General features: G+C 33.7%; 6 protein-coding genes across 10 annotated transcripts; 3 read left to right on the top strand and 3 right to left on the bottom strand.

Moving 5' to 3' along the window:
* Positions 1 to 6,528: 6,528 nt before the first annotated feature.
* On the bottom strand, positions 6,529 to 47,663 carry LOC126778885 (homeobox protein PKNOX2-like). Of its 2 annotated transcripts, none has more exons than XM_050502632.1 (12): positions 47,341 to 47,663; positions 15,403 to 15,504; positions 14,492 to 14,681; positions 13,565 to 13,694; positions 12,246 to 12,322; positions 11,322 to 11,400; positions 11,045 to 11,119; positions 10,113 to 10,252; positions 9,138 to 9,273; positions 8,396 to 8,476; positions 7,588 to 7,713; positions 6,529 to 6,875 (listed from the first exon to the last, which is right to left on the bottom strand). In XM_050502632.1, exons 2-11 carry the CDS (start codon positions 15,474 to 15,476, stop codon positions 7,589 to 7,591), a joined length of 1,107 nt encoding a protein of 368 aa, XP_050358589.1. In that variant the 5' UTR covers positions 15,477 to 15,504; positions 47,341 to 47,663; the 3' UTR covers positions 6,529 to 6,875; position 7,588. The 2 variants fall into 2 exon arrangements, with proteins under 2 accessions (XP_050358589.1, XP_050358587.1); XM_050502630.1 differs by lacking the exon at positions 47,341 to 47,663 and adding an exon at positions 22,175 to 22,343.
* Positions 47,664 to 47,786: 123 nt separating this feature from the next.
* On the top strand, positions 47,787 to 59,747 carry LOC126778858 (importin subunit alpha-1-like). Its single transcript, XM_050502585.1, has 12 exons — positions 47,787 to 47,942; positions 48,838 to 48,978; positions 49,329 to 49,476; positions 49,692 to 49,839; positions 51,643 to 51,724; positions 52,090 to 52,307; positions 54,446 to 54,537; positions 55,089 to 55,267; positions 56,715 to 56,908; positions 57,175 to 57,346; positions 57,612 to 57,713; positions 58,455 to 59,747. The coding sequence occupies exons 2-12, from the start codon at positions 48,916 to 48,918 to the stop codon at positions 58,584 to 58,586; spliced, it is 1,530 nt and encodes a 509-aa protein (XP_050358542.1). The 5' UTR covers positions 47,787 to 47,942; positions 48,838 to 48,915; the 3' UTR covers positions 58,587 to 59,747.
* Positions 59,748 to 65,131: 5,384 nt separating this feature from the next.
* On the bottom strand, positions 65,132 to 83,582 carry LOC126778872 (ankyrin-3-like). 2 transcript variants are annotated; one of them, XM_050502606.1, is made up of 10 exons: positions 83,361 to 83,582; positions 75,743 to 75,858; positions 75,406 to 75,560; positions 70,961 to 71,093; positions 70,658 to 70,840; positions 69,667 to 69,772; positions 68,789 to 68,929; positions 67,644 to 67,735; positions 66,490 to 66,639; positions 65,132 to 65,453 (listed from the first exon to the last, which is right to left on the bottom strand). In XM_050502606.1, the coding sequence occupies exons 2-10, from the start codon at positions 75,851 to 75,853 to the stop codon at positions 65,133 to 65,135; spliced, it is 1,392 nt and encodes a 463-aa protein (XP_050358563.1). In that variant the 5' UTR covers positions 75,854 to 75,858; positions 83,361 to 83,582; the 3' UTR covers position 65,132. The 2 variants fall into 2 exon arrangements, with proteins under 2 accessions (XP_050358563.1, XP_050358564.1); XM_050502607.1 differs by having other exon boundaries at positions 69,670 to 69,772.
* A 2,357-nt stretch (positions 83,583 to 85,939) lies between these two features.
* Positions 85,940 to 87,478, top strand: LOC126778883 (glucose-1-phosphatase-like). The gene has a single exon (XM_050502625.1). It carries the CDS (start codon positions 86,003 to 86,005, stop codon positions 87,188 to 87,190), a length of 1,188 nt encoding a protein of 395 aa, XP_050358582.1. The 5' UTR covers positions 85,940 to 86,002; the 3' UTR covers positions 87,191 to 87,478.
* A 607-nt stretch (positions 87,479 to 88,085) lies between these two features.
* Positions 88,086 to 89,582, top strand: LOC126778882 (glucose-1-phosphatase-like). The gene has a single exon (XM_050502624.1). It carries the CDS (start codon positions 88,291 to 88,293, stop codon positions 89,521 to 89,523), a length of 1,233 nt encoding a protein of 410 aa, XP_050358581.1. The 5' UTR covers positions 88,086 to 88,290; the 3' UTR covers positions 89,524 to 89,582.
* A 1,201-nt stretch (positions 89,583 to 90,783) lies between these two features.
* On the bottom strand, positions 90,784 to 100,445 carry LOC126778902 (vacuolar protein sorting-associated protein 37A-like). Of its 3 annotated transcripts, none has more exons than XM_050502656.1 (4): positions 100,335 to 100,445; positions 99,705 to 100,186; positions 94,367 to 94,673; positions 90,784 to 92,865 (listed from the first exon to the last, which is right to left on the bottom strand). In XM_050502656.1, exons 2-4 carry the CDS (start codon positions 100,176 to 100,178, stop codon positions 92,741 to 92,743), a joined length of 906 nt encoding a protein of 301 aa, XP_050358613.1. In that variant the 5' UTR covers positions 100,179 to 100,186; positions 100,335 to 100,445; the 3' UTR covers positions 90,784 to 92,740. The 3 variants fall into 3 exon arrangements, with proteins under 3 accessions (XP_050358613.1, XP_050358614.1, XP_050358612.1); XM_050502657.1 differs by having other exon boundaries at positions 100,252 to 100,423; XM_050502655.1 differs by lacking the exon at positions 100,335 to 100,445 and having other exon boundaries at positions 99,705 to 100,310.
* Between the last annotated feature and the right edge of the window lie 879 nt (positions 100,446 to 101,324).

The following is a 101,324-nucleotide window of genomic DNA, read 5'->3' as shown; positions in this document are numbered from 1 at the left end:
TGAAAAGTAGTCTTCGATCAAGCTGCCCAAAGCACTTCTATTGATAATGTTTAGTCCTTTTGCAGTCAAATTAAAACCTTCAAACATATTTTTAAAATATGGATCATCTATTGCTTGCAAAGGAATCATAGAATGATTGAAAAAGTTTAAGATATTTTCATTAAATTGCTCTTGTGATACCGTTTTCTCAACAGAGTCATAAGTACGGCTTGTCTCTGGGTATCGATAACGGGTTGATGTTCTTAAAGTTTGTTTGTTTTTTTTCACACTTTTCAAGTAACTTTGATACTTCTTGAATACGTCATGTCCATGTTTTCGTTTGAGATGAGTAACGAAATTTGAAGTAGAATTGTTAAAGCCGCTTATTTTAACTTCTTTTGGTAAACAAGATGTACAAATTGCCACTTTTTTAGTATTCGTTGAATCCTTTCCTGAATATATAAAAAACCTACCATCAAGGATACATGGTAAGGCGTCTAGTTCTCTTTCAATCTTCACGATTCCTAAATCACAACTATGTGAAAACGAATTTGACGCCATTTTATCAATGATACATAAAAACAAAAAAATAACACAAATAAACCCCTTATATTGCTTATTTTCGTAACGGCTAAAATTACGTTAGTTCCCTTACGCTAGACCGAATGAACTGACGCGCAGATACGAATTGGGTCTAAGCGGGGCGCGCGGGGAGTGTCGTGACTGTGCGTAAGCGGCGATTGGCTAGCTGGCATACCTCACCCCCCGCGTTTTACCGCGCGTCTGGCGTCTGATACACAATCGATCGACCATATTTGTACGTCATTCATTTATCGAATTCACGTAGGATTAAAGATTATTAATAATATAATTCTTTTATAACTATTCACAAATGATGTAAAACTCAATTATATATAATATCGCCTGTTGATTACTGCAATTAAAATTAACCATAACATGTAACCTTGATAAAATGTTCTCAATGATTAAACGTAATCATAATTGATGTAATCGTAAGTGTTTACTATCAGATTATTAATCTGATTACAAAAGTAGTTATTTCGCTGCGCGAGTATATTATTAACTTTATTAAAACACGAGCGGCTCACTCCGACTTCGTCCGTGTTGAACAATTATTATTATTTCGTAGATATTACGTACAGTTTCAATTAAGTAAGTATATAACAACTAATTAAAACACAGTTTATATTATTTTTTTGTAATGTTTAAAATACTAAATAAAAAAATATATGATTTGAATTAACGTAAAATGAGTTACGTTATATGTATTAGCTATAAATAATAAACAATTAGAATGACTTCCATATGCAGTCTTAACAATTTATTTGTAAATAGAACTTTAATTAATATGTTAGCTATCCATATTAACGCAAAATGAAACGTCGAGGTAGTAGGTACAGGTAGAATGCACACATTTATTAAATACACAAAGGCCGTTTAAAAATTACAAACAGACAAGCGTCCTATCTCCCCTACGCTCCGCAATTCCGCATTACTGGGCTCCCGCGTCATCTGCCAGCCATCACATCGCTCACCGTCGCCATTATTATTATTGTCACGCGAATGTCTTTGTTTAGCGATATCTCCTAAGATATTAATTTAAGCAATATTATGTAAATGACAAATATGTACTAAATTGAACACTTAATATAATAAACAGATTTATTTATTTATATTATATTATCACCATATATATCATACGGAATGTTGTCATGTGACATTAAAATTATATTTATTCTGCTGAAAATATTCCTTCGAACTATATATCTTAGTTCTAAGACACAATTACATTAAAAATTTGAAGAAATAGATGCATTGGCTGCGACTCGGTACATTTCTATACTAATATTATTAATAAGCGAAATTAGTTCTGTCTGTTGTGCTTTCATGAAACCACTGAACCGATTTTGATAAAATTTGGTATGTATCAAGCTTGAACCCCGAGAAAGGACATAAGGTACTTTTTTATACCTAGCACCTGCTAATAAATACGCTGGCGAAGACTAGGATTCCATAAAAACCTGTTATACAAACTATTTTCCGCTAAGGTGACAGAGAGAACAGGTCTTTTGCAATAGTATACGCTTATATCATAAAATAACGGAAAATAAAACGAACAATATACAAATTTTATTTTTATATTTAGTACAATTAATTAATAAATCATGTTACCCATTACAATAATACTAATTGGCTAAAAATGCTTGGTTTTTAGCGCAAGACACTAAATGTATCTTTATACCAACCACATTGAAATCTTTTTTATTATAAAATACTAACTAGGCGAGTTTCTTGGTGTTTCTTCTTATGCGGCTGCTTTCAAAAATGGACTGCCAATCCCGACTTCGAATCTATGGCCAACTGGTTAGAACGCACCACTGAATTTTCATGTGCTTAGTGCGAAGGAAAACATGAAATAATGAAACCTGTGGCTAATTTCACTGAAATTCTGCCACATATCCGCAAAACCACATTGCAGCAGCGAAACAGGTAAAATAAGCTAAACCTTCTTAAAAACAGAGGGGGCCTTAACACAGCAGTGGGACATTACCTTTTCCTTTTTTTGTTAAATAATCCTGAAACCCGATCGCAGCGCTACTTACCGGGTTCATTCAAAACCACCCACTAAACAGAAATAAAACGATGAAGATCAGTGATCAGAGACAGATACACAAGAAGAATAATTATATATGTATATATAAATATTTTTAGTAAATATATTAGGCTCTTAGTTTGTTTATTTTCTGATTGAAATTTCTAAGCATTAGCAGTTTTGGTTAAATGAAATATAGCTTAAGTAATAACCCTTTATTGTAAAATTACCTTAAAAACATTTGGTTAGATTAAATAAAACAAACATGTGGCATGCGAAAAAGATTATATTTTGCAGCGAACTGTACATGATAATTAAAAAAGGTTTGTCAACACTTTTGACGCATGTTTTGGCGCGAAAACACTACATTCTCAATTCAAAATTTCAAACTTAATGGCTTTTAAAACTGATTAAACATAAAACTGTTGTTGTTTTAATATTACTTAACATATAACCGACATCAATATCCTCAAAATCATATCTTTAGTATCTCACAAATATTATGGATATCATAAATCATGTAATTTGCAATATCACAGAATATATAATTCATACCTTCATTTAATATACGCTTTTTTTTCTTTCATATATTTATTATCTGTTGCTGAAAATTGGCGGCAAAATTTTGACAAACCTCAATTCTTCGTAATAATACAAAAAAAAAAAAAATATCATACAGCGAGACTTGACTTTTAGATTTTTTTATTGACTAGTAAAATATTATGCCTTATTATGATAGGTATAATTAATCAACTCGAATTTTACGTCTAAACAAGCGTTTTTTATTCTCTATGGTATACTACATTCTGGACATTTTTCACACATACATAGACTACACAGCCTTGTCTGTAGATTAAAAAAAGTGACAGTATTTGTACACTGGCTTGTTTTTTGATAACTGGTTTCTATCGCTGTAGATAAAAACAGGCTGTGCAATCTACGTTCTATGATCCATTAAAAATCCGTCTTGAAATTAAAACAAATCAACTGTCATTTAATTTCAAGACGAATGCCATTAAAACAGTTTAAAAATACATTTTAGCCTAAGATGTAGGTACAGATGAATTAAAAATTATTATAAAAAATCTTATATTTCACTTTTAAAAATTACGTATATCCGTTGCATCGTATAACAGACGAAATTACCGACATTTTTATTTTACATATATATACTAAACACGTTAACGAATTAATGATAAAACTTAGATTAAAATAATCAAGCATACAGATAAGGCAAAAATATTTTCATTTAAAACAGATCACAGATAAATTAAAAAGTCAACGTGATAGAATATATTATACCAGTTACTTATTTTTTATTGATACGAAATAAATAAAAAAACAGATGACGTATACATTGTGATGTCTGGAAACAAAAACGTCCTACAAAAACAAGGGATTTATTCATTGCTTGAAACATATGAAATAATGATAAAATTATTACAGAATTAATGAACGAACAAATGTCTGTAATTCATTCGTTCTTTTTAATCCACATAATTAATAAAAATGCCGGTACACTATACACTAAAATATTAGGCTTCCTTCACAAATAGGCCGAGAAAATTTAAGTAAAACTTTAACAAAAATATTACTTATCCTATATATTAATACGTTTTTCTCTCCTTAATACAAAATAATGGAAGATACGAAGCTTTTTTTAAACTCGGAACAGAGAGTACGTTGACAGCGACAGCCATTCATTATTTATTAATTTTACATTAAATTTGCTTTTGAAAATAACAACAAATGTATTTTATATTAAAAGTTAGCAGTCTATTGTGTTATTTAATTAATATAACAATTTTGTTCATCTGCTAATTACTATGTGTTACAAAGAAAAAGTTTATCAATTATAGCGCTGTAAATGAAGACATATATATACATATTAAATAAAATATTTATTATTTAATTATTAATTTAATAAAAAGGTTAAAAGACAAATAAAATATTAAGAAATTATTACACTATATTGGTAAAGTTTTTGGTGCCATTTTCAGCTTACTTTCTGCTCCCAGTTACTTAAAATTATTACTTATGGTGGGCATTCACGTATACTGGACATTGGCCGTACGAGATTGGGCCAATGTTTGAAAAGTATTAGTATTACAAAATTTGTTGAGCGTAAACTATTTTAGTCATTAGTGTTTTAACGACCAAAAATTATCTGTTGACATTTGAACCAATTTTTTTTGACAAATATCGATAGATCCAATGCCAAAAAATATTTTTTATAATATTGAATATTAGATCCAATACAGTTGGTTGGATCCAATGATGTTGGAGCAAACTCAGAGCGCTTCACACGTATGGAGTGAATTGTACAGAGATGTTTATTCTAGATATAATTTTAGCTTAAATACTAAAAAAAATTAATAGATTTTTGTTGAATAATTCTCGATTTGATAATACAATTTCTTATTGCTCACCACAATTAATATTAACATTAATTGATAGCACATTTATCGAATACATAACCTTACGATAATTTTAATACTTAATGAAAATCGATACGAAATCGATTCCCAATAGTCGAATACTGCGATCGCAATCGTTTCAACCTTGTCCGAATAATAAAACTTTACACCTATTTAAAATTTCACATTATAACCGCGTATACAGTTTTGAATCAAATAGTTTTTTTTTTGAGTATACTTTATTTACCTCGATCGTATAATTCAACTATCGCTAATAACAAACATATACGACATATAACACGATTTTCATTCACCAAACCCGAGTTCAATTCTATACATCCTTTTCTTACCCACAAATAAATTTTGCGATAGAGAGAGACAATATAATATGACACAACTTGTATATAAATAAAATTATTAATTACATTTGGGGTTTGTAGCAATTCTAAGTTATATTTGTTACTTTTATATATTAATGCTTATATAAGTCAACGCGTTTTAATTGGTTATAGGACCAAACCGCTTCCAGGACTTTTAAAATTAATATAATCATAATTTTGTAGTGCGTAATAAAGCAAATGTTAAACATACTCGGACAAAATGCAATCAGATTAATGACTAACGATTACAACATGTAATTATAAATCACGATTACAGATTAACTTTGATTAATTCTAAGGATAGCGCCCGGATGTATGACTATGAAATCGGAAATGAATAAAAATCTCTTCATAAAAATGTCTCCAGTACATTTTTTTTAAATCGCATTATATATCCTATGTTTGTACTAAAATTACATCTAAACTAATATGGCGGCTGTAGAAAAGAAAGGAAAATAAAAATAATCAAGTATATTAAACATATATACAAATAAATACAATTTCTGTCTATGGACGGTATTGTCTATAGTTTCATTTTTCGTGGTAAAAATATTCTTATTACTATTATTTTCATTCTGTTCAGTCGGTGAAAGTGAGAAAAAAAAACTACGTTACTCACAACCGGTTAAAAAATTGACGATACACAATAATTATTAAGCGTTAAAATAATATTACATTTATTATTTTAAAGCTTTTTAAAAATTTATTTAATGATATGGCAACATTAGTTTTCAAAATGGCGCATATTTGCGGCTTATATTTGCTTAAAATTCTATACGTTGTTCTTTTATTTTTTTTAAATTAAATATATTTGTTTCCTTACTTACTGTTTAAAATTTATTTTTAATGGTAATCAATAAAATAATCATTTTAACCACTTGACTATATCCTAAACTACATTAATATAATGATACAAAAAAAAAAAGAAGTATGTTCTATGGGTGACACTATTAGTGAAATGTTGCCAGTTCATAAAATAAATATATTTTAAAGAAAAGGCAATTCCGAAAAAGCAAATTCTTCTGCGATTTTTTTAGTTCAAAGTATTAATTATTGATAATTAAAAAAACCGCTCAAAAAAAAAAAAAAAAGAAAAAAAAGACAGCAGAATACAGATTAAAAGCGCAGAAGAGTGCTCATTAAATTCTATTCAATGTTTCAGTTTTAAAAAATAGACAATATATTACACCGGTATTCTAGATTTCGAATCGATGTTAAATCGATTTTTAACGAATAATCTATTTATATTTAATCGATATTTTTATTTCAATATAAAAGAACTTTAAGACCGTTTAATATATTATCTATGGTATATGACTGTTGCGAAATCATATAAAAGCAAATATTGATTATTAGTTTAAAATAGTGAGGTAATTATTACGTATACATGTTATTAAATCTACTTATATCCTATGGTATACACAGTTTTGTCTTTTTGTATGTCTGCGTGTCTTGTGACGTGTGTCCTGCTCTAACATAATGGTGCTGGAAAGAGACAAGGATATCTTTGAAATACCAGATTTAGGACACATTGTATTACACGCATGTTTTTTTTTATATAGAATAGGAAGGTGGACGAGCATATGGGCCACCTGATGGTAAGTGGTCACCAACGCCCGTAGACATTTGCATTGTAAGAAATGTTAACCATCGCTTACATCGCCAATGCACCACCAGCCTTGGGAACTAAGATGTAATGTCCCTTGTGTCTGTAATTACACTGGCTCACTCACCCTTCAAACCGGAACACAACAATACCAAGTACTGCTGTTTTGCGGTAGAATATCTGATGAGTGGGTGGTACCTACCCAGACGAGCTAGCATAAAGCTCTGACACTAGTATATAAATATATAAGTATGCGCAAACACAATTGCGCTCCCTTTTTGTTTTCTTATAATCCAATGGGACAATCCGTAACGACAGGAAAGACTTCAAGAGCAGGACTAACAGCTTAACGTGCTTTCGGAGGCACGAAAGAGGACACACTGCCCACTTTCTAACTCTTGAACTAGTGAGAATTTCTCGAAAAAAATATTTATAACTTTTATTAGCCCAATCCGGGGTTCGAACCCAGGACCTCGAGATAGGCATTCCTTCTGACGCATGACAGATCTATTTTAAACTAAGAACTCAAGTTACAAAGGACATTTGAAACCAAAATTTATTATTTTTTTATTGTAATAATTATTAATTTACCTCAATGCATAGATTGCTGTATGGGTGGGTAATTAGTGTTTTCACTCTGCTCTTCATTTTGCGATTCGTGTTCGTCACCGGACTGTTCACCTTCTTGATCTTCGTCCTCTGATGATGAGAGAAGACCTGCGAAGCAAGTGCATAACGTGAATCCGTTTAATATTTCATCATGACACAGGATCGATTCTATTATTATCAAGAGTACAGACAGCAGAACACTTATTTATATGTAGATAAGGGAAGATCAGGCACTGATAAATTATTTTATGTGTATTTTTATTATTTAAAATTGGACGGCAGCCTGGCAAACGGTAATTAATCTCTTCTACAAACTTCTCACAGACTTTGGTACTTTAAGAAATGTAAACCGTGCCTTGCATCACCAACAGTGGAAAGTAAGATGTTATGTCCCTTGTGAATTAAGTTACACATATAGTCGAGATGGCCTAGTGGTTAGAACGCGTGAATCTTAGCCGATGATCGTGGCTTCAAGCCCGGGCAAGCACCACTGAATTTTCATGTGTTTATAATTCATCTCGTACTTGACGGTGAAGGAAAACATCGTGAGGAAACCTGCATGTGTCTAATTTCATTGAAATCCTGCCACATGTGTATTCTACCAACGCGCATTGGAGCAGCATGATGGAATAAGCTCCAAACTTCTCCTCAAAAAGGGAGAGGAGGCCTTAGCATAGCAGTGGGACATTAACAGACTGTACTGTAAATATAGTTACACTGGCTCACTAACCCTTCAAATTGCACACAACAACACCATGTACTGTTTTAGTGTTTTTACATAATAACTCACCTGCTGTAAACTGGGGGTTGGTGAGCGCATCGGGCCAATATCTTTTGCTGATGGACGACCCGTTTTTACTCTTCTTACCGGCTGTAATAAAAATTATATCAATAGTAAAATATATAAGTAGTTACTCATTTAACGACGGTTTAATTTAATTTAATTTAAATTAAATACAATTATATTATTATTATTAGCGTGTAGGCTGTCTTGAGATACTGAGGCGTGTTTGATGCAGAGGGGGAATCAGGTATGAGGCTAGCCAATGCTCAAAGACCGAAGAAATTATATATTTTTATTTAATACACGACACAATTATTTGAATACCCCGTACTTACTGGTCAATACATTATAATAATCTAATAAAAAATTGTTATGATTTCGTCATCATGCCAAATATGGAGTACAACTAAAAAGGCGATGTGCTGACGGCACAATAGTCTGCATGAAAATCAATTTTAGGCTATTTATCAAGTAATACCCCTCATCAATATATTTTTTTAAGCTCATATTTCAAAATTGTTTCATACGGACATAACTATTTAACAAAAGATAATTAAGATAATTTTGAGGGTAATTGGTTAAACAATGTTGTATCTTTTTCTTTCGAATGTAAAATCAATGATGAAAGAAAGAGATAAAACGATGTTTATAAGTATTAGACAAGAATCGGTGTCACTTGTCTAACAAACGTCAACTGAATGATAATGAATGATAATGAATGACATTGAACGAATGAACGACACATTACCAGGCTTGTCCTGACAGTCCAGCATCGGCTGTAATATACGACGTCGCGCGTTGATGAACCAATTGTTGACTTGTAATAGAGTGAGCCGAGTCTGAGCCGCGAGTGATCTTTTCTCTTCCTCAGTTGGATATGGATGCTGTAAGACACAATAAATAATTACGAGTTAATCAAATTATAAACAAATTATATGAACATTATTTACTTAATTAAATAAATAACAAATCAATGTGTATCCTCGTGTACATAACATATATTTATTCTGTAAGAACAAACTCGAAACTCATCGCAGAAAACGGTCGCATATTATCGTCTTTCAAGATATTACGAGTAAAAAACGCCATTAGTTCGTACTGATAAAATTGAAAGCAATTATCGACTTCCATAGCTTGCTTTAACATCAATAAATAAACGTAACTAGGCAAAGACGTTCTCTTTAGAGGGAATGTCTTGAAACTTTGTTCTACCACGATACTATAATGCTAGTAAATTAGTGTCACACATGCGACACTAGACCATCTCGAGATGGCCCAGTGGTTAGAACGCGTGAATCTTAACCGATGATCGTGGGTTCAAACCCGGGCAAGCACCACTGAATTTTCATGTGCTTAATTTGTGTTTATAATTCATCTCGTGCTTGACGGTGAAGGAAAACATCGTGAGGAAACCTGTGTGTCTAATTTCATTGAAATTCTGCCACGTGTATTCTACCCACAATGGAGCAGCGTGGTGGAATAAGCTACAAACCTTCTCCTCAAAAGGGAGAGGAGGCCTTAGCCCAGCAGTGGGACATTCACAGGCTGTTACTGGTACTGTTATGCGACACAAATTCATTCGCCACATACAGTTATCATCTCAACGTTTTCCTTTAACACATGAAAATTAAATGATTCCTGTGAACATGTTCACGTTCGGCTAAATCGGCTCTCGAATATTGAGCGAGCCAGCAAAACCGTCTAAGAATAGTGAGGCACTGACCACGAGGTGCTGGAAGAGCCAGGCGCGCATGACCTGCGTGGCGTGTCGCGGCAGCACGCCGCGCTTGCCGCCCTCGTCCTCGTCGTCGGCGGCCGGCGGGGGGGAGCCCGACACCGACGAGCACGAGTTGGAGTTCGTGCCTGCGGGGCACACATGAGTCACACACACCGGCATACAACGTCACGCACACCGGCATAAAACGTCACGAACGCGTCACGCACACCGGCATAAAACGTCACGAACGCGTCACGCACACCGGCATAAAACGTCACGAACGCGTCACGCACACCGGCATAAAACGTCACGAACGCGTCACGCACACCGGCATAAAACGTCACGCACGCGTTACGCACACTGGCATAAAACGTCACGCACGTCACGCACACCGGCATACAACGATGACAGATTCGTATATCACGTGGTTCAAACTCTAAGATAGCTATTTAGTTCCTTCTGACTGCATTGGAGCGAGCCACGCCGATTTTTTTTTATAGAATAGGAAGGCGGACGAGCATATGGGCCTGATGGTAAGTGGACACGCGTAGTCATTGGCCTTATAAGAAATGTTAACCATCGCTTTCATCACCAATGCGCCACCAACCTTGGGAACTAAGATGTTATGTCCCTTGTGCCTGTAATTACACTGGCTCACTCACCCTTCAAACCGGAACACAACAATACCAAGTACTGCTGTTTTTCGGTAGAATATCTGATGAGTGAGTAGTACCTAGCCAGACCAGCTTGCACAAAGCCCTACCACCAGTAACAGATTAACAAGAACTAACTTGAAACCTCGTAATCAGGTGTATATAATTACCACTAAACCAACGAGACCAAAGATCGTATAGGAGATCCATTTATATATTATGCATATACAAATGCTTATATGTAATATATATATTTTTAATTTTAATAGTAACTTGAGAATTTACCTGTAAACGAATCTGTGGAGAGAAGTCCAGCGCCGATTTGTCCGATCGGTGTCGAACCTTGTACTACGAGAGCCGCTGCAAGCATTTCAATATTTATATACTTTATATAATATACAGCTAAGAAGTATTAAAGTGATAATTCCCGTTTTTTTTTTGCTTATACGATTTTCGATGGCCTTTTAAATAGGTACCTTATTCGATACTACAAAATTTTAATAAAGTTCCACAGAATCCAAAAAAAACTTCTCAAGTACTATTTCCAATCGTGTGTACTCACGCGGCTCCCGGTGCTGGAAGGGCAGGTCGGAGACGGCGGGGTAGGGGGGGAAGGCGGGCGCGGCCAGCGGCGCGGGGGACTGCCGACACACAACTATTGTTGGATTATACAGTTCACTCATTCATTCATTCACTCTGGAATATCGAGTATATAGTTTTATAATTTCATTACAAGAAACAAAACGATTCGTCTAATGATTCGGTGAATGATTGGTACGAATGATTCATTGAGCAAGTCGTTCAGTTCTTCTATCTATGAATGATAAATCAGTTCACGGTCAAAGTTATTTATTTCTACTACTATAATAATAATATCCTGGGACATTTTTCACACACGGCCATCTTAAGCTTGTACAGAGCTTGTACTATGGAAACCAGACAACTGATATACTACACACACATAGACTTTTCTTTTGTAAATACATACTTATATAGATAATTACGCCCCGACTCAGGACAAACAGACATGTTCATGCACACAAATATCTGTCCTGGTTGGGAATCGAATCCACAAGCATCAGCGTGAAAGGCAAGCATCCACCAACCACGCCAACCGGCTCGTCGATGCTATTAGAATAGAATACATATATACGTTCTACAACTTTTTTATAGAATAGGAAGGCGGACGAGCATATGGGCCACCTGATGGTAAGTGGTCACCAAACGCCCTTAGACATTGGCCTTGTAAGAAATGTTAACCATCGCTTACATCACCAATGCGCCACCAACCTTGGGAACTAAGATGTTATGTCCCTTGTGCCTGTAATTACACTGGCTCACTCACCCTTCAAACCGGAACACAACAATACCAAGTATTGCTGTTTTGCGGTAGAATATCTGATGAGTGGGTGGTACCTACCCAGACGAGCTTGCACAAAGCTCTATCACCAGTGCTACACTATTTATTACAACAAACATATATTACCTGATATTGTGGCGAGTTGGACGTACTGGAATGATCATCCATAGTCCCTGAGAGATTGTTGTTACTTTCAACACCACCTGGAATTTTGTATGAAATGAAAACATTTATAAGCTTTCCACTATGGTGCTAATAGGACAAGACGATAGTTTTATTTCTCCATTTATTCATTAATATATAACTTCATTAGATGTTACAGAAAAAAAATATGTCACAAAACTTTCATGTTTCTTTGGACAATTAAAAATACATTATGAGTTAAGCAAATGTTATTAGGATAAGTTTTAAAATTTTAACATAATCTGGATAATTGCTTAATAAGAGCGGGAATGTGATTTCTAGCGAGAACAAAGAAAACCATCTTCCAACTAAAAACTTAGTTACTATGTAGTTAAAAATTATTGCTATTTGTTACAAACTTATCACACTCATGACGAAATGACTTAAGAGACAAAGTATACATGGCATACTACACGCTATTCCAAACGAAGAAGGATTAAAATACACAAAACTCAGATTCACATATTCCATGCGATTTAGCTAATAGCTCTGTTGTATAATGAATAAACATCTCTCGATTGTTGCATCTTTATTTATAATACAACACTATTACACTTAAATATTTATATTAACTTTAATTTACTTCCAGTGTGTAGTTGATATTCAAAACGTCAATTTTTCGCATTGAAATGAATACCATAGATTATACAAAATGTCGACCAAAGTGTTTTTTTTTTTTACTTCCCCTTTAATCGTAATGGGCTTAGGTCAGATGTCAAGGTGGTACCATAAAGATGATTATTTAAAAGACTGTTTACAATAAAGTTGTCTCATTATTTATTTATAGTTGTTCTCGCGACTCCGTCGGTGTTTTTCCGCCAGCATTGCTAATCTCAAAAACAAGAGTCAACTGCGCAGGAAATATTATAGTGCACAAGTGTGTGCGCAAACACAGGTGCACTCTCTTTTCCCTAACTCTCATAATCCGTTGGGACGACAATCCGATACGACCGGAGAGCTCAAGCGTAGGACTAACGGCTTCGCTTGTCTTCCGTGGCAAGGGACATTTTAATGACCCGGCCTGGGGTTTGAACACAGAACCTCGCGATTGGCGAAGCCTGTATAATATGTCTTGACATAAGACCTGTCCCCTTACATCAAGACTAACACCAACAAGGCACTCCCAAACAAATCCTTATCCAGGTCCTAGACTACCTCTTTTATTAGGATTAGTCCAATAGTTTAGTCGTTATTAAGTAACAAACAGACAATTACGTGTACATTTATAATATTAATGTATATTTTTCATTGTAAACACTTACCCGCACTATAATCAGTCCGTAATAAGTTTTCGCTCTGCATTTTAGTTTTCAAACACGCTATATATCTGCCGCAGAAGTCTCTACACAGCTCTTGAACCTTTTCCAATTCAAGGAGATGAATTCTTAGGACCTGGAAATTTAAATGCAATTTTGTAGTATTTGATAATAATTGTTGTTTTTTTTTAGTATAGTGCAGAATAGATTGATTTATAGAACAGAAACACTGAAGATTATTTCGAGAATCAGTCATGTACTCATAAATGATAATAACAGTTATTTTAATTTTTTACTACAAAAGAAAAAGGTACGGCCATGTACAGATATATATATGATGACGACCTCTTGACCGCTTTCGTCCACAGCGGCCATTATCAAGAGAGACTAGCCAACTACGAAGGAACTTTGTGTGGGACCACAAACCTAATAATTTATTTTTGGCTCGACCTGCAGTTTGATCATAGAACCTCAGGGTATTTGACCTTATATCTAGCTACTAGACAAAATAGACAGTCAATACATATGTTACATAGCCAAGATGGCCTAGTGGTTAGAACGCGTGAATCTTAACCGACGATCGTGGGTTCAAACCCGGACAAGCACCACTGAATTATCATGTGCTTCATTCGTGTTTATAATTCATCTCGTGCTTGACGCTGAAGGAAAACATCGTGAGGAAACCTGCTTGTGTCTAATTTCATTGAAAGTATGTCACATATGTATTCTGCCAACCCGCATTGGAGCACCGCGGTGGAATAAGCTCTAAACCTTCTCCTCAAAATAGGAGAGGAGGCCTTAGCCCAGCAGTGGGACATTAACAGGCTGTTACTGTACTGTACATATGTTACATACATAACTAAACCTTTCCATATTTACATTGATACAGAACCGATCGACGTATCATTAAAGAAACATTGGAAAATCACAAACCTGAATGCTCTTAATCATCAACCCATCTATCTCAGGATCGTCGACGAGGAAAGGTCTCCTGTCCCTCCGCTGGTGTTGCACGAAGGCTTGGAGGTCTGCACCGAAGGCGTCCGCAGCTGGAGGCTCTGCCCCAGCTGTCGCTTGTTCGCATCTCTCCAGGAGTAGTGCGAGAAGAGGAAAGAGTGGATGTCTGAAATACATCGTATTGTAGGTGTTAGGTTACCACACACATATTTTATTACTATATAGTATATAATTAAAGTATTGCGAGCCAGTATCGAGTCGCGCGTGCCATTGTTAATACCGTGACTATCTTTTATTTATCTAACACACAGACCCCCTTTTGAAAAATTGACCAGCTTGTCTGTTATACGTGGATGCAATAACACTGTGTGGAACATGTAAACTATTTTGTATCTCTTTATCTGCGACATAATGATTATTTTCAAATGTTATATTTTTCGTTTTACTATATTTTCACTTTGCCAAAAAAGCCACGCGAATAAAACATGGGAAGGATTTCGGGACGCGCCTTGGTGATAGCATCGGCTTCCTTGAGGAGCAGACTGAGACTGCTACTCCCGTACCACAACTCCCCAAGGGTCTGAACAGAGAAGAATTTGGTGCTCTTGAAGAAGTGTGGCGTAGCTGCAGAAACTATCACTGCGAACCTGCAAGCTTTTTGAGGGTATTGCCACATCTCGTCTGAGTGACATCAGTCGCGCGTCGATCCTATCCTGGCTGGGAGTCAGTTCACGTGCTGAAGTGCATAAAGATCATGTGCTTCCATGGTCAACTTAACTTGTTCGAAACTGAATTGGCCGTGCAAAGTAAGGGTTCCATTATTTTCTTAAGAACGGTGAAGGTCTAAGCCACTATATTACAAAACATGATCCAGTTTTACCACTTACTTGTAAACAGCGCGCTTGTCCGCTTCGAACTGCGCCTGGTCGACGTCGGTGGCGGGCGCGCCGCCGCCCTGCATCCCTCCAATTTCACCACCGCCACCGCATCTGATCACAAAAAAATACTTATCATGAGTTCAGCGAATTGCGGTTTAAAATACTGTAAGATAAACGTAACGGACAAAACATTTCCAAATATAATACATATTTAAACTATCATATTATTTAATTTAAATTAATTTTTTAATATTTAAGACTTTATCAGACAAGTTCAATTTGGCCATTAGACGTTGTGCAATATTAGAGGTTGAATTAGGAATGTATTATATTTTTGTACTCGTGTAGGTATATACTTTGAGTTGGACTAAGGTTTATCTATTGCACAAGTAATGCAAATTCTAGTAGTACCATGTAGCAAGACTGTCTGCGCCGGCTCTGGCCCTTGATCAGGGTAGAGCAAGATTGCAACAGCGCCTTTTGATCGACGATTTTAACGCCCCTTGCTACCTAACTGTACTACCAAAAGACTAACTCAATTTACACAACTAATGGGAGTACATTTCAAAGTACGTGGCCGTCTCTTATTCCATACGCGTCTCGATAATTTGAGAGGGTTTGCTAAAAACCGTTTTATCATTAACCGCGGGACTTCCCCCACGTTAAACGTTAGCGCTCCGCCCCCCATGGGTCGTATGATATTTTTTTTAATTATTTTTATTAATTAGGAAACCAACGTTATATTAAGAAAAACATTATCTTTGCTTATATAAAAATATTGTAACAAAATATATATCAAAAACATAGGCTAACTTAACATTCAAATAAAAAAATCTCTAATTGAGGAAAAACAAAAAAAAACATCTTTAACTTAAATAAACAAAATAAATAACTGAATTGTAATATTAGCAAAACTAGTGAATAAATGATGTCTGTGTAACCTTTTTCAAAACGGAATATTAGAATATAAGTTTAGCGCTTTCAAACAAACTCATCTACTTCATAAGTGTAGGCATAGCTTAACGGTGTTACCTATTAAATGTTGCAAGGTAATAAGTTAAACAATACCGTATTCTTCTTTCGAATGTCAAGTTAAAAAAAATCATAAAGCTATTCATTATGCTATGTAATTATTTTTCCTCTGCATTCGTTACAAATTGCCGTCAATAAGATAATGCACATGCATAGTGCGTATTTGCACATACTCACACACAATGTGCGTTAGAATATCTTCTTTGAAATTAGCCACAAATAAATTAACAACAAAATTGTTAGTAGAACATTATTATAACATACCATACCATATATGTATAATATACATAGAATATGAATCTTTATTCGTGTTTGAACGGTGAGCCAATGTAACCACAGCTACAAGGGTCATAATACCTTAGTTCCAAAGGTAGGCAATATAAGTGTGACAATATAAGAGATGGTATGACCAATATGGTATTTCTTACTGTACCAATGTCTATTGGGAATGGTGATCACTTACGATCAGGTTGCCAACTCTGCGAGTCAAACAAACTTTGAAGTAGGAAATAAAAAACGATGTAACAATAAGCTAATGACGACATTCGTTCGAATGTAACATATACAGAGCTTAACTAGAAACGCAAATATAATAATAAAAAAACACAACATCATAAAAATTCAATAAACTCTATATTTGAAGTAAAACAAACAATGAAACAGCAACACTAGACGCTGTGGGCAATAAAAACGGATATTAAAAACCTAACGCGTCGCATTTATCACAAATGTTGCCACTGGATTGATATAAGATACTACGTTTTGCCTTTCCACCCTATTTAGGGTCGGCTTAATCTTTCTTAAACTATACATATATACAAATATATACATAAACAACTAATTTCGTCATTACAAATCCAAAAAAAAAAACAAATATCACCTAATTTTTGGTAATGTGTTTATAAACAAATGATAATAATGGTTGGCATGGTTGGTAGACACTTGCCATTCACGCTGAAGATTGTGGGTTCGATTTCCACCCAGGATAGACATTTGTGTGCTTGAACATGTCTGTTTGACCTGAGTCTGGGTGTAATTATCTATATAAGTATATATTTAAATATATAAAATTTAAAAGAAAAGTAGTATATGTAGTATATCAGTTGTCTGGTTTCCATAAGCTTTGTACAAGCTTAATTTGGGATCAGATGGCCGTGTGTGAATAATGTCCCAGAATATTCTTATAAAAAACAAAAATACGTGATAATTGTCAAAACGATGGATTTCATTTTGAAAACGACAATTGGTTTCAAGTGTCAATTCGAAAACGATTGTTATTTATAAGACGCACAAAGATACAAATTTTGCTGTAATCACAGTTTTATCAAAACATAAATTATGTTTCGTCCGCATGAATAGCGAGGCTTAGTTAACTAACAGGTTTCATATTTTTGACAGTATATATATACATATTGATCAGAATGATTAATTAAATATAAATAAATATACATAAGTATATAGAGATTGATTCATTTCACTTCATCGATGGAAATGAAAACGACTACAAGCACCACACTCTCATACACAGACACACACGCACACACACACACGCACACTCACACGCACGCACACACACACATACACACACATACACACACACACACACACACACACACACACACACACACACAAACACACACACACAAACACACACACACACACATACAATTATATACAATATACTTAGTTACTCATAGTATGTCGTAATATTTTTATATTCTAATATGTTTGGCCTCATTTTAACTCCCTCCCTAACAGCAAGCGAAGCCGAAGGCGGCAACTACTTAGTAAACAAAAGAAAAAAAGAATAACGTGGATTTTTTTTATGAATCGATTTTTGATTAAGTCTATTCGTACGATTCCAATTACAATTTTTTTTTTTACCCTTACCTGATCGTAAGAAAAAAATTTTACTTGGAAACCAAGGTTGACGGCGCTTTGGAGGAAGATGTAAGTCAGTCATAACTGAAGAGATAAGATGCCTTATTATTTTTATAGTATAGGAAGGCGGACGAGCATATGGGCCACCTGATGGTAATTGGTCACCAACGCCCATAGACATTGGCATTGTGAGAAATATTAACCATCGCTTACATAACCTATATACATATTGTGCTTGTAATTACACTGGCTCATTCACCCTTCAAACCGGAACACAACAATACAAAGTATTGTTGTTTGGCGATAGAATCCGTGGGTGGTGGTGGGTACGTACTCAGACGGTCTTGCACAAAACCCTACCGATAAAGCTTACGAATTAACATTAAAAATCGATAATTCTTGCTGTTGCCGTTATTATCATAACAGTCAAATAACTATTATTTCAACAAAAAAAAAAAAAAAAAACAAACCAAAAAATCATAAGTTTGTTACATACAACATTAATATATATATTTTTGATAAAATATTGTTTTTCACGGAGAAACAATGGAACGATACCATCAGAAGTTAGTCCGCGTAACAAGCTCACTTCCGGGGAAACAGGGGTTACATAATTATATTCCGTTTATGTCTCCCATGGAAAAAGGGGCAAGAATTTTGTATATCCTGCAATAAGGGCGTGGACGCACCGTGCTGGTTATTAAACAGTTAACAAAATCTTGTTATCTTCCTACTATTCAATTAATTACACAATAAATATATGCAGTAGTACAAACGAAGTATAGTTTATTTAAATAGACTTGTGTCGTAGTCTACAAAAATCAATTTTTATTTGTCCGAAATATCTAAATAATTATCAAACCCAAATAAAATAATAAACACTCACTAATAAAAACAGAAATTCTTAAAACAGAGACTCGAATCCTGAGGCCTTCATAACATTGATATTTGTCACAATTGCAAAATTGATAAAAAAAAACGAAGTACATACAACTCATTACACGTTACAGAACATTTTTTTTTGCATGAGAAATCTTACGTATGAAACATTGCATTCAAAATCAGCCTCAAAACATTCAACACTCGTTATGCTACCAAAAAGTTTTACTAAAAAAAAAACAGCATAAAAATATAGATAAAAAATAATAATACATATATTTATTACGCGTTTCATTATCGACCAGTATACCACAAACTGTAAGATCATAATTACGTAAGCAAAGAATAGGGCGAGGAAAACAAGAGATGGCGTAGAAAAATGTTTTCATTCGAGAAATATTGGCTGCAACAAATAGCTAGTAGGAAGTAATGCTACCAGTTATAAAAGGGTATTATTTACAGTTTATTTTTTATCTACATGATACTCTATCACGTGTATTACAATGTTATACACATGTCAGATTTGAGTACAGCCAATTTAAAAAAAAACGAAAACGCTTCGTTTATTCGATGTTGTTAGCTGCCAGTTTTTTTATTTATAATTTCATATTGATACGATATGATTTCCGACATTTATCCATATTTAACATTAACATATTAATTTGTTATAGTACAATTTAAAAAAATATACAATAACTTACGACAAACATTGTATTTTTTTAAATAACTTTCAACGAAATAATTTTAAACTTTAATCAAGTTACTAGAAATATATTAACAAATATTATTATTTATGTATTAACGAAATCTTGTATTCCAATCCCAAGTTGGGTAAGCAAAATGCTTTTCTTTCAAGGATAGTCTGCATGCCTTGAAAATCACGTAAACGATTGATTCTGTTCTCTCTCGGCGTCCTTGTTGGATTATGAGAGATAATAAATATAGGGCTCACCTTTATTTAAACACACAATTATGAACTTTAATATATCATAGTACGCCAGCTTTTAAACGTTGGGTAATGTCAAAATTGGGTCAAAATAAATATAATTATATCTACTAATATGTTATTATTTTGGCTGTTTATCACCTTCATTTTATATATATATATATATATATATATATATATATATATATATATATATATATATATATATATATATATATATACATATATATATCAATAGACACTAATTATGTGTAATAAATATTTTGTTACTATAATAAAACCCCACGGATACTTTTACTTTCGTTAAAAAATCTATATACCTCCACGCCATTTATTAACTAAGCTTATGATAGTCTTGTAACTTATAAAATATGCCATAGATTTTTTATTTTTTTTTTATATTGTGTAGACGGAGTGACAAATGTGGTCAATGCGCTACCAACCTTGGGAACTAAGATGTTATGTCCCTTGTGCCTTACACTCGCTCATTCACCCTTCGAACCGGAACACAAGTAGTACAATACCAATCAGTACTGTTAAACGGAAGAATTTTACGACTGGTATTTATTCAGATTTGCACAATGCCCTACCGAAAATAAACACCTTTAAAAAATAACTAAACTTTTTAAAATAATTTATTTAAAAAAAAAAAAAAAAACTATATAATAACTTGCCAAATGTATTCCTCAACGGATACACGGACATTTAACTTAATCATATTTTTTTACATTTATCTAGGCCAATTACCTTAAGCAATACATTAAAGCCATTAAAAAAAATTATATGCAATTAAATTTCTAATTTATCGCTTCACTCGACCATTCTATAATTACGCCTGGAGGAAAAACATTTGACCAACTTACTAAAATAAATTCACCTTATATACCCGTTTAATATATATGTCGCATCCGGCTTATGAGAACTGGCCACAAACAACGCACAAACGTCATAGTGACGTACGTGTAAAGAGCATAAATTTAAAAAAAAAATGAAATAAAATGGGACTGCATTCTGTATTTGCCGCACTTATCGTTTTGATCGCATTAAACGGAATACAAGCCTAGAAACTATACTGTGTATTGTATAAAAAGTGTGAATATTCACGAGCCGGTTGGCGTGGTTGGTAGATACTTGCCCTTCACGCCGAAGGTTGTGGGTTCGATTCCCACCCAGGACAGACATTTGTGTGCTTGAACATGTCTGTTTGTCCTGAGTCTGGGTGTAATTATCTATATAAGTATGTATTTACAAAATAAAAGTAGTATATGTAGTATATCAGTTGTCTGGTTTCCATAGCACAAGCTTTGTAAAAGCTTAATTTGGATCAGATGGCCGTGTGTGAAAAAATATTATATTATTATTATTCTTCTGCTTATTGAAGTAAAGACTGTACCTATGTTGAAAAGTTTATTTCTCACCCGGATTCCTGCTATTGCCCGCATCGAGTAACCGTGATAATAACGATATTCCTATATATACATATATTATATACATAATGTACTATATTTTAACACGCTTAATATTAGCTTTAGTTGTATGTATGTAGCAAAGCCCAGATGACTCAATGGCCAGAACCGTACCGTAACAGCCTGTGAATGTCCCACTGCTGGGCTAAAGGCCACCTCTCCTCTTTTTGAGGAAACGGTTTGGAGCTTATTCTATCACGCTGCTCCAATGCGGGTTGGTGGAAAACACATGTGGCAGAATTTCAGTGAAATTAGACACATGCAGGTTTCCTCATGATTTTTTCCTTCACCATAAAGCACGATATGAATTATAATCACAAATTAAGCACATGAAAATTCAGTGGTGCTTGCCAGGGTTTGAACCCACGATCATCGGTTAAGATTAACGCGTTCGAACCACTGGGTCATCTCATCACAAGCACAATCTGATCTACACACCCTTTTTTCTGGCTTCAACATAATCTTTAATATAACACCACACATGCCATTAACGATTAATGACGTCACACCACAAGAAAAATCCAATAAAATATATTTGGGATTGAGAATGTATGCCAATTTGACGTTTATAACTTACAAATAATGAATCAATGAATAAGTTTCTTCGTCCATTTCTGATGTTGTTCGTTGTATTCCTCGACCACTGCGCTATAAGATATATAACTCCCTAATCAAACAATATATTTTTAACTTAATCGAAGTGCGGGGTACTTCCACTAAAACCCATTTAACAGAACTTGAGATTATCCAAAATTAAATTGTTAAACTTATCGATACTCATATTTAACACCAACTACAAACATTTATAAAGACACTAAAATTATGAATATTAAGCAATTAGATATATTTATACAATATTTGCATATTAATGCACAAACTACTAAAATTTCACTCCATACTGCTTTGACACATATTTAGAAAAGAAGGAACGAAGCGAAGTTGTCGCCGAGCTATTTGGTTGGTACTCCCGATGACTCGAAAAAATTACGATAAAAAAATGATTACCTTCGAAGGTGCGCAGATTTATATTAAATTACCTTCAATAATATTTTTTTTTTAATTATTGGAGGCATTTCAATGCAAATGTTTAAATCCAAATTAGCACAACATGTTATAAAGACCTATTTTTAATTTTAATTATATACACACCTACTACCAACGTATTGTTTACCAGTTTAATTATTGTTTTCTTTTGTTTATACTCGTAACGATACTACTTTTTTATAATTAGATTAATATTATATAACATACTTAATATTATATTACTTTCACAAGATTATTAATATTAAAAGAACGACGAACTACCTGCATAATATTTTTTTTTAATTGTAAACATTTCTCATGTAAGTGTCTGTATTGTCTTTTTGAGGAATAAATGTCTGTGAACTGAAGATTGTGGGTTTAAAAGCCAGGGCTCAATTTGTGGATTCGTCTCGTGGACAGCGAAGGGAAATATCTTGAAGGAACCTGCATGTGACGAATGAAATTCCGCTACATGTGTAACCAACTTCTATAATTTAACTTCTAAACTTAAGTAAGTTACTAAACTTTTTCTTCAGACGGAAGGGGCTTCGTCCAGGAGTGAAACAGTTACAGGCGGTTCCTTTCGTTTTTTTACCCTGTATTTAGTATTCGGTACGTAATCAAATTTAGAAATAATAATCTACTTCTTAAAGTTGTTATTACGTACAGCACCTTAGGGAGACAATGCTTGAATCGCTGACGCAGCACGTAGCCGCGAAGTCGCCGCCGCGAGTCAGCTTTACTTACACGTATCGTCTAGTTAATCCAAGAGATCAGCATTTTTACACTATATATTAGGATAGAATAATTATTTTTAGTATTCAATATCTGATCCAGTAACGAGCAGTATTGTCCCCTGTACTTACACTTTAATAACTTAATCCTAAGAGACAATACTGTTCGTTACTGGATCAGATAATGAATACTAAAAATAATTACTCTATCCTAATATATAGTGTAAAAATGCTGATCTCTTGGATTAACTAGGTGGTACGCGTAGAGCTGACTCGCGGCGGCGACTTCGCGGCTACGTGCTGCGTCAGCGATCCTCCCTGAGGTGCTGTACGTAACACAAGTATATGTTACTTGGTACCATTGAACTTATCTGACAATGGAACTTTGAGGTAGATAGTGGAACCCTCCAAATCTATTGGTCTGGTACCGCGTGTTCTGTTTCAGATGATTTTAACTGCAATCTGGAGTGCTGTACACACTAGCGAGGATTTCTAAGAGGGCTCGAGAATAGCCGCGGTCACGTATTTTAAAACGATATAGCATCTGTAATCGGTGTCGAAAATAACTATCACAGGGGTTTTAGTATGTAAGACTCCCACAAAATCCGGTTCTCCCTGGGAAAAAAAAGTCCCATTTGGTTTGCTTAAATCAGTTCTATTTATTTAAGTGACAAATATGTGATTTTATTATTATTCAACTAAAACTTATAATCATTTATGGGTAATTGGTAAATAAATATTATTTTATAACTAATATACAGGTTAAACTTTTTTTGTTTTTTGGCAACATTGATAAGAAGTACAGATAAATACATAAAGGTGAGGAAACGGAAGGGATATTAAAAATGCATTGATTTATTTATACGTGCTTTCAAATTAAATAAGTATATAATTAAGTTTTACTGGTGGTAGGGCTTTGTGCAAGCTCGTCTGGGTAGGTACCACAGATATTCTACCGCAAAACAGCAGTACTTGGTATTGTTGTGTTCCGGTTTGAAGGGTGAGTGAGCCAGTGTAATTACAGGCACGATGGACATAACATCTTACTTCCCAAAGTTGGTGGCATATTGGCGTTGTCACCGATGGTTAACATTTCTTACAATGCAAATGTGTATGGAGGTTTACCACTCACCATCAGGTGGCCCATATGCACGTCCGCTTTCTTATACTATAAAAGAAAAAGTATGAATGTATGTTTAATAACTGTGTCTAATAACCTACAACTATTTAATAATCGTTTGTCGAAGCATATACATTTTAAAAAACTTGCCAAAATTATCCCGAGATTTGATATATAATCCCGATTCTAACGAAACGTGACGTGACATCATATTACAATACCCGCCAGATCCCTAACCATAATCATCAAGATTATGGTCATTGGAACATGTCAGTGACATTTATTCTGATAACGTGAGTTTAAAAAAATTAAACAAATCATCTATGGTTCAATTATTTAGACATTATTCACTGGCGTATTTACCAGCTGAGTGTAGAGCGGCTTTAAGGATTTTTTTTTTAAATTCAGTAAGTGTACTGAGGGTAGAAACGTCAAAATTTCTGATGTCTTACAGATAAGTATTCGAGACATGTTATCGATGATTTTTGTCGTTTATTATACCATATAAATATTGTATTTTTTTATTGTAATGAAATTGGTGAATGAAAGGAATAAAAGTACTCAGGCACTAACAATTTTAAGGGCGGCAAAAATTCGAAAGCCTACTTGGAAAATATGAAAATTAGCAACTGTTTCTATATAAACATTGTTATACAAGTTTAGGATTTGACTGTGTTACGCAATCGCCTGCCAAGTTATCTTTTGTGTGAAATTTTACTAATGTAATTGGCTTTTAACAAATTAAGCAAACAGGTTATTTAATTAATTCCAACAAAATGCAAATTAAAAACACTACAATATTTATATTTGCCGCATTTTTATACCAACTTAACAATACGAACGCGTTCAATTCGGCGTCAACTTTTCAGCCAGCACGCGCTATACGTGTATTGTAAATATTCAAAATTCGAACGCCGGATCGAACGCGGGCGGAATTCAAATTGCTAACTTATCTACATTTGCCGCGCTGAGACTTTGTTTAGTGTTGCTAGTTTATCGATAGATATATTTTAATATTTTATTCTTTTAAAATAACAATATACTTTTAAAGAAATTGTTTCATATTTTATTAAAATGATCATGGTACCTTATTTTTCTTAATTTTTATTAAACACGAACACACTAAGAATCTAAGATAAAAATTTATAGAAAACATTAATTAATAGAATAGCAGCAACGGTTTACAGTATCAATTAAACGTTAATTAATATAACTATTCACATAATAGCAATTTGCATCACTACAAACGAAAGTTTTCAAAACATCACTCACCGCTGGGCAAAGACCAATTTGTATAGTCCCACAAAGTTATATTCATATAACACCTGATTACATCTATAATACTAATCTTAAGAAAATATTAATTATTATAAATTATATTATTTAATGTCAATTGCATTAAAAAAACACAAATAGTCTATGATTGTCATCGCGTTAGTGTATCTATAATCATGACATTAAACAAAATCTTAATTCATTAACAAATGAAATAAAATTAAAACAACAGCAAAAAGGTTTTATCAATTCAAAACTGATAATTGAATATTTCCGGACGAAACCAGTTTCGTCGTTTAGGTAAGAATTAAAACACTAAAATTACGCAATCGAATTTGAATATGCAATTAAATGATGTCAGCTCGTTATTATCCACTTCCGATTCAAGAGTGCTCGACTTGAAAGCCCTTTTCAGTACAATAAAACAAAAAAAAAACGTATTGGAGACGTTCTTTCGGACGTTGAATCTTGAACGCTTCCCAATTAGTCCAATTTCTCAAGTGTTGCCAGTGCAAAATTAATTACTACTTTTATAAAATGTCTAATTACGACATCATTAAAAACAATGCGAGAAATTATTATGTGTTTGAATTCTCAAATTTCACAAATTAGCGGACTTTACTTATCAAAATCAAAATGATTTATTCAACACTTGCTTATTGATAGTCAAACCAGAAACTACCACCGATTCGAAAAAAAAAACACCCAAAACTAAGAAGAACCAGCGAAAGAAACATTTTATCGTATGTGTTATAAAAATTGCATCGGATGTACAGTCAAACACTGATTTCTCTCTTTCAGTCGTCATTGATTTGATATTTGAAAGAAGAAGACAACATTATTTAATTAAGAAACAATCGTTAACAGTAAGGCTATTTACTATACACGTTAAATGATTATCAACAATCGTAAATAACAACAAAGCCTGTTCAAATACGCAGTAGTAAAGACAAACAACTTTGACATTGAATGGACATGATATAAGTCCGGATCCGGACTTGGTCACCAACGCCCATAGACATTGGCCTTGTAAAAAATGTTAACCATCACTTACATCACCAATGCGCCACCAACCTTGGGAACTAAGATGTTATGTCCCTTGTGCCTGTAATTACACTGGCGCAATCACCCTTCAAACCGGAACAGAACAATACCAAGTAATGCTGTTTTGCGATAGAATATCTGATGAGTGGGTGATACCTACCCAGACGAGAAGACATAGAAATCTAAAGCTTTTTGACATTTAAGGCCTCCCATTCCGAAGATTTAAATACTTTTTGACCACCATACATTGTGTAGTAGTACAAGGGCGGACTTAATGCCTAAAGGCATTCTCTACCAGTCAACCTTTAGGATAAGCAGAACTTCGTGAAGACGGTAATTGATAAAAAAATATATACATACATACAAACATAACAACAAAGAAAATAAAAAACAAGAGCTATAATATATATACATTTGAATAATAATGCATTATAGTTGTCAAAGATGAAGAGTACTAGGAATTTTCTGAGTTTAGAATCAAATTAAAATATTATTTTGACTGGCCAGGCCCTAGCACGTTTCTTGTCGGCAGTGCTGTTGGTCGATATATTGAATAATCTATGGTATTCATTATGGATTCATGAAAGAAATGCATTTTCATCTTTGGATGTAAAATTAAATTGAATATGAATAGTTAAGTCAAATAGTTTTGTATTATATACTACACCTTCGATTGACATATGTATATAATAATAGTTAGTTTATTATTATATAAAGATTTATAATTTTATCACGTACGACCTTCTCTATAAAGCGTATTTATTTCAAATGAATGGTTTATCTATGTCTCATAAAATAAATTACACAAAAAAACCATCGTATTATATTTAGAAATTATATATTTTTGCAATCGTTAGTTCGTTTGTTTCTAGATGGCCGAGATGGCCAAGTGGTTCGAACGCGTGAATCTTAACCGATGATCGTGGGTTCAAACCCGGGCAAGTACCACTGAATTTTCATGTGCTTAATTTGTGTTTATAATTCATCTCGTGCTTGACGATGACGAGAAACATCGAGAGGAAACCTGCATGTGTCTAATTTAATTGAAATTATGTCCCATGTGTATTCTACCAACCCGCATTGGAGCAGCGTGGTGGAATAAGCTCTAAACCTTCTCCTCAAAAAGGGAGAGGAGGCTTTAGCTCAGCAGTAGGACATTAACAGGCTGTTACTGAACTGTAGTTGGTTTGTACGTTATCGTATAACTTCTGAATAAGTAAGTACATGCCAGTGTAATTACAGGCACAAGGGACATAAAATCTTAGTTCCCAAGGTTGGTGGCGCATTTTGGTTGACATTTCTTACAATACCAATGTCTAAGGGCGTTTGGTGACCACTTACCATCAGGTGGCCTAAGGCTCGTCCGCCTTCCTATTCTATAAAAAAAAATTGTTCATAGCAATCAAAAAGGATATTATAATATTAGGGATAAGGGCTATTGTAAAAAGTTATTAATAAAAATATTCATAAATTGAATACAAGCTTAATCAATATTTTCTTATGAAACAACGCGTTTGTATGAATTAATTTGTATTTAAGATAAAGGAGGCGAAAGCGTTCAAAACCCATACAATACACACCCTAAAACATGAATACTAAAAAAAAAAATCCTTTTAATATTTATAATGTCATCCTTACTAATGTTATAAAAGCGAAAGTGTTTGTATGTTTGTAATGCTTTCACGCCTGAACTATACGACCGATCATCAAGAAAATTTTGCATTTACGTTGCAAGGAGTACATAAAACGACATAGCGTACCTAACACTTTCCCACCCCCTCCCCTGTATCATATACATGCGGTGCTATTTCACTTACATGTTTCGCGATACTTAAGGTGGCATATCATCATCATCATATTCAGCCCACATTAATCCACTGCTGGACATAGGCCTCCTCACAGGCGCGCCAGTTCTCCCGGTCCTGTGCTAGTCGCATCCATTGAGCACCCGCCATCTTCCTAAAATCGTCTGACCAGTGGGTGGTCTGCCCACTGGCCTTTTTGCTTCTCTAGGCATATAACTTAGATTAAGTCACATAAAATCTTACGAATCTTAAAATATGTTTACCGTAGTTAATATTAAGCTCATGTAATTTCCAGGACGTAAAAGTATCGTTTTGTATTCGAGAAAAAATTGAAAAAAAAGTAAAAGAAGACAAAAAACAAATTTCAACTTTCAAAAATCGAATTAATAACAATCGCTTCCAAATAGAAAAGAGTTTCTATATGTTAAAAAAGACTAAAAAAAACTAACCTCGTTTTGTGTAACACTGGTAGCTAGCTACCTTAGCTAACAAATTGTATCTATTAAAATTCTATTTGCTACAAACAATAGATAACCAGTTTTGGTTTCAGTCTTGTTAATTAATAATACATATTGGAAATGTATTGTGGTGCAAGTTACAAGCGTACGATTCATTACATTTATATAACATATTTCGACTGCCTCGTTGGAAATAAAGCACCTGATCTTACTATGCGTGTTAGAATTGGCTTGATGTAAGGCCGACCCGAAGGTCCTGGGTTCAATTCCCAGGTCGGGCCAATAAAAAGTTATTGAGTTTGTCTGTCAGAAAATTCTCGGTAGCAGCCCGAAGTCTGGTAGTTGTAAGTGTGTACACTCCCGTGCCTCGAAAAGCACGTAAAGCCATTGATCGTGCGCCTGAATTCTTTCCGGTCCGGGAATAGAGAGTGCACCTGTGTTTGCGCCCACACTTGTGCACTATAACATCTCCTACGTAGTTGGCTAATCTCTCTTGAGATTGGCTGCCGTGGCCGTGCCGTGAAATCGGTCTGGAGGACATTATTATAACATATTTATATAAAAGATATCAGGTAACCGAAAGATGAGGACGTGGACTGACAAACTGAAGACAGTTGCCTTCGAGGACACATAACCAACTAAAGTTACTAATATACTTAGAAACCAACTGGTTCCAAATACCCTATGACATACATGACCTATCAAAAATCATATTTAAAATAGAAACAATTGGCAAGTGCATTTTTATAGCAAATATGCGAGTTAAAAAAAAGCTTATATCCGTCCTTGGGATTCAAATTTTATCAGAATCGTTTAGCCTTCTGTTTAGCAGCGGTTTAGCCTTGAGCGTAACAAAGTCACTTACGCCTTTTTAATATTAGTACAGATGCCCATCTCACCAGTAGCTCATAGATTGGACCGCACATCAACGGCCACACACGGAACAGAATTACGATCACTTAACATGAAGAGAAGCGTGCTTGAAGAATTTTTAAAAGGTGTAAAGTTGTGTTAATGTTTATTAACGTTATTTGGTAAACGGTTAAGGAATGGCTGTATCGTGTTTTTTTTTTATATGCGCCGGGAGGGCAAATGACTACTCACGGTAGGATGAGCAAGCGATCCCGTGACGCCACCTCATGTGGGGGAAACGCGTAAATGGTTTTAACAGCGAAAAAAAAAAGGGCAACTCACGGTAGGATGCGCAAGCGATCCCGTGACGCCACCTCATGTGGGGGAAACGGGTAAATTGGTTTTTCCGGCGAAAAAAAAAAGGGAAAATGACTACTCCACCTGAGGTAAGTGGTAGTAGATTCCAAACGTGACGACGGCCAGTACAGTCGGGAAGAATGTTCTGCACTAGCCGTATTCTTTGTGTAAATGTTTCATCTTAACGTCAACTGTATCTGAATATTCCGTAACTCGAGCTCGAGGAAAGTCTAGTCGCAGGATTAGGGGAGCGTTGACGATGTAAGCGATGGTTATTATTTCTTACAGTGCGAATGGATATGGACGATTGTGACCACTTACCATCAGATGACCCATTTGCTATTGCCTACGTTTATAAATAAAATAAAAAACGATTGGCATTGATGTTCTTGTTGAATACTTCTATGTGAAAATTTGTTCCAAAGAATATGTTACAATTGACTGACATTGTATATTTATTTAGTATAAGAATTCCTCAGAATATTTTTTTACACACATTACTATTAGACATTCCGACAGCCCAACAAGAACACCGTTCTTTATTATTTATATGAAAATGTGGATAAGATATACTTAAGGATCACATAATGTCAGGAGTCAAACTATCCGAATATATCCGAATATAACTATCCGAAATGTAATTTTAAACGTTACACATAGAAACATTTGCATGATTCTACGTATTAGCCCCCCCCCCCTCTTATTTATTAGTTTTAACTATTTTTCCCTTCTCGGTTGTGCTTGAAAACACTTCATGGGATAAGCCTTTTATACTTTGTTCTCTTTTGACATTTTTTTTAATATTATTTCTGATGCTGATAATAAAACTAATTCCGCCTGCAGCTTCGCCCGCAGTTTGGGGAAGGATTTTTTTTTGTACTTCTGACAACGTGTATGCAAAATCTCATAATGATTAGTTGAGTAGTTAAGACGTGAAAGCGTGACAAACAAACAAACTTTCGCATTTATAATATTAGTAATAAAACTAATTACGAAAAATTTGAACTCCATATATCTGTTAATATATGACTACAGTAATAGTAACATCCTGTGAATGTCCCACTGCTGGGCTAAGGCCTCCCTTTTTGAGGTGAAGGTTTTGAAGCTTATTCCACTACGCTGCTCCAATGCGGGTTGGTGCAATACACATGTGGCAGAATTTCAGTGAAATTAGACACATGCAGGTTTCCTCACGATGTTTTCCTTCACCGTCGAGCACGAGATGAATTACATCACAAATTAAGCACATGAAAATTCAGTGGTGCTTGCCCGGATTTGCGCCCACGATCATCGGTTAAGATTCACGCGCTCTTACCACTGGGCCATCTCATCTCATATATGACTACAAACATTGTTTATATTTGTTTTGGAAAGGCTGGAGAGCAAATGAGCCACCCGACAGCTAGTGTTAATCGTCGCCACAGTACAGAATTCGATACCAAGTCGCCCTTTTGCTCGTTAGCGTTTGAACAAGTATCTGAATTCCTTGATAAATTTCCTTCGACGAAATCCACATTAAGAAACAGTACAACTTGACGCTTTATTAACAGCTTAGTATTGAAGAAAACAATAAAATTAACATAACGAACACACATAATAGAATTATCAATAGAAATAGTAAGGAGCAGTGCCATTCGGGAGGAATACTGTTCGTGTATTTTTTTTTTTATATTCGCCGGGAGGGCAAATGACTCTACTCCACCTGATGGTAAGTGGTAGTAGAGTCCAAACGCGACGACGGCCAGCACAGACGGGAAAAACGTTCTGCACTAGCCGCCTCCGCCTTGCCGGCCCGCAAGATGCCTCTTCACGCCTCGTTTGAAGGAACCCGGGTTGTAAGAGGAGGGGAACACGTGAGCTGGTAAGGAATTCCATTTTTTGGAAGTGCGACAAAGAAAGGAGTTACCAAATTTCTTTGTTCGCGATGGAATTGATGTCACAGTAAGGCGGTGACATCGAGAACCAGCTCGCGTGGCCTTAAGAAGGAAGGGGGAAGCAGGAAGCAGGTATCCATAAGGAAATGTTGTAAGACGATTTACGGTGATACACTAGTGTGATACGTGTAACCTTTAAATTTCATAATTACTTTAGTCATCGCATATCACGTTCTAACGTTTTACGTACTATTCTTACAGAATATCTTCAACATTACATCTACTGTACTTGAATTACAATCTATATACAAATCAACTAAGAAGTAACATTTTATCGTTACAATTACAATGAGAATAGTATTTTTAATTATCACCGTATGATTATTCATTTTAATAATCACGTAATTACTAGCCAGACAAATCCCCCGCCCCCGGCTTCACACATTATGAGGTACGTCGCGAAAGGAGTAACTATAATAAAATTTCAAATCTATCGGACTTATGGTTTTGGAGTCAGGAAACAGTCAGTGCTATTTCGCTTATATAATTCTACAGCCTTGGCCAAAAGTATTAGGCACCCCAAAAAAATGCTCAAAGCTTGTTTACTAATCGAACAATGAATAAGTGCTTATCTTAGATGACGCGCCGGGGTGGTAAATAATTTCTTAGAACAGCAAGCGGCTATTTGTAAAGGTCATAAAACACGGGGAGACCGAGAACAAATGATTTGATATTTTTGCGATCATCTCAGTGAAAGTTTAGTCACTTGTGTTCGGAACTCTGACAAGTGAACAAGCTGCAATTTCCATTTACGCGATTACGTTGACTCCTAATTTACTCAAAAATGCCGAAAAGAAGTGAAATTTCTTTAGAAAATCGTATAAAAATACAACTGCTCCATGAAAACGGGAAGTCGCAAAAGGAAATCGCCAAATTGGTGAAATGTTCGCGTTGCGCGGTGCAATCTGCAATAAAACGATTTGCCCAGACTGGTTCTCACTCTAATAAACCCAGAACAGGCAGAAAACGAATAACTACGAAGCGCGAAGATAGAAAATTAGTACGCGAGTCAATAAAAAATCGGAAGAAAACTTCCTCGGAGCTTGCTGCTGCCTTGTCCGAAGGGGCCGGAAAGCCGATAAGTGCTCGGACAGCCAGAAGAAGACTTGGAGAAGCGGGCCTAAAAGGATGCAAAGCCAGGAAGAAGCCCTGGCTTTCAGTAGCCAACAAAAGAAAACGTTACGAGTGGGCTCTACGACACAAACATTTTACAGAGGAAGATTGGTCCAATGTGGTATGGTCTGACGAATCAAACTTTGAGGTAAGCCTATTTTACTGCTTTTGTTACAAATAAGAATGATCACTTATTTTTTTCACTTCAATCGTGAAAGTTAAGATCATTTAAAAAAAAAAATTTTTTTTCTTTCGTCTACAGGTATTTGGAACACCAGGTGTCACCTTCGTGAGGCGACGTGTCGGGGAAGAATACCATCCAGACTGCGTCGTACCCACTGTAAAGCACGGAGGAGGCAGCATAATGATCTGGGGCTGCATGGCAGCTGAGGGTGTTGGAGAAATGTTTGTTTGCGAAGGTCGCATGAACAGCGAAAAGTACATAGAAGTACTAGAAACTGCACTTAAGCCTTCGCTAACGAGTATTTACGGTGACACCAACTTAGACAGAGTCGTATTCCAGCAAGACAACGCACCTTGTCATAAGTCGGCGACTACGATGCGTTGGTTTGCAGAAAATAACATCTACCTACTTGATTGGCCTGCCCAGTCCCCAGATCTCAATCCAATTGAGCATCTTTGGGGCATTTTAAAGCGGAAGATCAAAGAGCACAACATCACATCAAAAACGGCTTTAGAAAATGCGTTAGTGCAGGAATGGCATGCCATCACAAGGCAGGAATATACTGATCTTGTACGCAGTATGCCCGACAGAAACAGTGCTGTAATCAAATCCAAGGGTGGACCAACTAGGTTTTAAGTTTTTTATATTCCTTTTGTAATAATTAAACAGTAATAAATATGATTAGAACTAAGAGATTGTTTTTATTCATTATTTTAAGGCAAAAATTGGGGTGCCTAATACTTTTGGCCAAGGTTGTATGTGTCTGTGCGTCTGTGTGTGTGTGTGTGTATTTAAACTTTTCTTAAACAATACCTTGATGGTACTGTGCCAAAAACCTCAAATCAAGTGCCAATAAAATACGTACTAATATTCAATCGAATGAACGATGAGTGAACGCAAAACGAACAAACATAAGCTTAAGTTTTTATATTTTATAAGAATCCCACAATGGAAGAATTTAAAAGAATAGAAGATGTAGTGCTACTGCGACATCTAGCGGCAAGTTACAACAAAGTGAATACTATAGAACATTTCTCCATGAAAAAATACTTATGACTGCCAATTTTCATGGTAATCTCTATAAAAGTTGAAGTATATTACTAGGTACGTCTTTGTGCAAGACCGTCTGGTTAGGTACCACTAACTCATCAGATATTCTACCGTTAAACAGCTTAGTATTATTGCGTTCTGGTTCGAACAGCGAGTGAGCCAATTAACTACAGGCACGAGGGACATAATAACATCTTTATTCCGAAAGTTTGTGGCGCATTGGTTATTGTTAATATTTCTTACAACGCTAATTCCTATGGGCGGTGGTGACCATTTACCATCAAGTGTCCTATTTGTCAATCTATCTACCTAAATTAGCTGTGTGCTCGCACATTTTTTTTTTTTATAGAATAGGAAGGCGGACGAGCATATGGGCCACCTGATGGTAAGTGGTCACCAACGCTCTTAGACATTGGCATTGTAAGAAATGTCAACCATCGCTTACATATCCAATGCGCCACCAACCTTGGGAACTAAGATTTTATGTCCCTTGTGCCTGTAATTACACTGGCTCACTCACCCTTCAAACCGGAACACAACAATATCAAGTATTGCTGTTTTGCGGTAGAATATCTGATGAGTGGGTGGTACCTACCCAGACGAGCTTGCACAAAGCCCTACCACCAGTAACATACCTTCTTATGCGCTTAGATTTTTTTGTTTAAATACATCAAACCTATAAGGCACACAGTCAATATTGAACCTAGTACGGTATCGTAGTCGAGTTTATTTTGATCAATATTTTACGAAGAGAGGCTGCACGATGTAAGGGTACGGGTTGAGATGCACTTACCGTCCTATCTATCTAAACGCCTGCCGCTCACGCCCGCCGTCAACTATTTATCTTATATAAATAATTTCAAACAAATAAACGTCGAGCAACTTGAGAGTAAATTATGGTAAAACTTCATCATACAGAAGATGAAGTTATCATAATTTATTAATATATTTTTCATCGGTTGACCTTTAAATTTTCTTTCATGTTGCCGACTACACTTATATTATAAACGCGAAAGTAACTATGTCTCTCGCTTCACGGCTAGAACCCTGAATCGATTTTGATGAAATTTGGTATAAAACAAACTTGAATCCGATGAAGGAAATAGGGTACTTTCTTTATAATAACCCCTCCCCTAACACTTTTCCCCCTCACCTAACATGCGAGTGAATATTATTTATACATATAAGTATAAGTTTAAAAAAAAATGTTTAAAAACACAAAATAGTTACATTTCGTCGTGAAAATCGACTGACAGGTTATTGATACGCATAAATTGAATTTTTCAAACAAAACTGGCAATTAAGAAATAAATGTTGCTATAGTAAAAAAATCAAGTTACATCACTTGTACTCGTGAAAAAAAAAATGTAAACATGTAATCAAAATGCAATAGCAACACAAAAAACACATTCATACGAATGCCCTTGTTATTTATTATAATATTCGTTAAATAATAGAGGAGGCATGTATTAAGAAACAAATTCTTGTTTCGTTGAGGGCGCTGCTTCGGACGCGGGAAGGGTAATTTTTTCAAGTGATGCGCTTCAAATCGATATTATCGTATCGACGATTTATGCTTTGTCGATATTTTTAGTAAATGAATTCGATATATTTACTTTATTAATACTAAACAGTATGTACGTGTTCGAATTACAATATTTTTTTTTTTTATTTTTTTTTTTTTTATATTCGCCGGGAGGGCAAATGACTCTACTCCACCTGATGGTAAGTGGTAGTAGAGTCCAAACGCGACGACGGCCAGTACAGACGGGAAAAACGTTCTGCACTAGCCGCCATCGCCTTGCCGGCCCGCAAGATGCCTCTTCACGCCTCGTTTGAATATTGATATATACCTTATTACAATGTAGTTGTGAGGTCATGAGAATATTTATTTATAAAAAAGGCGGCAATACAGTTAGACATTAAGAGATATTAGACCAAATCATTTTGCCGCCATAAATATATATACTTAGGTATTTAAATAAAACGCTTATAATACAGCTACAGAAAGAACACGATAACAATTTTGATGACATCTTTTATATTTCACAGTAGTACTCTTCGATAAATAATACAAATAAGCCAATCGATGGGGAATATTCGTACTATGTCGATAAGAACCCATCACTATGTTAGGCATCGGCATTTCCATGTAGGTCGCATAAAAATAACATTTTCGCGCGCCTCCCAGAAGCACATCTGCTTAAATATTGAGTTGCACGCTTCAGCCTCGGAATACGAGATGGACTCGCAAAATTGCGTCTTATCACAGTTAACTATGTATTAAAACATTTCTATTTTATTTATTATCGTCGTCTGGGTAGGTACCACTCAATCATCAGATATTCAATTGCAAATCATCAGTACTTTGTATTGTTGTGTTCCGGTTTTAAGGGTGAGTGAGCCAGTGTAATTACAGGCACAAGGGACATAACATCTTAATTTCCAAGGTTGGTGGCGCATTGGCGATGTAATCTTACAATGCCAATGTCTATGGGCGTTGGTGACCATCAGGTGGCCCATATGCTCGTCCGCCTTCCTATTATATAAAAGTAATCTTATAACTAGCTAACCCGAACCAACTTAGCACAGGTAGAATAAGGTTATATATAAAACGTTCATATTAAAGGACTTTTATTGGAATTTCTTTTGGGCTGGAAAGCTTCAGAAACTCACGTAGAACAATTAGTAAAAGTTTTATCACAATCGGATGATCTGTTTAGGAACCTATTGAGGACACACCGTAACCGTAACAGCCTGTGAATGTCCCACTGCTGGGCTAAAGGCCTCCTCTCCTCTTTTTGATGAGAAGGTTTGGAGCTTATTCCACCACGCTGCTCCAATGCGGGTTGGTAGAATTCACATGTGGCAGAATTTCAGTGAAATTAGACACATGCAGGTTTCCTCACGATGTTTTCCTTCACCGTAAAGCACGAGATGAATTATAATCACAAATTAAGCACATGAAAATTCAGTGGTGCTTGCCCGGGTTTGAACCCACGATCATCGGTTAAGATTCACGCGTTCTTACCACTGGGCCATCTCGGCTTTTTTTTTTTTTTGGAGGACACACAGCGAAACAATAATTTTTATTTATATAGAAAGATAAAACAACGAAGTTTAAAACGATATCTGAAGAAACGGTACTGAGCTCACGGTATCCCCGGAAATTCGAACTTTAAAAGTTAGAAAATATCCAATTCATCTATTTTTATTTTGCCTATCAAATTATCAGCCTTAACAAAGACTGATTTATTTCGTTTATATCATGGCTATCGAAGTAATAGTACAAACTAATACTTAATTATATACCCATAACAGGTGATTATAATGATGTCTTCCAATCTTAAGATATAATAGCCAACTGCGCGCATAATATAGTACACGAGTGCGCAAACACATATGCACACTCAATTCCACCACGCGCATAATCCGCATAGATTAGAAACAAATTGGTTCCAAAAACAAAGGCATTGTTCTCGATTCTTATCACTAATATTAATTGTTATATATATATATGACATGTTTCGAATGATGAAAATTATTTTTATTGATAGCTTCATAGCCCGTCAACATTTACTGAATAAAAAAAAAAGTAAAACCATTGACAAACAGAGGAGACAAAGGTTCTGCACTGTTTTGTCTATGCCGATTTATAAATACATAATGTAGGGAACATTATCTATTTGACGAGCCGATTGGCGTGGTTGGTGGCTTGCCTTTCACGCCGAAGGTTGTGGGTTCGATTCCCACCCAGGACAGATATTTGTGTGCATGAACATGTCTGTTCGTCCCGAGTCTGGGTGTAATTATCTATAAAAGTATGTATTTACGAAAGAAAAATAGTATATGTAGTATATCAGTTGTCTGGTTTCCATAGTACAAGCTCTGTACAAGCTTAATTTGGGATCAGATGGCACTATGTAAAAAATGTCCCAGGATATTATTATTATTTAAGATACTGCTATTAAACAGCCATCATGTTAATTATAAAGTTAAAATCGAACTGTGACATATATTAATACACAATTTAAATCTATATTCTCCATACTAATATTATAAATTCGAAAGTAACTCTGTTTGCGCGTTACGCTTTCACGCCTAAACTGAAATTGATGAAATTTAGTATGAAGGAAATTTGGACCCAAAGGAAGGACATATGCACGTGTCGTCCTCCCCCAAACACGCTGGTGATTGCGCGGACGTGTAATTAACGATAAAACTTTTATACAATCAAAGAATTTGTAAATGACAAACACAAACGAAATCGCTGTAAAAACTCTATCCTAAAAGTAGAATAAAATTCGAACCGCCATTTAACTCGACACGATATCGCCCAACGAATCTACAGACCAGTCAAGAAACAAGACAGTTAACCCTCCGAGAGTATAGTCAGCATCCCTCTATACAATTCCAAATTTGAATTCGCTTTGCGAGATGCTTCCGGTGCAAAGGGAAAAATGGTTGTTACAAAATAATATAAATTCGAAACACGTTCACAGCTAGTTTTAATTTTGGCAAAGCTTTTTTATTAAAATTCACGAAAGTCGTAAGGTACATAAATTCTATAAAGGAAAATCGTTGACAATTTTATTAGTATCTTTTGGGGGTGTGCCTTAGCAATACTACGGTACTACTATGTATTATTAAGTATTCAAACTTAAGGAAACCAGGTTTAACTACATACAGTAACAGCCTGATAATGCCCTACTGCTGGGCTAAGGCCTCCTCTCCCTTTTGGAGGAGAAGTTTTACAGCTTATTGCACCACGCTGCTCCAATGCGGGTTGGTAGAATACACATGTGACACAATTTCAATGAAATTAAACACATGCAGGTTTCCTCACGATGTTTTCCTTCACAGTCAAGCACGAGATAAATTATAATCACAAATTGAGCACATGAAAATTCAGTGGTGCTTGCCCGTGTTTGAACCCACGATCATCGGTTAAGATTCACGCGTTCTAACCACTAGGCCATCTCGGCTTAATATCGGCTTATAACTGGCTATATGAATTAATAAAATAAAAGTGACTATTTGTGATTTAAAAAAAAGAATATTTAAATTAAAAACTGTATCAATTCGACTATTATAATTTTTTGTTTGTCGGTCTGTTTGTCCAAAGTTATTTTCAAATCGACAACTATATAACAATTACTATATATAATATAGACTAATTCCAAGGTACCGTTTCGTCTACGTTCATATATTTATCACAATTTTATATAAAGCTAGACAAAGTACATAGTTAATAATCACTAAAACTATTGTCATAATTTGATTAAATTATCTCCGGGATTAAGTAACATTATTAGTTTTTTTTTATATTTCATGTATAATAATAAAAAATTAACGCGGATAGAATAAAACTCCGATATTAAATACAAAAATTTCGAATCATAACGTGCTATTCTGTACGAACTCACTTCATTACTCATCCGTAAAATGTTAACAATCGACCCATGCTGATATACTAATTTTGATGCGGATATTTTTTAAATGTTATAATTATAACGGTCAATGTCGCAATCACTTTTTTTTATATAGAATAGGAAGGCGGACGAGCATATGAGCACCTGATGGTAAGTGGTCACCAACGCCCATAGACATTGGCATTGTAAGAAATGTTTACCATCGCTTACATCACCAATGCGCCACCAACCTAACTAACTAAGATGCTATGTCCCTTGTGCCTGTAATTAAACTGGCTTACTCACCCTTCAAACCGGAACACAACAATAACAAGTACTGCTGTTTTGCGGTAGAATATCTGATGAGTGGGTGGTACCTACCCAGACGAGCTTGCACAAAGCTCTACCACCAGTATGACAATTCACGACCGGTTTTATCGATGAGTCTCAAGTTTTTTTCTTACATAATATCCGTAATGAACGCTCGCCAAAATTATAAAGTTTCGTTAATATGCCACAAATTCGAAATTACCAATTCATAAAAGCATCACGTACACACTAAACGGAAAAGTTACCATCAATTTTCGATTTCAACAAAAGATTTTAACCTAATCTACATTGAAAAGAGTGAATTCTCTGTGTTGACTCTTCAGTACCTAAAACTGGCTTCTGGTTAGAATCTGAATATTAAGTTAGACAAAGAACATTGTCACTGCGTTATAAACTAGACCTTATTGCGTTGGTAATAGAGAATAAATTATAATAATCAACTCAATATTTGCGTAGACAATTTTAGTAACATTATCGAAGGCATTCGGAAAGTGTTGTCTGCATCATAAACGAAAATACAAAAACACATATAAGTAAAATAATAATAACATAATTTCAATATGCATTACAAAGACTTGCAACTGTTATTGAAACATTCTCGAGAAAAAAACGTAAAAGTAAACCTAGATAATAAACGATCTTGCGGTTTTTCATTATGCAAAGAATACACTAATTAAAAGAACTTAATTAAAGAAACGAACGTATCTATTCTTAATGTAAATTACGCTGCCACTAATTAACTTTTCTGCTCTTTAACCTCATGTAGATATACTAAAAACAAAAGGATAAATATCTTCAAGATGAACAAGCAATAACTTGAGGTTGAACGTTATTAAAATCTGTCCATAACTCCAACTCGCCAATTATACCGCCGGCCGAGGCGTCACTTGTCTGTAATGGCGGCTGTTCCCGCCTTTTTCGCTGTCAAAGCGGTTTTTTCGCGGGAAAGCTGCGTTAAATTCTCCGTTCGGTTTCTGCACTCGTGACAAAATTTAGAACGAATTTTATTTTTAGAATTCTCGTAGCTTTAGAGTATTTTTCAATTTTATAAATTTTTGTTCATCACATATGACATGCACTGTTATAGAACTATAATCAAATTGATAAGGTAATAAATCGTCAAATAAAATGTATTTGGGATTTACCATAAATATAACGAAAATATAATATATTTAAAATTAAACCGCAGGAGCTATGTACCTTGTACTTACTGAGTTAAAAATGATAAACTTAAATCGATTTACGTGGTGATAGGGCTTTGTACAAGCCCGTCTGGGTAGGTACCATCCACTTCTCATAGTTGTTGCGTTCCAGTTGGAAGGGTAAGTGAGTTAGAGTAAATATATTCATTTTCATTACATCTTATTCTCCAAGGTTTGTCGCACATTGGTGATGCAAGGAATGATTAATATATCTTACAGCACCAATGTCTGTGGGCGGTGGTGACCATCTATCATTATGTGACGTAGATGCTCGTCCCCTTACCTATATTAAAAAAAAACTAAACTTTTTACACTAATATTGACTTTACTACGCGTAAGGACACAAGTCGGTTTATTAACAAGAAAATTATTGTCAAATCAATAAAATGACAACACTGGTTGGTGCAGTGGTGGCATCTGTCCTAAACTATACGATTAGTATTTACATTTCTACACAAGCAAGCAATATACTAGCAACACAAATACATCATAAATATGATTTATACCCAATGTTCCTGTAAGATTGAAAATTAAAATAATTGCTATTTAATAGCTTAATGAACATGATCTATATTAAAAACGGCATAGACAAAACAATTCAGTTCATGTTGCCCTCTATTTGTCAATGCTTTAATTTATTTTTGTTTCGTGTTGACTTCAGCTATTGTCGGTCTGTTGAGCTATTAACAAAAACAATTTTAGAAATATGAGTACAAAAGAGAAACACATTCGAAACATGTCAATACGTAAAATTTTCAATAATAATTATGGGCAAACACTTGTATTGTATGTGGAGTATTTCTATTAACACAAACAGATTAATATTAGTGAACATAATCGAGAATTTGATTTTCGAATCTATTGGGGAGGGGGGGGGGGGTCCACATGACCCTGAAAGGTTTTTATATACATATCTCAATTGAAATCAAGAGGTAAAACATTATGAAATTTGAGTGCAAGACAAACGAGAGTTTGAGGTGAAATATTTCTTTTTGCAACGCTGACACTATTTGTGTTGCTAGAATATTTCGATAATTACTACTTATTTTATGGTTATCTCAAGTGTTGCCAAGAGTAATATTTCACGTCGATTATTTCATTGCTTTTTACTATTCGTTTGATATATGTATAAAAAAAACACCTTTCAATGTCTCGTGGATAAAACCAATTTGCTCAAAAAACGAACCCATTGTTCTTAAGAAACACTACAGTAATTAAACAATTATGTACCCTTAAAGGTATTGTTATTGAAAAGCAATTAATTTATTTTTTTAGTTACAATTAACCCCAATTAAATGTTAATTAAGCAATGAATTTTCAAACCGTTATATTAATCCTGTCTATAGTTTTCTTATTAAGTATCAGAGATAATAAGAATAAAAACTAGATATTTGTTTTTATTTTTTCAGAAAGTTATGGCTCGATCCAAATGGATAATAGTATTATGTATATACATACGTAAGCAGTTTTTCTTGTGACCGATTGGAACATTAATAAAATTGTCTCGCGTATTCGATATTTTAAATTATCTCTTAAACTATGCCACCAAAAAACAAACTGTAAAAAATGAATTTTATCTAAATAAAATTTCTTGGTGATAAAGCAATGTATGTGTTCCGGTTTGAAGGGTGAGTGAGCCAGTGTAATTACAGGCACAAGGGACATAGCATCTTAGTTCCCAAGGTTGGTGGCGCATTGGCTATAAGCGATGGTTGACATTTCTTACAATGCCAATGTCTACGGGCGTTGGTGACCACTTACCATCAGGTGGCCCATATGCTCGTCCACCTTCCTATTCTATAAAAAAAAGGTATACTTATAATGAATAAACATGACCTAAAGATTTAAATTATTTTTTTAATATAAAAAACTACTTTTTGTTACTTAAATATAAAAGTTAGACACATGCGGTTGCTAACTTTTTGTAGACATTATCAAGCTCTACAACTTTTCTCAAGAACTCAATCATATATGTCTCATCGTTAAGGCGGCGTTCGTAAGAAACGTTTTCGTTCGACCGTTTTTTCTCCGACTTACTTTGCAAACCACTATCACGAAAGTCTTTTAATTTTCGGGTTAATATACATATAGCCTATGACACTCACAAATGATGTGACTTTCTATTGGTAAAAGAATTTTCAAAATCGGTTCTGTACATCCAGAGATTACCCCCCTACATCCTCACAAACTTTACCTCTTTATAATATTATTAGTGTCGATAAAATCTTGTGATCGCCGCATTTCATTTACCAAGTACATTAGCTAGCTCGTAATGCAGGAAATCACTTGATACCAGTTTCAAAACGCGAATGACATCACTAATTCGGCGGCAATTAAATCTCGTAGCGGCTCGGAGTTGGGAAGTCTGGACTTCGAGAACCAAGGCCCCTAGACACTAACATTTGAGCCCCCAACATTCAGAAGCGGTTAAAGTAAAATATGACGTTTAGCTGGATGGGGCCACTCGGTTCGCGGGGCTTCTAGACCGAAAATTTATGACAGGGAAATCACAAGTGAGCGATAAAATAAAACTGGAAAAGATGGCGGGACCAGACTGGATTGCGGAAGCTTTGGCGCACTTGGAAAATGATAAAGATGACGGCAATAAAATTTAGTTAAGTACACTTCGTTACAATGGTACACACATCCATATATATACATACTTTTTTAAAAGCAATTGATCGAATTAACCAATAGAAGTGGTATCAACGTCAATGGGCTTAATCACACGTTTAGCTCTCGACTAACTGACGAACGAACGGTTAATACAAGATAAATTTATCGTAACAAACAAGAAAAGCAATATATAGTAAATAAAACGACACACTTACATAATATATTTTAGCCGTACGACTAGATAATAATAATAATAATAATATCCTGGGACATTATTCACACACGGCCATCTGATCCCAAATTAAGCAGAGCTTGTGCCATGGAAACCAGACAACTGATATACTACATATACTATTTTTCTTTTGTAAATACATAATTATTTAGATAATTGCATCCAGAATCAGGACAAACAGACATGTTCATGCACACAAATGTCTGTCCTGGGTGGGAATCGAACGCACAACCTTCGGCGTGAAAAGCAGGTATCTACCAACCACGCCAAACGGCTCGTCAATAGATAAAATAATAATAATAATGTCCTCCGAACTGATATCGACCACGGCGGCTAATCTCAAGAGATTAGCTATTTTCACTGCGCAGGACATATTATAGTGCACAAGTGTTTGCGCGAACACAGGTTCACTCTCTATAATCCAATGTGACGGCAATCTGACACGACCGCAAATAGTTCAGGTGCAGGACCACCGGCTTTACGTGCTTTCCGAGGTACAGGAGTGTATACACTTTTAACTTCCATTCTCCGGGCTGCTACTGAGAATTTTCGACAGAAAAACTCATTAAATTTTTACTGGCCCAACCTGGGAATTGAATCCAGGACCTTAGTGTCTGCAGCCTTACATCTAGCTACTAGACCAACGAGGCAGTTATTAAAATATTATCTTGATGTTGTCAACTAATATAATTAGTGTGTATATACCATATAATGAATGAAACAAATTAATTACATAATATATCTATCAAGCGCTTTACCCGCAGCTTTGCTAACGTCATAATTCAGAATTATTTTGGTAGTTACCAATTTTCTCAAAGTCGTTTTTCAAAACTGAAGGATTTTTCATACCGACTCGTCCCCTTTATCAACTACCTTAGGGTTTAAATTTTTAATCCTTCCATACGACTAACCTACTTATTAATGAGTAAATTCCAATAACTATATTAGATTTAAAAAAAAACTGATATATAGTTGATATAGAGATATAGAAAAACTGTAACAAATGTGCCAACATTCACCTACACAGAAATGGCCAAGATAATATGTAAATATAAAAAAATAAAACAAATTTGATTTGTGACATTGGCAGTATATTTTGTGCGTAAGTGTTATAGACAAAAACGATTAAAAAAAATCTAATAACATTTAAATATTATGTAATAATTTGAATGAAATTATATTAAAATTACTGTAGCTTTAAAGTTTTGTAATATTGATGTGACATAAAATAATACTTTTTTAAAATATAACAAACAAATGTTGCTTCATAGTATAGGCATAACTACTACTTCACAAGGCATTCTATTTAGAAAAAGTAAAAAAGTATAATATGAGTGAGCTTCTTTATCCTTCATATGCTATAACTTCTGAACAATTATTTACATTGATAAAATAAATTCATACTACAAATCAAAAATAAAAATAATGAATAGTTGCTTTAATATGATCAAGTCCTGGACAAAAAATAAATCAGCCATCCTTTTACCACTGGAGGTATAACAATGTCATATCCTCAATTTGTTTTAAGCAAATACTGGTTTCCACCTATGTTGAAGTTACGTGGGTTAGGGTTATGTGTTAACTTCCCAAGTCCTTTTCAATATGACAATGGTTATGCAAAATTTCATGATGATCAGTTGAATAGTTAAGTGTAACAAACAAATACACAAACTCACTTTCACATTTATAATATTAGTAAAGATTCTATGAATAATACAGTTATTGTTTCAGCTCTATAAGTTCAAAGGTTATCTATTCCATTCATATTTCCTCATAGGAGATGGCACTGATTTTTAAAAATATTATAAAAGGTCCAGCAGTAGAATATTGCAATTATAATGTGACATACTTACTTGACATCAAAGTTGTCGTTTTTATCTGTCAAATTTTTTTTTTTTCAATGGTACATGCAATTATACAGCCTAGGGTACAAATTGTTGAAATGCCTTATAGCCTTTAGCCAGTATATTGTGCTTATCATATATTTTTACTAAATAGATTTTATCAAGAACATGATTAAATCTATATTATAGTTGTTCAGAAAATATAATTGTAGGCCTATGTTGATTACAGTTCCATATGTTTAAAAATTATCTTTTTTTATCTAATCATTATGTGAGACCTATTTTATTTATCATGTGCGAATGAACAACAAAGGTTTCTCACCCTAAAAATTATTTAACCTTTTTAAAAAAAAAAATCCTTAGCAATCTTTATATTATGCATTTCAATAAATGTTCAATTTTGCATTTTATTTCAATAAATAGTAAAATGTTTAATTCATGAAGCCACTTCAAGAAAAAAAGAATAACAACTTACCAATACAAATATTCAAAAAATTATAAAAAAAAATCTTATTCTAATTTTGAAAAAATATTTTAAGATAATTTTAGAACTTCATAACATAGAATTAAATTTCAATAATTTTATTTTAAATGAATATTAATGAGAGATAACATAACAGAGCACGATATATTGCGTATTTTTCTTTTACTAGTGATAATCTAGTTAAAACTGAGTTTTAAATAATTTGCATAAAATAATATTTAAAATCGATTTTCACAGATAACAATGACATAAAAAGAAAGCACATCGACTTCAAACCACGTGGTGCGCCAAGGTCGAATTTATGTTTTCAACTTGTCAAGCGCGGCGTGTGATAAATTAATTCCACGGGCTGTTATCGCGATTCTTTGCCTCGTATATTATACTTTAACACTATGGACATAAGGTTGATTTTCGTCTGTTGCGGCGGCCCACGCATAGTCGCCAACCCAGGCAATATATCTTAGGCCGTATACTGCCCGTGACAGTTCGTAAACAAACTGGAGCTACCGCAACAATGAACATCTGACATTTAACACGCGAAAAATAATCATAATAGCTAGTTATACCATAATAATTCTAACAAAAAACCTAATTTTATAAAAAGGAACAATGAAAAAGCACAATAATCTATAAGATATGTTTGTTAATGATATACTTAGCCAAATAAACACTTACCAGATAATTAACACTATGTCAAACGTAATGCAAAGTCATCTGTAATACATCTTGCACATATCGATCACGTCTTGCAGTTCTCAAAAACACAAGTAAAAAAGAAGGAGGTTAGCACCAAATATCGGAACCGCTTTAATAATATATCACTCGACACGCGTATATGTTTTGTAAATACAGAATTAATCACGATCGAATGTTTATAATGTATAAATAAATTAAGCCAGGTTGTTATATGATTCACAATCAAAATAAAAATAGTCTGGCAGACGCTGCGTCGACGACCGCGCCACTGTCTGTCTGCCGTGCTGTCAATATTCGTCAAAACGAAAATGGCGACACCCTCGACAGAATACGATCAGCACCAGCCGGCTCGTATCGCCTCTCTCCGTCTAACGCAAGATTTAGAAAGGGATAGACAGTAGACGTGTTGTCTTCAGTCCGACCGGACTGATTTGTGATGTCACGCCCAGCGGCGTAACGTTTTGCGTAATTACACGCCAATGATGGCTTATAAACTTGTTTTAATAACTTTAATATACAATCGTTCTGCATTATAAGGTCACCGGATGAAAGTGTCGGTCATGGCAGAGGTTAATAATAAGGTAATGCGGTAATAATGTAGGGTAATTCGTCTTTGCGCATGTTAGGCCCGTCCCACTACTCAATATCTGTCGTAAAAGCGCCTCCTACTTCTTCTTATTTTATTCAGGATTTTTTCAGATCTTTGTCTCGACTGCATTAATTCGAGGCTACCGTGCAGTCGCAATGCAGTTTGATTAATAATGAAGTTAAGGTCTAATAAGCTTTTTCTTACTTCATTGCCTCTTTCATCAAACCTGAAGGCATAATATATTAATATCTTATTATGACAATAATAACGAAAACAAAAATTGCAACTTCAAATCAAATTCTTATATGGAAGAATATTTCTTAGAATGGGAAAGATAGATCTTTAGGAAATATTATTACCGATATGATTTAAAAAAAAAAACAAAATTGTATGGATTAACTTTTTGAAGAAAATTATATGAAAAAAAATAATGTAATTAATTTAAAAAAATATCTTAACTATGAAATAATTTGTTAGAATTTCATTGTATTGCTATAGTTTAAAAAATTAATATATACTTTATTGCAGTTTTTAATTGTAAGAAATAGAACAAATTATACGACTTCAGAAACGTGAAAGTATGAACGAATCAACGACCTAATATAATCGATTGTATAACAAAAACAACAACACTAATGAAATGTTGCTGTAACAAAAAAAAAACAGCTATTATAATATATTTGCACATATTTTATGAAAATATAATTCCCCACTTATTTGATCAAACATATTTAATAGAAGGTCTAAAATGGGTATTACGTGCCGTAATTTTATTAAATTTTGTTTTTATTACATATTTACGTGCGACAACACTCAAAGCATATGGGCTTTCGAAATCCGGCAAATGAATCCGTTGGCTTTTAAAATTTCATATCTGTTGCCAACAGCCCAGCACGTTATTCCTTTGTTGAAATTTATCGAGTTAATTTGTTAAGAAAAAGTTTATAATTTATCAGTGAATTAAAATGGCAGACCGTACACATACTTCAAGATTAGCCTCCTACAAAAATGCTGGCCACGGAGCTACTGTAAGTAAAATTTGACTATTCGATATTAATTATAATATCTACAGGATTTCCATCTAAAGTACTTATTCAATACCTAATTAAAGTTTTTGCATTGTAATTCTTAGCGAGTTAAGAACATTAAACCGGAAATTACATTTAACACTATTTTTTTTTGTTTTAATTAAAAAATATAGTAAGTGTAATCAATATTTAATTTATTTTTTAATAAATTAAAATAATTTTAATAACTTATGTTTAAACTGCAATATTTCGTATATTTAATAATTAGGTAGTATTTTTGTCAATATGTTTTTCCTTAAGCCACATTTAATATGCATTACAATTTTCTGAAATGAAACTATTTCCACCAGGAATTACGTCGTAAACGAGCTGAGTTGAGCGTGACTCTCCGCAAGCAGGCAAGAGATGAACAACTCCTCAAACGTAGGGCCATGTCCCCGGAGGCAGGGGACGTGTTGGAGACAGAAAAGGTCATGTCACCTACGGAAATTGTACAAGGTAATCTTTATATGTAATAGCATTATAATGTAGCCATACCAATAAGAATTTCAATCTATATATTAATATTAACATGTAGTCTTTATGTCTTATCAGATAGTAAAATGATCGGTTTATATTAAGACAATATCAATTAAAGTAGAAAAATTAGACCATATATAAATAATTCACATAGCAATGAGTAATGTTTTTTTAAAGGTTAATATTTGTTTCAGGTTTGAAATCAGCTGATTTAGTTGTTAAGACAACTGCAGCCAGAGCTGGTAGACGCATGCTTTCAAGAGAACAGAACCCTCCAATTTCTGTAATGGTTAACGCTGGCGTTATAAAACCGTTGGTGGATGCTCTTGATAGGGATGAATGGTAACTACATTTAATAATATCTTAACTAAATAAAATACCATAAAAAATATTGCTCGGATTATAGTAACGGTTTTTGTTATTTAATAATTAAACCAATCAAAATAGTAGCTACTGAGTTTCTTGCCAGTTCTTTGTAGAATTTACATTACATATAGCTATATAGCTTGATGCTTAATATAATTTTGTTATAGTGATAGTTCAAAATGTTCATCTGCTATTAGACCTGCTTCATGATTCATGTCATAATATCTGATGATGCCTTTTGATATTTTCTAAAATATTAACCCTTTAACCCTTTTAAATTTAACCCTTTATGGGATAGTTACTATCACAAGTAAAATTCAAATCTTACCTCTGCATTTATGAGCCTAATTAGTTATTTAAAATGTAACATCCCAATATATAAAGCCAAGCTGGTCTAGTGGTTAGAACACATACGTTTTAACTGAATATTTTATTTCAAACCTGGAAAGCAACGATGAATTTTTATGTGATGTAATGGTCATAATTCTTATTAGAGGGAGGTTACATTTGCCCAGTAGTGGTACACTTATAAATAAAATCTAATTCATAAATTATTTTTGTAATGCCTAACTGAAAATAGTACTAAATCAGTATTCATAAAACTTATACAAAAAGATACAGCTGCTTTCAGAGAAGGTTGAGGTATATCCATAATATAATATAAATAACTGTGCTTCACAGTTTCCCCATTTCATACCGTAACCGTAACAGCCTGTGAATATCCCACTGCTGGGCTAAAGGCCTCCTCTCCTCTTTTTGAGGAGAAGGTTTGGAGCTTATTCCACCACGCTGCTCCAATGCGGGTTGGTAGAATTCACATGTGGCAGAATTTCAGTGAAATTAGACACATGCAGGTTTCCTCACGATGTTTTCCTTCACCGTAAAGCACGAGATGAATTATAATCACAAATTAAGCACATGAAAATTCAGTGGTGCTTGCCCGGGTTTGAACCCACGATCATCGGTTAAGATTCACGCGTTCTTACCACAGGGCTATCTCGGCTTACATTTCATTTCATTTCATACATAAAAGTTTAATATTGGCAGAAATATAACTGTGTAAAGAAAACAAATCAAAGTACCTACAATTATTAAAAATAATATAATCAACTTTGTTATTTTGCTTATGTTATTATAAGCATCATATATTATTATATGTATGTTGACCCTGACATATATTTATATTGGTCAATACTATGAAAAGTTTCATCAAAATTGCTGATGTGACAATACTTCAGCAATTCACCCATCGACATAGATATGCTATATATAATGTTACGTCAAATGCATCTATAATTACTGTGGCTTACTCATCAATTGAATAGGAACACAACAATATGTATTGTAACTACTCGGATGGGCTTGTACAAAATAATAATATCCTGGGACATTATTCACACACAGAACTTGTATTATGGAAACCAGACAACTGATATACTACATATACTACTTTTCTTTTGTAAATACATACTTATATAGATAATTATATCCAGACTCAGGACAAACAGACATGTTCATGTAAACAAATGTCTGTCCTGGGTGGGAATCGAACCCACAGCCTTTGGCGTGAAAGGCAAAAATGTACCAACAACGCAAACCGTCGCCGTCTGCTTTATCGAAATGTATTGAACAAATCTTATTACCATGATTGATGAAATGTACGAAACTTAATTTCTCAAAATATATATTTGAAATTTGTTTAATAATTCTTACGTCTATAAGCCCTGGCAAGCACGATTAGATTAAGAAAAACTGATTTTTTTGTTTTTTTCATTCTAGCCAAGATCTACAGTTTGAAGCAGCATGGGCCCTCACAAATATTGCATCTGGCACACATGATCACACTATGGCTGTTATTAATGTAAGTTTTGTTTAAGTTTTAATATAATAAAAATCATAGCCAATCTATTTTTACTTAAGTCTATCAGAGATATGTACCGTTTTTACCCTTTAAGGTCTGGATTATTTTACAATATATTGTTTTAAAATAATTTTTGCTACTTAATAAAAAATGTTACAGTCAAATCAGCTTGGAGACATTTTGAGTTTGTAGTAATATATGTCAGCATAAATATAAATAAATTAATAATTCTTTTTTTTTGTTGATTGTTTCTTTTAATTTTTTTTTTTAATGAAAGATGTTCTGAATTATTCTTTATCGACTAAATCTTGTGTGTAACAAATATAAATTGTTGCTTTATTACAATTAAATAAATATATGAATAGGGGGGAGCGATACCCAAGCTAGTTTCTCTACTGGCGCGCGGAGGGGTGGTGGGCGAACAGAGCGCGTGGGCGCTGGGCAACATCGCTGGAGACGGCGCGGCGCCCCGCGACGCGGTGTTGGCGCACGGCACGCTGCCCGCACTGCTGCCGCACCTCACACCCGACACCGTGCCCAGCCAGCTGCGCACCGCCGCCTGGACCTACAGCAACCTCTGCAGGTACTGGCTGGTTCATCCCACTACTACTTCACTCTCGCATACTTAACTAGGCTGGTCTTCCGTAAGTCCTACTAACCTCTACTTCTCAGTCTTCTTCGGCGAAGCTCCATTGTTCTCTCGCTCGGTGGCCTTCTTGGACGTGATTGACAATTAAATCGCCAAAGGAGACCATCGTCATCGTACATGATCTCTTGCTGTCTAGTATAGAGCGAATTATACTCGGCAACGAAAAGTCTCCGCCGATGATAGAGCCCAGGGCATTACTACTACTGACTGGTACACTCTGTATCTGTATGGATGGATCCACCTTGCAACTGGTGAAGGAACTTTCCATTTAAACTATGCTCCGATTAACACTTACCACGTTACGTTGCCGTTCCGTGCCGTGATTTCTTCCATTGCTATGCCATATTTGAGTAATATTTAAAAAAACTGATTATGAACTGATAATGTCCTCTGGGCCGGTATTTTTTGAGCCAGCGTTTGACCGTTGATTTGCCTGATGTTAAGCATCGACACGGTCTAGGATGTCACACGAAAAGAACTAGATTCAAAGTGCTTTGTTCGTAGGCGGGGAATTTCCACTGTGTACCTATGGCGCTTTGGTCGCGTTTGCCTGGCGGTTCGATGCTTTATAGCTGAGCAGTTGTTCTGGAGTAAAGTAACGTCTCACTTTGGAGAGGATATCAAGCTGTCGATCGGCTATTTGGGCTTTGGATGAGTCCAAAAATAAAAGAGCCGAAATTTAGAGTCGGCGTTAGAGTAACGCCAAGAAGGTCAAAATGATTAGTTATAGGTACGGACGGACACATTTCGGAAAGAGAGAGGTAGCTGAAATTCCCTCTTTCTGGCGGAAATCAAACACGCCTGCGTCGTGGATGCATTTATTTGGTCAATTGGCATCGCCCTAATCGGACACTGCCTTAAGGGTCACGCTCAGACGCTCAACCATGGCCTCTCTTTGAGTCTGGATTTGGGCCTCACTAGCTCGTGCGTTGGACTTGTAGCTTTCGACAACTGTACAATCATCTGCGTACCCATGGATACCGGGCATCAGCAGATAATTAATGTGCAGCAGAAATAATGTCGCCGAGAGCACTGACCCCTGGGGAACACCGGCATTTATAGCCATTTGATCCAACGAGTGGCCATCAACCACCACTCGAAACGATCGATTCTTCAGGAAGTCTGAAATCCACGCACACAGGCTAGCAGGCAGGCCATAATGCCAAATCCTATCAAAGGCCTTAGACATATCCAAAGAAGCAGCAAGCGCCTCCCCTTGTTTCTCGATGGGCTCACTCCAGATGTGTGTGACGTACACCAGAAAATCACCAGTGGACCGGTTTTGGCGAAACCCGTACTGTCGGTCACTGAGAAGGTCATTGGCCTCCAGGTTCGTCAGGAGCCTAGTATTTAGGATACGTTCCATTGTCTTGCACAAAATGGACGTAACCGAAATGGGTCTAATTGGCAGGGTCAGCACGACGATATCGGCAACGGCGGCCAATCTCAAGAGAGATTAGCCAACTGCGCAGCAAATGTTATAGCATTATCACAAGTGTGTGCGCAAACACAGATAGAGTGCACCTATTCCCTAACTCTCATAACCCGATGAGACGGCAATCGGACACGACTGGAAAGAGTTTAGGCGCAGGACCAACGGCTTTTTGTGCTTTTCGAGGCACGGGAGTGTACACTTCCAACTTCCAGATCCAGTCTACTACTTAATTTTCGACAGAAAAATCCAATAACTTTTTATTGGCCCGACCTGGGAATTGAACCCAAGTCCTCCGCGTCTGCTGTCTTACATCTAGCCACTAGACCAACGAGACAGTAAATTATTATTGTATATATTTTGATAATCTTGGAATAACGCACATGACTCCTCCTGGAAGACCGTTTGGCCTAGGCGCGTTGCTCCGCGCCGAACGATACAGGCGTCTCCTTATATAATTATTGAGGCCAGCCAAGAACCCTTTTCGAGTCTCCAGCTTCGTCCTCCACCTGATATCGTCAGGTATTGGAAGTAGTCTGTGTGCTCAAGATCAACTTGTTTTATTTTGTGTTCACTTGGCATGGCAGACTTAATACTTAACCAAATAGTTTTTTTTTACATATATTTTTTTTTGTTATAGGAACAAAAATCCTCTAGTCAAATTTGAACTAGTCGCCCCAGCACTGCCATATGTTGCGGAACTCCTCACTGTAGGCGACCAAGAAGTACTAGGTAAGATTACACTGTTTATATAATTGAGTAAAGCCAGTTACTAACCAATCTCCAATGCTCCAAACAAATAGCACATTTACTTTATAGAGTTTAGCAAAACCTTGATATGCAATATGCAGGTCCTCTTTGACCCCTTTGGCAATACCAGTACTAATAAACCTATATGCTTAATAAGAGATTATAATTCCTTAATAACCGGCATAAATACAACTTGGTTTTATTTATTCATTTCATCAACAAGCAAAACTGGACAGATTTTGTTTACCTGTCTATATAGAAGTATAAAATTTAATGTTTTACAGCGCCATCTATTGGCGAGTAGATGGATTAAGATCATTATCTATGATAAAGATACATAATATATGTTGATTTTAACTATCTCGTATAAAGTAACTTCTTCTCCCTAGATTCTAATCCGAACTAGTGGGAGCTTCAAATTTAATTTAAAAAATTAATGATATAAAAGTGTTTGAAAAAAGAATAAATAATTAGCAATGAACATGTACAAGACTGCCTGGTACTTATTTAATAGAAAATATATTTTTTTACAGCGGACACATGCTGGGCCCTTTCATATTTAACCGACGGTCCAAACGAGCGTATAGAAGAAGTGCAAAATACAAAACACCTCCTGCCGCGCTTGGTTAATCTGTTGCAGCACAAGTCGCCGGCTGTCCGCACTCCAGCACTGCGAGCTGTCGGCAATATGCTTACCGGCTCGGATGTACAGGTGTGTTTATCAATTTTTTTTTTACAGAATACTCTTATTCAAACAGATAAACGTTAGTAGAGAATATTCTAATAGCAGTAGGAGTAAATATATAAACCTAAGCTATCTAGACACGCGGTAGCGTGTCATGCCAAGTTCAAGCTAACAGAACTGGCGAGCAGCACCGTGTGTAATATTACACAAACCATTTGGAACCACTTGACCCCCTCATAACTCAAAAACTATTTCACATAAACATGTCATATTTGGCTCATATATTGAGACTTACGAGATACATATGTGCTTTAAATATCATAAACACACCTCAAACGGGTATTTAGATATTAACGTTCAAAAATCGTCATTTTTATCACTGTCTGACCTATAGATCAAAACTCTTAACCCCCAGTCCCAGATGACCTAGAAACTTCAAATTTGTCATCCAGATAGTTAGTATATTATAGCCTTCACAATTTCTAAAGCTGTAAGTTCTTATTTTATTCTTCCGAAAATTTGGCTTGCTGGTAGAAACTAGCCATCGAACATAGGGCTCTTCCATGACTGTTTTAGTTGGTACTTAATAATAATTCGTATATGAGAACTAGTCTAGGCTTAAGGTTTCAATATATTATCGTAAGATATAAGAAGAAATGATATTTTAAGTTGTTATAAAATATTTTATGTTGTTATAAATAAATTTCAGGACTGTCCAGTGAACTTGGCACCCACTTATATCTCACTTATTTTGTCATTGGAGTCAAAGACCAAGGCATATATCATAATACTTGGCTCTCATTTCACATTTATGTTTTTGATGGGATACATTTTTCATGCAATTTGATAATTGTTGTGCTATATTATGCACTACAAATGTTCTTGATTAATCTCTATTATATAGTACAATCGGTTAAGATTCACGCGCTCTTGCCACTGGGCCTTAACGAACTTATGTGAATCTTAACCGATGATCGTGGGTTCAAACCCGGGCAAGCACCACTGGATTTTCATGTGCTTAATTTGTGATTATAATTCATCTCGTGCTTTACGGTGAAGGAAAACATCGTGAGGAAACCTGCATGTGTCTAATTTCACTGAAATTCTGCTACATGTGTATTCCACCAACCCGCATTGGAGCAGCGTGGTGGAATAAGCTCCAAACCTTCTCCTCAAAAAGAGGAGAGGAGGCCTTTAGCCCAGCAGTGGGACATTCACAGGCTGTTACGGTGTTACGGTATATAGTACAACTCTATTAACTATGTACATCGAAAGTTCCGATAACAGCTTTGTCAACATAAAAAACCTTCTTTTTTTTTAATTCATGTTCTACAAAGGGACATAAAGTATTAGTTCCCAAGATTAGTAGCGCATTGGCGATTTAAGGGTTTATTAATATTTCTCAGCGATAATGTCTATGGGCGGTGCTATCCCACCAGGTGAATGGAGAATTAAACGCAAATAAAATTTTCAGACGGATCGCTGTCTAGATGCAGGATGCTTGGACCACCTCGTAGTATTACTGCACTGCGGGAAACCATCTCTGGTTAAGGAAGCTGCCTGGGCTGTCAGTAATGTGCTCGCGGGAACTCAGACACAGATACAAATGGCAGTTGATAAAGGGTTATTGCAACACCTTGTATCTGTTCTCTCAACTGAGGATATAAAGTAAGTTCAATTATATATAAACAGTAAATTTATAGAATAATATATGATGCTTCTTCAAGTTATTTTAAGAAAGAGCGATGTCAGCTTAGATGATCTTGCTGGCTTGCAAGAGATCGGCCAAGAGAATGTCCGTTAAATCAGCCAAATTCCTTTTTTAAATATAATGCAGCTACTCTTAATTAAAGGGATAAGAGCAAGTGAATGCTAATTATGATCTAACTATATCACTAATGCAAATATTATATATATTAATTATCTTATTATAGATGTCAAAAAGAAGCAGCTTGGGCAATAACAAATCTATGCTTGGGAGGGACTCCCGGACAGCTAGATGCGTTAATATCGGCTGGTTTCTTGGAGCCTTACTGTGCAATACTGGCGTCTCCTGACCAACGTGCTGTCACGGTTGTGTTGGACGGACTTACACAATTGTTGAAAGTAAGTTCAAGGAATTCGTTTTAAGTCGGTATTAGTGTGTTTTAATTGTAATAGTAGACGATTGCCACTTTTACAATTCCTTCCTTCCATCTCAGTTTCTAATATTCCTTTGGTATAAATAGAACATAAATGTTATAATGAGTATGATTTACATATTTAATATATAGATTTTTAAATAAATACCTATGTTAAAGTAATATGCAAACTTGGATATGTCTTTATTGTGATTAAAATTATTAAGAACTATGTATTTTTATTTTCACAGGCCGCTGCGGAATTTGGTCAGGTTGAACAACTTTGTTTAAAACTCGAAGAGATTGGAGCTTTAGATCGCATCGAATTGTTGCAAGAACACGAAAATGAACAGGTATGTGTTGTGAATTTAAGAAATACTTACACATACAAAGCTATGAGAGCATCTATGAAAATATATACTGGTGGTAGGGCTTTGTGCAAGCTCGTCGGGGTAGGTACCACCCACTTATCAGATATTCTACCGCAAAACAGCAGTACTTGCTATTGTTGTGTTCTGGTTTGAAGGGTGAGTGAGCCAGTTTAATTACAGTCACAAGGGACATAAAATCTTAGTTCCCAAGGTTGGTGGCGCATTGGCTATGTAAGCGATGGTTGACATTTCTTACAATGCCAAAGTCAAAGGGCGTTTGGTGACCACTTACCATCAGGTGGTCCATATGCTCGTCTGCCTTCCTATTCTATAAAAAAAATAGAATCATGTTTAAAAAAAAAGCCATAGGTTCAAATTAGTGGAAGTAAATGGACTACGATTTTATTTCATTTAGGTTGTTTGTTCAATTTGTTTCGTCCCGCAGAATTTAGTAAAGGAAATGTATGTGAGTCTAATTCTGAGGAAATCTGCAAATATTCGAACAAATCAAATATATGTATGCCCATCAATCTACAATGGATCAGTAAAGCCATTCATATGTCCATGTGTATAAAGTCCTAAGTAGACTAAATAATGTAATAGATGATATAGTCAAATAAGTTTGTGATATTCCATGTATGACCACTTACTATCAGATGATCATAAAATCTCCATCTCATGCGTTTTTACATTAATGGTGATGATATCAATATGTTCATACAGATATATAAGAAAGCGCTCCAGATACTGGACAACTACTTCGTTGATCAAGAAGACCGTAGTACTCAGCCTCAGGAATCGTCGGATGTGTACCAGTTTGCACCGAACGAAGCGGATGGAAACATTAATTTTTAGCCAATGTACATGGAAAAAAATTAATAAAGACTGAATTTTATGTAATCGAATTAATATAACAAAGCATAGTTAAGGGAGAAATGTGTATCGAAATTCTTGAAACTTGGTAAATACGTCTTTAAATAAATTTTATAAAGCTATTTTTTTTGTCACTCCAAGATTCACTCATAAATAAATACTGTTGAAAGTAATAGAAATGTTATAAGTAGTCATATCTTACAATAGCCCTTTGAACTCCACAAACCTTACCACGTACCTTTAAAACCTAAGTGAATAGTAGTACGGTAAGACGCAATTAATACATAATCAAATCATTAAAATGTGCCTTCGTTATTAATACTGTATTTTATATGTTGTATATAAGTTAGAAAATATTTTTTATTAACATTTTTTTTTCAATAATAATTATACTTATAATCAAAAATGTATTGTTTTTTAAAGAAACTTATATTACAGAGTGGAGGTCCCTAAATTATTTTTTCAGTCTGGTGTTTCAATAATTTATTTTCGGACAAATTAAATTCCTTTAACAAACATATATTATGTATAGATATATTATACACAGAATTATATTTACATACATAATATTGTATCAAAGTTGATTACTCGTCGAAATTTATTTAATTTTTTTTATAAATCTCTTGTGGAGCCTCCGATGCACTCTTGTTTGGCCTTAAATATTCCATTAAGTTATTTATCGAGAAATGCTCGATATGTTTCAGGACGAATACGGAATTGTCATGGGGGGAGGGGGTAAAGCTTTAAATCTAGCCCTCGACTGATTTCAGTTCAGTTAATAAGCTACAGTATGCGCACGAGTTGAGGGCCATCTTAAACTACTCAAGCGTCACTTAGTAATATAAAATACGCTATTTGAAATTAGAATTGTGATTAGTGTTGATTTGTCGATATTTTTTTAACGGTTTTTTAAAAATAATTATAAAGTAAATTAAATAGAACGAAAATCTTACAAAAAAAAAAAAACAATCATATCTGCTTAATAAAATAAAATTTAGTAATATATCAATGAGTTTTTCATACATATTAGCGATAATAGACAGTCAACACTATTTTAGGCGCAATAATTACTTCAGGCCTCGATGGCAATCAACTCGCACGCGTGCTATAATAACTGCTTGTATTTTATTGATTGATAATATTGAGCCGGTCTCATATATTTCAATAGTTTAGTATGAATTTTTGAAAATAAATGATTTTTTTATAATTTGTTTTTATTTTACACCTACTATTGGAAAGATAAATTATCTTCTTATATAAAAATGAACAAAAGCTGTATGTTGGTGTGCGCATCACTTGAATACGACGGAAATATAATAATAATAATATCCCGGGATAATATTCACACACGGCCATCTGATCTCAAATTAAGCAGAGCTGCTATAGAAACAAGACAACTGATATTCTACATATATTACTTTTCATTTACAAATACATGCTTATATAGATAATAAACCGATATTTAATATGTTGATGAACATGTCTGTCCTGGGTGGGAATCGAACCCGCAACCTTCGGCGTGAAAGGCAAGTATCTACCAACCACGCCAACCGGCTCAAAATATAAAAAAAAAATCTGTAAAAATTAAAAAAACTGATGTGTAGACTTTTTTATATGGGTGAGCTAGTAAACAAACTTCATCGTAATTTCGATAGTGCTTTTGTGTGCTTACCGAATAAATTGTAAATATGGACAGATGAAATACCAATTAAAAATGAATAGCCTTTTTTGGCTACGATCAAACCGTTCATTTCAGTTTAATACCTAAATATTTTAGTCTATTCTATATAATAAAATGGCGCTGTCATTGGTAGAGATCTTTAATAATAATTTATGGCATTATAATAATATAGTATAATAATAATTATGATTTTGTGAAAAAATGGCGAAAACTAAATGTCGGTAAACTTGTTATTCGAACTTTGTAGTTAAATGGGGATATATGTGATGGAATAATGTTATAAAGAAAAATATATTAATCTAGAACTGTTTGTTGTCTATCCATACATATAATAAAAATGTAACTGATCGATGCACATGGAAGCGTAAAATCATTATCGGGGCCTTTATCAACGCAATAGAACCCAAAACAAAGATTAGAATTTTTGTCCGTTTGTGTGCGCTAAGGGTCCGTTCACACAGACCGGCTCGGAGAGGAGAGCAGATTTTTATCACGTTGGAAACAGTGTTTTGAGTGATTGTAGTAAAGTTTATTTTTGCATTTGCACCTTTTTTGTCATTAAAAATGCCTGAACGCGCTTCGTGTGAAGTAATAAAAGGAGCCGACCGGCTCCGCTTGCGTGCTCTTTCTCGCTCGCACCCGCTTTCAGATCTCTTCCAGCCGGTCGATGTGAAATAGTTGGCGGCTCCGCTCCGGCCAATTCCAAGCGTATACGACCCGGTCTGTGTGAAAAGAAAAAAGCAGGCCGATGCTCTCCGAGCCGGTCTGTGTGAACGGACCCTAAACTTAGGAACGGCTTACCTGATTTGTGTGTTTTTCACTAATGTATTTTGGCAAACACACACACGGCGCTCCCTGGTAACAGATACTTGGTAAACCTCTGCCTGTATTCGTTTGTAATATATTTTGACTAGTGGTATTATTATTGACTAGTGGCTTATTAGAGCCGAAATGGCCCAGTGGTAATAACGTGTGTATCTTAACCGATGATCGTGGGCTCAAACCCGGGCAAGCACCATTGAATTTTCATGTGCTTAATTTGTGATTATAATTCATCTCGTACTTTACGGTGAAGGAAAACATCGTGATGATACCTGCATGTCTAATTTCACTGAATTTCTGCCACATGTATTTTCCACCAACCCGCACTGGAGCAGCGTGGTGTAATAAGCTCCAAACCTCTTTAAAAAAAGGGAGAGGAGGCCTTTAGCCCAGCAGTGGAACATTCACAGGTTGTTAAGGTACGGTTACGGCTTATTGAAAAAAACTGTACATATTACGGATTAAAAAAATATATGTAATACACATTTCTTTTGTTGTTCGACACTATACTTTAAGGTACAGGATAAAAGTTGTATGGTGGAACTGTTCCTTTTGAAAAGTATTAAAAATAGGTCAGCCATAGCATATGTCTTTCTTTTAAGGTTGACTCACTATAACCTTTTGTATGGTAATCAACTTTGTTAAATAATGCATTTTTGTGAAGTAATTTTTATAAACATGCCATTATTTCTTATGAAAGATATCAAGATAAAACTAAAGATAGTTTTTAGGACTTTTTATAGTTTAGACATATATCAACAGGCAGTTTGACATAATTATAACTTGTACTTAAGTATTTGTTTTCGCTTTGTAAGTTAAAGTTTATAAGTTAGATAGGTATTTCATTTCGTCACCTCATACAATTTTTTCTCATTTTGTTAAATTTATACTTAGTCGGTTAGTTGATAATAAGTACACACTTTTCTGTGAAGGTATTGTTTACAGTCACGATAAATAAAGCACAGAGAACGACATTCAAGTGTGTCGGAATAGATTTAAGGGAAGCTAAATTTTAAATGCAAGTGGAATAAAACACATAATATCTTAGTTTATTAATTTAATTAAACCAAAACTTATTAGATATAATAAAAAAAAGTTTTATAACTGACAGTTTTAAAATTAGATTAATTCATGTTTTGCTCACGAAGTTTCTCCAGTTGCTGCCTGTAAGAAAAAATTGTTAATAACATGATAATTAAAAAATATGAAAATGTATTTCTCTTATTGTGGCTGTATAGGTCATAAAATATGCAAGTTGTTAGAAAAAAAAAACAATCTTTTGTGTTTTTATCAGTCCATTGACTCAAAAAAATTTTGCCTTGGCCCGGCAGTGGAGCATTTACAGATTGCTCCTTTTCTTTACAATTTCATAATTCAAAACCCATATAGACTAATAAAGGAAGCATATAATGGCAACAGATTATATGACTGAGTCTACTTCCAAACATTGACAGACAACAGACAGACACAACACTTGATAGAATGACATAAAAACTATCTAAACATGATAAATTGAATTCTTTATTCTTGTGTGTAATTAATCAACAAAAAAAGTGTTGCTGATGTAATATATTAAAATATCATTATGTTATACATATCTAATAATATGTAAGGTATAGAATTATTTTCTGGTATGCTATACCAAATATCTTATTATAGACTTTAACATAAATAATAGTTAAATAATAAGTAAAACTTACTTTAATTGTTGATTAAAATCGTCCTGGACTATGTCATCCTCCCAGTTGTCTTCCCACACGGATACATCCTCATCATCTGCGTCTTCTGTTCCCCAATCTGTCAAAAGAATACATTTATTAACAATAAGAAAAAAAACGAATGTTCACCAAGTGTTCGGAAATACGAACACTTGGCATTATATATGAATTTGAATGTTTCTAACTTTTTTTCGTGTATTTTCTTGTTATATTTTTTTTAACACTATTGCTTGCTAAATTCAATTTAAAAAAAACGCTTGTGAACAGAACTGGTAGCTATGAAAACCAATACCATAATATTATAAAATTAAACGTTTTAAGGATAATAAATTTGGAAAGCGTGAAATAAAAATGCAATTATTTATTAGATACACATAGTACGACGCAATAATACTAACGCTCGGTAGGAAATTCTTCAAATTCGTCGTCCTCTTCCAACAAACCCAAATCAACTTTTTGTTTGTCAGCCATTGTTATTTTGTTCTGAATAAGTTTTAATTTTAACTCCTGTTATATTGTGTTTTGAGCGTGGGTTTCCAGTTTTTCACTTATTATAATTTTTTGACAAGTCACGAAATTTGAAGTATGTTTAGTGTTGCAAGTATACTATAGTAAAAATTAAATCTGCAAAGCAATGATATTAAAAAGTATAGACCGTGGTATATGTACCCTAACAAAACAACTCTTATCACACGACAGCATTGATGAGCAATTAATAATTGTGCTGTCAAATTGGAGGGCGTTAGTAGCTACGACACAGTGTTATACTAATGTAGTTACTATCGTATATATTGTTTAAGATATGTATAATTTGTTCAAAATAAATAAATAAATAGCAGAAAGTCAAAAAACGTCCCAATTGAGACATTGTTCGTCTTCAAATTGCGCGCGCTAGTAACTTCATTGCTGCAAATATATGAAAAATCTTGATTTATTCTTGGGTTTCCTAACATAATATTATTTAGTAAGCTATATTATTAATTTAAAATTATAAATTTATGCGATAAATTTCAAATGAAGTAGATTAGGAATAATTAATTTTTACTTTTAATTTAGATAATGTTGATAATAAAGCAATCGTTCAATGTAAAAACATATATACTTATATAATATATAATTTTATTTACCGTATTTCTAAGCTATATCTCAATGTTGTGCGTACAAATAAAATTATTTTTATAAATAATAATAATAATGTCCTCCAGATCGATTTCGACCACAGCGGCCAATCTCAAGAGAGATTAGCCAACTACGCAGGAGATATTATAGTGCACAAGTGTGTGCGCAAACACAGGTGCACTCTCTATTCCCTAACTCCCATAATCCGATGGGACGACAATCCGACACGACTGGAAAGAGTTCAGGCGCAGGACCAACGGCTTTACGTGCTTTCCGAGGCACGGGAGTATACACACTTCCAACTTCCAGATTCCGGGCTGTTACTGAGAAGTTTCTTACAGAAAAACCCAATAACTTTTTACTGGCCCAAACTGGGAATTTAACCCAGGACCTCCGGGTCTGCGGCCTTACATCAAGCCACTAGACTAACGAGGCAGTTATTCTTATAAATGGAATCAATTCTAACACGTATAGTAATATCACGTGCTTTATTTTTTTGTATGTAGGATTTGAAAACTTGTATAAAGAAATAAAAAACTTTTTTACACACAAACTTTATTGATTTAAAATATAATATAATCCAGTCGAATATATGAATATTTGTAATACATTGAGACGTTAAATATAAATCTTAACCTAAAGTGTATCACAAAATATCACAATATTTTAAAATCAGACTACAAAAATAATATAAATATCTATTTTTAAGCAATAATATTTTTATCAATTGTATTTGACATTCATTAAATATAAAATGATATACAGATTAAACAAAGTAATTTAAAAAAAAACTTTGTTTATCGAAGCATTATTATTATAATTGAATAAAAAAATATGTCCATTGAAAAATTTATTATGTACTTATATATTTTTTCACATTCAAAATTATTTATTCTTTATATCTTGCCATAACAACCCAAAGCTAGTCATAAAACATATTGTTTTATATAAATCTCTAATACGTTTATATATTTCATCATTATTTTATTTCAACTACATATAAGCATACTAATTGCATAAAAATATCCAGGACTCTTCATTTCGACCCCTATACAATTACCCCTTTACGCGAGGATTTATTGCCAGCTAGCAACACTTAATAAAAACTTAACTTAACTTATGGGCAAAGGATTTGACGTTCTGCCTCAATATAAAATAATGCCATGAATTAGACATACTTTTATACATTTATTTATACTCAAAAAGCAAGTAACTATGAAGAGTTATCGGTACTTCAAGTTTTTTAACAATATTTACGAGTGAGGTGCCAAAGAATTTCCGTAGATATATTCTCGCTTGAGCCAGTAAGGAAATTGGAGTCTTTGCGCTTTGAATTAAAGTCTCTTTTTGATTGGGTTTCAATACGTTATTTCTCTTAATCATACATAAGTCGAAGGCCTCTGCTGCTTCTAGAAGGCGATAGAATATGTGTTCGTATTCTTCGGAGGTGACATTTTGAAGGTGGTTTAGGATGCCGTCTGGGTCACGGAACTGCGTTTTCATTATCACCTGTAATTGTATTTTATTAAGTATGTTTAATACTAGCATCCGCCCGCGGCTACTCTCGCGTTTTAGGGGGAGGGGGATAGGTGTTACGTAGCTAAGATATCTTTTTCCAATTTTACCTAATCCAAATCCTTTCAATAGTTCTTGCGTGAATGCTTAACAAAGACCTATCTATCCATCATCACAAACTTTCACGTTTTTTTTTTTTTTTTTATAGAATAGGAAGGTGGACGAGCATATGGGCCACCTGATGGTAAGTGGTCACCAAACGCCCTTAGACACTGGCATTGTAAGAAATGTCAACCATCGTTATAGCCAATGCGCCACCAACCTTGGGAACTAAGATTTTATGTCCCTTGTGCCTGTAATTACACTGGCTCACTCACCCTTCAAACCGGAACACAACAATATCAAGTATTGCTGTTTTGCGGTAGAATATCTGATGAGTGGGTGGTACCTGCCCAGACGAGCTTGCACAAAGCCCTACCACCAGTGATGAGAGTTTATAATATCTTATCACGTAGGAGCAAACATCTTTACCATTTTGGTGCAAGATTCTGAACTGAATATAATCGATTAGTTAAAAATGTTTTAGAACTTCTTGCGATGTGTTTATTTTCTAAATAAATTATTCTAATTTCGTTACTACTTGTTAGAATTTCTTCACAGAAAATGTTAATAAATTAAAATTCGTCTTAACCATGGTTTGAGCCTGTATTATTCATTGAATATATTTGATGAATAGCTGAACGCCACAAGGCTATGTGTCAGTAGGGCATATATCGGATAACTCTGTCGTAATTGACACGTAAATACTGAATTGTTCTATAAATACACAAATAAAGCCTTAGTGATAATACAAAATGGAGACGAATGGCTTTGTGTGGGAATAATGCGGTTTAAGAAACAACAAATGTACAGAAATATACTCTGAAGAACACAGCAATATCGGCAGGTCATACCTATCTAGAAGCACTATTGAAAGTAATATCTATTTACTATTTAGGTTAAATATTCAGAAAATTCTAGAATCACTCACTCTTGCTCCATATCTGAGTAATAGGGCGATAGTCTCTGCGCAGGGCTCTGTGTTACTAGCGAGGTATTCCGCTAGGGCTGGTCGCAGTTGAGCGCCGTCATCTTCGTTGTACACTTTTAGATTTGGATCAGCACCACTTTCTAGAAGGATCTAGAAATAAGGAATTAATTTAAACAGCTGAACAAATAGGCGGTCTTATTGCCAAAAAAGAAATTCTACCAGACAACCTACAGTACAGGAGAAATATTGCCATATAAAAAAATAAAGAGACAGGTGGCATACAATATATTACATATAATAATAATAAAACTAGGCGTTTAGACAATTATAATATATTAATTAATAAATTATTTTGTAATGGTCATGGTTTATGATAATGTTATACTCCACGCGGTTACACTCGCTAAAACGTTACTAAGTATATATTATATAACTTTCTTAATAAATACACTATCAATTACAAGAAGGTATATGCAGATTAGTGCAATTAAAAAACAATCTCTTCATCTTTATATAATGGAAGACATGGGTACTCTGTCCTCTTCTGCGGTACAGAGAACGTTTATACAAAATTACTTGTTGACCAGTTGAGTAGTTAAGACGTGAACGAATTTATAATATTAGTAAGTATTGTAACGTCATGCCACATAATGACACGCTACATAAAGCCAAGCCAAGCCAAGCCAAGCCAAGCCAAGCCAAGCCAAGCCAAGCCAAGCCAAGCCATTACAACAAAACTTAATACCCGATCAGCTCATTTCGGAACGTGATTCGTTTTTTTTTACAAATTTTTGCTATGGCAACTATAATAACGAACGAGAGGATGTGTCAATGACAACGTAATAATAATAATAATAATATCCTGGGACATATTTCACACACGGCCAAATTAAGCTATAAAATTAAAAAAAAAATAATATATACTACATATACTACTTTTCTTTTGCAAATACATACTTATATAGATAATTAAACCCAGACTCAGGACAAACAGACATGTTCATGCACACAAATGTATGTGACGTAATGTCACGTAAAATAATAGTTATAAAAATGGAAAAAGTATTAAGACAGAAATAAAGACACGATTATTCATAAATTGCTATCATTATTATCTCCCGTTTCAGTACATATAAATGATAAATGTGTTCTACCTTAACAATTTCCTTTCTATTTGATATGTTGTCTGAACAGGCCACGTGTAGAGGTGTACCGATAACAGAGCTGGATGAATTAACTTGAGCACCTGTAATTAAAAGAAGTAATAATCATTAAGGCCATTATTTGCAAGCAAATAAAACTACGCAATAAAGTGAATGCACAAAATATATTATGATTAGATAAACTGGTTGTTGTAGGGAAGGTCGAAGGCAAAAGATCACGCGGTCGATTACCTACCCGCTGGTTCGACCAGATCCAAAATATAACGGGATTCAATATTCCGACTGCCCTGAGACAAGAGGACAGATTGGTGTGGAGAAAGCTAGTCGACACATCGGTGAAAGCACTTCAGGTAGGCCTTTCGTCAGCCGTTTGCCAGATGCCAATTATTAGTCAACGCCCATACACATTGGATATAAGAAACACTAATCTTTCCCAACAACGACAATGCGCTATCAAGCTTGTGATGATGAGAACAAGGAATATCCTTGGGCTTGTAGTTATACTGGCTCACTCATCCTTCAAACCGGAACAACCTTTTCTAATAATTGCTGTTTAACAGTAAAATATTTAATAAACGCGTGTTACCCAGCCAGACGGGCTTGCACAAAGCAATACTAAATATTCGTAGAAAAACTTGAGAATGTTGTTATTGCTGGAACACTTAACAAGACATTTATTCAACTTGAGATAGAACACCGTTCTCTGTGTAACGGTAGCATTCATTTCTTTAACTTCTTACTGCGAAGAGGATACCACTGGTTTATTAGTTGTTAGTCTTGCACTCGTTCAGCCACCCACTTCAATGTACATCGAGAGACATCTTTTTTTAACGCTGAAAAAACGCGTTACTTGTTTCCCCCACGGGAAAAATTGGGGGGTTTGTGGGGCTCGCCGGTATCCAAGGCGCCGAATGCGCCCCGAATATCGGAATACTCACTAAAAACCAGTAAACCCTTCCCGTCTTAACAAGGAGCGCCACGGGATCACTTTCGCATGCTACCGTGACGCTCTGACAGCCGGCCCGCCTATGCCTCCATTCTCTAGAGAGAGTTCCCAGGGTACTGTGAACTCCCATAGTCCCACATCGAGAGACACCTGCCCAGTTCAAAGAATTTATAGTATCGTTTAAACTCACCAGCTGATAAAAGTAGTTGGAGCATAGCCACGTCTCCCTTCAGTATCGCGAGGTCTAATGGACTCGGTTTGTTCAAGTCCGGACATTCGTAGTTCACTCTAGCTCCTTGCTTGATCAAGAGATTAACTACTTCTGTGCTGCCTGAAATTAAAATGTGTATAATAATGTTATATATTTGAATAGGGCAAATATTCGTGTCTAATTTCAAATGATATCTTTGGATAGTGTAAAATTTTAGGTGAAAATATTGTTAATAGGTAGAACTCCTTGTCTTATTGTTTCAACTGGTGGCTGGTCATTTTTAGTCCAGAGAATCGTTATTGTGATTCAATGGGAAAATGAAGCATTAACATTTTTGCCACCATTCCATACGGTTTATTTTGATTTTTATAAATTAATTTAAGTCCTCAATATAAATAAATATTAATTATATATAAAAATATACACTTATTTAAAAAAAAATCTTTTTTTTATATAGAGAGAAAGGGTCAGGTATAAAAAACTAGCCAATGTCTTTTCTTAGGGTTAAAGCTTGCTTCAGACCAAAATTCATCAAAATCTATGGTTCAGTGGTTTAGTCATAAAGTATAACGACTTTTGATTGCTTTTTTTTGTGCTGACAATACTGTCTGGTATTTTAAATAGTTCTTGTGTCAATAGGCAAATATAAAACAGATCAGTACCTGTTCCTCTTCGGTTTATTCAACCGAGTCAAATTTTGTTTTTGTTTTTCATTGTTAAACTATTATTACTATTGATAAACTTTAGTGTTACCAATAGAAAAAAATAATTAATAAGAGTGCTAAAAAAATGAGACACGCGAATGCTAGTTTAAATGAATGATTAAGATTATTTTTATTTGAAATTGAAAATCTCACCACCCAAAACAGCGTAATGCATGACCGTTCTGTAGTCATTCCTCGCGTCGGCGATCGCGTTGACGTCCGCGCCGTAGCTGATCAGCATCAGGACCGACTCGATGCCCTGATAAAGTACGTATATATATAAGTGAGGGCACATTTATATAAGATAATGTCTCACAATTATATATATATATTACTTACAATACTATGCCATATTATAGAAGAATTAACTCCAAACTCACTACAGAACCGGAAAAGTCAAAAATGAGAAAGTGATATGCGACATTGACTACACTTATTATATCATTTAAAGGATATACGAATCATTATAGCGTATCACCGTAAGTTTCGAACATTTGACGAGTGAAATACGAAGTGAGTACGTAAAGAACAGGACTGGGGCCGAATTCTACTAATCTATATCGATTACGATACGTTCCCGATTCGATTCCGATCCGATTATCCGATATGATGTTAACATATACCGTTGTGTCAAAATCCAGCTTAATTATTAACCTTTATGCCAATAGTCGATAATGAAATTAAAGAATAGGAAAACGGATAAACGGCAACAATCACGCTTCGATTCGATTGCGACTAACTAGTACTAACAATTTGCTAGTAGATTTAGCTCCCTGATAAAAACAGCAATACGTAGTATCGTTAGGTGAGTGGCTCATTGGAACTATATATATGCACAAGGGACATAACATTAGTTAGTTCCTTAGTTCCCAAATTTGATGGCACATTGACGACTCAAGAGATGGTTAATATTTCTTACAATGTCAATGTCTGTTGGCGGTGGTGACAATGCTTTTTAAATTAAGAAAAAAATATAAAAATAAACAAAGAATATATATTATAACTGAAATAGTAAACTCTTCGACACAACCTTAATGTTGACATTAGTAGCAGATAACAAGATAGTGGATTCATCCAGAGCTAACAGCGCCTTCCTTCAAGTAACCTTATCTAACGTTGATTTGTTTAGTCAGTTAAGCCTTACCTTTCTTTGCCTAGCAGCCTTCATCAATGGTGTCAGGCCAGCTCTGTCTCTCGAGTCAGGGTTGGCTCCAAACATCAGCAACAGCTCCAAATACTCAGGATCCGAGACTAGATTGATTTCTGAACCGAAGAAGTAACGTTTGTTTGGATCAGCACCGTGTTCTAGAAGAAGACGGGCCACTTCCTGGAATACAAAAGGAGTTGAATGTAGGGTAGGACTTTTTAAAATACTATACCTTTTATTCACAACAAATATTTCTATAGCTAAATAAACCTAAATGGGCAAGTTACAAATAATACTTACATAATGTCTGTTACGTATTGCAAGTCTGAGGGGTTCATCGCAGAGTGTTGTCCGAGGGAACTCCTCGCCGGTATCTGGACGGTAATCAACAGCGGCTCCACTCTCCAGCAGCAGCTTCACTAGCTCTTTGTACCTGGTGGAAGAAAAATATACTAAAAAAAATCTAAAAAATTTAGGCTTCTATGCTTATTCAGGTAATATAATTGATTAGTTTATAAGCTGATGCGTGCAAAGAAGTGTATATATAGTTTAAGATTAAACATAAAATTTGCAAATTATTAAAATAGTAATTGAAATGAAGTCGCTCAAATCGAATTTGGTCACATCGGCAAATTTTCACAACTTTGGCTTTATAAGATTGAAGATCCCAAGGTCCTGAACTCCTGCGTTGGATATTTAAAAAGTTATAGGGTTTTTTGTTGAAAAATCCTGACGATAAACTTAACACAAGTCACATAGGTATTGCAGCAGATAAGCAGCCAATATATGTTATGGAACACTTGTCACCGGCTATTAAGTCTTTACATGCAGCAGCTCGAATAAAATCTAAAGAAAAAAAATACAGATTTGTGTGGGTTAGACAGGGCAAGGTATTTATGAGAAAGACAGAACATTCAGAATGTATTTATGTAAAAAATCATACTGTTTTGAATAATATCCAGTAAATTGCTTTGCTCTCTAAACTCATAGATCATTTTAGTGTTTCATGTTATAAAATTCAACGGTCTTAATATATACTACCAGAACGTCCGAGGTCTCCGTACTAAAACTCATGACTTCATCTGCAATTTATCGTGTACTAATTATGATGTTATTATATTAACAGAAACGTGGCTTAATAATAAAATAGAGAACCATGAAGTATTCGACAACCGTTATACAGTATACAGAAGAGATCGTGATAGTTTACTTTTACATGGTAAAAAAGATGGTGGTGGAGTTTTAGTGGCGGTCTCAAATAAACTGAAATCAATGCGACTCAGTTTTTGTGAAAGTCAGTGTGAAGATCTTTGGATAAATATTGAACGAGAAAATTGTCACGATGAGTGTAACTCAATTGCATTATGTGCAGTTTATTTGCCTCCTCCCGTCAGCCGTAATATGCTATCTAATTTTATCAATAATTTTAATAGTAGAATTGCAGAGAATAGACAAAATGTTATGCTCGTGGGTGATTTTAATTTAAGTAATATCAATTGGTTCGCTACTGATGATAATGTTATTTCTAATAGTTCCTTAGGAAATTTGCTAGTTGATTTTGCATCTCTCAATAATTTAGTTCAACATAATAACATTAGTAATAACAATAATAAAATATTAGACTTAATATTCAGTAATCATAATAACATAAAAATTAGTAAGTCTATTTTGCCAATAGTGCCTCCAGATCACCACCATCCTCCCTTAGATATATTAGTTTCTTATTCATCAGGAACTTCTTTAAAAGGTAATGTTATTGGTGATAAGAAGAACTATTTTAAAGCTGACTACGTAAGTATAATTTCAGAATTAAATAATATCAATTGGTTAAGCGAATTTTGTAATTGTAAGTCAATAAACCTAATGATCGATAAATTTTATAAAATTTTGAACAAATTGATCGAAAAATATGTACCAAAAAAGAAACAAAAAGGTAAACAATATCCTCCATGGTTCACTAAGGAAATGATAAATTTATATAAAGAGAAACAAGTTTTTTTAAATAAATACAAAATATATAAAAACCCACTTGATGAAATTTCATTACGTCTTTTGAGCAAACGTTGTGCAGATTTATCGAAAATTTGCTACAATAATTACATTAAGATTGTTGAAGAAAATATTAGTAGAAATCCTAAATATTTTTGGTCATACCTTAAGGGCAAACAAGATAATAGTACCGCACTCCCAGGCATAATGACTTACAAACAAAAAGTAATGAAATCGGGATCAGAAATTTGTAACGAATTTGCCTTGTATTTTGCTTCTGTTTACACACAATCTCAAAGTTCATATACATTACCATCTTATGGTAATCAATGTAAACATGACTTTGGAGCGTTCACTAATTTTGTAATATCGCGAAGACAGATTTATCAATACTTAAAAAGACTTGATATAACTAAAGGGACAGGTTATGATAATATCCCTCCTATATTTACTTCTAAATGTGCATGGGTACTAAGTTTCCCTTTATATTTATTATACAACGAATCACTTCGCTCAGGTGTTTTTCCCGATAAGTGGAAAATAGCTAGGATCGTACCAGTATATAAGTCCAAGGGTAGTGAGTGCATTGAGAATTATAGACCGATTTCCATACTTTCCACTTTTGCCAAAGTATTTGAAGCAATAGTTTACCCATATCTAGAATGTCATGTAAAGCAAATGAATAATAATAACCAGCATGGCTTTATAAAGGGTCGATCTACAACATCAAATCTTGTTTCGTACAGTGAATTCATTGTGCCAGCTATTGATAACCACAAGCAAGTTGACGCAATTTATACCGATTTAACCAAGGCTTTCGACAAAGTTTCGCACGATATTTTACTCTTAAAACTAAGCAAGTACGGATTCAATGGTAATATGCTTGAGTGGTTCAAATCATATTTATACAATAGACAACAATTTGTTGTCTTAAAAGGTTTTAGCTCGAGTCTATATAAAGCCTGCTCCGGGGTTCCTCAAGGGTCACACTTAGGACCTTGGCTCTTTAATATCTTCATTAATGATATTTGCGATACGGTACATTATAGTAGAGTATTTTTATTTGCGGACGATTTAAAATTAACAAAAGTAATAAACAACTTAGCTGACTCAGAGCTCTTGCAGGTGGATATTAATGCTATATATAATTGGTGTAAAAATAATAAAATGGAATTAAACGTCAGTAAATGCAAGCATATAAAATTTACGCGAAATCTCAATATAATCAAAACAATATATAGCATTGATAACATCAAGTTGGAGGAAGTTTTTGAAATAAGTGATTTGGGTGTCATTTTTGATGACAAGCTTACTTTTGTCCCGCACTTCAATAAAATAATTACGAAAAGTTCCAAAACGTTAGGATTTTTAATTAGAAATGGTAAACACTTCACGAATAACACGAAAAAAATAATCTATAACGCTTACGTGCGTAGTGTACTGGAGTACGGTAGTGTTGTGTGGAATCCTTGTTACAATGTACATCGTCTGCGTATAGAGAGAATACAGAAGCGATTTGTATATCACCTATCCAGAAACAAAAAAACCTCATACAATAAATCTAATAAAAATTACAGCAATCTCTTGAAAGACTTTAATATGGATAGTCTCTCTGTACGCAGACAATTGTTAGATCTCTCTTTCCTATTTAAGATAATTCGTAACGAGATCGACTGTACTTACTTACTTGAAAAGATATACTATCGTATTCCAAGGCGCAATGTTCGTAGTTTTCTGGGCACTTTTGATGTCAGAATATCAAAAACGAAATTAGGATGTAATGCACCAATGCCTAGATCATCACGGTTGTACAATGGTTTTTGTCAAGATCTAGATATTTTTAATGACTCTGCCATGATTTATCGTAAACGGGCGCTAGAATTGTTGAGAGATGTAAATAAATAATAAATAAATAAATAAATAATAAATAATGTTATCTTAATTTTATTTTGTATTAATTAGTATATTTTTAGTAATTTTTTTTTTTGTAACGTAAACTTTGCATGAATTTAATGAATTATTTAATTTTAATTTGTACCTATATCAATTTCAAACTATTTGTGTTATTAATTTTAATTTTATTAAGTGCATGTTTATTTTTTTATGATCTTTAATTTGTACCAATTTGGACATTTTTTTTTTTTTTTAATCTTTCTACTCATGTTGCTATAATTATGTGTTAATGTATTTTTAAAACAAATATTGTAATTGTTGTGGCTTCTTTAAAAAGCTTCACATGTTAGCTATGTTCACTAAATTGTTTTACATTTGTCATTAAAACATGTAGTAGCTACTAGTGGTCCTTAAAATAAATAAAATAAAAATAAAAAATCTCTAGCAACCCGGAGTTTGAAAATTGGCAGTGTTTAAGCTCCTAGGCCTCGCAAAGTACGTAAAACCATTTGTCTTACACCTGAACTCTTTCGGTTGTGTCCGATTTGTAGTCTGTTTGGGATTATGAGAACAAGGGATAGTGCTTGCGAAAACGATTGTACACTATGAAATCTCGTGAAGTTGTTTAGTCTCTCATGAGAATGGTCGCCGTTGCCGAAATTAGCCAGGAATTTCATTCATTATTCTTTTCAGCCATCTATTGTAATCAAGCAGTATCAATATCAACTAATTGTCAAACTGTTCTTATATAACAGCTGTTGCAGAAATAATAAATTGTCTTAGGCTTTACTTTTAAGTAAGCAAGTCAGACACACAGCTTAATTATTAATTATTGGAAAAAAAGAAGTTTTAAAATTATTTACCCATGTTCAGCGGATAGATGCAGGGCGCTGTATCCGCAATCATCTCTAGCGTTGATGTCACATCCTCGTACAAGCAGCAGCCTCGTCGCCTCCAAGTATCTCTGCCAGATGGCGTAGTGCAATGGACGTAGACCTTGTGTCACAGGCTCGTTTACCTGTATAAATAAAGGAACGATTCCCATAACTATACAAACTAATGATATCACAACAAATCAAGACTTCTTTTTACGTCACAGAAACTAGAACAGAACTAGTGCAGATAAGTTTTTTTTTTTTAGTAAAACAATACTTAAGTGTCTAAGGTTGGCATTACTGTATGACAGAAAAAAAATATTACCTTCGCCCCACAAGCGAGCAATATGCGTATTTCATCCAAGGGTACCATACGGATGATGGAGTCAGCTAGTTCACGCTGAAGCGACTTGTCAGCTATAACCTCGGACGGCATGATCGCTGAAAACAAAAGAAAAATAAAAAAAAATTAATATCAGTCTGTCAATGTCCTGCTGTTAAGTTTAAGCTTCTTCTCTTTTTGTGGACACTAACCAAAAAATTGAATAAATCTATCATCTAGTAAAGACAAGTGACGTAAGCATTTATATCCGGATAAAACAAAAGTATCGCTAGACACCGTGTCTGTTTGTATTGCGTTGCGAAATTACAAACAATTATATAAAATACTAAACATCACATGTTATTTATATTGCACGCCAGTCACGCTTCAGTTTCGACCTATGTTTTGGCGTTAGTGTCTCAATTGTATAACAATCATGTGTATAAAAACACGTGGTTTCTACTACTACATGAGTTTTTTGTGTTTTTAATATTACTTCAGGCAATTTTACCACATGTGTATTCCACCAACTCGAATTATAGCAGCGTGGTGGAATAAGCTCCAAAACCTTTTCCTCAAAAAAGGAGAGAAGGCTTTAGCCCAGCAGAGGGACGTTCATAAGCTGTTACTATGGCTACTTATCGAGAAATGTTCGACAAGTTAGTTGAACGGTTTCTGTCATTATCGAGCGGATATGTCGAAATCACGTTGACGATGTCGCTTCTGGATAGCTTAAGTGAATTCGACAACAGAAAAACCTAATAAGTTGGTGTGTGCTTAGCTAGACTATTTGAGATTAGTTACCATGATCGAAATTGGTTTAAGTATATCATCATTATATTAAAATTAAGAGTGCCATCAGCGATGGGCTCCGCGCGTAATATAAAAACACGCTTATTTCTAATATTCCTCTATTATTTATATATATTTACGGATGTTAAGGCCATGGTTGCAACAACACTTGGCTAAGACCTTGTCTCCCCTGGGCTTAATCCCTTATTCCACTATGATGCTCGAATACGGTTTGGTGGATAAATATTTGCAGAATTTCAGTGAAATTTGACACATAAAAGTTTCTCGATGTTTTACGTTATTTGTTTATAAGATGAATTATAAGCTCAAATGAAAGATATGAATAATCATTGATGCTTGTCCGGGCTCGAATCGCATTCTTCCTTAAGATTTATGATCTCGATTCATTAACTATGGCATTGATTAAAATCATTTTACCGTACAATAAAGTCGCACGCAATAGACGTATGTGACCATTTACCATCGATGGCAAAATATAACCTAAAGGTTGGCGACCCTAATATAAGCATTAGAGGATGTCTCTCAACACTTAACTCGTGATCAAAAATGCTAAGAAAATCAAAACAAAGATGGCGATAATCCAAGCAGATTGACGCCAAACCGAAACAGCGAGTGACATCACGTTAAACAAAAGATTAGTTGATAATATTTCAACACCTACGTCTTTACAAATGCTAATTAATGTTAAAGTTTTCTTTAAAGTAAAATATTTATTCATCGTATCGTTTAACTTAATAATTAGTGACATATAATTTTTTTAAAAGAGCTCTTCGTTTGAGAAGGTTATTAAGTTATAAATATTATGTAAGAAATAAAAAGAATGTTTTTAAACTCTATTCAAACAAATAAACTTGATGAAATATATGTTCATCAACCAGTATTACAGGTAACATACCTATGATAATAACGAATACCTCAGGTAGTCATAATTAATTAATGGAATGCTTATTATTGTTAGGAATGTGTCAAATCTTGAAAAAGCAATAAATTGTCTATCCCAATATTCTTGATTAGTATCCGTATAAAGTCTATGTTAGTTGACTTAGGACAATATTTATATATAAACAGTGTATGGTTGAATAAACAAAAATTAATTACTAATAGTAACGATAATACAATTATCACACATCGTTGTTTAATGAAATTGTCATCAAATATTAATATACATCTATTTACTAACAATATCTGAAGACAAATCATGGTTGCTACATCACTTTTTAATAGTTGGCTACGAAAATACTTCACGACTTGAAACCTGGGGTTTGTATTCAGGACAGGATCTGCATTCTAACAACTAAACAGCTACATCTCGTTATCACAAAAGAAAACTACGAGGGAAAAAAATCAATCAACACATTTTCCTACAAAGGTTTAAAGTTCGGGAAACCCGAACTTATTACATGTAATTTCACATATCGTTCCAATTTGGATAAACGCCAACCATTTCTACCTGATATTTTGTTTTGGAAGATCTAATATAATTAGTGGGACCATCACAATTTGGTCGCACAGGCCAATAACCTTGATCGTTTATTTCAGCGTGGATAATAGATGACGCCACGTGTGTTTTGTTTATCATTTATTTTTTTGTCAATTGCGTTTTGCTTATAGATCGCCAGTAAGTTGTTTTTCTTTTTCTTTGTGTTATTGTTCTTCGCCTTTATTTTTTTTTTATGAAATAGGCGAACGGGAAAATTGTCCACTCGATAGAAAGATAGTCACTGAACTCATAAACATTGTAAGAAATATTAACCACCAAATTCAGTTTTTAAGACATTTGTATAAATTACACTTTGTTAGATTTTGCACGAGATTCAACAATCATTTTTGTCAGACATAAATACATATTCAGAAATTACAAAAAGCAATATTGAATAGTTTATGTGATATTACGGTTTAAATTTAGACATATAATTTTAAAGTAATAAACATTTCAGTATTTAAACAGTCAGAAATCGTTAATAAATAATTATTATTTTGCATTTCCAACTTCCTGTGTTAATTCAAGCTCACGATGAACGTCTTTCGTCTGTTAAAACTGCCAACCAGAGCACCGTTGCTATGGAAACGATAAGAACTATCTATAGAAACAGAATTCGAGGATATGTGATCTACAAAATAATTCAATAGATTGCATTATTTATTAAAAACTTTTTTTTTTATAGAATAGGAAGGTGGACGAGCATATGGGCCACCTGATGGTAAGTGGTCACCAAACGCCCTTAGACATTGGCATTGTAAGAAATGTCAACCATCGCTTATAGCCAATGCGCCACCAACCTTGGGAACTAAGATTTTATGTCCCTTGTGCCTGTAATTACACTGGCTCACTCACGCTTCAAACCGGAACACAACAATATCAAGTATTGCTGTTTATTATAATATATAAAACCTATAATGTGTTTAATAAGTTAATTTATGAACAAAAAGTTTATCGAACAAACTTCTAAATCTCAAAGTCTGCGTTCGAAACAAAATGGCCGAGAGAAATGGCGTCCCGAAATAGCACAGTTGTTTGACCGGAACCTTGACACTAAACAACTCCGTTTGGCATTAAAAAACAGATTTTAAACAGGATTTCAGGTCAATATACGACGTAGTGTCTAATTGTTGGTACGTATTAAAATTATGTGTGTTGGTTGTTTATAATACCTGTCTAATTATTTAATAAAACTAGTGAGGTAAAACTATGGGATTATTAAAATCTGTTTGATAAAATATTTGACAATTCCCCAGAAGGCTATGTGTGGTTTCAAAAAATATATTTGGAGTGATGATAATAATGATACATATATATATCTATAAATTATCAGATTTTCTTTTAATTTTGTGTGACGCGACATGTATATACATATGTGTCTTGTGTTTTGTTTCACATCAAAAAAGTAATGAGGTTCTCAATTCAGTTGTATTTTTTTAGAACTTTTTTATAGAGAAACAAATAGTAAAAGATAAAGTAATTTAATTGAACGCGAACATAAAAAAAGACCAATACAGTTGCCACTAATAGATAATTTACAGAATATGAGCAAAATAAATTAAGATTAAATTAAAAATTTAATCATTAAAAAATCATTAAAAAACAATATATTAATAATAATAATAATGTTTAGATCGATAACAAATTAGATTTCAATACAAAGAACGGAGGCGAAAACAGTTTTAATTCTCGCGTATGTAAAATAACGTGTAGGCGTCTGTTTATAAACGCGTAACAACAAGTACGCATTCAATTCGGATCCAAATATATCTGTCCCGTTTACCTGTGAGATTTTAATAACCTCAATTTTCTATATTATAACTTTCTCGTACAACGCACTTGTTGAATCTCTCTTTCTTGTTGTACTTTCGAGAATAATCCAACTTTAATGACGTGGTTGTGAATAGAAACATTTATATGTAAATCAATCAATCAATCAATCAACATCGTTGTCCACTGCTGAACATAGGCCTCTCCCAAGGTGCGCCAAAGCTCCCTGTCCTCCGCCTTCCGCATATATGTAAATATAAAGCCTTAAATATATGCAAATAAAAATTAAAAACAATTAATGTACAAATCACGATCGCGTGGAATGGTGGCAAGAATGTTAGCAGCGTTTCTCCTTTGAATCGCAATTCCGTTCCATTGGGTGAAAAATGAAACGGCTCTCCTGTGACCAGTAGAAGCAATGACTCCATAAAATTGTACCCTTTCCCTTTATAATCACTCACTGTCCTAAGGTTAGAAGAGATACGCTGCTTAGCGATAATGCCTATTGCACGTCGTTCTACTTTCTTATGTGCTAATATATATTAGTAATAATAATAAATGAACATAACGATAATATCCAAATGTATTAATATTGTATACTAGCTAATGCTTGGCACGCGTTGCTAAGCCTCTATATATTTATTTGTAAACAATTATTGGATACGTCCATCGCGTCACCAACAGCACGCACCTAGATGCTGAAGTAATATTCTGTTTATAAATATTTTATGAGTTACCTACGGAAATGTAATTGGTGTCTACTCAATAAGAACTACTTTTAATGGTGGTAGGGCTTTGTGCAAGCTCGTCTGGGTAGATACCACTCAATCATCAGATATTCAATTGCATATCATCAGTATTTGGTATTGTTGTGTTCCGGTGTAAAGTGTGAGTGCGCCAGTGTAATTACAGGTACAAGGGACATAACATCTTAGTTCTCAAGGTTGGTGGCGCATTGGCGATGTAAAGGATGCTTAACGTTACTAACAATGCCAATGTCTATGGGCGTTGGTGACCACTGACCGTCAGGTGGCCCATATGGTCGTCTGCCTACCTATAATATATAAAAAATAGAAAATTAACTCTTCTAATCTCAGATATATTATCTTAATAATTAATTTTTTGAATTAAGTGATTAATAAGTTAATTAGTTTTCCACAGAACAGCACATTCTCGTCTTCATCTTTCAAATATAGACGATTCATTTGTGATTTTCATTCGATTCAAAAAAGTAACGAAATAATCTTATTTGGTTACTTTTGGATGCTATAGGTAGGCGAAGGGACAAACGGGCCACCTGATGGTAAATGGCCACCTGTTGACGTTGGCGATGTAAGCATAATAACCATCCCTTACAACGCCAATGTGCCACACCTTGGGAAATACGACGCTGTGTTCCTTGTACCTATTATACTGGATTACTCCCACACCACTGCTTAATTTCTGTTTATAATTCATCTCGTGCTTTTCGGTGAACGAAAACATCGTGAGGAAACCTGCATGTGTCTAATTTCATCGAAATTCTGCCACATGTGTATTCTACCAACCCGCACTGGAGCAGCGTGGTGGAATAAGCTCCAAACCTTCTCCTCAAAAAAGGGAGAGGAGGCCTTAGCCCAGCAGTGGGACATTTACAGGCTGTTACTGTACTGTACTGTACTCCCACACCGCAACGCAACTGTACTAAGTATTGCTGTTTAGCGGTACAATATCTGATGAGTGGGTGGTCCCCATCTACCCAGCTACGACGAGCTTGCATAAATCCCTACCACCTAGTAAAGCTTATTACTTATTAGCAAAGCCAACGTATTTATCAAACAATAATTCAAATTTGTCACTTTTAGTATAATGATTGAAAATTTAATCATCTAATATCAAGACCGTAAGGTTACCTGTCTGTCGGTATTCTACAAGATATATTTCGGAGAGTGTGCTCAGGGACTATTTAATTCGGTTCCCCCGTCACCTTTTTACCACAGAACTGCGAGGCATCGAAAAGATCTGCACCCGTATGTAGTTGACGTATTTAAGACACGTACGAAACGATTTGCTTCCTCGTTTCTGATACGCACCGCCAAGGATACCTTCCTACCTACAATATGGGTACCTTCAAGTCAAGAGTGAATAGGCATCTTCTAGGCAAGCGCGCTCCACCTTAGACTGTATCTTCACTTTCCATCAGGTGTGATAACAGTCAAGCGCTAGACTATACATTAAAAAAAAGACCGCGTAACATTTAAATATTTAAGAATTAAACCATAATATATAATATTTAGTAGCCACACTATTAACGTATAAACAATATTGGTAAATATAACAATATTGGTAACTATAAGCCGTGTTAACGTACTTACGTGATACTCATTCATGTAAAAATTATTATTTTCAGGAAATCGCATGTCGTAACTTCTAAGCCGATTTGATAAATTATTAATTTTTTTTAAATTTTTTTTAAATTTTTAAATTAATTATTTGCTGCCAACTTCAGTTCTGTTCTGCAGTATTGTTTCAAAACTCGTGAGTAAATCCGCGTTAATATTCTATTTACATGAAGTTCGAATTTCGCGCCTTTTTGTTACGGTTACTAACGGTTTTTAGCGGGTATGCGACGAAAAGACGATACAATTTTTTTTTTTTCTAAAATTGTGTACATACACAAAGGAATCATAGATAAAATATATTATTTTCTAATGTCTATCATTGTCATAATTCGTAATGTAAGCGACAATTTAATGTTATGTGAAATATTGACCAGGTCGACTATTGTCTAATTCCAATATCTAGTAATAACTCAATATAAATATTATATACTGAAACCAGACAAAGCACAATCATTCGTAATGAAAAACACTGTATTCTTTAGTTACCCTTTTGTAGTATCGACAGACAGACATCGACATTTTGAGTACGGCTATTCTGCAAGACCAATCTCGAAAACCACCGCAGAAATCGGTCGTGAAATTTCGTACTATACGACATTGATCATAATAATTATGACATTTCAAGAATACACCCATCAAAATAGTATTTGTCACCATAAGTTGATTGTCAACATTTCACGGTTGAGTAATAAAGTGAGTTCTTCCGGAATAGCACTGCATAACACGAAATACATTCTTATTTTGATTGAAAATAAGGATTTTCATTTATGCTCAAAGCCATAAAGCATAATCTATAAATTAAAAAAAAAAGTGAGTGAGATTATAAACAACATAATAAATTGTATCCGAATGATTTTCTACGCAGAAGTTCCTTACTCTCGTCTTGCTGTCTGTTGGGCAGAGGAATTCTAAATATCGAGATAAACAATGCAGGTGTTCAAGATTAATCAATAGACGCAAAGTATTACGTGTAATTTTTTTTAAATAGTCTTGATCCATTTTTTTTTCTTAAATAAGACCCGCTTATGTAAGATTCATGTCTCAAATTGGATTTTAGACAAACAAGGGAAATTATAACATCAAAAATATAAAATAATATCCGTAGTATTATTCTCGCTGTATCTTAATAATATATATTATGTGTTTTAAATGTCTAATAAAAAATAAAAAAACTTACCTGATATATCAATCAGTATCCAAAACACAAGGATGAATGACACAAAGCCTTTGTTCTAAATCTTATGAAATGAAAGCGCGCAATTTTTATCCCGCGCTTTTAATCTGACGTTTGAATTTAATTTAATAATTTCAGAATGCAAACGTGATTTATAAAATAATATTTCTTTTTAGCTTTCAATTTAATGCAAAACAAACTGTAACGTTATTATTCTAATGCAGTAAAGCGTCAACTGTGATGGCATCGGGGAAGCCATGCCTGGAGTAACGCCAAAATGGCCACTTGCCAAGTACGAAGTATGAATAAAAGGTAAAAGTATGAATTTCGGGATGTCTGTTTATTTTCCTTTATAAATTAATTATACAATAATTAAAATGTATAAAACAATAATATATTATATACTATGTTATTTATTATGTTTTGTATATTATTTTTGTTAGGTACATATATTGTCACAATCATGATGATTATTATGCGATTATGAGGAAAAGAGCTGCATCTATACCACACAGAACTAGAGGCAGTCGCAAATTAGCAAATAATTATTTTATGCAGATTTACTGGCAAATAGGCCACCTGAAGGTCAGGTTACCACCGCGCTGGAGCTGTAATATATCGCCAACGTGCCACCAATCTCATCGAAATGACATGTCCATTGTACTTGCTGACCCTTTATACACTGACCCTTTATAAATCGGGATACTATGTAGGGCTACTTAGCGGTATAATAAGTAATGACTGGATGGTACCTACCCAGGTCCACAAAACCCTACCACCAAGTAGTTTTATGATTCCTTAAAAACATTTGAAGACCAGTAGTTTCTGAAAAACACGAAACCCTTATTATTATACTACGTTAACAATAATAATGATAACATATAAAATATACAAGCGTCAAAAAAAAAAAAAAAAATTTCAAGAATGATACGAAGCAAGTTTTTACTGAACGCTGTAGTGTTACTAAATAGCAACAATTACCCTATTTTATTGAAACGCACGTGAAACAACGCACTACGTACAACTAAGCACCTTTACAAAGACTTTCACAAGATGGTAGGGCTTTGTGCTGACCCGTTCGGTTTGAAGGGTGAGTGAGCCAGTGTAACTACAGGCACAAGGGACATAGCATATTCGTTCCTAATATTGGTGGCGAATTGGCGATGTAAGGAATGATTAATATTTCTTGTGCAATTAATTTACTTTTGTTTTAAGTGACATTGGTTGGAACCTAAAATTCTATCAGAGAATAATAGAATTGTATGTAAGACAAAGAATCGTATGATGACTCGTAAAGTTTTCAGTATAGACAATAGACATAGGGATGTTAAAATTTTCTAAATGTTTTTAAGGATTAATAGCAAGTAATATAAATGTAAAACGAGCTCATGAAACAAATCACATCCTTCGGAATTAACTTTAAAATAAATTATTTAATTTTTTATGTGATTTGTTTCATGAGCTCGTATATATATATATTAACAGCCTGTAAATGTCCCACTGCTGGGCTAAGGCCTCCTCTCCCTATTTGAGGAGAAGGTTTGGAGCTTATTCCACCACGCTGCTCCAATGCGGGTTGGTGGAATACACATGTGGCAGAATTTCGATGAAATTAGACACATGCAGGTTTTCTCACGATGTTTTCCTTCACCGAAAAGCACGAGATGAATTATAAACAGAAATTAAGCACATGAAAATTCAGAGGTGCTTGCCCGGGTTTGAACCCACGTTCATCGGTTAAGATTCACGCGTTCTTACCACTGGGCCATCTCGACTTATATATATATTTATATGTTTATTTATATATATATGTATATTTCATTTAAAATATATATAATCTCTTGTTTTACCAGTTATATTAATTAAAAAGAAGCAGTTACATGTTTTTATAGATTAAAATAGAATAAATTTTAGACATTTACATAAGTACTCTACTTAATTTATAACAGTTTTTTTTTGTTTTTTTTTATAGATTAGGAAGGCGGATGAGCGTATGGGCCACCTGATGGTAAGTGGTCACCAACGCCCATAGACATTGGCATTGTAAGAAATGTTAACCATCGCTTCAATCACCAATGCGCCACCAACCTTGGGAACTAAGATGTTATATCCCTGGTAATTACACTGGCTCACTCACCCTTCAATCCGGAACACAACAATACCAAGCACTGCTGTTTTGCGGTAGAATATCTGATGAGTGGGTGGTACCTACCCACACGAGCTTACACAAAGCTCTGCCACCAGTATTTTATATTAAAATATTGTTATAAAGTTAATCCATCACTTATTAATTCAACGTGTGTTGAGTTCACTTTGTGTGCACTTTTCATGTAGTTTACGACCCTGCAGGTTAGTTTAAGAAAATAAAAGTAAATCGCACTTATCAATAAGAAAACAGTGACTACTTGTACAAATAGGAAGCTATTATTGTTTATTATCAAATTAATCACTATTATGAAGCATTAAGAGACCTTGACTCTCGAGTAATCACTAAATAATAATTGTTCATTCGTGATAGCTGTTCTATTATCACAAGAGCGTGATGAAATACGCTTTAGTTGAATGAAATCCGTATTGCCGATGCGATCGAGCGAAACGGTAATTAATAATTGTGCAAATATATTTCGTTTCGTTAAAAGAGAAAAATGGCGGGAAAGTTTGACGTTTATATATTTTTTAATTTGTTTTTAATAGTTATTGGACATGAACTGAAACAAGTTTGTATATTAAGTAGGCATAATGTCCGTACACCGTTGACAGCTAAATTGGAACATTTCTCGCCGAATGTTTGGCCGGATTGGAATCAAGAGCCTGGTTTGTTGACAGCGAAAGGTACAAGACTAGAAGAATATATGGGTGATTATATATCGAAGTGGCTTAAAAAGGAAAAGTTGTTAGGTGAAAGCTGTCCAGATAAGGATTCCGTTCTTATTTATGCAAATACGAGGCAAAGAACACGTCAATCTGCAAAGGCGTTTGTACGAGGTGCGTTTAGTTCTTGCAATATAAATGTTCACAGCATTAACTCTGAAGAAATGGATCCTATATTTAATCCGGTCTTTAGAAATACATCGGATGTCTTAAAAAACGTTATAGTTAAAGAAATGCAGCAAAAACTAAACGAACTACATCTCAAAGGATCATATGAAGAATTAGAAGGAATTATTGATATAAAAAATTCTGATGCTTGTAAAATTAATAATATATGTAGTTTTGTTGATATGAAAGATGTTATTTATTATGAAATCGGACATGAACCTAACATCAAAGGTCCATTAGCTTATGGGAATTCTATTGTAGATTCATTTTTAATGAGTTACTATGAAGGAATGCCATTAGAAAAAGTAGCCTGGGGTAGTATCGATAGTTCTGTCAAGTGGAAGTCACTCGCCGAAATAACAAAGGCAAACCAAAACGTTCGCTTCAATAGTACAGTTTCAGCTAAAGAAATAGCAAAACCGTTGACAAATTACATGAAAGCATTATTCGAAAATAGAAACGCGCCAAAATTCGCTCTATTACACGGACATGATTCGAATTTAAATTCAGTAATGGCGGCCATTGGTTTTAAGCAGTATGAGTTGCCAGATCAATATGAATTAACGCCAATAGGCGGGAAATTAGTTTTTCAAAAATGGCACGACGATGACTTGGATTTAGATTTGTTGAAAGTGCATTATGTTTATCAAACTATTAAACAATTGCGAGAAGAAATAAAACTATCGAATGAAAATCCCCCTCGTTGGGTAGAAATGGAAATTGTGGGATGTCCAAAGGACAAACAAGGATATTGTCTCTGGGATGATTTTATGAAAATATTAAAGATGATTTAATTTAAGTTGTAATATTATATATAAATATTTTTTTTCCATTATTTCGATAGTTGTGATACTTTGAAAAAAATTTAATGGGCGTGTAAAAAGTGGCCACTTTTTTATTATTAAGTATAAATAATAGTTGATTTATATCATTAGATTCAATTTTATAACTAAAACCAATAAAATACAATTGTAAGTTTAAAATTAAGGACAGCTAGTTCTGTGCTAGTAATTATACCAATGGGTTTTAAATCCCTTTAAAGCAATCTGAAAACTTTCAACCATTTACCTATATATGTTTAAATACTTGTCAATCATATATCATATTGTAATCTAAAATGTAGTTAAATACTCACATAAATGTATAAGGTTGTAAAGGCAAAAAATTGTAATACCACATAAATAATATGTGTAACCATTTATTACTTATTTTATTTAACAAATAAAATGTTGTTTTCATTTCGATACCAGACTTAAGTAAAATGTAATCAGATTAATGAACACCGGTTACGATTACAACGTGTAATTATCAATTTTTGCCCAAGTCTGGTGTATTTTATACGAGTGTATATTAAGTACTTTTCGCTGTTTATGAAGCTCACGCGTTGTATTAAGTATAAAAAAACCATTAAAATACCAAATTCTAAACAAAGAACTGGCAAAAAAACAATAGCAATCTAGCACTTCGAAAGTTTTTATTAGGTATTTGGTTTTTAGGGTTAATTCAATTTTTTGAACTGGCAATATTGTGATTGGTTACAATCTGTTTTGTAGCGTCTTTATAAGCTGTGTAATGTGTATAATGTTTAATTTGGGCTGTCAAGTGTCCTCAATCATGTCATGTGTCAACACAATGTTATTGTATATGGTAGTGGTAATATTATTTAAATTTTATTTTCTAATCTTATATTACAATAATTTATAGTGTAAATAAAATGTTTATTAAATTACAAAGTATATGTATGCATTACGCGCTAATAAAAGTTTTAATAACACCATGTAAAACATTGTATTCATAGGTTACAATTAAATGACCTTTTAGTGTTCATATTTACACATTTATCTTACACAATTTTATACGTAGGTAGACTTTCCTTTGTTTAGTTTTCAACATCATGCGTGACAAACGCGAATTTATAAATACGCTTTGTTTTATATTAATATGTGTGATATCGCAAGTGATTGTTTTCGTCTTTATATTTTTTTCAAATGTGTCAACAATGCGATTAGATCAAGTAGTTATACTAAGCAGGCATAATGTAAGAACTCCTTTGTCAAAAAACCTTGGCAGAATGACCCCACAGCCTTGGCCACATTTTAAAGAAAGACCTGGATATCTCACTGAAAAAGGTTTTGTATTAGAAGGATATATGGGTAGATTTTTTTTCAATTGGTTGCATAATGAAGGCGTCATATCTAAAAGTTGTCCAACTGAGGAAGAATTCTATGTATATGCAAATTCAATGCAAAGAACATTGTTCTCTGCACAAGCATTTATTAATAATGCTTTCCCAAATTGTAATATAATAGTGCATCATACTGATGTAAATAAAACAGATCAAATTTTCAGTCCAATCATACATAATTCTTCAACAATTTTTAAAGATATTGCTCTGAAAGAAATGAAAAATGTTTTAGATAATTTAAATTTAGAACAATCTTATAAGGCCATGGAAAACATTCTCAATTATGAATACTCTGATTTTTGTAAACAAGACAAAGAATGCGACATGGCTACAGATAAAAATAAATTAGAAATATTGGTGGGCAAAAAGCCTAAACTATCAGGACCTTTAAAAATATGTAATGAAGCCATTGATTATTTTTTAATGTCGTATTATAATGGATTTCCTATGGAAGATGTTGCTTGGGGCAAATTAAATGACATTGAAAAATGGCACTCAATTTTAGACCTTACTGCTGGTTATCATAATGTTACTTTTAACACCACCCATGTTTCAAAAGATATAGCAAGACCACTTCTAAAATATATGACTAACATATTAATCGATAAAAAATCAAATGTTGTCTTATTAATGGGACACGATGCAAATATTAATGTAATTTTAAATGCAATGTCCTTTAAATCATACAATTTACCGGATAGCTTTGTTTCGACGCCAATTGGCGGCAAAATTGTTTTCCAGAAGTGGTTTAATAGAGCATTAAACAAATATTTCCTTAAAATAAATTATGTTTATCAAACAAATAAACAGCTGAGAGATGGTGACATATTATCGCTTAAAAGTCCGCCAAACTTTGCTTTGTTAGAATTAAAATATTGTGAAACAGATAATAACGGTTTTTGTCTTTGGGACGATTTTATTCGATTTTTAAATAAACTTTAACAGACCAAAATAATGAGACTATCATCTGATTAAAATATAATAGTCTATATTCTTAGGTTTTAGTTTTTTTCTCATAAACTACTGATTGATTACTGTAAGCGATTTTTTGGAATTTAAATTTTACAATTGACTAAGCAATAAGTGTTTTAAAGTATATACGTAATTATTTTATGTATCTAATTTTATTATTATATAAAAAAAATATATTTAGGCGACAAATTATGTTATTGTGTTTTTTATATTTTATTAATAAACTTTAAAAGCAAAATAATTGTTAGGTACTATAAATGCTCTAGATATACCGTTTAGCAACAGTTATTTTCATAATTGTGTTATAATAAAAGCAAAGAGCTTCCCAATTCAAAGCATCGTATTGTTAATGGAAGTAACTTAACGAACAAAATAAAATAATATATTTTCCTTAAAAAGGCCCATTATTATAGTCTGATGTCATTTTTTTTAAAATATTTAATAAAAGTGCTATGTAATTTTAAAAAGGGAACCTGTATTTTAAATTCAAATTAATATATATTGCAGCTCAGTGATAAAGGCTGATATGTATGATGAGTGATATAGAAAATGTTACTCCTGGCAACTATTCTTTTAAACATAATAGATAGGTGGTGCTGGGGTTCAATGGCTTCTTTATTTTATATACATTATTATTTAATAAGATATCATTCGCCGTATCTTCTAGTCAATAGAGGTCAACAGTTTCAGTAAATAATATTTTATATTATAAATATTGTCATAAATAATTATCTATATTTCGATAAATTAGATGTTTTGGATGTTGTTTCCGTTACATTAATTTTACATATTATGTACAATTACAACCAAATGCTTATATTCTAATTAAATCATTTAATTCTAGTTTTCATTTTAAATTTGTTAGGAACTTAAGCAGGATGTAAAGTACTTGTACGCGTTTTATTTATTTTTAGAATCATATATGTATGTGAAAATAAATTAATAGCAATTTTTATATGTCTTTACACACTATAAATTAAATTTAACATAAACCGTCGTTTTATTTTAGCCTTTAAATCATATATATATTATTTATAAAAAATATAAATTAACTCAAAATAGCATCAACTGTATATCGACATATTTCTAAAATTTACTGATTTTTAAATAAACAATACTCGAAACCTGATGACAAAATAAATAGCAGGATATATTTACAATGTAACAGATAAAAATTATCCCTAAAATAATACAATTAGTTCCACGATAAGAGTTTTAAATTAAAAACAATTTGTTTATATTCAATAATTTATTAAATATTTGTACACTGTAAACACTAGCCTGAGGTAAGACGTAATTAAATAGGTCTTGTGAAGCAGTATGAAGTAAAACAATATTACGTGTTAGATATTTTTGGTATGATAATATCTTATCGTTAGCGCTTGGTACAGGGGGGGGGGGGGCTAACTGAGACTTCGAGCGTAGACGATAGACGTCAGCGCATGATTTGTTATTGAAAGTCCGTTAATGTGTGTGAGCTCGGTAGCACATCAATTGTCGTGAGTACCTTCACACTTACACCATTTTTGTTTTTATTAATGTGTAAATTAAATTTTACGAATAGCTTTTATATTACAAAGAAAATTATTCCATTCGAATAACAACACAGATAAGGTATTACACTTGCCCTTGTAACGGCCTGTAAATATCCCTCTGCTGTTCTAAGCCTCTCTTTGAGGAGAAGATTTTTCAACACAAGCTCCATTGTGCATTGGTGAGCCCTCATGAGACAGATTTTCACCCAACGCAGGTTTCCTCACGATGTTTTCTTTCAGCGCCGAACGCGAGATGAATTATAAATGCAAATTAAGCACATGAAAATCCATTGGTGCTTAGGAACCCATAACCTTCGGTTGAGGTGTTAATATTGTGAAAATATGAAAAAAAAACATCTATGATAACATCTAACCTAACCTAACCCTTAATTGCTACCAATAATTATACACAATACAATACAATGTTGGTGACCAAATACAATATTGCCAACTTATTAATCTTAATTTTATGAATTACAAGCCCACCAACACTAGTTATACGCGCCGATACACCTTGGAATGTAAATTCTAAACAAAGAGCCGACAAGATAATCAGAAGTTACTTTTACGTACATCGGCGTCAACAACACGATTTTTTTTTGACATTTATAGCTTGCTCCAACCACAAGAGAAATATAAACTTTATAAATTTAACTTCCGAAGTTCCGATAGCAACTTCATCGACATTCAAAACGCCATTTTTCAAACCATAATGAAAACTATAGAGTATTATTCTACATTTCGACCAATAATATCACGTCAATTCAAGGTCGGGTAGTTTATTTATCTTTCTTCCTCCTGCCAATGGAATAGGCTATATACCCCACTATTTGGTGGACTGAAGAGTTTCTCCTCTTAAGAATGTTTGGAGGTTATTCCAACAATAGCAATTTTTGCGGCTTAGTGAATAATATTTATATAATTAAATATTCTCAATACAAACAGTTTTTTTCACGATGTATATTTTTTTAAGTTGCTTAACGTTATTAATGGTAGACATTAGTTGTTTTTTTTTTTTTTAATTTTAAATAGGAAGACAAAGGATGATATTATTCAACTGAAGTGATCATTTTTATTACAATACTGGACTATTATTATTGTTTTCACTACAATTCTTATATTCCTAATATCTCCTAAGTTATAAACTTGTATTCAAAGTTGGTATACAAATAGTTCGATTTGTATAAATCAAACTTGCGTATTAATAGTCAGTGTAGCGTAGCCATTATCATTTATTGTCACAGACATCAGATATTCTATACACTGACCATGCGCGCCTGTATTTGTAATTATTTATAGTCTTGCATATTCAACCTTTATGTAATCATCAATGAAAAAATAACGGTATAACTTTTATGTTTATGTACAATTGGTAGTTAAAGAATCATGAATATTAAATAAAAATTATTTATAAACTGATTTTATTTTCTATATTGTTTCCACAGAAAAAAATAAAGACACCTCTCTCCTTTATCAATCGTGGGCATGATCCACCGCAAGCATGGTGACGGAGACCAACCTACCAGCAAAACTTGGTGTTCGGTCACAGAAATCAGTCAGCTGTTTCAGTCCATTCCATGCAGCTAAATCACTGCGCCGATCACAAATAAATATGCTAATGGGCAAGCGAATGATAATAAGCAAAACTAATTTTATGTCGTTGCTTTATCCAATTGAGCTAGCTGGTGAGCCAATCTCTCATCTCTCGCTCGCCTCGCTTGTCCCAAAGCTCGTTTTTCAGCAAATTTAGATATGAAAGTCTCGACTGGAATGTTACCTGTAAAAAAATAATAATAATGTCATCATCTTTATATTAATAGGCAAATACAAAACGGTTCAGTAACTTTTCCTCTTGTTTTTTTTCATAGCATTTTTTATAGAATAGGCAGGCGGATGAGTAAATGGTAACCAACGCCCATAGACATTGGCATTGTAAGAAATGTTAACCATCGGTAACATCGCCAATAACCTTGGGAACTGAAATGTTATGTCCCTTGTGCCTGTAGTTACACTGGTTCATTCTTCAAACCAGAACAACAATACCACGTACTGATGTTTTGCGGGAGAATATCTGATAAGTGGGTGGTACCTACCCAGACGAGCTTGCACAAAGCCCTACCACCAGTTAAAACGACAGTTTGACGAGATTCAATGAGCTCAATCAAAAACAAATTGAAATATGCTGATGCCTATATGTTTTCCTTTATTCAATTATTATTTATCTTTGATGAAAATTTGATAAAACGGACAGAGCAACAGAAGACAGAAGGGAAAGTCGAATTTCGACCACAGCGAATATTGGTATAAATATAATTAGAATGCAAAACAGCTCTTGACACGCATAAATACCTTTATGTGCTAATAATATTAACCTTATTTAATCGAGCAATTGATTTTGTAACGTGACGAGTCGCGGTCCTCCGTCGCCGGTCTCATTCAAAGCTCAAGGTCCGCCCACTTGCTATGGAGAGAGCAACGCTCGGTATTTAACTACGCGACCGAATGTGTAAATTCAAAATCCGTCGACGAACGAAGCAATTCAACACACAAACAAATCTCACTGGTATCCGAGGTAATGCAAGCCATATCGTTAGAAATATCGATAGGCGATAGGGCAGAAATGTTCGAATGGAATGAACACCACCATTTTAAAGTAGGCACAGGATGACCCGTGACATGGCTGCTGGGGATACCAATATATTTTGTACCCGTAAAATGTTTAAATTCTTAATAATCATTAAAACAAAATCTTATATATGGTATAATATTTGACTAAATATTTTTTTAAATATTGGTGTTGTTTTAATAATTTACCTTTTTTTCATGAATACAATAATATACGGTCATATGTTATGCGGACATTAATATAGCAAAAAATGACTGCCTCGTTGGTCTAGTGGCTTGATGTAAGGCCGCAGACCCGGAGGTCCTGGGTTCAATACCCAGGTCGGGCCAATAAAAAGTTATTGGGTTTTTCTGTCAGAAAAATCTCAGTAGCAGCCCGGAGCCTGAAAGTTGGAAGTGTGTATAATCCCTTGCCTCGGAAAGCACGTAAGGCCCTGACCCTGCGCCTGAACTCTTTCCAGTTGTGTCGGATTGCCGTCCCATCGGATTATGAGAGTCAGGGAAAAGAGAGTGCACCTATGTTTGCGCACACACTTGTGCACTATAATATTTCCTGCGTAGTTGGCTTATCTCTCTTGAGATTGGCTGCCGTGACCCAAATCGGTCTGGAGGACATTATTATTATTATAGCAAAGAATATAAATTATAAATACCTAATAAAAACTGTTCAGCAATCATCTCCGCATCCTCATCTGCCTTACACGCCCCGTCCTTCAAGCAATCTCTGATCCTGTGAGGATCGTACATTTCAGATAACTTCTGGTGTTTCCTGTTCAATTCTTCAAAACTCATTTTCATTTGCACAATCGTCGATATCCGGTCGAGGACATCCGTTTTAAGATCATCTAAAACCTGTTGCTTCGTTATATTCTCCTGAGCTATAAGTTCGATGCTTGTCATAAGTTCCTCTGTCTCCAAATCAAGTTCTAATAATTGTGGATTTGATTCCAGTAATTTATCCTGAAATTAAATTTAGAAAAATATTAGAAGTGTACTTGGATTTAAAAACTTTTTTAAATAGGTAGGCAGATTGCCAAAAGGACACTGGTTCTGTAAGAAATATTAACAAACCCAATGTGCCACCAACCTTGGGAACTATGTCCCTTATGCCTGTAGTTACACTGGCTCACTCACTCTTCAAACCGGTACACAATAAAATTAAGTATTATGTCTTATCGGTATAAAGTGATGAATGGGTGGTACTTATCCCGACATGCTTGCCCAAAACCCTAATATCAAGGTATTTAGTAGTAACTGGCTGCTAATTAAAAATAAAGTTTTGAATTATGAATACATAAAAAAATCCTTTTATAACAAGTAAACGCCCCACTTCTAGGCAAAGACTTCCTCTACTTTAAGGTTTTGATTGGGGGAATTATAACAATAAATTATTGGGGTTTTATGGATTATTATATTTTAATAATTGGTCATGGTTTATGTTCATTTGGTATATTTTGTTTATCTAATAATAATTATGAGCGAGTTAATATACGAAGTTTATTTTTAAATAAAGGGATAATAACTTTTATACCTTCAATAAGTATGTGGTGATTTTTATTTATGTCTTCTAATATAGCGGTTCCTTCTTCATTAAATTTAATAGGAGAAATTATTTTAATTAATAGTTTAGTAAGATGATCTTGATTGAGTATATTTATATTAATAGGAATTTCATTTTTTAGAGCTGGTTATATTTATATTTATATTCTTTCACTCAACATGGAAAGTATAATACAGGAATATATAGATTTTATAGAGGATTATCTCGGGAATATTTAATATTATTATAACATTAATTACCTTTAAATATTTTAATTTTAAAGGTTGATTATAGAATAATTTATACTGGTGGTAGAGCTTTGTGCAAGCTCGTCTGGGTAGGTACCACCCACTCATCAGATATTCTACCGCAAAACAGCAATACTTGGTATTGTTGTGTTCTGGTTTGAAGGGTGAGTGAGGCAGTGTAATTACAGGCACAAGGGACATAACATCTTAGTTCCCAAGGTTGGTGGCGCATTGAGGATGTAAGCGATGGTTAACATTTCTTACAAGGCCAATGTCTAAGGGCGTTTGGTGACCACTTACCATCAGGTGGCCCATATGCTCGTCCGCCTTCCTATTCGATAAAAAAAAAAAAATTTGATTTTACTCAAATAATTTAAATAATAAAATATTGATTTGTGGAGTCAGAAATATGATTAAAATCATTTTAAGTCATTAATAAATATTCTTTGTTTTATTAGATTTTTTTGTTTATTTTTTTTTATATATTAATTAATTTTTTTATAAAAAAATATTTTATTATAAATAATATAGTTATTTTTTTAGAGTGGGAAATTATTTCTTTTAATTCAATAAGTATTGTAATTTCTATTTTATTGGATTGAATATCTTTATTATTTATAATATTTGTTTCTTTGATTTCTTCTTCTGATATTCCGAATTAAATTTAAATCGTTTTATTTATTTATTTATTTATTATTTTAGTTTTATTATTTGTTTTTTCTATAATTTTATTGATTAATAGACCTTATGTAATTACATTTTTTTTAGGTTGGGATGGTTTAGGATTAGTTTCTTATTGTTTAATTATTTATTATCAAAATATTAAGTCTTATAATGCTGGTATATTAACTGCTTTATCAAATCGAATTGGGGATGTAATAATTTTGATGTTAATTTCTTGAATAGTTAATTATGGGAGATGAAATTTTATTTTTTATTTAAATTTTATAAGAAGAGATTATTCTATGAAAGTAATTGGTATTTTAGTTATTTTAGCTGCTATGACTAAGAGAGCTCAAATTCCTTTTAGTTCGTGATTATCTGCTGCTATAGCAGCTCCTACTCCTGTTTCTGCTTTAGTTCATTCTTCTACATCAGTTACTGCTGGTGTTTATTTATAATTTCATTTTAATAATTTATTAGTTGATATATTTTTTTATTGTTAATATCTGGTTTAACTATATTTATGGCTGGAAATTGTGCTAATTATGAATTTGATTAAAAAAAAAATATTGCTCTTTCTACTTTAAGGCAATTAAGTTTAATAATATGAATTTTAAGAATGGGTTATGGAGATTTAGCTTTTATACATTTATTAAATGGAGAAATAATAGCTGGAGTTATTATTCATATAATAAATTATAATCAGGATATTCGATTAATAGGGGGAATTAGATTATATGTATATTCCATTAACTTCTTTATGTATAAATATTTCTAATTTAGCTTTATTTGGTATTCCTTTTTTAGCTGGGTTTTATTCTAAGGATGTAATTTTAGAATTAGTTATAATAAGAAATTTAATTTTTTAATTTTTTTATTTATATTATATTTCTACAGGTTTAACAGTATTTTATACTATTCGTTTATTAATATATTTAATAGTTAATTATTTTAATTTATTATGTATTTATAATTTATATGATAAGGATTTTATTATATGTATTAAAGAGTATGTTTATATTATTATTTATAAGATTAATTTCAGGTAGTTTTTTAAGATGAATAATTTTATCTTATCCTTATATAATTTATTTACCTTTTAATATAAAAATGATAATAATTTATTTGATTACTTGGTTTATTATTAGGATTTTTTATTAGAAATATGGGTATTTATACTATTAATAAATTTTTGAAATTTAAGTTTATTTTTAACTTTAATATGATTTTTACCTAATTTATCTACTTATATATTAAATTATAGAATGTTAATTTTTGTTCAAATTTTATTAAAAAATATTGATATAGGTTGAGGTGAATTATATAAGAGTCATGGAATTTATAATATTATAAAATATTACTCAGTTATTTTTTATATTTATCAAATGAATAATTTTAAGATTTTTTTTATTTTATGAATAATATTTTTTATTTTTATAAGATTATTTTATTTAAATGGCTTAAATAAGAGTGTAATATTGAAGATATTAAGGTGATTGGTTAAAATCTTTAAATATATATATTATATATATAAAAATAATAATAGTAATAGTTTAATAAAAACAACATTATATATATATATATATATATATATATATATATATATATATATATATATATATATATATATATATATATATAGCAATATTGCTTCTTATTTAAGATAAATTGAATAACAATATTTTTTGAATGCAAATCAAATGTTTTATATATAAACTATAATCCTTTAATTAATTCCAATTTAAGTTAGAGGTAATATGTTACAATTTCAGTCGTATCTTCACTGAGTATTACTTCACAATGTAGAATGAGATTAAATTTAAACACATTCAGCACTTGAATGAATCAATGGTGTTTGTGGATTTGTATCCGCTAACTTTGTAAATAATTTAAGTAAAATGGTGGAAACTATAGAGATTTTGCTCTGAGAGAAGAGCCGAGATGGCCCAGTGGTAAGAACATGTGAATCTTAACCGATAATCGTGGGTTCAAACCAGGGCAAGCACCACTCAATTTTCATGTGCTTAATTTGTGATTATAATTCATCTCGTGCTTTACGGTGAAGAAACCTGCATGTCTGATTTCACTGAAATTCTGCCACATGTGTATTCCACCAACCCGCATTGGAGCAGCGTTGTGAATAAGCTCCAAAAACCTTCTCAAAAAGAGGAGAGGAGGCCTAAAGGCCTACCTATAATACATTACAGCCTTTGAATGTCCCACTGCTGGGCTAAAGCCCAGCAGTGGGACATTCACAGGCTGTTACGGTATGCAAAATATACAAGTTCATTTATCTATACTAATATTATAAATGTGAACTTGGTGAAAATATTTAAATTACATTCAATTAGTTTTGAGTAGTAGTCTAAATTTAGCTACTGAATTTACTCCTAATTTTTAAATGTTTGGTCGTAAAGTTGTAATTGATGCTTCATTACATCGTTTCAGTAATTGAACTTCATCATAAAGTTATTTTTGTTTAGTAGGACTAATAGGCCAATAACGTTGTTTAATAGGATCACCAACAGTTATAATTTTATTTTTTGTTGAATGTGTTGAACCTAGACCTTTATTTTCATAAGAAATTTCTTCAAAACAGTTTTATAATATTATTTAATAGATTTTTTCTCAGAAGAAGAAAGTTGAACACCAGAAGTTACATAATTTATAATTATAGAATTATTGTTTTTAATTTTACTTTCAAAAGTTATATTTTTAAATACTTCATGAGCTAAATTAAACGCAAGCCAAAAATCAAATCCTAGAATAATATCTCGATTCAGCGAAGGAACCACCATGAATTCTACAATGCGAGTTACATTGTCACAAGTAATTGGAATATCTATGGTACCTAAAACATCTTGTGAACTACCATCAGCAGTACAAGCTTTATGACAACTAGTCTTAAGTTTGAGTCCTAAATAAGAAAAGAACCTAGTATGCTCTTATTAGCACCACGATCTAATAAACCAGTAAATGGTTTACCGTAAACTTGAAATTATAAATATGGACGTGTGTCGCTAATTTTTGTAAATAAAATTGCAGCAAATTTATTCATTGAAAGAAATAGTTTTAAGGTTATTACACCAATTAGAAAAATCTTTACGAATTTCAGAAACATTAGGTTTAGAAAATTTAATTTTTGTCAGATCAGCTGCTTCTTTATTAAGAACTTGTGTCTGACAAAACTTTACTCGTTTTTTGAAATATTACAATTCTTACAAGATTTAGTGATAACATTTAATTTACCACATTTAAAACACATAGTACTTGGTATCTTTTTACAGTTTGTGTTCAAATGTTAACAAAAATTCATGTATACGTTTTACCATTAAACTTATGTTTAAACTTAGACAAATCTTGTCTCTTATAATATTGAGGTTGTTTATGATTGCTCATAGATAGTGTTGTTAAAGAATTGTGGCATGTCTGTCGACAAGTCTACTAAGTCATTAGAAGTAGAAGGCTTAGCCTGAGAAGTCAATTTTCTTATTTATAATAAAAAATATATGAACACAATAAATAGCAATTTTCATTTACCTGTAAATCTGGATTATCCATAATCTCTTGTAATTCCTCAACTGTCAATTCGCTTAACTCCGGGAACATCAATGATTGTGAACTGTGACTGGATTGTGGGCTTGTATCCGTTGATTTATCCTCATGGCTAAGAATGGGCACTGATCTTTGGAATTCTCGGATAATAGCTTGAACTATGCGACCTAAGTCAGAACGTGGAGTGTAGTTCATTAAACCCGGAGCTCCCATTACTTGGTTTGAATTTTCTAGTAGCCATGGATGAGGTATTACAGGACTTATGAATATATTTGGTCTCTCATTTGGAAATTCCGGACTTAAAACTACGTTTAGACAAAAATTACGTCCGTTAGCTTCGAATTCCACTTTATAATCAGAATTTTCGTTTATTTCAGTAACATTGTCGTTGAATATCTTCAGCGTGTCAATTTGTCGTTTTCTTATATCTTGCTCGGTCAAATATGTTCGTGGTAACATATTAATTACTAAAATATAAATGTATCTAATTAAATTAGATTCAATAGTTAATTATAACTTTTTATTGTTCAACCTTAATAGGTTTGCAGTTATTCCATAATCACGAATTACTTATCAAATATACGAATATTTTAAGGAAGTTCTAAACAAACGTACATTTAATGTCTATTTTAACAAACTTAAATACAATTTAATTCCATTTACAATGATATGAAATTTCAAACAGCCCAAATCAATAATGAATCGGGTTCAAAATCAGCTACTTTTATTTGTCATTTGCAATTTTTTATTGTCAACGTCAAAGTAAAGTTGCCAACACTTCAAGAGCTATTTTTTGACATACGCGTAAAAAAAATATTTTTACTATCATTGCAATGATAAAAACCAGAGGAAGATGTAAATTAAAAAAGAATAATATTTTTTTTGTACTAAAATAATCTTTACACGATTATATTAACACGTGTGAAAAAATTATGATTATATCATGTAAACTTTTTTTTATAAGCAAATCAATTTGGGCGCTCTCGTATATCGACTTGCTTTGTCCGAGTTTTGACTGTGATGTCACATCGCCGGTTCGTTATTGCGGGCGACTCTTGCGATACGCGCGTAGATTATTTTGTATTTATTTCATCCCTCTTTGTGATTTGACGCCTCACATATGTTCTTTTACTTATAATAATATTAGAACGATTATTAATATATTATTTTATGCTAAAATAAGAGCAGTATTTTCACGTAGACTAACAAATAATCTACCGAAAGTCGATCTTATGATTGCGGATTCTTTCACAAATCACTTGAAATATATTAGTGAGCTTATTATTATTGTTTATTTTAATATTTTGATAATGCAGTTTATCATAACTGTGCGATCACAGTAAGCAATAAGTCCGTATTCTTCATGTAGATACTAGTGCTTTCCGCTTTCGAGAAAAGATAATATCGATATAGATTAAAATATACATTTCTTACATTTTAATTTTACGTATACAGTTCGGGCTGCGATAGTTACGATATAGAGCCACGGCATATTATTGTACATTTTCCTCTAATTAAAGTGTAAATAAAATTAACAATCTCGAATGTGAAGGATGCAAACATACTATGTCATTGGTAGCGCTCATAGCGATGTGAGGAGCCTAC

The sequence above is a fragment of the Nymphalis io genome, chromosome 27 (assembly GCF_905147045.1).
Source record: "Nymphalis io chromosome 27, ilAglIoxx1.1, whole genome shotgun sequence".
Taxonomy (NCBI): domain Eukaryota; kingdom Metazoa; phylum Arthropoda; class Insecta; order Lepidoptera; family Nymphalidae; genus Nymphalis; species Nymphalis io.
The sequence above is the reverse complement of the archived record's forward strand: the minus strand, read 5'-3'. Positions and strand labels throughout refer to the sequence as shown.

Coding starts and splice junctions, on each gene's coding strand:
- LOC126778885 (XM_050502630.1), bottom strand. CDS start 22,209: ATGGACGAAGAAACTTATTCATTGATTCATTATTT. Junction 13,695..14,491: donor TGATGATTAAGAGCATTCAG/GTTTGTGATTTT, acceptor TTAAATTTCCAG/GTCCTAAGAATTCATCTCCT. Junction 8,477..9,137: donor GGACTGTCAGGACAAGCCTG/GTAATGTGTCGT, acceptor TTTTTATTACAG/CCGGTAAGAAGAGTAAAAAC.
- LOC126778858 (XM_050502585.1), top strand. CDS start 48,916: ATGGCAGACCGTACACATACTTCAAGATTAGCCTCCTACAAAAATGCT. Junction 48,979..49,328: donor ATGCTGGCCACGGAGCTACT/GTAAGTAAAATT, acceptor TATTTCCACCAG/GAATTACGTCGTAAACGAGC. Junction 57,714..58,454: donor AAGAACACGAAAATGAACAG/GTATGTGTTGTG, acceptor ATGTTCATACAG/ATATATAAGAAAGCGCTCCA.
- LOC126778872 (XM_050502606.1), bottom strand. CDS start 75,853: ATGCCGTCCGAGGTTATAGCTGACAAGTCGCTTCAGCGTGAACTAGCT. Junction 69,773..70,657: donor AGGCTGCTAGGCAAAGAAAG/GTAAGGCTTAAC, acceptor GTACTTTATCAG/GGCATCGAGTCGGTCCTGAT. Junction 66,640..67,643: donor ATAGAAAGGAAATTGTTAAG/GTAGAACACATT, acceptor CCTTATTTCTAG/ATCCTTCTAGAAAGTGGTGC.
- LOC126778883 (XM_050502625.1), top strand. CDS start 86,003: ATGGCGGGAAAGTTTGACGTTTATATATTTTTTAATTTGTTTTTAATA.
- LOC126778882 (XM_050502624.1), top strand. CDS start 88,291: ATGCGTGACAAACGCGAATTTATAAATACGCTTTGTTTTATATTAATA.
- LOC126778902 (XM_050502656.1), bottom strand. CDS start 100,178: ATGTTACCACGAACATATTTGACCGAGCAAGATATAAGAAAACGACAA. Junction 94,674..99,704: donor TGGATAATCCAGATTTACAG/GTAAATGAAAAT, acceptor ATTTAATTTCAG/GATAAATTACTGGAATCAAA. Junction 92,866..94,366: donor TGCTGAACAGTTTTTATTAG/GTATTTATAATT, acceptor ATTTTTTTACAG/GTAACATTCCAGTCGAGACT.